The 104977-nt window shown below is 41.2% G+C and overlaps 1 protein-coding gene across 2 annotated transcripts; it reads left to right on the top strand.

The window, feature by feature from the left end:
* The first annotated feature begins 1837 nt into the window (after window positions 1-1837).
* On the top strand, window positions 1838-103862 carry ZDHHC8 (zinc finger DHHC-type palmitoyltransferase 8). 2 transcript variants are annotated; one of them, XM_071815823.1, is made up of 11 exons: window positions 1838-2088; window positions 79569-79690; window positions 83826-83983; window positions 86943-87115; window positions 87730-87832; window positions 91066-91157; window positions 92756-92888; window positions 93799-93916; window positions 94632-94741; window positions 97187-97893; window positions 99036-103862. In XM_071815823.1, exons 1-11 carry the CDS (start codon window positions 1985-1987, stop codon window positions 99205-99207), a joined length of 1992 nt encoding a protein of 663 aa, XP_071671924.1. In that variant the 5' UTR covers window positions 1838-1984; the 3' UTR covers window positions 99208-103862. The 2 variants fall into 2 exon arrangements, with proteins under 2 accessions (XP_071671924.1, XP_065707759.1); XM_065851687.2 differs by having other exon boundaries at window positions 1839-2088; window positions 97187-98223.
* The last annotated feature ends 1115 nt before the right edge of the window (window positions 103863-104977 follow it).

Here is a 104977-nt window from a genome sequence, read left to right as displayed (position 1 = left end):
AGGAAAAAATCTCAAAGCAATTCCATGTAACACTGTCGCCTTGCACTGTGGAAATGCTGGTTCTGCATGACTGCACTGGTGCACAGCAAAACTATCTTGATCCACAGGATGACTGCAGCACAGACCAGATTGCTAAGCTAACTCATGAACTGCATGTGTTACGTGTGCTCCTAAAATGGATCTGCCGGCTTAGTTTTGTTGAAAAGGAATCCATTACGTACTTCGAGACCACTCAGCAATATGCATCAAGCCATGGTAAGTGATGGTGGTTGAGAGATTTGCTCCCAAAGTGCACTTTTCATCCAACTCAATATGCTAATGTAGATGTGCTGAAGGCTTCCAGATCAGTACACGGAGATTGCTTCTGTGTAAAGTTGTTGACCTTTAGATTAGTTACAAGGACTTTAAGAATCATTTATTTCAATAAGCTGGCATGACAGGGAGTAGGAAGCATAGGAAACATTCAGTGTCCCCCAAGCCTTAAAAACTTAAGTAGTGGTTGTTACTCTTCCTCAAAAGTCTAAGCCTGGAGTTCAAGTTGCCTTTAGGCCCTTTTTGATAAAATCTAACACTTTCTAAGTTGTTCTCGGAGGGTTAGAGAATATTCCCTCTTTTTTTTTCCCTTTCCCCTCTGTTTGGAGGGTAGCAGTTGTTCGCAAAAGCTGGGATTTCACATAACCATATGCCTTCAGGCTGGAACTTGCTGGATTTGCTTATATTAAAGCTGATGCTCGCAATTTTATTGCAAACTGCAAAGCTAAGGAGCCTTACTTGCTTTTTTGCTGGCTTTTACTTGTTCTGTTTTTAATACCTCTAGGGCTGTGGAGCTCACCTAGTCTCTTAAATGAGAAATTATGTCTTCTCAGAACAGAACTAGAGTATATGCCTTCTAGGGCAAGCTTACTTTTCAGAACACCCAACAGAAGCTGCAGAGATGTGGCTTTGCTGTCTTATGCAGTGGTTACTTTATTTGCATGTTGGCGGCTGCAAATCAAATAGGGATTAGCTGAGAAAGAAAGCAGGAGTGAGGGAGCGAACTGCAGCTCCTGGTTGATTCCTGAACTTCCACATGGCCTTGAACCCTCTCTCCCTCTGAGGGTTTAATTCAGACTGGGAAGAGCTGCTGGGTGCTACCCCCTGAACTGGAACAGAGCAGCAATTCACCCAGTGCTCCTCTGAAAGCTCATCTGGTGAACTAGCTGATGTTACCTGAAATTACCTCTTATTTCTGCCTGCTGATGCTAAAGGATGGATTTAAAAAGAACAGGGCGCAGTGTAATTCCAGTGATGTGTGCACTCAGTTATTAATCTCAGAACTAGTTAAATTCGGCAGACTGCAGCAGTTCCCTTAATACTGTGAATCTGGGTTTAGTTGAATGAAATGCCGTGTTTTATTCACGGAGCTAGCAGTGCACAATTTGTGTCCAACCGGCCCGGTTCTGTGTGCGCTGCAGGCTCTGCTCCTGCATCCCCCGCTCCGAAGGACCCTCCCGGGCGGCCCGGCCGCGTTCCGCGGGGGCTGCAGCACTTGCAGAGCCCAGATTTTGCAAGCAAGCTCTGGAGCGCTGTTGTAGAGCGAACTGTGAAAAAAGCTTTAATGACCCATTATTGTAGAGCTCAAGAAGTAGTGTGTTTTGGGGTCTTTTTTCCCGGTAAGAAGGAGAGGATCGGATGCGCCCTGTCCGCCGGGGCCGCTGCCGCGGTCGGGTCGGTCCCGCCGCCCCCGGGAGCTCCGCCCGGCCCCGCCCGCCGCTCCGCGCCCCGCTCTCCCCGCAGCGCTACCTTAAGGGGCTGGTTGACATCAGCCGAGCGGGGCGGGCGGTGTGGGTGGGATTTCCTGTGCTGGAGGTCAGCTGCTGCTGCCCGGCCCTCTCCCGTCCCTCCCTGCCGCCCGGGTCCCGCTCTCCCCGCGCCGGAGGGTCCCTGCATCCTCCCGGCTCCCTCCTCTCGGGTTGGATTTACATAGTGATGTGTAAACTACAGGATGCCCAGCAGCACTGGCAAGAGGTTTAAACCTACTAAATACATCCCTGTCTCCACAGCAGCTGCCTTATTAGTGGGTTCGACTACTTTATTTTTTGTTTTCACGTAAGTACCGCTCTGGCGGAGGGGGCCCGGGCGGGGGGAGGCGGCGGGGCTGTCAGCTCCCCCAGGCCCTGCCGCTGCCGGTCCTGCTCCCCGCTCGCCTCCTGCCAGCCCTTCCCGGCTTTGCTTTGCAGAGGCTTCTTATCTCTCCGTATCGTAAAATGTGTCTGACAGTCAGATCCACCATTTCATGGCACCCAAACCCTATCAGGCTCCTGCAGCTGCCGGCTGGGGACATCAAAGATGCCAATTAACCGCAGCCCCGCGCTCTGTGCAAGCAGGGCTGGTGTATGGGAGAGAAATGCATCTCCAGCCACAGCCGCCCTGCTGCCGACAGCCGTGAATCCAGCCTGTTTTCTCTGCCCGAAGTCTCCTCCGGTTCAGGAGGGAGAGCTGGCCTTTTCCATGAGTCTCTCATGTGTTTTGGGGCTTATCTGGCAGAGCCTTATGGAGTGGAAGGAATCATATTCTAAGCATTATGGATTCTACATATTTTTATGTAACTGTCCCTAAAAGGCTGAGGATCTAATGATCAAATTGAGATTGGCTTGAAGGAGGGAGGGGGAAACTTTTTTCCTCCCCTCCCTGTTTCCTCTTCTCTCATTCCTTTCTCCCTTAAAAGCAAAATTGAGCTCTGGCGGTCAGCTTGCAGATCTCCTGTAGTTATATTAATATGTGAGTGGTGTAGTGCTTTAGCTTTCTGTTTCCTCTCCTTTTATATCAACTTCAGTTATGCAGCTTGCTAACCCTTCCTATGCTGGGGTAACGGCAGCTTCCCTGCAGAGCTGCTGGTGGTATTTTGACAGAGATGCCACAAAACGGCTCCAAAATGAGCTTTGAATAAGCTGCTTTTAGGAAGGTGAAAAGATTGCTATTGGATGTCAAGATTTATTGATTCACTTGCTTTGCAACTCTTTTCCTTATTCTCCCATTGCTATTTTTTGACGGAGCTCAATGAAGCTGTTAGAAGCAGAAGGGTATATAACAGTGGGAGTATGTGTCTGTGTCTTTATCCTTCTTGGCTTGGCTGTGGTATTCTCGACGTTTCAAAATGCTCATTACTGCTATGGTGCTCTTAATGGAGGATTTCAGAATAAAATGCAAATGTTTTGTCTAACAGTTTCTTGAATCAGAACACGTTTTGACACTGAGTTCTGCTCTTGACTTAATGTGACTCGATTTCTTTGTTGCTTTTTTTAATGCATTTGATGTGAACAACTGGTAAATCCTTTCAGGATCTTATGCTGTTTCAGCCCTTGAACTGGTACAAGTATAAGCCCATCATTCATCATTTGGGCATCTGATTATAGCTTGGCGCTCGCGGGCAAACACAAGACAGAAGTTGGCTTCTGTGATGAACTTGGTTGTCACTGGTGGTGTGAATATTTTTTAAATGCTTTCATGATCAAAAAAAGGCCTTTTAATGCCGGCATTTACTTTTCCTGCATCTTGAGAAATGGATGTATGCAAAGGTTGTTTTGGAAGCTGTATGTTTGTTTTCACATGATACTTCCAATTTAGAGCTACAAATTGCTTGGTGATCTAAGACTTTCCTGGTAACGCAGTTGTTGTTGAAACATCCTTTTGGCAGCAGGACATCAACTGAGATGTTCATTTTAGAACTTCTTACTGAATGGAAGAAGCAATTTGCTTTAGTCTATTACTGTATTTCAAACTTAACTCTGCTCCCTCTTTTATCCGTGAGTAATTACATGCAAAATGAAGTATTTTTAGGATCTCTCCATATTGTAACTTGGCCTGTGCGTGTTGAAGTGTTAGTAAACTTTTGAGGACTGTCCCAGACATACGTTCCTGGCTGCTGCCAAGTCTTGCATGTACTAAAAGTAACACATAATTGAGCAACTGTTGTCAGGCAATATCTGAAGCCCTGTCCATTCAAAAATACTCAGATACATTTGTATGGAATTGCTGTTATTTTTTTCTTTTTTATCCTGGGCAGTTTTAGTAAATCTTTGTCTTGGAATCAAATCAAATAGTGTGCATGAGATTGGTGTCTTTTGTGTGGTGGTGGGTTTCTTTCCCTTTTCCTGCGCATCTCCATTTTTTCTCTTTTACTGCAGGCAGGGTTTTGTGTCCTGAAGATCTTTTTGTTGTGATATGTTACTCAAGGCTGAGATAGACCTGAATTTCCAGGGGTATTGATTTGCACAACTCTTTTTGATGTTAGATAGACCTCTGAAATGCAGCTGTTGAAACACTGGCTGAAAATTCTTTAAGCATCAGTGTTGGTACAAATCCATGCTTGCTTGTCATAGCACAAGAACTTAATAAGATGAAGATGTACATGTGTTTATTAATTCTTCATTTGTGTCATTAAGCTCTAAGGCTGCTGTGTCTGTTAATGAACCAACCAGTGCATATACATATGAAACTGATGATGTATTGGACTCAGATACCAAATTCTGGGTGCAGATCAGCTCAGTGGGGAATCAGGGACTCAAGCAACCTCAGCGTGGTGGGACTGAATAATGGATGTTAGTTATTATGTATGTGGAAAAATTTATTAATAATTTTTTTTTAACCACTTAATAGAAAAAAACCCATCCCATTAAGGTATGCAAACATTTCTGAGTAACACGCATGAAGAACAGAGGCTCTGACTCTTTCTCCCTAGACACGTTTGTGGGCTCAAGCCACATGTTATGAGCATCTTCTACCAGATAGAAAGCTCTTTGAACTCGAAGGCCAGGGTTAGCTTTTTGGCAATGTAGTCTTTATCTTTTAGCTTTCGTGCAAACACCTTTGCTAAACACCAGGAGATAAAGAATGTTTGAAATACACAGTATCCACTATTGGTTCATGGTGGTGATGATCAGTGGTACTCTTTAATTTGGAAAAACTGCATTAGAGAGTCTCCTTTATTCTTTTTTTCCTCAACTGATTATTTAGGATTCACTATATTGCTGTTATATTCCTTCTGGTTTTATTAGGGGGAACTAAACTATTTAGCTATCAAGATTATTGCCTGGAAAGGCAACAAAATATTGCAGTTGTATTATCAGAGGCTTTTAGCTCTCCATGTGTGTTCCTTGAATAATAAATACAAGCATGTGAGTGGGTGGTCTAATTTGTCACAGTAGTAAACAAGCATTAAGTCTAAGCATTATGAAGGAACATATTAATAATGTTATATATAATGATTAGGTTAATTTACTTATATGAACAAATCAAATGGCATAATGAAGGAAGAAACAATTCTTCTTAACGTTGCAAGAACCCAGAGTGATTCAGTTGTAGCACACCTGAATTTATTTCTACCAAAACCTTTTTTCATCTTTATATTTCTCATAGGGCTTTGTGTTAGAGCAATGACAAATCCAGTGAGGTCTGGGCTCTAATGCCTCAGACAACTGACTGCTGTGATTTAAACCGTGGTGTGGTCACACAAAGACCCAGAGTTCTGAGAACGTCCCACCTTCTTTTAGATTGCATAACTTCAGTGTTAGAGAATGCAGCTCAGTTGTCAGTAAGCGTAATTCTGTAAAACATAACATTACCTAATGAACTGTTACCGTTGGACTCTAAGATTTTTAAAGGTTCTTCTCCAACCTAAACGATTATATGATTATTCTAGAGAGAACAGTTCACCTGCCTAAACTGCGCCACTGTGGCTTTCAGTGCTAAGAACCTCTGAGTTAGTTCAGCAGCTGCAATGCCTGCATCTGTACACAGCAAGCTAAAACAAGCGACTTTAAGGAAAAACTGTGGCTCATTTTAATGAGGAGAAAAAATACTCTTCATTTTTTAATGGATATTGTAGACTAGAAATTTCTGTTAAAATACCCGTTTTCAGACTGTGTTCTCTGTAGCAGTTGGTCACTTGAGCATCTTTGAAGTATGGCAGAAAGATGTCATTCAAAGCAAAGATCCAGGTGGCACTGCTTCTTTGATGTAATGGTAGTAACGCCGCTGCATATTGTTCCCTTAAATGGAGTAATAAAATAGATTCTTCTCTGAGTGAAGTGAAAGCAAAAGGAAGGCGAAAACTCATTCAGCCAATACTGAAAATGAGACTTCAACTTTGTTCTTAGAATTCGTAATGGGAGGTAAGCATAGATTTACACCCCAGACATGCAGTTGGCACTCAAATGCAGTCTGTAACACGGGCATTTCATATCAATAACCCTCAGAAAACAACTGAGGAGTGGTAAATTGGTTTAAAAGAGCAACTGAAGTCGAAGTCACAGTAGGGATGGAAAGAAAATAGAGAAGTAGCCTATACCTTTGCTATGGAGCTGGTAGAAGGAGTATTGGGGAGGAATGGCTGGTAGACTGAACTCAGTAGCAGGGCTTGTGGATTTACCTGAGCGAGGAGGTGAGCTGGGCTTCACTCATGAATGTTTAAAAAGTATTTGCTATCTCCCCCCAATTTGTACATCTTACTGTATTTCATGAACTAGAAAGACTCAGCATTTCTGAAATGGCTTGAACATACGCATTAGCTGTATATTAATTCAGATGCACTTATGATATATACACTTCTTAAATCTTAAGAACACCTCCCTGCCCCAGTTATGATCCTACACTGGAATAGCTCTAAGATAAATATATAATAGCATTTTAACGTTCACAAATTCGGTAGGCACTCTGGGTGGTAGTTAATGGAAGCATAATTATACGTGTACCTAAAATTCTTGAACTGTGTATTAAATCTTATCCTCCAATGGCTTGTACATGTTCATAGATCAAAAGAGAGGAAAGCATCATCTGCTTTTTCAACTTGGGTTTGTTCAGTTGCTAGCAAAGGTCAAGCTAATAGAAGATCATCTTTGCTTTAGTGAATATGATTTGTATCGAAAGATGTTTTTCTTACCTAAACTATTTTAAGGACTTCAGTGAACTCCAGTTCCAGATGTTCAGGTGTTCACTTCTGCCAGTTCGCTGTTCTGATTTCAGTCAGAACAAATGATAAAATGTGATTTTAATTGTTGAACTGATAAGGGACCAGCTTCACAAAGTATGCATTCGCTGACAGCCGTGCAGATGACACTATATGGAGGAAAAAAGTGTGCAAAAAGTGTGTAGCAGTTCAGTCATCTGAATTTCAAAACAGACTTGACAAACAAACACTGATTTCAAGTAGTGCAGTTTAGCCTCCTGAGTTATCTTAACATTTTCCATCTTAAACGCCTCGTTAATGGCAGGTTCTCCCTGTCCACTCTATTTGCCATCCTGATAAGGTGAGACTTGCCAGGTTGACCTGGGTCATCTCAGTTGTCATGTCTGTCAGCTTCTGAAAAATATTTATTTTTGTTATGACAAAGAAATGTCCTTTCAAGCTGTGGAAAATTCATCATGGTATATAATTTTTGTAAAGAGAAAGAGAATCTAGACAAACATGTCACGCAAGATAAAAAGACAGGCAATCTCAACAGGGAAGTCCATTTAACTCAAGTGTGAAAAGTCTTTTTTTTCCCCACTGGAAGACAGCTCAGTTTTACTGTTTTTAACCAGTTGGTTCTATCATTTTTGCTTCCAAGGGGACCGGTAAAGCTGTCAATATAGGACACTTCTGAAAGCTATTGAAATTCATTCATTTAGGAAAAAAACCCCAATGTTTATTATCAACAGGAATATTTGTTCTTCCTGTATCTTGGGAGAGGGCAAAGGAGGATCAGCATTGTTGATGGTAGTAAATATAGACATCTCCAGCTGCGGGCTGCACAGATATCTGCGTGCAGCCATCGGTGGCATTTCACCGCTCACTGTGGATGTAATTTTAAAGGTAAACGAGCTAATGCAGTGCAAGTTATTCCTGTACGTGGGCCATCCACAGCTGGACTCGGTGCGTGATTTCTGCCAGTAACAATCTCCTGGTTTTCCTAATGCGGAAATTAAGGATGTATGGAAATAGGAATGAGTCTCAATTAGATCAGGGTGGACCTCTCAGCCTTGGCACATGAATATACAAGCAACTTTTCTATTTTTGCTTAAGATGCTAATTTAAATACTGTCCATGTTTGCTCAAGTATGCCACACATGTATCCTTTTATAAATAGAAGCAATCTCTCCAAAACCGTTCAAACAACATGGGAACTCAATTGGTTTGTTAGTAACGTGAACTAAGGGATGCTACTGTTCAAAACAAATAAACTGAGAGACAGATACACTTGGTGGCCTTGGAGGTCTGGGTTTTGAGGTTCATTATCTGGGAGAACTGCTAGTTTTGCACTTACAATTTTGGGTAAACAACTTGTTCTGTTACTAGGTGTTTTTTAGCTGAAATCAGCTGCAGGACCCCGTGGCATGGGGATCTGTGTGGAACCTGTCAAAGACGACCTAGAACAGGCTTTCTGTTCTTACCTTATTAGTGTATAAGCTACAAGGAAACTTTTCAAGGCCTACAAAGGGAAACTATGAGTTTTGTTTATCTTGTATTAGGAGATGTTTGGAATACAGTAATAAAGTGGTATAAGCCAATTTAGAGCACGAAACAGATGCATACTGGAGAGTGTAACCGGTGCAAAAGTGGAACATTGATTTACCGTCCTTTGATTTGAGCCAGTAGATACGAGACTTTTCTCACTAATCCAAAAGTAACGTTCAATTTGGCTGCCCTGTTACAGAGCTACTATTAGTTGATCATTTGTCAGTGAGAGCTGCTAATGAAATTGAAAGGAAGAAACATGGGGGCTGGAACAATAATGCTGCCATTTTTAACGGAAATTCTGTATTTTTCTTTTGCAAAGAACACTGTGGACTGGAAAACCCTAGTTAGCCTAGATCCTGTTTTAGTGTAGGAGAAACAGTTTTTGGGATCCTTGCTTGGTGATTGCAGTAATTAATTCAAATGAGTACACCACAGCATAGTGTATACTATATAAATCTTCAGCCAGTAATCTGTATCCAGAAAGACGATTTAATTAGTCACTGCTTGTTCTTCTGCAATTACTAATGCAATTTAGCTAGACTTGCTCCAAAGCTGCCCGAAGTGCCCAGAATTCTGAGCTGTAAACCTGTTACGCAGATGTTAGCGGGTACCTGGCTCTTTGTTTTTCTCAGGATGGATATTATGGAATAAACGGTACAGTAAGCCATATGTCAGTATATTGCAGTGGTTACCATGGTTTTCTGTTTGTGAAAGTGTAAATGCAGAATTTTTGGACTTTACATGTGAAATCCTTATGAAATATCTGTACTTTGCTGCTGTGTGTTGCGATCATCCAGTAACAAAGGACAGCGGAGCCAGGTGCAGAAAAAAGACCTCTTGAATTTTAGATCTAAATACCAAAGCAGCTGTTTCCAGTGTACGTGTGCACCATTTTGTTATGTACTTTAATACTGTATGAAGTCACAAAATTAGGAAATGCTGTGCTGTGTTGCAAGAGGACAAGCTCAATGGAGCAAGGCAGGCAATAGGAAGGTGGGAATACATGAAGTACAGGTTTTTGTCCAGTCACATATAAAATTATGTCATTTTTTGATGAAAGGAGGCATTCATAGAAGCTGACTACTCAGTAATTCCCACAGAAATAAAGTATGTATGTGCCGCTTTGAAATTTCTACTCTACAGAAAACCCCTGTACGCACTCAGACTAAACTAATTGCAGAATATTCTGAAATGAACAAATTACTTTTTAAGTTGGAGCCTAACAAAGCAAACTTGAAACTACTTAAATATATAAGGGCTTTCCTAAATAAAGTCAGACAAAGCCTTACTCTCCCAGGATTCTTAAAACTAAATTTCCATTTAGGTTAGCTCTCTTTCATGTCTTCAGGGAAATAATCCAGTGTAATAGCTATATCAACACAATTTAAATACAGTGCTGGGAATAAGGAAAGCTTGGGCATTTCTATAAACAAGCATCATTTTAATTTAAACTTGGGTCAATCACAGACATGCTTCAACATGGAAAGGTTCAGCTTAAAACTCTTCTGCCTCCTCTGATCCCAGTCAGCTGGGAGAGGCAGGTATTTTCTTATGGAAAAATACTTCCTCTCACTCTTTTCAGACAGTTCAGTTTCAGAAGTTATTTGGGATTATTTTCATGGTGTATAACTTCCCTTTCATTTCTTTTTTTCCTCCTGAGATCTCATTTTGCATGTTTAGCTTTCTCTGAAGATGAATGTGTGCCCTAGCAATAAGACTCTCCAGATGTGCTATGATCTAATAACGCTGAGCGCCAGTGGTTAACCCTTGTCTGCTGTCAGCAGCCTGCTGAACCACCGCCTGTGTTTTACCAAACCCAGAATTTGATGATGTAGTGTCTCGGCTCCAAGTGACAGGAGCCATCAGTTGTGTAGGTGGGTGCGCTCGCCCTCCGTGGGGTTTGTGCTGCCCAGAGACCTCCCTCTGGAACCCCTGATAACTTGGCTTCTCCTCCAACATCCCAAAGCGCAGTGGTGGAACAGGGACTCGGGGGTGTCTGTGTAATCATCTTCATGTGGTCAGAGCTGTGACTTTGACCAGTTACTCTAGGAACTTGGGAATTTTTTTTATTATTTAAAAAATTATCTTCTCATTTCTTCCTTGTATGGTACATAAGTATTCTTTTTTCTTTGAAGATCTTGCTGCAGGCCTTGCCTCATTACCTGGCCACAGGGAAGCAAATTACTTTTCTAACCGATCACTCATTGAATGTAGACGGAGGTTTGTGGTTCAAGTTGGCAATCTGGGTTCATTTTTAGGAGTTGTACAGATATTAGCTCTGTCTTTGTGCTTTACATCTGTGGCTCACACAGATCTCTAGGATGGGGTTGGGATTTGGCTGGCAGGACTGATTTTCTTTGGGTATTATGTGACGTGCAGTCCTGATGTTGCCTTGGTTAAAACTGATTCACAAGATCCCAAAGGCATGAACTCTTTTCTGAATACATGCATTTCTGTTAAAGAATCTTGTCTCCTTTCTGAACTGTGATCTAGGTGACAACTGGAATTGACCACTGTCACAAATTTTAGTGGATGAGGAATGTTATTCTGGTCTCTACCTCCAAATCAATTCTATTTCTTGCCCCTCTTCAGCTGTAGGTTGGTATAATATATATCAGTTATAGAAGGTAGTTATAATTTAGTACCCTAATTCACAGGATCATTACTTTTCATCATATTCATTAACTCTATTTACATTGTAGGCTAATTACTCTGCAAAAAGCCAAGTACAAGCGTGTGTAGTAACACAGCTCTCCAGAAAGATTTCATACTGTGCATTTTAAAAGAACATTGTGTGAAGTGACAGCCTCTGTCTATAGCTTTTAAGTTGATCAGTGCACAAGGAGGCTGGCTGTGCATGTATCACATTTTGTGTAAATGACTAACAAGTCTTTGTGGTAAAAACAATAAAAGCATCAACAAGCACTGGAATTTTTTTCAAATGGCCAAGTTTTGATCATTCTGTAAGAAGAGGAATATGAAATGACTGCTTCCTGATACATAGTCAGAGTTGAACAGAAGGAGATATGAAACCACTGAATCTGCTGACGTAACTCCTAATTCATGTACAGAAGTTGTAGCATCTGCAGCAGCCAAGGGGATTAATATTTGCCACAGAAACGTCAAAGTGCAAAGACAATGCAAGACTGAAATAATAGGAGTTGCTGGGTGTGGCCATTGAGTCAATGTGATTTTTATTTTCTTAAATTGTGAAACAAAACTTCTAGTCCATTTCCAGACACAAAACTCTATCAGAAAATAAACTGCAAGGACCACCTCAACTCCTCTTTGCAGAGCTCAGCTGAGAAGGGACCCTCATCTTCCATAATATATCCATTTCAAAAGTTAAATTTTGAAATAAAAGCCTGTCTACATGAGCAATGCTCTCAAGAAGCTGGGGCAGGGTAGAGGAGGACAGACAGACAGAGTTTCTTTGTAATAACGAGAGGGTTGGTTGCTTGATGTGGGATGGTTCTGGTCTTGTCATCTTTGTGTGTTTTCAGAAAACAGCATTTGACAGATTGCAGTGGTTATGATATACAAGGTCTTACATGTCATAGTGAATTTGGCCCTGATTATGATGATAAATGATGTTTTCAACAGGTTGGGAAACATCTGCTTTCCTTCTCTAATGCTTGAGCTGAAGAAGACTAGATAGAACATAGCATAGTGATGTTTTGTTTCCCATTTGGGCCCTTTCTGGTTGGAAGCTTTGAGTGTGTTCAGACGCCTTCTTGGGACTCATCCAGCCCCACACAGGGCCATGTGTGATTCTCATTTGGGAGCTGCCCAGGAGACACCATGACTCACTCAGAGGGCATGGCCATAAAAGACACAGAACCTGGAATAATGCTGGTGTGTATATGCATGTGTATGCTTTTAAAAATAATTTTGTGTGAGTACTTTTATTAGGGCCACCTAACGCCTGGGCTCCGGTGTGAGAGGCACTGTACAACTGCTGTATTGGTGTTTAGGAAGTTTCACACGTATGTGCCAACTCCAGACTCATGCAGTGTCAGCCCAGGACTCAATGGTGACCGTTCTTTCAGAGAAGGCTTCTGAAGATATGGTTTATTGTAGAGTTTCTTCTCCATCTAATATCAGTTTGGGCCATCCCCAAATGCAAGGGACCATCATGCAACAAGATTGTTTTGTTTCTTTATCACTTCAATCTGCATGAATATATGAATATGGAGATACATGTGCTAAAGTTTCATTGTCTGTCTTTAAAAGTTTAATGGTAACACTGTAGTCTTTAAACTTTAATTTGTATGTCATTCATCAATGGCTAATTACTTTTGCCAAATTTTTCTTGCATTGTATTACAAAAGCTATTGGGATAGAGCTAATCATGGTATCTGTGGTTCAAGAACTGAAAAATTAATGATTCCTTCTCTAGCCTGCTGTGTTCGTTTTATAATTCATATCTGCTAAAAGAGAAATGCACTTCTGAGTGAGCTATTGTCTCTCCACTTACTATCTAGGGTTTTTTGGTTTTTGTTTTTAGTTCTTCCCTTGGTGGATGCAGGAGGTTTGTGAATTTTGGGCCCTAGACAGCTCCTGAAGAAGGTGGTTGCCAGACCCACATTTTCGTCACGTATCATTTCCTTCTGACTCTTTACCCTTTGTAGTATCTGGCCCCAGGACTTGCGTTGATCCCAAACTGCGTACCTGCTCTTGCAGACCGCTGCTGTGACCCGTGACGTCCACCAGAACCGGAGTGCAGGGTTTACTCCTTCAGAAGCCATGGAGAAGTGCAGGGGTTTTAAGCATCATAAGCAACTACTTACAACCACTCTCCATCTCAAGGAGAGGCACAGATCTGGACTAAGCACTAACCCCTTTAGACAATGGATCCCTTATTTCCTATGTAACTTCAGAGTGGTCTTTACAGTCACTCTGGGTCTTCCTGGGCTATCTGGCTCCCTCTTGTCTGGCTCCTGGTGCTGGGGTTTTTTTGTTGTTCTCTGTCCATCTTGACAGGTGATCTCCAGATCAGTCAGTTCAGGTGGACAAGGCTTTTTGTCCAATACACACACACAGGGTGATCCACTGCTTGTTTACTTTCTTCTGAAATGCCAGAGTACAGAAAAGAGATTCAGGGTTATGAGGTGCAATTGAAAATCAAGTCCCATCTGTTGAGCTGGAGTGGCTTTTATGGGTTGATGCGATGATTTTTCTGTATGGAAACTGTAGGTGCTCTCAGTGGGTCACTGTCTTTATTGTGACTCTCACACACTTGGTATCCACTCCAAAGAGGCTGACCAGCATTTCTGTCTTGTTCCCCAGTCAAAAGCTCTGTATTCTCAGTCTGAATTTACTTCATCCAGAAAACCAGGCAGGGTTGGGTCTGGTCAGAGCTGTGTAGCGATTTGCCAGTTACGTTGTCCCCTTCTGAACACAAGAGTCCTGTTCAGCGTAGTGATGCATTCAATCCTGCTTTTTTTTTGGTGATGAATACGTTTCATGCTTTTGTTTGCATCTTTCAGAGTAGCATTGTTTATTCGTCTTGCTTCAGCTGCTTCAGAAATGAGGAAAAGCTATTTTGAGTGTAATATTTACTTGGCATTTTAAAAGTGTCTTTTCTTGCCAGTTTTCTTCTTGGTTCCCCTAGAAATACTTTTTAGTTGGGCTGCTTCTGCCATTGTGTATCTTGTGAGATATCTCCAAGCCCGCGCACTGTGCATGTGTGATGGGTGGATGGCTGATGGGGGATTTGTTCCCCTGGGCAGGCAAGTCCTGCCAACTCTTCAGTTAGAAAACTTAAGGTTTTAATCTACATTCTATCTTCTAGTCCTACTTTGGCCTCTTCTTTTGGAAGATGTTTCTTTGGAGTAAGGAATGATGTACTGTGGTTTAGGTTTGGGGGTTTTTTGGTTAAAAAAAAAAAGAGTTTACACATATTGGGATAGTTAATTAAACAGACTGCTTCTAATTCAGATTTCTCCCCTTAGTTCCCATCTCAGTTTTCTTACTACGCCTGCCTAAATAACTGGATGAAACTGTAAGAATTACACAGGTGGGATGAAGCCCATCTAAAGCTAGAACCTGATTCACATCTCCTGACATGCCAATTAAAATCTCAATGCAGAGTGATTATTCCTGGGTGTTCAAGTGACCGCATGCTTGCTTTAAATCCCTTGGAGGGCAGTTGGTCCTACTGGCTGATTATGTTACTTCAGTTTCAACATGCACATTAGCTTTCTTTTTGTGCTTATTTAACTATACCTTGGAAATAGCCTCCTAAAAATAAAATCAATACATGAACACAAGATGGCTGCTGCACAGGGCACACTTAAAATGCTGTTATGTATTTGAAATCTAAAATTATTTATTTCAAACCAAAGAAAATCTGAATCCCTAGGGGGGAAACTAGTGCTTGTTGAAGTCTCTTGTCATGGCCTATTTTATTTATAAATATAAAAAAATGTTAAAACTATTTATGTTCTAGAGCTATGGCTGATCCAGTGTTCTTTGTCATTCTCCCACAATGTGACAATAATCCCAAAAGTATGTTTCCATGTGGATACTACAAGGTTTTAGGTGTGTTATATTATCAACGTGTATCTGGAAATAAACTGCCAATCTCCGTTTTTGGGTGAGCCAAACTCTCCTCAGATTCCCTGGGAGTTGGCGGAGCCCCAGCTCCACAAATTAACGCTCAGAAGAGGCTGTTTGTAGGGCACAAGTCTATGCAATTTGTAGTGTCAATTTGATTTTTTTTTTTTAATTAACACTTCTTAAAATGTGTCAGCAGAGTGCCAAAAAGACAAGAAATGATTAGCTAAAACGTTTTATTGCAGCATATGACGCTGTTCCATATATCATGGGAACACGGCACTTAGATACAGCAATGTTGTGGGGTTTTTTCTGTTACTTTTGTTCATTTTGTGGCCAACAGCAATTTAAAATACTCTAAATAGCAGTTCCTGTCAGGAAACCTGCTCTGTGTGGGGTCCCCTCCTCCGGCCACGTTTCCTTCAGGAATTACCCGCTATGGGATCTCCCCGCTCTGACCTGGGTGCTCGCAGGGTTGTTCCTCACACTTTTCCTCATTCCGTGCGCTGTTTTGCCCTTTCTTTAAATGTATTATCCCAGGGGTGTCTCTCAGCCGTTGGAACTGGCGGGAACCGGCTGTGTCCGGTGTGAGGCAGCCCTGGCCTCTCCTCACGGATCAGCCCCCCGCCAGCTCCTCACCTCATAAACCCAAACCCCACAAAGATAAACATTTCTACATAGATGTCCCAGCACTTCTACATGGATGTGAATCTATATCACAGGAAAAGGAGACCTTGACAAAGTAATGATAGTGACAAGAACAAAGTAAGTCCTTTTGACCTTCATCATCCCCAGTTGTACCACCAAGGTCAGTCAAACACGTTGTGAGGAAAATGGATTTTGTAAATTTTTTTTCTGCATATGAACTATTTGTTTTTTAGTAGCTTTGGGTTTTGGTTACGGGGCTGTGATTTTTAGAAGGAATTTTCCAGAGAGTATCTGCTTCTCCTTGAGGGGCAGGAAGAGGTTTAAAGATGTAGAGGCCGCACACATTAGCGTCCATGTAGTAAAGGGACAAAATATGAAACTTTCACCAGAGTTTTCCAGGAGTATGTTTGAATAACTTTGCAGTTGTACCCTATTACTGGAGAGGAGAGTACACAGTAAGGGAAAAGGAGGAATAATTATCTGTCAATGTCAATAAGAGTGACTGGGTCAAAAGCTGTGAAGAATGGAGTTTCCAGAGCAGAAATACTAAAGTTTCAGCCTAGTTCACAGTTTTTTCTTTTCTCAGCCTGCAGAATTCCATCATAATTGCCTTTGCTCGTAACTACACCTGTCAAGAGATGGCCCTGTTATGCATTAAACTCAGTAGGTGTGACGGCAATGTGTTTCATCTGGCCAGAACGGAGGTGGCATGTGTCCATCTTCTAGTACTTGCCCTGGTCTGCCAGCTTTTTCCTTTTCCAAACAGTAAGATTTTAACTTGTGTGGATAAATACTGGCTAAAAATACCTACTTCTTCACAAACGCTGTATCATTCAGGAAACTAGCAGAAGTCTGCTGTGGCATTCTGGATTTTTTTGAACACTTCTACTGTTTGTAGCCTGGATTCCTAAAGAAATGAGGCTTCATTATGTTTGTTTGTCTGTCCATTCCTTCCATTCTGAACTTTTAAAAATACATACCCATTTCTATCAAGTTCAATAAGGGCACCAAAACCTTTAAGATCATAAGATAAATCTGGTGCCTGAGCACAGAAAAGAAACCATGGATTATTGAGCTGTTGAGGGAATAGCTTTCATGTGAACTCAAAACTTACATCTGCACAGATCTCCATCCACGTTGGAAAACTGCTCAGCCAGGTCTCAGATATGATTTCCCTTGTTTGCCTGATAGGGGAACATGAAGGGAAAATGGAAGAAGAGTTTCTTCAGGGTTATGAGGTAATAGTCTGATGGAGGATGTAGAGAAGGCTTTGATATATATATTTATGTATACAGAGGCAATATACAAAGGAAAATGCAAAGAGTATGAGCAGCGATTGCTCGAGTGTGGTTGATGTTACAGAACGATTCAGGATGCGTATCCATGGGAGGCATTTGTTCATCTGCTCATGAAATCTGTTGTTTCGTCTTAATATAGAGGAGTTCTCAGATCACCTCCCTCTATAATTACAAAAACCACATTGAGTGTAAACCCAATTGACTGCCCTTCCTGGGCCCCTTTAAAAATACTGGAGAACTGCTTTTAATGCCTCTGTTTATTTTGGTACAGTATCCAGACTGCTGGAAATATGTTTATAGCACAGTCTAATGAGCTGAGGCTCCTCTCTAAGATTCCAGTGCCTCATGGCTGGATAGAAAAAGCCAATGCTCTCTAAATATGTATTTATGTCAGACTGGCTTGCACTACAGTTAATGCCATGAGAAACTGCCTATTTAGTGCAACCTAAGCTAAGCTTGAGCGGGACTTGTTCCTCAGCATACCCTAGTTACTGTGGCATTCATTTACTTGTGCGGTAGTCAGATTTATCAACACTGGGTCTGTGCTGTGAACATCACCAGTTATATTAGGTCATCTGTATTTAAGCTTGATGACTTCATGGGAAACCATTTTAATTTGCTGCCTACCTGTGAAGCACACGTTCCAGGTCAACTTTGAAATCTGGTTAATGTTTTAGATGCAAGAAACCCAGGTATATGAAAATAGTGTTATTTACATTGGACTGGAGTTATAACTCTGCTGTGAGCACCTGGAGCAGATTTAAGTGAGGTGTAAGCTGCTCTTCAGCATGCTGACAGGCTTTCTACCCACTCAAATGCAGTGGTTTTAATCTCTTATTCTTCACGCTTTGTCTTTTCCAAAAGGAAGTGCATTTCACCTGATGCACAATGGCTTCATTAACTGGAAGAGAGTGTTGGAAACTGCACTTTTTGATGGAAATGTCTTCCATAGCAGGGAGAAAGATATTGAAGCCAAAAATAAAAGTTTATTGTGAAATGCAAGAATTATGCTTAACATTGGACAAATAAGCTTGATAGTGAAGGATTGGAGTCATTTGGGTCAAACTTGCTGCTCAAAGTCACAGCAGGTTCCCAAATGGTTTAAAAAGCCAGTTTGCCATATCTACTCCCACTGCATGTGTGAATATCGCCCTGCCTCAGTTACTCACGGCTTGCAAGGAGTTCGTGCTCACTCTCCCTTTTCTATCCAGGCTCAGACCATTGGACTTGTCAGCTCTTTATCCCTGAAATCAGGTGATATTGAAAAGCTGGTATTCTCTTCCCCTGCTCCAAATCTGAAAACCCACTGCAGAAGCTTTATTGCAGTGGATAGATGCTGCTGGTGCATTTAGTGTAGATAGAGCATGGAAATGTTTGCTTCAGTGCACGTTGGAAGGAACTGAATGCCAATGTTTTCCACTGTACCCCTGAAAAGTGCCTATTGTATGTTCACTTTTAAATCGCATGCAGTCAAAAAGCTAATGTTAGTAATGAACTCTTAAGGCTGGCTTGAGAAGATAATTGATTTGGGGTATAGAATAACCTTTCTGTCAGTGTGTTGGCCAGCCCTGCTTAATATGATTAGTAGTTAAATGCTTCTGAATGTCAACAGAATTTAGGCATTTTAAATTATTTACAGGTCTTTGAAAACACTATTCTCATACAATGACAGCATTTTAAGGAACTACTTTTTTGAATTGTAGCTGGAACCAATATCTGCTGAAGTAGTAGCTCTTTCAGTACATGAGGGAGTTGTTGCCAGGAATATATTGAATATTTGAAGTCCAAATTGGATGTAGTGAGTCTAGTTGGCTCATTCAATAACTTGTTAGCAAAGCATAAAAATCCTGCTGGAGCAAACTCATCCTTTGCTTTCAAAGAACATTCCTGTTCTCTATTGAAGCAGTTTTGATTTTTTGCAGAGGCGATGTCCTTGTGTGTGTGCATACTAGCAGCCTTTAATAGACACTGTCTGGTTGGGGCTTTACAGTGATCAGCTGTACAGTGCAAAGGGCTTGTCTTCCATATTGTACTCCTTACTTACCTTTTTACATGCTGAAATTACTTAGAGAGCAGCAGCTTCTCCAAGGCACAGCCAGATGGCCGGGCACACCTGCTGGAAGGGAGGGCAGCACTGCGGACAGATGACTCATCCACACCTTAAAATTATTCTATTATAAGCAGAAATTGCAGCTTCCTGAAGCAGCCAAACGTGACCCTTGCGTACCCAGCTCCACTTCAGGCATCTGGCCTTTTTTGAGCACCTGGCAGTTGTCAAGGCTGCTGTCTCATCCTGGGATGCCTTGAACTATCCCTGCTGTTCACTGAAGTGGTTTTTACTTACACAGGTGAGGCCCAAATGACCATTCGATATTTAATCTGTGTTCTTTTGATGAGCTGACAAGCAGTGCTGTTCCTCATACCAGTTCTTTTTGCTGGTTTACAGGGCAAACTTGCATAGGAGAGAGGAGGAGTGAGAGGTAAGGTGAATCTGAGTGCTTTACTCACTGTTCTGGGTGTTCATTTGGCATTGGCAGTTTCAGAAAGGTGCTCAGGGGGCGGGCAGGGAGACTTCGCTCCCCAGGAATGATGCCTTAGAGACCTTTATTTAAAGTCCTTGGGCAGCAAGAGAGAGCCTATCCTGTTTTGTTTCTGGGGAGAAATATAATCCAGGGTGAGCAGAGACAGGTGGACTGTGTCAGAGGTCCAAACGAAGAGGCTAATCAAAATTCAGATCCAAAGGCTTACACAAGTTTTACACATGTGCCAAGCTATATAAAAAGCCTGTGCTGTATAAGCTATTTTAAAACACATTAGAAAAATTAAATGACTCTCATGCATCTCTTGCTGACTTCAGTTCTTTCTCTGGACAAGCGATTTTGTTGATTTAGGGTAGTGCAAAGAAGTGTTTGTAGTTTTAGTGGAACTGGTGTGTTTCTTTGTGTCATCCTGAAAGAATTATGAAGTCTTGAATAAATAAAGCAAAGGACTGAAGTTGTCATGATATTGATATTTAATACAAAGAAGAGATCTAGTTACGGTATAGGGTCTTTTTGCATACCTGGTCTGTCACTGAACAGCCAATATGTACAGAACAATTAAGTCTTTTTTTTAATATCTGGCCTGTTTTCTTTCATCTGTAGTACAACAAAGAAAACATAAGTGATAAACTGCAGTATGATGATAACCGGTCTCATTCCTCTGGCTGTGTGAACAACTAAGTTTCTGAAGTGGGTGCTAGTGTGGATGCAGACCAGAACTAGGGATTCCTGTGCTGTAATTTGTAGCTTCTTCAATCACTAATGTGTACTGCATGACACTTATATTCTAGTTACAAAATTTCAAAATGCACATCCTCAAAAAGTTATGTTCTTGATGAAAAATGCCATTTACTTGGCTGGAAGTTTGTTCTTCTATCTGCTTTGTGGTCAAATGCAGCAAGTACTTGGCTTGATAAGCTCTTGTGCCAAGTGTTCTTTTGAAAACAACAACAAAAAATATTATGGCCCATAGTTATTTTCAGCAGGGCCTTGTTTGGAAAGCAAATAGGACTTCAAATTAAATAATTGCTCTCCATGGATGGAAAACGTGGTTTTTCTTCTCCCATGTGTACTGCTCAGTGCTTCGATGTTATACTAAACTCTTTTAAGAGCCAGGATGCTGTTGGGTTAATCAATTAAAATGGTTTGCATTGATTGCTGTGGAAAGAACCAACTGGTTTAATTAAGGCAATGTCATGTGTATCTAGAAAAGCGACTGTTGCTCTGCATATTTTTAATTAAAACAAAGACCTTGCCATTTTTGTAAAACATAAAACGTTTACTTTTTTTAGCTTCTCTATTTTTTGCTCTGTCGAAGTAGAGCAGATCACCTGTCCAAATTGGAGCTTTCTATGTTGACACAAAGGCTTGTAGAGGGCTGCCCAGCTTTGGGATGCTGGAATTAAAAAATAGTTGTAATGTAGTTAAAAGCAAGTACTTTCAGATGCTTTTGCAGCTCTCAGTCAGTCTTTCCTGTCTCTTAAACTCGCTTTCCTTGTTTCTGTGAGAAAAGCTTCCAAATGCAGGGAAATTGAACAAATAAATTACAGTCTATTCTTCTAATATTTCCCGGCCACTGTGTGAATAGGAGGAAAAACATAGCAAAGCGAGACTTCAAGCAGTAGAACGGTTACAAACCTGAGCGTGTTGAAGACAGAAGTAAGGACTGAAATTAGTAAAAGCTGTAACAGTTGTTGGATGTTGTTTAATGATCGGCAGAAGCTGGCTTACGCTCTGCTGCTTCTGAAAACGCCACCAAACCTTCTCCCTTGCCGTGGCCCTCTGCTCCTGGCTTGTGTGAGCACTGGTCTCCCGTGGCAAAGCGGAGCTGGTTTTCATCCAGAGGAGTTTCCCTGGTTCAGTTTGCTGTGTAACCAGTAGCACAGAGGGCTGGACTGCGCTCTCTGCGGTTGCCACTGGCATTGGCACAGAGTTTTTGTGAAACTATGCCCTGAGCCTCCCTTGTGCATTAAATTACTGTTTTGTCATTTAAATTACAGGTTGCAGTGGCAAGCCACCTTAATCGTAATTATCCCCAGCACTTCCATTATAAGACCTTAGTTTTTAATTCTGTGAAACTAGGCATTTGGGTCAAGAAATATTCTTCATGCTGAGGGATTTTGTGTATGCTTACACTAAACCGGAATGATGTTAAGAAAAAATGTTTTGCCTCTCGGAAACTTGAAGTTCAGAGAGAGCAAACCTTAGGGACTTGAAATGGGACAACAAATCGGCTTGTGCGCTGGGCTTTTTATGTCTTTGTGAAGATCTTCCTAAGCTTGGCCAAGGTTTTAAATCTCTACAAAGAGCAGGGGGGTTTGTATTGAGTGCCTGGCTCTTAATGCTTCACGCTGGTGGAGTGTGTGTTGCTAGCCCTGGCCTGGGCTTGCAGGTCAGTCCACTGTGGAGGAGACATGAGGTAGGGAGGGCTCTTCTCAAATGTTGCTCCTTACCCAGCTTTGGATCTTGCGGCCATCAGAAACGAGAGCAAAAACATTTCCTCATGTCTTTTCCCAGTGCTTCTGCAGTGGGCAATTAGGGAGCAAGGCTTTGGGCGTGAGGAGGTTGAGGCGAAGAGCCTGAAAGTAGCTAGGGGAGCTGTTTTCAGATCAATGTGTGATTGCTGTCTTGTTTCTTGGGAGAGCAGTGTAATATATGTGAGACTTTTAGCTCTGAGCACTATGAGCTTTGGGTTACGTTTGCATTGCAGCTTTCGCTGACTGTAAAATGCCAGGGTCACTGGAAAGTCTGGTTCTGAGGGCCACACAACATTTTGGGTTCCCATCTGCAAAATCAGACTAAGATGGTGAGGTTATAACAACTCCTAGGGTGTTATAATGATAAACACTAATGTTAGCAAAACATTCATATGAACTTAATTATAACAGAACATCCCAGAAGGAGAACAATTCTCTGTTGAGTACAGAGTGTGCGTAGCATGCAGCAAATATGGCCTGAGGCCACACGTTGACGGGGTACAAGGAAAAGAAATACTTAAGAGCTACCTGCTCAGTGAGCATGCTTCAAGCCCTTTAGGGAATATAGGCAATAAAGAGATTAAATTTGGCCTTCTTGTTACATGCAAGTGACTTTAAAGATTCATGGACAGTTTTATTCCAGCAGTCCAATTTTCTGAGCGCTTGCCTTTACGCCAGGATTGTCACTTCAATGTTTTTCAAAAACACAATGATGAATATGAACTTTCAGTGTCAAGTTGCAAAAGCAAGAGCTGGGCTTGGGGCTGTTTTTTCTCAGTCAATTATTAATTTCAGGAAGGTGAGAAATCCAGTAATATATCTATAAAGTGGAAAAACGTAAAGGTTATTAAGAAATTTGGTTTGCCTTGGCTTGCTCTGGGTTGTTTCAGTGTATTTTTTCTCTTTATTGTTAAAATCATCACAGCTTATCTTAGAGTAAGAGATGTTACTGCATGCAGAAATATTAGGAAAAATGCTTCTTCCCCCAGGAATTATGGTAAAGTCAATTAATCTTAGACACAGCCTATTTTTACAAATAGAATTATGGGTTTCAGTTTGTTGTGGTCACATTTCTGCCAGACTAACTTGGATAGTTCCATCTCTCTCTTCTAAAAGGGATCATATGATGTATTAAGCAGTAAGTACTATCATAAATTTAAGTCTTATATTTTAAGAACAAAAACTTAGGCCTCCTTGCATTCTACAGGAATGTTTAATATTTCACAAGTTTTACTCTTTTACAATCCTTTATGATTTTATACATTGTGGGTTTATGGATTTGAGTTCATTTTTTTTTCCTTTATAACTTCGTATAGATTGGGTGAAAGTAATTATTACTCTTTGACATAATTACAAGCATAGCAACTATTTGAGACAGAAATAACTGGGGTTTCAAATTCTTGCATGCAAAGCTATTCATCTAGTAAATAAATCAGTCCCTGATGGAAGGGAGGGAAGGAGTAATCCTCATGATTTTGTGGCACAAGAAACAAGGGGGATATTGTGTCCTAAAAGTCCGACTGCACAGATTTAAGGTATCTTTTTTTTCCCCCCTGTAGCGTTTTTAACTAAGACTTAGCAAAAAAAAAAAAAAAAGCCAAACTGTATGTCTCTTAGGCTGTGCGATAAGGATAAATAACTTCTTGTTTTAATTCAGAAGGGTTTTTAGAATTAAAAATATAGTGTGTGAGAGAAGGCTAAATGGGTTAAAAATTTGGTAACATTTTGGTTTTGGTGACATTCTGGTTTCTAAAAGTGATTAAGAAAGTTACTTTCTTCCTGCAAGAATCACATGAGGGCTGATGGCAGCAGTGGGACAGGTGGACAGGAGTGGCACGGGAGGACACATGGCTGGGAAGGCGGTTACTGTTCCAGTCTGGAATAGTATAATCAACATTTCTTTATTCTATTGCAAGAGTGAGCTTGGGAAGACAAGTAATTAAATTGTTTGGTATTTAGAGTTCTTTACATTCTCACATTTGTTGGTTTGCATTCTGAGAACTGTGGGTTTCTGTCTGTACTGATGGCTGTCGCCTCTGTGTCTCCCCTTTGCATGAGCAACAAACCATGTGCTTAAAGCTTGTGTGTCCCCAAAGGACAGAAGGAAATGTTTGAACCATTTATTTTGACAGATAATTGTTGCTCTAAGCAATCCCTCAAAGTTGACGCTTAAAATTGACACTATTACATTGATTTGAGTGTAAACATATGAAAAATGTTATGATATTGAAAAAAGAACATCTACACGAAGAATGCCAGTTGTGAAACAGTCATGATCTTTAAATCGTGCTTGTTCTTGTAAGAGTCTTGTTTAGTTTTTCTGTATAAATATGGTTAAAGAGTTCAAATTGTGACTGTTGGAACTGTAGCTAGATGAACAGTGAGGGGAGGATAGTTCTACCATAGGACAATTCTGAACGTTTCCAAATTTGCTTTTGTTTTATGGGAAAGAAGAGTTTCAGAATGAAGCCCAGTGTTGTGTGAAGTGCCAAGCCACACTGGAGTCAAGAGTTGTGGGATTTGCAGTAGAACCTCCTGCATGTCTGGAGCTCAGTTTTTGCTTCACCAGAAAAAAAGCAGAACTGGATTTGGTCAATGTCATGATGATCTCCAATACAAAACTGAACTAAACTAAGCCTTGCCTTGACTTCAGGAAGGTTTACAGTAGTTTCTCATAGTTATTTCTTGCTGTCCTCTCTCTAATGTAGTTTATTTGTCGAAATGTCAAAGCCCTGTAAGTGTTGAATCATCTCATCAGAGAAAAGTTATTGTAATCTCTTTTGACAGTGGAAGAAGAGGAAAAGGGAAGAAAAAGTCTGTGTATTCTATGCTTAGGAAAGGATTTTTTGAGAAACTTTTTACACTCTCAAGCGAATGCAAGCATACAGATGGATGCTTCTCTCTGCTTCCTTGTTCCATGTTGTGTACTGTACATGTAGAGTTGTTTTAAAGTTCAGCACTGCTTAACCCTCCCCACCCCCTTTAATGCCTTTTTTTATTAAGTGATAATTCACAACAGGATATGATGGTCTTGTCCGATCTGGCCACACCTAATCTGTGCTGGGACACACTGATTTCATTCATTTGTAGGTGTGGTGATTATTAGACAGTTTGTCACCACACCCTGGAGTGTTTTATTGCAATCATAAAGTGGTTCAGCTAAAGGAAACATCACTTTTCTAGAGGGAAAAATGCTAACTTTCTACTTCTAAAAGAACTAATTCGAGGAATGTGTAGTGTAACCGTTTCATGGCCTGGAATAATATTGAGCTTCTACCAAATATACAGAGAACTGCGTGGCTTTTTCCATTGAGTAACAGTGTACCTCAGTATTTTAAAAGAGTTTTCTTGCTTTGTATCGTTCTGAATTTTCATCAAGTCTTGTGTAGAATGGCTGAAGGAAGGGCTCACGTTTCTCTTCTTCCTCTGGCACACAGAAAGGCTCATTTTACTCTGAACTTCTCTGTGGGCAACCCAGAAGGGAAACTGTCGAGCTTTAGAAGTGGAAATATTTTACTTTTTTGGCTGGGAGGCTGTTTAAGCCACAGAGCAACATTGGAGGATAAGAATAAGAGTTCATGTGTATTTCTGTTGAATATCAATGTTAATTGGGTATCGAACATCAGTTCAATGTACAAAACTTTCTTGCCTGCTATTAAAAGAAGCCTCTAACTTAATCAGGAATGATAAAAAAGGCTGTTGTGCCTCGCAGAGGACCAGAAGTGCAGCTGATGAATGACCAGACTGAGGTATTTTTAAATTCAGCCTTGCTGGAGGGAGCAGGACTTAGAGTCACTTCCACGTAATTAAGTTAGGAGGGAGGACCATTTTAGAATAGTCTAAGGGATGAACCATATCAAGACATGCCAGTTTCTTTTTGTGAATGCAGTTATGCTACTGAAATGATTTCTCTTAGTTATAACTAGGGAAATTGGTTAATACTAATCAGCTGCAGGTGCATATTTCTTGTATAAGTAGGAGAGGACATAAAATTCACTTTAAAGCTGGCTTGTGAACTTGAGGAAAACAAAGTTAGCCCAATCATAGAATTTCGGAAGTGAAGAGATGCTCATGTCAATCATACAGCTACCAACAAAGGGTATTTTCCTGGATCTTTTTCTCTGGGCTTCATCCTGTCTTGCTGCTAAGCCCATGCTGACTTTCCAGAGTACAGGGGAGCTTGGCAGCAAGAGGCTGAGTCTCCCTAAAGAAAACTTCCTAGATCTGCCTTGACTGAGTTCAAAGCATGGCAGTCAGGAGGCAGGGGATCTGGTGGAATTCGATCAATTTGATAGTTCTGTGTTTGTAGAAGAGGAATGAGAGGGGAATGATACTGTCCCACAGAGCTGAGCTGTGGTGCTGGTCTTCCTGTGAAATATTCTGTATACTTGACATAGTTTGCTCTTTCAGAAGGGGCTGGCAGCTTTGGTGATGGGGAGATCTTTTATTTCATTTATTTCTGTTGTCAAAAGTCTGCTTCTCTTGACACTATGCTGAATATCCTTTCCCAAGTCCTTAAATCTATAGTGTCCTTTCCCAAAAGCATTAACACAGGAGGGAGAGCATGCTAACATGCACTGCCTTGCTGTTTGTTGTAGATCGGTCCCATTTCCTCCTTTTTTGCTTGTAAAATTAAATGTAGAAGCCAAATATGTTTGCCATGCACATCTGTTGTATTTAAAAGGCTATTTTTGTTATGAGTGGAGGAGTATAAAGAAATCATGGTTGAAAATGTAGGACATTTAGTAGTAGCGTTTATATGGTGTTAATTTCTCTGCATCTAAAGTATATCTACATCATGATCGAGGAGTGGTTTCCACCACTGTCAAGCCTCCCTTTTCCTTGCAGTCAGTTGTTCCCAGCTGCCAAGCTGCTTCATGTGTCCCTATCCATGGGAAATCCCTTTTTCTATGAAAAGAACGTAAAAGAAGCCAAGTTCTCCTCCCCTTTCTTCCAGTTGTTAGGCCATGTCCAGCTCCTCAGCTGAATTCTTCCATCAGAAGAAGGAAAGTTCTTTCCCTGCGTGCGAGTCTGCCAGGCCGAGCCTGCGCTGAGCACAGCACAGGATCCCAACCGCTGTTCTGACGGCCAGTTTTCTTTTCAGGAATCTTGAGTGGCTGGAGGAATTAAGCAAAAGATGCTTGCGTACATCTGGAAGATAAGATCTTTTGGGTGCTGCGTAGTAATTTGGATGACTGCCACTTTTTAATGCTGCAGGTCCTGTAATGCCTGAGCCTCAGGCAGTTTGATTATAAAATTAACTCTTGGCAAAGACGACTCTCTTCACATTAAGTGTTTGTGCTACCTAACTGTAAATCATAGACATTTCCTGAACTACTGGCATTTAGGATAATTTATAACTTTTTGTTTTATTTTTTTCTTAATCATTTTGTATATCTTATTTCTCCATCAGTGTAAAAATATTGTCTGACGAGCAATGAAAAAATCAGGAGTCTCACTGTGCTTGTATACAGTAAAGCAGGAAATGGACCTCCTAAATGTGTGTGCAGGTGTGACCATAAAAATGCTAGAATGCCATTCTTCACTTGAAATGAGTTATTCTAATGAAAACACTGGAGTACTGGAATATTTTGGAACCAAGAAAAAGCTAAACTTGGCAGAGTTATGCTTTACAGACCCTACGGTCCCCTGCCCCTTCTCGAGCTTCTTTCTGTTCTGTAAGTTAACTGATGCAACTTTTTTCCCCTCAAGTTATTGAAAGCGTTGTGGACCAAAGAGTGCTCATCTCCTCTCTCCACTTGTGAATTTGGCTCATTAGGAGGCAGTCAGATAATTTTATACAAGTGCATGGCTAACTTTGGACCCTTTTTTATATGCCTTTTGTCTAGAGAAACAGCAAAATAATACCTTGGTTACAAAAAAAAAGGGGGGGGCGGGGCATGTCATGCTGTTTTCTTCTTTCCAGTGTATCTCTGTAAAGGGCTTGATGAGAGGCTAGGGAACGGTCTGTGTTGCTTTGCGTTGTTATTCGACAGCCTAAGTGTGGAAAGTGATTGATTCTGGTTTTAGTGAAATGATGCCCCCAAAGCTGCCAAAGTAGGCTGATACAATCTCCCATTTGGGCTTGAGGAGCCTTTTGAAGATACTTTCTGCTGCTGGACATGCTTGGTATAGATGACAAATCAAGATGTCAGTCTGTGTCACCCTGCATCTGTGTATGGGAGAGGTTTGAACTGGTTTGAACGGCTGCATGAATTGTGCAGGTAAGAAGCTCTCCATCTTCTTGAGGCTAAATCTGAGTATTTTGTCCATGGTAACAAGGGTTCTATAGCAAGAGCTGTTTCTTTTGCAGGACTGTAGAAATAAGATAGCTTAACAAAAAAAACATTTCAAAAAAACATTTTCTGGAGGGAAACTTCATATCAGCATTTATTTATCTTCCTCTAGAGGAAGGACTGGAAGTGGTGCAATACTTTGCTGTTTATTAACCAGTGGAAAAAATAGCTTCACTTTCATATTAAAGACGTTGTGTTAGTATCACTGAGACCATGCACCTCTGTGCCAGCCAGTCCGCTATGTGAAGCTCACTGCACATTCTTATGGGAACTAAACACTGTTTTCTTTTATAGAAGGATATTTTGTCTAGTTTTGGCATTTCACTTTGTGTTGGAAATGTTTCTTCCTAGGGCATGCATGATTTACAGTGATACCCTATTATTTAGATATGGGAGCACAAAGAACGTGTTTGAGGAAAAAGGCCCTGCTTTAGTAGGACTGCAAATTGAGTGAATAGGTGCATTATGGGGAGCCTGGTTTTTCAAGATCTTCACCAGACCATAGTTGTAAAGCTTTCTAAACAAATAAAAAGAAAACCACTATATAAAAATGGAGCCTTTTTCCAGGTTACTACTTAGAGAAATGTTTCATTGGGATAATCCGCATATGTTACTAATTAGAAAGGATTTTTAAAATTTCAGGTTTTCAGAAATTTTACTTGTATTAATAAGTTCTTATTTATTGGTGCAATTTAATGACAACAGTACAATGAATACCTTCAAATAAAAGATACATAGAGACTTTGTGTGTGTTCTCAAGCTATAGTTCAGGTGTACCAGTAAACTGACCGACAATATGCTTTGAGTGTTGCTTTTTCGGTAGGAACTCCAAAGAGATTTAGTAACTGTTTGTTCTACCAATAGAAGGCTGTATTTGTAAAGCTCTTTTTGAGCTTTGGTTTTGATCAACAAATGCTGAGCTTGCTTTTGGCCCGACTGAAGATCTGATCTGAAGCCTACTGAATTTCATTGGAGTGATTCCGGTCATTTTAAGACGTCTGGATCTGGCCCATATTTTTAGCAAATAGATGATGGAGGGTAGTAGTTGAGCATCTGTCAGTTCTTTCTAGCAAAGCCACATCTGGATTATCTTGTTTCTTGCTTCTTCTTTATTTTAGACTGAAGTTCCATTCCGTGTGGGCCAGGTTCTATTGTTTCTCGTATGCCCATCCTTCCTCTCATCTCGAACAACCATCATTAAGCAAGCGTGACAAAGTACGGGTGTATAAAACGTAAGATCTGCCAGACTTTGCGTGTTTTGGATTTCTTTGTGTGTTTTCCTTCAGTTTGTTTTTGCCAACATCTGCCTCCCGGATCTCTCACATATTTGCTGTTTTTCTGAGATACTGGAGGAGCATTTCAAAGAAAGAACGTCACAGATGTAGCTACACAACTGGCCATTTACTCCCTTGCTGGAAGAAAGCTGTGAAACAGTCTGCCCAGTTAAGATGCTATGGGAATGATTTATCCTTTTCCTTAATATCAGATTGTTTTGCAAGTTTGTTGTAAATGGCAGTATGTTTTTAAGACAAATGTTTTAAGAAAGTGTTTTCTTATCTGCATAGGCCTGATTAACCAGGCCAATTTCATATTCCTAACAGTTTCACTACAATCAAGTAGGTTTGGGTTTGAATAAGTGCATATCTTCAAAGTGCATCTGAAAATGTGAATTTCGTAAGGTTTGAGTTGTATCAGAGGCAGTGCTGGAACACTAGTGTGTGTTGTCACATGTGTCAACTCTTGATTTAAACAGACTTGGGTGTAAAATTAGCTTATAGATGTGTTGGATTGGGGAGTCAAGAGCCGCTGATGCCTCACTCTGCTGACAGGCTCTGAATGCAGAGGGCTTGTGAACACTTTATATAATGCTCTTAGAGGGGAGAACTGTTGCATAAGCGCCACTACTTCACATTGCTGAAGGTTATTGCTTTTGAGTCACTCGTTCTTAGTAACTTGCACGAGAGTCTATTAGGTAGGTTTAAGATGAATGTGGCTTTGTGATTTGCACGCTGTTCAGCTGCTGGGATGTTTGGAGGAGGCGGCTGGGAAGGAAGGGGAAGGAATGCAGAAAATATCAGAAAATACTGCAGGGAAAAAATACTGCAAAATTCATAACTGTCAAAACCTTTAAATAGCTTGCTATGCCAATAAAATATGAGTTGAAACACATTGCTGCAGAGCTCAGTTCCAGGCAGCCTGTCTATTACTAAGAAATGAGGAGTGATCTTGTCTCTCATTGTAGTATCTGTCACTTAAATAGATCCATTGGCTGAGGTTTAAATGGGCTATGAGTAGGACTGAATTTCTTGCATTAACATTTCTGGAATCAGAACACTTAAAAAATGTCATTTTAGGTGCCTTTGGGTTTCCTGGGGCTTGTAAGACACTTCATTAAGGCTCTAAGGTGACTGGGTAGAATAGCAGGAAAATCAACTTCTCCCTGTGGTGTTTTCAATTGTTTATACAGCACTAACATACATATATACATGCACGCAAACATGTATGTATGTATATATGCAGACACTCAGGAAACCCATAACATGCTTCATTCAGAAGTGTCAACTATCTGATTTTTTAACTCGTGTGCAGTTATAAACCCATCATGTGTGGGCCTGCATTTCTCTCGTTCTCTCTGTTTCTCCATTGCTGTAGTTGACCCAGCACAGCTTATTGTCCTCTCCTCCTGTGACACCTAAGTGATCTTAAATTGTTTGCATATGAGAGATGTGTAGAGCCATGTCCAGACAGGAGATAGTGTTTGAACTTTTCAGGTGTTTGACTAGAGTATTGAAACTACTCCAGAATTTTGTTTGATTTGGAAAAGGAAACTGTATTTTTTTTTTCTCTCAATAACCAAATCACTAGGGTGAATTTGATGGCTGAGGTCTGTTTTTCTAAATTTAAGCATCAAGCATGTGTACCTGAGATGTGCTTGGCAACAGGCTTTTGAAGCATTTGGAAGAGAACAGGTCTTGATCTTCTTGTGTCCTTGAGGAGTGACACATACTGTTTATCATGGCTCTGTTGTGTGAAGACTGCGAAGTCACTTCTGAAAGAAGAGAAATAAATTCTGGCAGACACGAACATGTAGTGTACGTGCAGGAACTCTTTAGATATGTGAAAGAAAGAGTAGCGGGAAGTGCGCACCTGGGACACATCTTGGTGGTGTTCATTGTCAGGTAACTCCTAACACTGTCTCATCTATCAGCATGTGCAATTGCCTTTAATTGTGCAGTGCTTGGTGAAAAGACAGGGCTTTGGTCAAACACTGAGCAGAAGCAGAGGAGGCGGTAGCGCTCTGGGCTGCGCTGCCAGGGGAAATCTCTCTGCCACAACCAAGAACTTGCCCAGCTCTGCTCTCAGATGGAAGGGCTGCTTTTGGGCTGCTGGTAAGTGTGGAGGGAATATTTCATAGTGAGGAGAGGGTCTGGGAAGAAGATGGTTTAAACTCCTAAGCAATTCTTGCCCTATCCGCGGGAAGTGATATCCAAGCTTCTGCAAGAATTGAAATTACCTATAAATAATGGGATAGGGTCGCTTAAATCAGGACATGTATTTCTGTGCTGACAATGTGCAGCATCTGTTTCTGCTTTAAGCTGAGACTGAAGAGACTTGGCAAAAAAACAGCCTTTGGCATCACTTGCACAGGGAGCTAATAAAAGGCTATAAATTGAGCAAATAAGAGGGCCTCTTCACATTGACATTTCCCTTTGAGAAAGCAGTTAGGGATGGGGATAGGGATGAAATTTTAAAGAAAACACATGCATTGAGGGACTTTGAGTGGATCTCAAACAACAGAAGAGCAAAGAATGTATCAGTACTTTCTTGTGGAGTATAAAATATCCAGTCTTTAGTGATCAAGCTAGAAGGCAGAAGTTTTGCCCCAGACTCTGCTGCCTGCTTGACGAATGGCTTATAGCCTATGGTATGTCTTCCATTTCTGATGAGTCTTTGAAGTGCACAGTGTTGCTGGATGAAACACACGGTATTTTTTTTTTGACAGCAAAACAAATACTGTGTATTCATATGCTTGGACACTAATCTTTTGAAGAGAAAAACAAAACTCAGACTCAGCCATGATAAAATCTTGGCAGCAAAGCAGACACAGATGAACTGCATTTTGTATGCAGTACAAAAAAGCTTCAGTTTCTTCTTCCCCTTCTCTGGCTAACTAACCTTAGCACTTTTCCGTGGATAGTTTGCTTTTGCTTTCTAGCTGTTTCAAAGGCTGTAGTTAGTTTTGTGCTTACATTCAATACTGCATTGATGATTAAATTCCCCTGATGGTTGTAAGGACAGTCCATGCATGCGAGATGCTACAGGACAAGTAAGCAATTGAGACTTTTTAAAAGAAACACCCTTGACTATTTTCCAAATGGTTTGCAATGAGTCCTAAAACACTTCAAGACTGTATATGCTTGTACAGTGCCTTTCTCAAAAGGGTATTGCTTTGTAAGTGGTAATTTCATGCCATGAAAATGGTTATACTAGGCAAAGTTATAGCTAGAGAAAAATCTCTGCAAGATTGATGTATCCTTTCTGCTTTGCTAAGAGTGTTTTTGTTCAAGCAGTATCTGAAACAGCGTTGGGCAAATTTGAACTTCTCAGGACCTGGTGGGAGAAAAGGCAGATAGAGTGGGAAATGGCTCAAAAACTACATATATTCTTTCCTGTATATACCTGAGGTAGTCAAGGCTGTGAGCTAAAGTCTTGATTTCTGGAGGTGGCAGTTGTTCTAGAGGTCTTGTTCTGTAGTTGGCTTTTTAGATTGCCCTGGAAGGCTGATGACACCCTGAGAAAAATAAACTGCATTAAAGGAAGGTCTCTGCAATGCTTGTGCTTCTTGTAAACTCCAACTTCGGTTTGCTTAATTCTTTGGTGTGTGTTAGACCCATTAATGTGAGTGGGATTTAAGCAGGCTCTTGACTCCAACAGCCAGGCTTGCTGGCCTTTGGTTAGCAAAAAAGCTGGAGTTGGATTAATATCTTTTCTTAGAGTGGGCAAAGTACCCAGAGAGTTTGTACAGGCATTAGCAGTAAATGGCTGGTAATTACTCTCGCTTCCTAACTCAGCAGAGACCCTGCCTGCTATATTAATCTTCTGATTGTGGAATGAACCAGAGGAAGGTGTGAGGCTGTGGAGGCTGCAGTGTGTGTAGCTTGAAACAAATCTCAGTCAGCAGATCATCATAACCAGCTGCTGCCTTTTGATAAGAAAAAACCCAAGACTTAATGGACTCAATAGCAGGAAATATATGTTCTGATTAGGTACCAAGTAATGTTATTTCTTCAGTGGATTTCTGTAGATATTTGCAGTTTATACTACACGGTACTGCAGCGCTAACTCAAGGGAGAGATAGGACTCGTGTATTTTCAGACAGCTGTGTCCTGGGGGCCAACACTCCAGAAGGTATGTTTGAAAAGGAGCTGGTTTGAAACTGTGTCTTCATTCTGGTGCTGAAGTTCTGCAGAAGAGCACAGGATGGTGTATTAGTCTAGGGAGGGGTTTTGTTTAGCAGTGCTGACCAGCTTTCTGATGTTTCAGACCTTAGTGTTCAGGAAATCAAATGTACGCTTTGTGATTTAGCACAATAGAAGTTGTATATTAATTTTATAATAGACTGTGCAATAAAGGAATAGGAATTTTTATCTACAGGGAGTACTATTCTTAAAATAAGAGCTTTTAGTGAAGCTTAGTACTTTGAAACGTACCTGTGGATACTTTTTTAAATCTGCAAGCTTCCTGCTAACATCTAATTTTACTATGCAGATTACTTGCTGGCCAGGGGATTTTTTGCTAACACATGTGAGATGGTTATTTGGCAATGTTTAGTTTTAACTGCCTGGACGGCTGAAAAGCCGAGTGCTTTATTACAAATCTCATACTGGGACTGGTCTCAGTGCGACCAGGGGTGTGTCAGATTTTCTGCTGTTAAAGTTGCTGGTAAAAGTCCTGGAGCATGTTTTGGCCAACTAGAAAGCATTTGAAAATATCATCCAAGAAACAGAATAGCGCAATCTGTTATTTCTTGTGGGATGGGGGGTGGATTCGCAATGCAGTTGAACAAAACAAGATCTTGCATAGGTTTCTGAGTCTGTGTAGTAATTCTACTTCCTTGAGAGCTGAGCTATTATACTGCCTTTTTGTAACCATTTCAAACAGCTGAGATATAAAACTATTCCTTTTATGGACATTATCAATTTAGATCTGAGAAAAACTGATCAGGCAATAAATTGCTGTCAGCCACTGCCAATGTGTTCAGACCAAAGGCTCCGACTGCAGAGACATAGACCACAGGGTGAGAGATCCCAGGTGTTGCAGAGCTGAATGGGTGATGCATTTGGAGTCACAACTCCAAAATTATCACTCATTTAGCCAGCTATATATGTAAATAAAGGCATATTTAATTTTGAAAGCAGATAAGAGGGAATTTTTGGCCGTTTTCCAGTGATACTTACCAGGATGGCTGGGCAAGATTATACAGAATATTGCATGTGCTTTTGGATGATGATGACAAATGAAAAACTTGTGTTTTCTTACTTTTTGCCCCTCTACTTACTGGACTTGAAATCGGGAAAAGGGCTGAATAAATCCCTTTTCACATCTCAGATGCTCTGAAGCTTAGTCCCAAACGCTGTGTTTCAGCCTGCTGGAGAACTCAGAGCATTCATCCGTTCCTCCAAAGAGGATCTCTATCTCTGTACTTCATTCCTGAAAGACTGTAAATCTGCTTCTAAAACCCACAGAATACCTGATGGGCTTTCTTTGACACTAAATATCGATCGTACGCATAATTGAATGTTCTACTTTTGGAGTTTATACTTCAACCAGTATAGAGTACAGTGCCTTACTTTAGCATTCAAGTACTGAAAACTTGGCCTACATTTTGAAACTGCAGCCCTTGCATCCCATGCAACCAGGCACACGAGTGCTTTGTAGCATGTAACTTCCTAGACTCCATAGGGCAGCCAAGTAAAGAGTGCTTAAACCTACCAGTGATTTGTGTCCCTGTCTATACAGCTAAAAGGCTTGACACTGAGAATTTCAGTTGAGTGATAAGAAACACCTTTACTGTAGTGTCAAGTTACAGTTTCAGTCTCATAGAACTAAGCGCTTCCCCCCCCTCAAAATGCAGGTGCTATATATATCGACTTACATTTGAATTAATGACTTTTATTTGTCATATATTAGCTATCTAAGTCAATAAAACAGCTAAAAGGACTTGTCCGAAGTCTTTAGGGAGCTTGTTTAATGTCTCACATAAATATTGACTTACAGAAATCCTTGCCTTCTACATTAAATGATGACCATAAAATAACTAATAAACAGATTACTAGATTTGTGATGCGGTGGCCAGCTAAAAGAACATAAGCTTTTCATAGAGCTTGATTTGCTGCATCACAGGAGCTAGAGATCCCAGTGGATGGTTTATAAGAGAGTGTTTAATGTGTGTGTGCTTGGTGCAGTTGGATATTGACAGGGTAAAACAGTCAAAGATGCAAAAGAAATATCAGTAGGCCTTGAAAATTTAAAAATGGACTGAACTTTTAGTGACCTGAATTTGACAATGTCCCTTTTAAAATACAAACATTCTTTATCCCGTGATGTACAGGGCGTAACATATGCTAAGCAATACATAATTTTTACCATATGTTAAGCAATATATAATCTTTACCCTGAAGAATTATGCAGTGCTTAATGGATGTAAAGCACTAAAGAGAGCCATGAGAATGTCATTATTGATATAATATGGGAAATAGATGGGTTTTGAAGATGTTCAAAGCACTGTAGATGTCATGACAAATCCATCTGCATAAGCAGCAATGCAATTAAAGCAATTTGCACCATAAGATCCTGATGATCAGAATCTGCCTCCCTCTGGAAGCGCCAGTTTAGAGGCGTCAGGGAGTGGTGACACTGTAACACAGCGACTACCAATATCTCTAGGTTCAGGATACAAGAACAGAAGAGAGAAACTCCTTCTTTGTAGAAAGAGTAAAAGTAGCTTAGTAAACAGAACAGCTGCCAAAACAAGATTCGTGATTGTCTACTCCATGCTTGACTGCAGGTAGAAGGCAGCTCTGAGGTTGTTCCGAGAACAGTCAGATCTTTGTATATTTTTAGCTGACAAGTGTGGTAGAACTGAAGGGGAAGGAGCTGAAATGAAGAGATGTTGGAGACAATTTTGAGCAGTGCAAGATGGTTAAGACTGTGGGAAAGACACTTAGGCTGTAAGAATGAAGACTTTGTAGTGGCTCAGGCACTTGAAAACCTATCGGGAACACATCAGCTGTGTAGATCTGTTCTAACTGTTTAAGTAGAAAGTGGCTGTTTGTAATTATTAGTACCCCTTAATTGTACTTTGCTTCCCAAAGACCTAAACCCCATGTACGTTGGAGCACTTTGTGGGAGTTGGGAGCATCAGAGAGCAGTCGGAAGAGAGTTTTCCCTGGGAGCCTGGGCAGAAGGAGAAGGTCAGAATTCTGTTATTCCCTCTCAGCATGATCCAGATGCAATTGCTGTCTCTGCTGCCCTTCTCAAACGGATCCCAGCCCTGGACTGTGCACACCGTGCTTCTCCATTTGCGATTGTGGGAACAGCATTCTTTTTAAAGCTGAAGGCAAAGATGAGTGAACGCTGCTCCAGATGGGAACTGACAAGTTTGAAAACATGTCAGCGTGTGTGTATTTTTAATTTCAAAGGCGTCACGCTAGCGTTAGAGAGTTGCTTTAATTCTAGAAGCAGCTCTGTAGAACTAGACAATCCCTGAATGTCCCTACTGTAGCACAAGCGTATTGGCAAAAAATACAAATTCCTTTTGGCCACTTAATTTGTAATCAAGGTCAAATGCTCTTATTCCCGTCTTTTGGACTCATCAACTACTTAATGAGGATGTTGTTCTTTGGACTAATTCTGACATTATATGTACCAATTGCAGAACACTGAGGAGGAAAAATCTGTAATGGAAAGCTATATGATACTGGCTTTCGAAGTTCAGTCCATAGAGTTCGGTGAGGTTGAAACTGAAGATTATTCTAAATGGATTCTATTAATAGTGATGCTGCTAGGAGACTGAGTTCTCTGTACAACAGCTGATGTGTCTTCTGAAATATGTTTGTTGGTGCTTGAGATGTAGATTTGGAGGTGGGAAAGATACTTAAAGCCAAGTTTCGTCACATGGTGATTATTTTATTTCCCAGTTGATTCTACAAAATGACATTGTCTTCCAAGGCCATTGCTTGTCAGTAGGTATGTCAATGGGCATGGAGGGTGTGTGTCCACTTTTGGTGATGGGAGTCAAAATACGGAACTACTTGCACCTGCTTCTCACTTCCACTATGCAAAACTGATACGATAAACAGCTGCTCTGGAGGTCACATCTGGTGTGTTTGTCTGTTAGCAGGAAGGCAGTGAGAGGCAGGATTGAGTGCTCAGTGCCTGCGAGTGTTTGAGACCTCTGGGAATTCTTTAAGCATGTCAAAATGTAGGTTACAGTGAGGTATCTAAAGAAATAAACATCTGGGTTCAAACTTCCCTCCCTACCTATGTCCCACTTGCTGAGCTGTAAGCTAAAGTAGAATCTGAGTGCCTGATACCTTTCTAAACTACTTCTCTCCTGAGCTTGCATCTTTGTGAAATGAAGATGTTAAAATATTTGGTATTGTTAAACAATATCCTAATTCATGGCAAAAAAACAAGCTTTACTTTTTTCCAAATGGCATTCCTAGACAAGTGATTGGTGCTGCTTCATCACAGCCTTCACTAAGAATGATTTTTGTTTCTCTGATGTAGCTTGTCAGTGTATCTATTACTGCAAGACCGTGGGCGTACGTGCCATAAACCTTGGAATGATGACCTGTGATAGTAGCTGTGCAAAATGTTTCTAGGCTTAATCAGTGACTCCATCCATCGCTTTCATCTCAGTGAAAAGAATAGAAATAGCATCTGCTGAAGTGATGAACCCAGGTCCCGCAGCAGCCATCCACTTGTGAACTCCTTGCAGTTTGCCTCACGAGCAGCATCATTTCCAGAGAGCGCTGGGCATTGTTTCGGGTGTGTGGAGAACAACAGAGGTGCCTGATTAGTGGTCTCTAGCAATTAACAGTGGAGGGCTTTGCCTTGTCTGCTATCATTTTATTGCCTTCCTGCCTGAGAATACTGAGCTCTTAGTTCTGGCACTTACATAAATATTAGAAATTAGACCTTATATAAATAGCCCTTACATAAAATGCAATAGGATGATAAAGTTGCCTGATCAGCAACATACAAAGCAGACTATATAATTGCATAAGAAGTGAAAAAGTACAGATGAGAATACCTGGGCATGCTGTGTGGGGTTATTTTGGAAAGCCTGGTTTTGGATTGTATTTTTTCATGTGCCTTATGTCTAATGTAAATAAGCCGAAGAAACCTGAAAACTGTTTCTTGAGCAAGTTCTAATCATCTGGTTCTGCAAAAGAGATTGAACCAAAGTTTATCTTAAAAGAAGAACTAAACTGGTATTATATTAGCCTGGCTTTGAGACAGCTTCCCAGGTTAGGACAAGCTGTGTCCAGTTAGATACCGTTTGAGGATGAAGAGCAGCCTGCCAGAGGTCTAACAGTGAAAAACACTTAAGTGTTCTGGTTAGAGCTTGGATGCTGTTTGAATGATTCAGATGTATTTCCCAACTTCCCAGATATCTGCAAATGTTAAACTCCTGGTTGTTGCTTTTTAAAAAACATTTATATTGGGCAACTTCTTATCTGTCTTTACTATTTTCGGTATTCAAACCAAAGATGCCCAGATGGAATCTGAATACTATATAAGGGTATTTATTTGTTTTAGACTGCTTCCTAAGGAAATGCCAGGCTTCTGCGATTGCCCTGTCAGCTGCATGACTTGGTCAGCTTTAACCACATTTGAAAAGAGAGCTAGAAGCCTGGAAAATAATTGCTCTCTCTGAAATGTGTGGAAAGAGCTGTAAGAAATACCTGAGAATGACAAATGGGACTGACAGAGAAAAGAGACTACCTGAAACCTGAAATAAATTTCCTCTGAAATACAGCTATGATCCTTGGGTTGTTTTTGTTTGGGGATCATCTGACTGCTTGAAGTCAAAGAAAACAAAGTGCTGTGTGATTTGATATTATTGCAGAGAGGAACTTCATGGGTCATCAAATCCAGCCCAATGAAAATAGAGCATTCAACCAAAACCACAGTTGACAGATGTACCAGCCATTCACCTGGTGTCTTGAACTGCTTCAGATTTCTGATAGTTTACATGTCTTGCTTTGAATGTGAATGAAAGATTTTATTGTTGGTGCTAAATTACAATCTTGCTAGTTCTGTCTGCCCTGAGCTTTACCATCAGTGATGCAAGAGTGCTGGAATAGATAACATGTGAGGAATGAGTCGTTCTTATGGGTGTTTTTTTCCTAAACATCTGCTGTTGGCGACTGTCAGAGACAGGAGGCTGATCCTGCTGAATTTGTGCTCTGATATGACCCAAATGTTATTTTCTTAAGAATTTTGAAAACCCTCTCCCTTTGAAGCAGAGGAGAGGGAGAAGGGCAGTTCTGCGTGACAGGGCTGCTGTGATACATCCTACAGGGGCCAGAGAGGACGACTGCGATTTCTAAGCAACGTGTTCGTGTTGCCTCCCTTTACTGAAGGACTGATGGCTGCACATCAGTCTTGTCCGCCACACACCACTTGCCCTTGTACTTGCTCAGGCAAGCAGCTTTGGCAAATGTTTTTCCTCTGTCATGCTCACGTATCAGAAAATATCTGTGAAATGAGAGGCTAATCAATCACACTTGTGTTTTAAATGAGAACTGGAAACTGTGCAGAGAAATGGATTGGAGGTTCAGAACATGCCAACTTTGAAACAAATGTTTGTTCTTATCTTTAAATTTGCAAAACAATCTGCCGCTTAGCCAGAGATTCTGGTTTTTATTTAAAAGGCATGACTGGATCTAAAAAGGGCTGGATCGGGACTTATGTATCAAAGTGTAGAACTGTAAACAGTTAAATCTACCATCTACTTTCTAGGTGGTCTCTAGATTTCACTTGTGCAAATGTGACAATTCAGCATATCTGAAATTGCAAGTAAAGAGGTTAAGCTTGGTACTATGACTAATAATGTTTTCACCAGTAAATTGAGTTTGCTGTTGTATTGGTTCACTGCCCCTCCTCTTTCCTTGATTCATTTGAATTTCTAAAGTTTCCTGACTTTAACATCCATGAATTTAAAAAACTTGATCCTAAAAACACTTGGACAGACATACAGGGTCACTTCAGCTTTTGACATTAAAGCCTCATGAGCAGTGAAAAAATTGAAGTAATCTTAGTGCATCTGTTTTTAGCTGGATGATGAGTCCACTTCTGATTTAATAAGGAAATGGGGGGAAATAATGGTTTGTGCCTGAATATCGTGGGCAGATATGAGCAGTATAATCTCTCAAGTAAACTTTTTTTGCTTTGTAAATGTTCCAATTTAGTAGGCTTGGGCCTTAAACTTTTCCATTACTCCTTAAGGGATCATATTAGATGGGCCTTGCACAAGGAACATATGGTGACCTCTGATATTGACAGGTCTTGAGAGCTCCTGAATAGAATAAATGTATTTCTGCCCTTCTTAGAGATGGCCTTTTTGCCTTTTTTAGAGTTTGGATCTAATCCAAGAAAAGGCTACGATTTGGCTTATCTGCAAACAAAACCTGACTACTTGCCTTGGCTCCTGGACTCTGAATGGAAACTTCATAATGGAAATTTGGGGCCAAGTAGTCTAAACATAAAAGTTGCTTTGCTCTGGTTTTTGAATGAGTGCAGGTAGTTGCGCTGTTTTTCTTCTGTGTGACTTTTACATCCCTTCCTGTTTCATTCTTATTTATTTTAGTACCTGATTGTAGGTGTACAATGAATAGAGCAAAATCACAATTAAATGGCTATGGTACAGGAAGCTTTCCAAATGCATGTAAAAATTGTAAAACATGTAGGTATTTAACTTCATGTTTAAATGTTCAGTGTGATAAGTATTTAAGGAAATGACTGCAAGATTATGTATGTATACATAATACCAAACTAGCTTTTATCCCTTTTTTCCTGTAATGTTCAGGGGAAATTGTACTATTACATCAGTGATTCCCAAGTGCCAATTTTGGCTAGAAAACAGCAATATTAATTTCGATACTTAATGTTTCTTCTGTCCATCTTATCATCTTAGCTTTGACTTCCTTTTTTCTCTCCACTCTCAACTTTAATATTAAAGTAAGTCAATGTTTGTATCTTCTCCGTACCCTTAGCAGAATGATAGAGGCCTGCATGCCCATAGGTATACCAGAAGGTATTTGTAGGATCAGGCTCAGATGCAAAAGAGTTACAGCTGGAAGGAACCAGTAACTGTCCTGTCTCCCCATCTGTAACCCGCGGGCATTACCTTTGCCTTGCAAGGAACTCAATATTCTGTTGATTAAAGTACCTTTTTCTGAAAAACTTGTGGTTTTGGTCTAATGACACCAGGTGAAGGATTTGCTGCCTTACTTCTTCGGTTTTGTTCCAGTAGCTAGCTGGCCTCACCACTAAACTTGTACCATGTTTCTAATTTGACTTGCTTGAACTGTGCAACAGCTTGATTGGGATTGAGCCCCATTTTGCCTTCCCTGCCAGGCAAAGAATCATTCAGGATCTCCATAGGGATTGCCTTCTGGTGTTTATTATTGTCTCTTTTCAACAGAGTGTTGAAGAACTCTTATGGAAATATTTTAACCCTCAAATTCTTTTGATAGTGGCTTCTTTTCTGCTACTTTCAATTCTCCAGTACAAATTTAAAAACTTAGATGCACAGATTTGAATTTAATACAGCAGTGGTACCACTGAATCACTTGCTGACCTCCTGCTCCCTTGTTTCAGATAGCTGCGTTAGTCACTTACTCCTTTCGCTGTGGCAGTGACAAAGCAAGCTGCTCGAGTCACTTACTGCCAGGATGCTGAAGTTCTTGAGGACTCGTCCTCTCCTGTGTAGCTGTTACCTGTGCTGTGTTATTCCAGGCGTAGCTCTGTCTCGGGCTTCACCTACTTTAACTCATGTAAACGGAATGTATGGACACTTTTGGACTTCTTTGCGTATTTTTTTTTTCATCATTCTGCTCATCTATGTGTTAGCAGGACATTTGTTATATCTAGATTTCAATGTTTTTGTGGAATTGGATGAGCATCTGGCTAGCTCTGATTAATGCAAAACCAAACTAAAGCAGTTCTGTTCCCTGGTGACTTTATGCTGTCAGCTACTTTGAGATCTGTCAGCTGGCCAACCCTTAATTCATTTAACATGTGCTTTATTGACACACGAGCCAAATTTGTAGTCAGAATATCATGTGGGATAAGTCATATGCCTTGAAAACCTTAACTGCTCAACTAACTTTACCACCCAAAACAGTGATTTCAAAATCTGAAATAAGGTTTGTCTAAATACTAGCATCATAAACCCCTTGAGATTGCCATTAGTTGCATTCCTGTCCTTTAATAGAAACCTGTGCAAATGTTTCAGTCTGTTATTGGACTTGGACAAACAAGGCTACAGTTGTCTTGTTATTCTACTTTTAAGTGTTAGTGTGAGGTCAGCAGTTATGTCTTCTGGGTACCATTGCAGAAACACATGCAGCTCATCCTGCACTGTGAGATTTACATTGAAGAATGAAATCATTGCAGGCTGAGTATCTGTTGATGCTGTTAAAAACTGTAAACAGACTGGAAAATATGGAGATGATACAATATGTGTTGTATGAGGAAAGTGTTTAAAACGGATCGCAGGCTGCTGGCTTCCATAGAGACATGGGTGACTCTTATAATGCGCTTCTGCTTCCAAGTGCTGCTCAGAGGTCAGCATCTCTGGTAAAGACAGTGTTTGTGCTTGATGTCATTGTTTATACATTGATTCACAAGTCTGGTTTCTTCTTGTGTTTTCTTCAGTGGAAAGAGATGTTAATAAATGTTTCCAGACAGGAATGCTCATCACTAAAGTTAACAGGCATTTCTTAAATCTTTGAAATCCTTGACAAGTGGAGAAACTAGCCCGGCCTCCTAGTCAGATATTAAACTGGGCTCTTGCAGATTTCAGTGTGATCCCTTGCTTTAGGTTCTCAAGTTTAGCAGCTGTTTAGCAGCTTCCTAGGACCCAGTATCTTGGGAAGGGGACCTCACTGTTAACATCACACACCTCGGGGGTTTGGGAGGAGAAGCAGAATTGATTAGATGACATGGCTTGAGGCTCCAAAATATTCCAGGGCTTGCCTCTTTGCAAATTTGTATCACTGAATTGTAATTTCGGAAGAAGAATCTATTATAGTGAGGGAAGAAATATGTGGAGTTTAAAATCAAGTCTCTCATAGTTTTGCATAAAGCCATCCTTACTAATCTTAATCTGTCTTTACTAATCTTGCTAGCCTTCAGCAGAACTGGGAAAGGCTGTTCTGAACTCAAAATAGTATGAACTCATGTTGAATATCACTTTGTGAAGCCAGCTGGTGCGGTCAGCACCCTTTACATGCTTCCGATGGAGGTTCTGATCACTTGAATTATCCATTACTGATGTCTTTATCAAAGGAGCCACGTGACAGGGATGAGGAAGAGCCATCTGCTCACAACAGGATTAATTCAATTGATGGCCTGTGTGTCACTTCACCACCTATCTGCCTCTGTGAGTGACGGGAGATGCAGTTGCTGTTACATCGATGTCGAGATAGGTGTACGGGCCACCGCGCTTGAAAAATCCATAGTATGCTCAATATTATCTCAAAACTGAACCATGGATTAAATCTCATTTTTCTTAAGGAGTATATTAAATATTTATTTGGGGGGAAATGGGAATGTCAGCAGAACAGATAAATATGAAAAAAGTTCTAAATTCTTTTCTTCCTTTTGGTTCCTTTGAGGCTTTCCTTTAGGGTTTCATTATTAACAATGAAATAGCAAATTTGCTCAAGGGCAGAATTGTGCTCTGAGGATTGTAAGTGTGGTCATAAAAAACTATTTTTTCCTCCATGCTATGCCAGACGGCTTAAATTTTAACCCTGTAAAGCAAGATCCATGAATTGTGCTATATGAATTTTTGCTGATAGGGCTTTGAATTAATCCCATTTTGTACAGACCTGCACTTGCAGAAGCTTAAGGAAATTCATCACAGTTGCAGATTGTTTTCCAAGTAACAGCCTCATGCACTATGAAGCCTGTCCTTTTATGATAGATGCACAAAGGTTTTGCTTAACTTCATCTTTCCACCTCTAATCTCCGCTGCTCAGTTTTTAAGTAGGCTTTGGCAGAGCCTGGCTGAACTACGATAGTGCTGACATTGAAATCACACAGCACGAAGTGGGGGGATGTCAGAGCAGGTTCATGTAGATACAGCTTGGATTTTCCCTCCCCTTTGATAGAGCTGAAACTCTTACTTCCTGCACAGACGAGCAGCCAGTGTGAGCTTTGAATATTTGGGCGAAGGATAATATCCAGCAAAGTAATTCAACTGTAATCCATAAAGATGGGATAACAAATAACATCCCTGCTGTACAGGCAGCTGGATTTATTTAGAAGGTGTAAAGGGGCTTAATGTTCTGAGGAGCTGCCTTTATAGCTTGCTTTTGAGTAGGCACATCTGTAACTTTGCAGCTGAAAGGACAGGCAGGCGGAGCCGCGGCTGCTGCTCTGTTCTGTGCTGAGGTGACTCAGCATCTGCAGCCGCTGGCAGGTGTGCCCAGAGCTGCAGGTGCCGCTCCAGGGCCCGCTTTGGCAAACACTCATTTGCTTGCACTGATCAATGCGTTGTCCTCACTTGTCTTTCCAGAACAATCATTGTTGAGAAGATTACAGCATTAAGTAAATATTTTTATTTATATCGGTATTATTGCTTTTTAATCTGACTGCGTAAGGGAGAACACCAGTAGCTCTAGGAGGAGCTTTAGTAGAGAACTTTCTCTGGTGCGTTGGGCACGCAGCCATTCTGCTCTGGGTGGCTGTACCAGGATTAATAGTCCAGGGCTGAAACAGGGGCAGGAGGGGGACATCTGGGCCAGCATTTACACTGCCACTTCCAAAATCTGGACCAAAGCGTGAATGGTTTTGGAAATCAACATTTCTGTTTCAGACATAGTTCTCTCTTCCTTATTATAGCACTGGATATTAAAGTTTTAATTTCTCCAGATTCAGCAGCTATTTTGGGGTAACTGCGAAGGGGGAGGGTTGTGTGAAGAGATACTCACAGGCTGTTCTTGTTCGTGAGTACACCTGAATGGAGAGCTGTTCAATCATTTTTTGTGTTACGTATCGGTCTCTGAGGCTGTTGTCTCCAGTTGACAAGCTTTTACTTAAAAAAAAAAAAATCCTTAAAACTCACCTGTGTAGCTGCATCCAAGCTAGCGCTCGTTAAAAGTGGCTATTGCTTGTAACTGAGTGTGTTGACCTTGTTTCATAGTTTGGATTTTATAACCAGTAACATGATGGTAACCCATGGCAGAAGTGGACACGCAGACAATGCTGGAAGGTACCGGCTCAGGCCTGAGCGGGGTTTCCAATCCATTCAGAATCAGATGGCCCAAACCCACCCCAGGTTTAGTCATATTTCTTCAGGTTTCTCTTTAATCCTTTACTTCTTGCTGTCATCTAAGTTAATGTGTTCACAGAATGGAGGCTTACATACCAAATAGCAATGAAATTAAGTCATATGCAAGTGGGTGCTGTTGGTTTCAGTTACAGTCATTGAAAATGCTTTGGAGAAATTAAAAAGTTTGAGGTTTTGGTTTGGTTTTTTTTGTTGTTGTTGTTTTTTTTTTTTTTTTCCCCTAAAATGAAAAGTGCACCTTTTAAACAGATGGATGTGTGAATGGTGAGGAGGTAAACTGATCTATAAATATCAATGGAACTTTGTCTACTTATGACTTCAAGCCAAAAAGCATTAGGTTTTAAAATAATTTTCAATTTAAAAACTCTGCTTTAATTTGAAAATAGTTTTACTTCTGAATAGAATATTTTATACTGAATGACCAGAGATAAACCTGTAGCCTTGTGAGGCTCTTGATGAGAGTTGCTTTTCAACTGAGCAGCTCTGTCAGACATGAGGATCTGAAAGTCACAGTTGCCAGAGTTCTGCAGGCTAAATATTCCCAGTGTGACACCTAAAAAAATTAATCTGTGTTGATTTGTACTTCCTTCTTACAGGGCTTTTCTTTCAGCTATTACTTCAGCTGTACTGGGTCCATCTAGCCCTAAATCCTGTCTCCAACTGTAGTCAGTAGCAGTTGCCTGAAGCGAAGTGTTGGAACAAGCCAGATGAGATGTTTGGCCAAAATATTCTCCTTGCTTCCCATGGCTCCAGTCCAGAGTGCTCTTAAATAAGCAGTGGTGTCTTTTTTTGCACAGTGTCAAACAAGGACCATGGAACGTGTTGCAGACAGTGTGGGCACTTGGGTCTGCTGGTGTTTGGCTTCTTGCATGGAGAAACCAGAAGATCCAGCCCCAGATATCTCCATGGGGAAGTTGTGCTGGCTACCAGGTTGGGACAGTCTGCTCAGACAAGCGTGTGGCTCCTTCACCAGCAGGTCCTGGGCAGCAGTCCCGTACCAGAGCCAGCTACTTGGAGTGGGTCTGGAAAGAGAATTTCCCTTTCTGAGCTTAAGCAATAATATGTTCTGGACATAATTGAAGGAGAATGGACTCTGATGTAAACATTTATTGTAATAAGGCTAAATAAGTTAACAACACCTTCTGTAGCCAGAAACTATTTATCCAAAGTGGAGACTTGAAATATGCAGAGGAGAAGCCACCTCCTGAAAAGCAAAGGGGCACCAGATGCTATCATGAGCTGTTCTGCTATCATGGGAGAACTGATCCCCACTCTCCATCGCATTTTTAGGCTGTTGCTTTTCTTCCTGAAGTTCGTTGCTCCTGAGGAGGGGGGCGGAGGTTCATACGAACTGTGCTTCCTGCTAACAACCCCAGTGCTGGAAACTTGGAGAGCTTTTCAGTTTGCCAGACTTCTGGTGAAAGCCCCTGATCTGCGTTACACAATCGAGCCTCAGTTCACTCTTGCCATGGAGGCTGTAGCTGGTAACATGTGGGCAGGCTGCCTCTGAAAGGGGTTTGTTCAGTGTGTGCCTCTGCTTGGCTCGTTGGGCCCTTGCATTTTTCAAAATGTTAAGTATTCAGCTCTGCTCCACTACATTATCTCACAATTCTTCTATTGTTTGGCCCTTTTCTGAAGAGCACATTATGTGCACTGGTGTGAATGGTGGCCAAGACGTATATGCAACACACACAAAGGTGCTCTGGTCTTGAGCTGGTGCCACCCACTGTTGGGTGGTGTGGGACTGCCAGAGTCCAGGGGGCTTTGGATTTGTTCTTCTTGGCTTAAACTTGTGAATGAAAGCATAAAAGTACTGTGGCTTTTATTCAATGGAGACAGGCAGCGATAGGTACATAATGCTCCTATTCTTGGAGTTGTCAGACAGAAAGGAGCTAATATGATAACCCATAATACTTTGTCTTCTGTGATCTTGAGAGATAGCTGTGCTTAAACATCTCATTTCCAATAGAGACGGCTGGAGGAAAAATCCAGTCTAGCCAAGCTGTGGAATTTTCATCAAAAGCAGGAAACAGATGGACGGGCACAGCTGCAGAAGGTGCTGCAACCTCTCTGGAAACGCTGCCCAGGCGTGTGCTGCAAGAGGGACGTCAGCATGGGGCTGCTGCTCCGCACGGGGAACCGCTCGGTGCCGGTGGCTGGACAGTCTCACAGCCCATGCTGCTTGTGGAGATGCCATTTCAAGGATGAACCCACCTGGTGTTGCCCCAGCGATGTACGCTCGCCTGTTCCCAGGGTCTGCTTGCTGTAGTAGAACAAGAAAAATGCATCAAAGACTCATTATGTTCTTAAATTTTACATTTGCAAAGTATGCTGTGGGCCCCATCCTGGTGAGCTTCCCTTTACATCCTTTCCCAAGGGACCTCATTGCTCTGTCTCCCTGCTGAGTTCTCCATTTCAAGCAGTGTCCCAGGTCTCTGCACAACCATGTTCCATCGTTGCTCAAGTGCAACGCTTTAAAAAGTAGTCAGTGCATATTGTTTACCTACAGTCCTTGACTACACCTGTTTACTTGAAGGGTGCAAATATTTAGATCTCTTCCAGAACAAATCCGTGTTATCGTTGTTTAGGAGATTTCTTTTCTTAAAGCAGTTTGGTAGTTTTTCTTCTTTTGCATAGTTTTTGCAGAAATTAAAGGTTTTCCAAGCAGGAAGCCTGTGTAAGCACAACTGTGGAGCAGGGAGAACGTGTTTCTCCGCTTGCTTTCCCTTTTCTAAAGACAATAGAGCCTTATTGAAATGTGCTCCATTTCTGACTGCTAATGTGTTTTCCTTCCTTCCTCCTTGCAATGAGCTTAACATTCTCCCATCCTGTTCGGTATAAATTTCAGCGTGGACTGTTTTCCCTGTTGAGGTGTTGACTCACTGGCCTTGAATGGGAACCTGTAATGAGACAGGGAGAAGTTTGGGCTTGGAAAGCAAGAGGTTTTCCAGCAGTTTGGGGGTAAATGGGGTGAATTTTTGAAAAAAAGGATAGGGTGCTAATCATTGCTGCCTGGGCTGCTCATATGCTCTTTTCCTAGCTTTATTTCTGGATGCTTTCTTATGTTGGGTCTCGAAAAAAAAATCGAGGACATTTTACACGAAATACCTAGAGGAAGAGCTGGTTCCGGCTCAATAACAATGTTCCATTTTACGCTGTCTCAGGTTAAAGGGAAAAAAATACAACGCTGTGTCACTGGAGTTGGTTTGTCTCCTGGAGGAAAGATACGGAAAGTCTTGCTTCAAAGGCTCTGTGTGGGAATTATGTCCTGGAGCATGGATATTCTCCAGGGTTTAATTGGACTTATTCATACAAACTCTGAACTTTATGACCTGGACAGCAGACTGTGGAGAGGGTATTGTGTTTTGCATACTGATTAGCAACACTGGGCACAGACGTACACTTTGGAATAATTAGTAAAATGGGCAGGAATTAAAGCAAACTTTGATCTGAGCACAAACCAGATGAGCCAAACCAGCTGTCTATCTGAATTTCCCCCTTAAGTAAGGTTTCATTTTGGGTGGTCTTGGGTTATGTCTTGTGAGGTATACCTTGTATCTCTCACCCCCACAGAACTTCTTTCTGGTCTAAAGTCTACAGTGGCAGATTATGGGATAAAAACATGCATCCCCTCCCATGTCGAGAAAACAAGACTGAGCAGTGTAGTTAAACCAGTGAGCTTAGGTTACTGCCTCACATATGCTTTTGCCAATCTCAGAGAAATATTCATTCCACTATCTTTGTTACTAATATTATCTATGTTTTGGAGGTTTCTTTTGCAGTCCCCCCACTGCATCCAGCAACAGGGGTGAGAAATTAACTTTTAAAATTAAACCCCAAATTAACATTCTTGTAAGCTGAGCTTGTATGAAAACAAACTATTGTTTAGTTGGCTTAAGCAAAAAAAAAGGGTTCTTTTTTGTTTGGTAGAAAAGCGGTTAAGACTTCAAAACCAGCCAAAACCAACAAGTACTGTGGTTTTCACGGACTTGCGGGTTTGCAGTCCTACCTGTGGAGAAGCAGCAGTGTAAGAGGCTCACTGAAGTGTTTCAGAGGGCTTTTTTGTTGTTCTGTTTGTTTTTTAAATTGTTCTGCTTTAATTGCAAATAAATTTATAAGGGATAAGATTCTTTTGTAATATTGATTTTTTAGTAAGTTTCTGTGTGAATGGAACAGAAAAGGTTTGTTTGTTGTTGGTTTTATTTTGTTTTTTAAGAGCTTTTGTTTCTGGTGCTGCTTAGGATCTATGTATTAGGAGATTTCTTTTTTCTATACAGATTTTATCACATTGCCTTATACCAGTGTGCAAATACTGGAAAGACGGGTGATTTGGACATGCTTTGCTGCTCTTACAGCTTTGTCGGTGTTGGGGCAAACTGGGAAATGTCTTCTGGTCAGAATTTTATCTACCCAGAATTGCACTGCAAATTAATTTTGAAACTTGCTGCTGAAGGGAAATTCAGAAAAAATATACAATGTGAAAATTAAAAAAAATATATAGCGTTAACAGAAAAAATGTTGAGTGACTTATTTTTTTAATGGAAGTCATAACATTTAGACATGTAAGAATATAACTGCATTTTAAAATGTAGAATAGCTCCATGAGACTACTTAGCTGTCTGTACATGACATCCTTTAGACTTCTTACCTAACATTTGCTTAGTTAGTGAGATGAAACACAGATTTGAAAATGAAAGACAGTCATGGTTTGGAAGAGCAGTTGTTAAGAGTGAACTTTTTTCCTGGAAAATGAAGACCACACAGCTGGTAGCTTTTTATTTGAATTATTGGGGCCTCTGTTTCAGGCAGCCGTGGAAGGATTTTGATGATCAAGAATCACTATGTATTTCAGTGAGCTGTTTCAATCTCCATCCTTGTTGGCAGGTGTGCACCTTCCTCCTGTCTGTGCTTGAAAAATCATGAAAGAACCACTGGCTGGAAAGCAGCTAAGGTAACCCGGACTAAAGAGGCGGCAGCTTGGGAGAGCTGAGGGTCTCCTTACCATGGCAGTTGTCTACCCAAGTGTAGAGGCTGAGTAAAGTGTTGTTATAGTATTCGCAAATCTCGTGGTTGCTGACCCAATATTGGAAGATTTTAATCTAACATAGAATAAATACCATCATGATCTTTCATATCTTTGAAAGCAGTGATGTGCTTAGTATCTTTTGTGGGTTTTCTTTTCCTGCAGGCACATTCATTGCCTGTCTTATACCCTGTATCCTGCTTTTGAATTTACAGTGCAATATCATAACACTTCGTCTTTCAGTGGAAGAGCCAACTTTAACCCTGAGGTTTTTACTACATTTCATCCTACACTCTGTATCTAAAACTGCTTTAGAGATCAACCCATCTGAATTTTAATGTATGGAAGAAAGCTTCCCATGCTACATTTGCACTGGACACATTTAGGGAGATTTGGAAGAGTTGATTGTGAAGTGATTTAGGCTGATTGTTTTGTTTTCATGAAAATTTTGCCTGTGAGAGTCCTTAAAGACATACTAACGAGGAAAGAGGTGAACAGAAACAGACTGCAGGATTCTCAATCCACGTTGTACCGTATAGCAAGAGACTTTGTAATTCAATGTACTGAACAACTCTATGCAAGCCTCTTCACAGTTGAAATGCAAAGTTCCATGTTGTGGTGCTAGCTCATCTTGAATCATGTGTCCATCAAAAAATCCAAGGTCAAGAGAGACCCACACTACTAATCGCTTCCTTTTCTGTTTGGAATGCTTATAAGATGGCTCTTACTTTTAGTATTTGACACAGGAGATGGGAACCAGAGTGGGTAAAGGGATGGATGTCCTTGCAAAAAATACCAGACCAAGTGACAGTGCAGTCCCACCGTTGCAGCAGGACACAGTGGTATAGAGCTGCCACAGAGTCCTGTGCAGCGGCTTGAGGAGCAGTGTCTGAGTAAAGATCAGTGCTGTGGTATTCCCTTTCTATACTTCTTTATCAAGCACAGTTCTTGGGACAGAAGTAATTTAGGAAATGTAGGAGGATCTGGAAACTTTCCCCTTCCCTCCCCCTTGGCTGAAGGCTGTGGTTCATCTGAAAACGCCATTTAAACAAAAAAAAAAAAGAAAATCACAAGTCTCTGTGACAGGTCCCTGATCTGTCCTTAAGGAAATGGCAGTGAGCGAGAGGGCAGGTCTGGCATCTGGGCGGGCAGTGGGGACAGGGCTGTGGAGTCTCATCGACTCCCTGGTTAATGGCAACATACTGAACTGTCAGGCAGGCTCATTAGGGACATGCTGTTAATTTGGTCAGGCAAGCACTGCCAGGCTGCATTGTGTGGAGTTAAGCATTGTGAATAGAGCCCGTAAGCAAAGCTGCTGGAATCTGGTTTTGTGTTCCCTTTGGGTGGCTGGCCTCTGTTTTTGGCTTCTTTTCCAGTTCAGAGTGGCCACGTGGAGTTTTGGCACTGTTGGTGTTGCCCAAAGATTGTAACCTAACTTGTGCTGAGATGAGTTCCTCTGCTTCTCAGCTGGTTTTATGCACATACATTTGGTCATAATGTCAGAGCCAGAGTGTCAGTGCTCTACTTCTGGTGACTTAATTTGAAATTACTTAAGTCCTTTCTCTTTAATACCCAATTTGAAATGCTGTAGGTATTTTCCTTATCTCCCTTGCTCACATCTGCTAGGCACGAGCTATGTGGCAATTAAAGTTTGCATTTCTTTCCTACTGTCGAAAGATAAGCGTTTTCCCCTCCACTTCCCACAAGTCACATAGTGCTGCAGGTATTTTTGGAGATGTGATGGTGTGTGCCTTCCAAATCCACTGTGGTCCCTGGCAGAGCCCAGCACTGAGCTGGAATGTCATGGAGTGACCCCTTTTGGGCAGAGAAGAGGGAAACCAGTGGTGGGGAAAACCTGCCTTGTGCAACCAAGCTGGGTGGGTGTCCTGACTCCTTGTGTAATGGATTGGAGTGATTCCTCATGTGATTGTTATGGTAAAAGGTTGAGCAAGGGTAAGAGATTGTTTCCATCTCATAAAGGGAACAACCAGATTGTCTCAGTGCTGTCTCTCCCCAGCGTGCGTCGGAATATTCTGTTAATTTAGGAGCTGGAACCCAGTGGAGGATTTTCTGATTCTCTACCATGTGTTTGCCTTTATGACTCCAGTTCCTCTCACATCCTTTGGGGATGTTTTTCCCTGACATCTTCAACCTTATTAAAACTTATTTTTGTTTCTGCCTGGTCTTCTACCAAAGGCTGAAATTAGTTGTTTCTGGTAACCATTCTCTACATTTTCACGTGATTTATCTGATTACGTTAAGGCTGGGTCGACTGCTCCATTAAGAGTTTCAGATGCTATCAGAACCGAAGCAGAAGGTTTCCCAGGAGACGGGCTGTGTGTGCCTGCGTGGAGCAGGGAATTGGGCTGCACACTTACCCTGCAGAGTACACAGCTCCAGCACTTCTGTCACTCCGTACCTGGGCTGGTCATTAGTTGTGAATAGAGGACATTCTCCACCTGCTGTGTCAGACTCTTTTTATCACATTAGGGTGCTGCCCTCCCGCCCAGAAACAAGGAATTCATGCCTCTGTCCTTTCAGGTAGAGGGATATCTATGTAATGCACTACCTCATTTAGTTCGGGGAAGTAAAACAGTGCAAGAGGGAAAACTTACAAACAAGCTCTGAGTTTCCTCATTTTACTTTACGAGGGGTTTCTATTGGAATAAGGCTGGAGGAGGGAAATTTTCAATGATTCTGGGAAGCTTTGACTCAGGAACAGGAGAATGATTCATAAATTTTTATTATTGTTATTTGTAAAGGAGGACAGACCATTGGACCTACTTATCTTTCTCTTAGAAAACTTAAAGCACTTTTGCAATGACCTCTAAAGAGTTTGTGGGTTTGAACCAAGGTGTTCTGGCAAAAAAGCGCAAATCCCAGCTGTGGGAGCTGGCGTACAACCATTTTAAAGTAGATTTATTCCAATTACCTTCATACTTGATAAGTATTTTTATAATGAATCCTCAGTACATCCCTTCCCTGTGTGTGAAGTGGGGTGGTAAATAAGTTATTAATGGGAAATGGGAGCAGCAGAGATACTTTACAAACCTGAGATCTGACACTTTCTGTGCTGTGACAATGGTCAGTTTATCTCTGCTTCTTGCTGGAGTCTCAATGTAAGAGTTTGTTCATTCCAGAGTCATTATTTGGTTTTGATGGGGAAAACTTGATTATTGAGAAGAGCAGCTTGTTTAGTAGAAACCTTTTTATTCTCCTTAATTTGGAAGTGAACATTTACATCACCAAAAATAACTTTTCAGTTAATAATAAAAATATAAGATCTGTCAAAAGGTGTACATTAGAAAACCTTTTACACTCCAGCCTAATATAATTTTAAGGACTATGGGGTGATTTACATTTATTTTTGTGTTCCGCTGCTATGAAAAGAAAGCTTAGTGCAACCTAAACTATGTTTTAATTAAAATTTGGCCAGAGAATTTTGATGAAGCAAAAATCAAAACTTGACACAGTCTGTGTCACAACTGTAATTTCATTCTTGTACTTCAGAGGATAATTAACTAGATGGGATAAAGCAAATATAACTTAATCTTTTAGCTAATTCCTTAGGTCAATTATTTAAAGAGTCAATCAAATTAGATTCTGTCTGGTTTATAAAAGTGGCCCTTGACTGTGGCCACACGGTCTTTTCCACTTATGGTATCATATTATAAAGGCCCATACACCCCTAATACTTTTGAGTGTGCTGTGTCAGTAGCTTCAAACCTCCGTCTCATCAGATCTAAGCTACTGTCTTGAATATTGCTCCTATTGTCTGCTAAGCAAGGTGGCAGCTTAATCTCTGCAGAGATAGAGAATGCATGCAAAGACTCTTCTAGCAAGAAAAATGGTGTGGAAAGGACAGTCCACAGTTGTCCCAGAAAGTACAGAAATTTGAACTTGGATCTGAATTTTGCTGCACTGGGAAAACCAGAAGTCCTCAGCTTCCAGAACTGCAAAGCAAACACTTCCGACCAACTCAACACCTGCCCCAGAAGGATTTCCTTGTATGGAATAGGCTCAAGAAAGCTGATTTATGTCAATAGCTGTAATAAACACACTGTGCAAAGTTAAGGAGTCTCCAAGGCTTGGGATTATCAACAGAAATCTTAATTAAGTTCAACCTCTGCTAAGAACTGATCAACAGTTACAGACATTTAGTTGACCTATAAGCAATCCTCTAGGGTACCCAAACCAATTTGTTGGTTCATACTTCTAATGCAGCTGAAACTTTTTTTGCTTTAAGGTCCGAAGTAACGTCAACCACATGGCAGTGGATGAGATATGATAAAGCATCAGAAATCTATCGACAGTTTCATAGCAGAGCTGCAAAATAAACTCTTCAAATTTTCCTGTAGCCAGTGTTTATGCCTGGAATGAACTTGTCCTGTGTCCTGTCAGATAATCCGGGTAACTGTTTCGATAGAAATGAGATATCCTCTGTCAGGATTGTTAGTGTCTTCCAAAAGTGAACTCAAGAAGTGAGCCGTACAGTTAAACATAAGTCTGTATGGGTAAAATTACCAGGAGAGTCTGTGTAAGAGCAAACATATGTCAGACATAAGGTGCAGGCTTCCTTCTAATGGATTTGGGCTTTGTAGCTCACTTAAGTTGCCAGAGTCAAACATGATATACAGTTTGTGTCTTTTGTGTCTTATTTCTTGATGCAATGTATGATGTATGAGTCATATACTACAGGAAAATATAGGGATCCATAGCAAGTGGCCTGTCTCCTGTCCTTGATTTGACCCCCTGGTGTTCTCCTCAGCTATTCTGATCTCCCTCTCCAAATTAGCAATCTCTGCATAGAGAAAATGAGCATCAATGTCAATCGCAGCAAGAAGGATCCTCATAATGAGACCAAAGGCTCCATTTCATGGAAAGATTTTGTCAGTCAGCAACACGCTAAAATCCACGGTCCAGGCAGCACATCCCAGAGACCATTATTAAGGAATGTGGTTAAAAGCTATTTCCCTGGGAGTGATTTTGCTGCTTGGGCAAATCTCTCACAGGTGCAGTTTATTAGGAAGACCAGACTGCTGCTCAAAAGAAGCAAGCAAGAATGATCCAAAGAATGGGTAATGATCTTTTGTCTTGCCAGCAGGGAAAGTCCAAGAGATGACTGCAAATTTTACTGGAAGTAGAATTTTGGGGGAAAAATCCGTATTCTATAGTGGGGTTTTTGAAACGAAGTATTATTCCTTACAAAATTTTCCAGTCTACAGAACTGATAGTTTAAGAAACAAGCAGAAAAGCCTAAAGAAAGCTCAAGCAACTTAACCTGGTTATTGAATGCATGTTGCCCTCTTTTTGTATAGTGTAGATGGGACTGACAATAGATTTAAGTCATCTGCTGTGCACCGTGATTCGCTCTGCCATAGCCCGTTTCAACTGCAGCAGCCAACATGGATTGTTCAGATTGGGTGACACCAGCATTTGCCATCTGAGATGCAGCCCCCAGTTCTCTTTCTTCTTTTTTTTTTTTTTGAAGATGATCAAAAGAATCAAAATTATAGAGACCTTCCTCACCTAAGAAGCACAGAGTTAGGTAAGTACGTACTTTTGCAAATTCTCTTACCAGCACCCCCCAGCCTCAGCCTGATGATCCAACACTGATGTGTCCCTCTTCTCTCCTAGGAATGAGAATTCCAGATCCAGCAAGAAGGTGAGCTATGTAGTTAGTTATAACAAATTCCACATCCATTCCAAAAAGATTTTTCCTAGAAATCCTTTCAATCTGAAATTCAAATATTCTTTGAAGTCAATTCTCTTGCAAAATTTTATGGTCCTTTTTTTTTTTTTCTGTAATACCTTAAAGTACATGTAGAAATTGATAATTTATTCTTTTGTTTTCTTGGCTAATGAGAATTCAGAGTTTAATTTTGCTTTGCCCCTCTATTTTGAGTGATTCATCTTGCCTTCCAAAATGATTACATGTCCATCAATCCAACCACAAACCCTTTTGGAAAGTTCCTTGCCGCCATTATATATACTGAATTAAATCAAAGCCAGACTATCTCCACTGTATGCTTCTGTGACACAATACAATGACTGCGAGGATTATAGCTGTTTGTAGCTGGAACTGAGAGCTATTTCAGCGTCAAGCAAATAAACCAACCAACCTTCCCCTTCCCTAACCCCCTTGCTCAATTCACTGAAAAGTGTTTATAACCTGTATTCCTGTATTTGATCTTTTTCTGCAGCATCCAGAGGAGCCTGCAGAAGCAACCACCTGAAACAGTCCTCTCAGCACTTTCCACCTGCAGCCTCATGTACCTTATCTCCAAATCACTGCATTTGGGCTTCCTCCTGGCACTAAGTTGTGCTTGTTGTTAAACATTTTCCCATCGGTTTTTGACTCCGCAGTGGATTTCTCCTGGACCCTGAAAGCGATGAATAGTTCTGCAGGAAAGTGACCCAAGTGAAGCAGAATACAATTTGAAGAGCCCTCTCCATGGAGCTGCCAGATCTGGAATCCTCCTTTCAGGATTAGCTGCTTTGCTGGGCCGGGCTAGCAGCGCTTGGGTTGGCAGAGGAGGTCTCAAGTGGCCACCTTGGCTCTGGTTTTGCCACAGGTTGTTTTCACTCCTCGTCCCTCAGAGCTGTCACTTCTCCTCAACTACTCATCCTCCTCTCTTACTCAGGTGGTGTTGCTCTTTTGTGCAAACATACATCTAAGTCATGGGCACTCTGGTTCCACCTTCTGCTCTTTGTATTTGAGTATTAAATTTCACTTTATTTTTAATCAAACCACATCAGGTTTCTTTTTGGGGTCACAGGTGCATGTTTGGCATGTTTAAGTTGCCACTGTGAGGTTCTTCTCCAAACAGAATTCAAACCATTATGTTACAATCTCTACCAAACCCTTCCTAGCAGCTGTGTTTATACAGCTTCTAGTAAAATGGGCCCCTGATTAGGATTTTTGAATAGCTCATTCACTGAAAAAATGGTGTTTTGAACCAGCTAAAGCTATTTTAAAAATTGGGATAATATATGATTAAAAGTTTTGGTTTGTAGAATTATCAGTGGCAACACCCTGCCAAATTTTATGCCCAAAACATCATCACCATTAGTTTTACAACAGTTAAGTTACCGGAATTTTAATTGGGCAAGAAGTGCTTGTTTAAAAAAACAGCTGAAAAATTCATTTAATGGAGACTGACAAGTCTCAGATTAGTCACCCAAAATGGTTGGAGTCTGGTAAATCATATTAAACTGAAGACAGGTTCTTTATCCTGGAATTGTCAAGCAACAGTAATTTTGGGACAATGTGATCCAGAGTAAGAAACTGAACATTAGAGCAGTTGTGGGGTTGTTTCACAAGACAAACTGTTTGAAAACCAAAACCCATCCTCTATTCTGAGTGACACTGGCATACACGGACCCTGTGTGCTGGACAGATGGCAAATACCCATTCTGCTCCTGCCACCCTGGGCAATCTCCTACTGAGGCTGGAGAAGCGATAGCTGGGGTGCCAGCAGCAGCGTTCTCTGGTGTGCAGGGAACCCTGCAGGCTTCAGAAGTGTTAAGGCTGGAAGGAAAGGTGCCTCAGCTGGACTAATGCCCACTGTGGCATCAGCAGCTGCATTCCCGGTATTCCACAAGTGCAGTTACCTGCTCTCTCACTGCGGATACTGGCGTTGAACAAAACCAGTAAGCGTACATTAAGGCAGGGAAACACAAGTGCTGCTTCTGCTCCATTAAACTGGAACACATGATTAAAGGACCAAAAGCTACTTTGGCTGACAAACTCCACACTTAAATGTTTTTTAAATCATAAACTAAGAGCAAAGATTTATAAGTTTGTGTCATGATCCATAAATCTAGATCTCCTCTCGTCCCTTTACTCTAGACAAATGGCTTGTAGAGGAAATTGTAGTGGTTTGGATAAGTCTCGGTTTCAGCCGTCAGCCTTCTTAGGTCAGACATGTAAGAAACATCTGTAATTGTGTGAGGAATTTGGCAGGCAATCATGTACTTAAATCACATTTTCCCCTTTGAAAGCTGGAAATGTCTGTGTATAAATTAGAGACACAGACCACATACCTCTGCACTTGTGGAGTTAGTCAAGGTGTCAGCTTGCTGCTACCTTGCAAATCCTACTGCAAGATAAGAGCAAGTTGATACCCTGGTATAGTAAAAGAGACCAACTCAAGGTTCTGTAAAACTCTGTACCTTTTTTGTGCCTCAGAATAAAATCTCCTTGTTTTAAGGGGGTTTGCTATTAAGTGACAGGATATTTCAATGTTCAGAATTTGCCACTTGGTCTGGCTTTTGACTGAGACTAAAATCAAAAGGTTCTTTCAGTAAAATTATACAAACCCACCTTTCCAGGCAGAATTGCTAAATAAAGTGCATAGTTGTCACATACGGGGCCTCTGAGTACCTTTAGTGTACAGTTGTGCTTAGTATGTCTAGAATCATCTCATCCTGTAATGAGATCATGTGAATTCAAAGCATATTAAATTTAATACTGGTTTTCAGGATTATACCCTGCAAATTTAAAATTGCAGAGTATAAGAAAGGCATAATGTTCCTGACTGCTTGTTACAGAAAATGAGGCTCAGCTCATTGTGAAGTCTTTGGTTCTGCCACTGAAAGCAGGGTGCAGTAAACAGACTTCAGTGGGAGATTCAAGCCAATGTCTGATGACCTTTGTCAAGTGGAACAAATGATTGCTATGTTTGCTAGAATTGTATTAGTGCTGGATGCTTCTGGTCCAGCCCGAGCAAATGAAATTTAAAAGTCTGGCTGTCTGTCAGCAAACTTTGCCTTTTGATTGAGTCTACAAATGCTGTAGCATAGACCCTCTGGGCAGAAATTCGAGACCCTGCTGCATTTGATGCCAGGTCCTTTAATAGTTTCAGGAAGTGATTTTGCTTGTAATAGAAAAGCATGATGAAAACAGGCAAAATCCTGAAGAATATGTTAAAATCAATTCCCATGTGTCGCATTCCTGCGTAGCATGTCCTTTGGTGGACACGGTAGTTGTCTGAACAACTGGAGGAAGAGGGTGTCACCCAGATGCTGCACACAGGCTGCATCTCTGTGTGTTCCAGCTCAGGAATGACAAAATGTAGCTATCAACTATTTAAGCTTAGCCCAGCTCTCAGTGGACAAAGAGCCAGGCAAGAAAACCCCCAAAAAAAGAAAAACCAAAATTTGCAACTTCTCTTCATCTTTTTTGGTATGAAGACAATACTGATGATTCAGAGACTCATTTGTGATTCTGACCCTGACCACGGAAATGCTGCTAAGTTTACTGTGGCAGTGCCCTTGGTAACTTTGAGCTCGAGGGTGTACGAGAGTTCTTCCTGGCAGTGTTCAGTGGCCAGTCTCAGGTGATGCCCCCACCTTTTCACATTCAGCACTCTGCTTTATACTAAGAACAAGCTTTGCTGGTTGTCAGTAGCCTTTCTGAGGCAGGGACTTGTACTGTGCACTGACTGAGAATCACAGTAGAGGGAATGAAGGTGGAAGAATTGTCTCCCTTGAGGCCATTCCTGAAACAGAAAATACCCCTTCTGTCTTCAGTAGGTCTGTTATACTGTAGCACCATGGAAAACAGACTTACTGTTTTCTTGTAACACTTTTTGCCACCTGCTTGACTCATTTTCCTTTCTGTCCTTTAGTTTTTCGTTGATGCTCCCTCTTCTACAGTCAGTATCTCCCTCTGGTTTTGCTTATTACTCCTTTACACACTTAATCCAAGGCAGTCAGTTCAGTGTTGGTATAGAAAGTGCAAAGCAATCTGGCATCTTCCACAGCTGTATTTTTTTTTTTCCCCATGAAGAATATAGGTTTCCTTTTCAGGAAGATTAACCTGTTTGGAAGATATTTTCACATCTTCAGGGGAATGCCCTGTACTGTTTCTGCTGCAAGCTTATCTCAACCACTTCAAGAAGTTGCAGTGAGTACGTTAGAGCTGATTGGCAGTTGTCAGTCTCTGGTTATACATGTATAATGTTTATTTTAGGCAGGCTGAACTGCCTGATACAGCTTTCTGGGATGTAGCAGGAGGCAGTGCGGCATTTTCATTTAATTGCCTGTGGAGATAGCTGCGGGATTGTGGTGTCAGAAAATATTGCTACATCTCAGGGGATTTCTTGGCATTGTGTTGCCACAATAGTTGTCACAGTGGCTTAGTACAGCCACAGAATATATGTACAATTGTTTATGCAGCCTGAAAATGTAGTGCAATAATAAAATACTGTATTTACGTATCTGCGACTTGCATTCAATTCTTCTAATGCTATTCTTTTTCTTTGCTGTATTGTTTAAATGCATATTCTCATATTTGAGATTAATAAGGATGTTAAGAAGAGTTGTATGCTGTCGGTCTGGTCACATTTTGCAGCCAGTCTTATATATGATCCTACCCGTGGGTTTGTGTCTCTCAGCTGTCTTTATTACCTAGGCATGTCAGTTTTGTAAATCCATATTTATAAGGAATTTGTTCCACGGTAGAACTGCCATTGCATTGTTAATACCAAGATGACAAGTGGCCTGAAAATGAGGTGTCGAGCAAGCATTGAGGTTTTTTGACTGTCCTGAAGCTCAGCCAGTCCATGGTGTGGAGCGATTGCAAAGTGAGGTTAACGCAGTGCAGAGCTGCCACTGAATGACAGGAAAGGAGTTACTTGAGACAAAAATGAGATTGCTGTGTCTCTGTCCCTCCCCCAGCAGGTCAAAAGCCAGCTTTGTTTGAGAACAGAAAGGTACCTGCTTTTCTCTGCATCGTAGTTGACATCTGCTTGTTCAGGGTTATGGTCACTATATGCAAAGCTTGAGCTTATAGCAGGAGTGGCTTTTTCCAGTAGAAATCATCTTAATTGCACAACTGTGAAAAACGCTTTCTCTGTATTGTGTTTCTGAAGATCCTTTTCTCACACTATAATCTTTGTGTCTATTCCTCTTGTCTCCTGTGAGATGTTTCAGTTCAAGCATTATGATTAAGTCAGAAGGGCATTCACCCTGTGAACAACATGAAGAATGCTCTGATTGCCTTCTTACCTGCATCTGTGGGATTAGACCATGAACTCCTTAGCTGGAAGCATCCCTGGCAGGTTGCTCATATGCACTGTCATTCTGGCCCAAGCAGCATTGCTCACATAAGTAAAAAACCTCAATGTGATCTTGCAGTGCTACTTAGCAAAGGCATAGGCACATTAGTCGTGGTACAGGATTACTGGAGGAGCTTTCCTCATGCTTCTTTGTGCTTTTACTATTTCCATTTGTCATGGCCTTGGTGCCTCTCACTTTTGTTTCATTTTGTTTTGTTTTTGTACTAAGAGCTTTAAGAGCTTTGTTTCTCTGTTATGATACCTTTGAGAATTCATTGCTTTTTCTCCCAGAACTTAAAATGCAGAGAGATTTTTAGTATGTCCTACAGAACGTATCTGAAATACAAGCTAATCAAACTAATCTGATAAAATGGGGTTTAGAATTAATCTAACACCAATCTGCTGCTCTGTAAAAAGCATACATAAGCAGTATTTATTGTCTGTAGCCACAGAGGGGAAAAAAAAAGGCCCACATGTAGGATGGCTGCATTCAGCTGCTGCAGCAGTAAAGAATTTCCTAACAACACTGAATGTGATAATCACAGTCCAGTACATTAGACTAAACTTGCTAATAAGTGTATGTGTACAAACCCAGCCTCTCTGAGAAAGTAGAGATTGAGCTGAAAATCATCCCTGAAAGCCTGGAGGACTTTTAAGGTGAATGGGGAGAAGAGGAAGGAAGAAAAATGTGATTTTCAGGCTGTAATGAAAGATGGCTTTGGAGAACACGTGCATGTGCAAGGAGCCTGAGGGAGGAAATGGAAGACAGAAAATTCACCGTCTTTGAACACTGACAAATCACCTGGCTATGCTTAATGATCTGACAGCATCTTCTCACTGGCTGCATCAACATTAGGGCTATTCATCACTTTTATAGATTCAAAGCTTTAGGTAACACAACTTTTCTATCAACACATGGTTTTTCATGCCTGGTGAGCTGAGGAGCAGCTTTGTATGGTTACTTCAGCAGGGGAAGCACACAAACAAGCAGGTTGTACTCTATTTCAGATTATGTGATTTATGTCTCAGAACCATTTCTATCTGCCACAACCATTTGAAACTTGAGACGTTGATTCCAGAAACTTATTTTGCTATTAATCATCAGAGGTTTGGTCAAAGGTTTCTTCTGATAAAAGTATTTGTGTCTTCACAACCCTCTTTAGTGAGACTGGCTCAAAGTAATCAAACATACAAAGGGAGAGGTTTTCATAGAGGTAGCATTTGTTGTGGGAAGCGGTGGTATCTTTAGCATTTATTACTGAGAAGTAGCTATGTCATCACACTTGTTGGGAGACAGCTGTATACAGCTGCTGGATGGAGCTGGTTTTTAGAAGGCTATTTTATAATAAGCATTACTCATCACACTGATCCACTGGGAGGGCTTAATGCTGCTAAAATTAATGGGTGTACTGTAACATCAGCAACCATGTTGAAATAAGAAAAGATAATATTTGGGGTTTGGATTTCTTTGTATTTAAAATGTTTTTGTGTGAAGGTGGTTTTGATGGGTTTTGTGATGATGATAGTTATATTGGTCATTCACAGGATTTACCATTGGTGATAGCTTTTTGGACACGGAAGGACCATCCAGTGCTTAGGCTGTTTAAGAAAATACTTAATGTATAGAGTGTTGAGATTTTGTGGTCAACTAAAGAATGAGTCCAAAGAGGGAGAACAGGACTGGAAGAGGGGTAATTCCATTTGCAAATAACAGAGGCCAAACCCTGCTGTTCATAGTATGGACTTTCTGTCACATTCCTCTAACACGATGACGGTGAGAAGACATTCAGAAGTGCATTCTGATTTGACCGTGCTTACAAGCTTTCTTATTTTCACTAAGACTATTTGCATATTTGAATTTCCCTAAAGGAGACCTTCTAAGCAGAGTTTAAATTTAACATTTGCCGGAATAAAAATGAACATTGTGTAACTGCTCACAAAAACTACAGTTTATGCTCGAATGCAAGTATCAAAAGAGGACTTTGGCATAACTAACACAGTATCCTATGCAAATATTCATAGTTGAAAAGGAATTAATCCCTCTCCAAAGGACCAGCACAGATCTTTCAATGGCACATAAGCCTGGCTTTGAGGGAGCAGGTGCCTAGCGAGCCCAGAGGATTCAGATTTCAAAACAATCTGAACTCTGCATTGACACATGCAAATATCTTAAAAGGGAATTTTCAAAATCCTATTCTTTTTAAAATTTGCTATAAATTCTATATATTGTGAATTTAGCTGTAACTTGCATGGCATGCAGAAATTCTGTAAGAGCAGGATGTTGATAATTTCAGTCTGGAACTGGACAATATCAGCTCTAAGTTGGGCTAGAACAAAGCTGTAATTGATGGTTGGCCAGGTCTTTTTGCCAAGCTGCTCATTTTGATCATTCATAGCAAGAGACCCTTGTTTTGTAAAAAACCTTTTGTTGGTGAAGACAGCAGACAGGTTCTGTTCTGTCCTCGGAGAGGGTGGCACGACGCCAGTGTCAGCAGCCAGCAATCCAAAGTCGTGTGTTTAATCACAAGATTAATTTTTCCTTTTATTGGCTTTTCCTTTCAATATCACCAAGCATGACATGTTGTAAAACAGTAACACTAGTTGAACAAGGCTTGGCTAGCGTCTCTGAGCCCCCTGGCTATGTTGATAGCAAAATGAACATTTGGCTTGACGTGCAGCCAGTAGAGACTCCCAGGAAACCAAAACGGGAAAACACACTTGTCAATGAATGGGCCATGTGCCTGGTGAAGAATGAGGGAAGAGAAAGCAAGATGCACCTGGGTATAAGATCCATACTGGGGCTCACGTTCTTTTTTTTCTTACACATTTCAAGCACCTGTAGTTTCAATAGCATGTCAAATACCTGAATTTTCAAGCTGTAGACCCAATCCATTAATGGTCTGTGGTTATATTAGGATGTGTTGATTTTAGCCTTAGACTGGCCATGTGCAAGTTAGCTTCTAAAAGGAGATGGCAATAGATCCAGATCAAGTTAAAGATTTGTATTTATCCTGCTGAACACACTGAGTGGAAGAGGTTGTGCCTTGCATTGAATCATATAGGAAAAATACTTGTATATCTTCTGAGTTTCCAGCAGTGACTGGGTGAACATCCCCAGCGTGCCATGGGATCATGTGGAAATCTGGTCATAGGCAGGAGTGCTCGTGGTGGAGAAAAAGAGAGGCTAAGTCTGTCTGCTCCTGTGTCTGCAAACAACCATGTTATTCATCTTCATTCAAGGGACCTCTGTGGTCTTGGAATGGAAAGTTTAGGAGAGTTTGGTGTGAGTGTAAGAATGGCTGATTCCCTGCTTTGCAAAGAAGGATACGTGAGCTTTCAGATGTTTTAAAACTTAAATGAATATGCTCTCACCTTTCTGCAGTCTATATTGTAACCTATGGACATTCTGGTTTTAGTAGTCTGTGCTACCAAAGACAGAGGATAGAACTTTACTGTATATACAGGAAGACAAGTGTACTTTCAGGGTAATGTCCCTTTAAATTAAGATTTCTGTTTGTGGATTTGACTTGTTTTACTGATATCTTCAGCATAAAGGCACAGATTTGCTTGTACCATTTTCATCCAAAGCTGGGTTTTATTAGCTTCTCACAATCAACAGGTAGGACAAACAACTATCAGTTAATTTACTGTATGAATAATATAGCTGCTAAAAGATGAAGGACATGGTACAGTCAGATACTCACGCTGGTTTGTCACGGCTGAAAGCAAAGGTGTCAGATTGCTGCCTTGACTGCGCTTGTTCCTAATGCCCGTTTTGCAGGAGCTGTTTCTGTCAATTCTTTCTTCTGTTAGAGATCCTGCTGCAACAAAACAGTTCTATGACTGATAATCTTGTGGAAAGATTTCAATAACTCAAAAGTAAAAATCCAGAAACGGATCTCATGTGCTATGGTGTGCCTATTGAATGTCCCTTTTTTTCAGACAACGTGTGGCCGCTCTCAAAGGAGTGGCCTAATTTGTCGTTTCAAGCATTAAACTTTTAAACCCTCATCTCCAACCTCATGCCCATTCTCTCCAGGAGCTGAGACTTCAGGGTGGGGGGATTAGGTATGGTTATGCATTTATTTAAATACGAATTATTGACTGGAAATTGAAGACTGTAAGCAAACAGCTGTCTTTGCAAATTTAGTATTTATCGCAGAGTTAAACAAAATGCCTTATTGTTTAGAGCATCATTTGCCTTGGGCATTGGCTTAGACAGTCGTGTTGGCTGAAAATATTTTCCTAACTCCCTTTTCCACACAACAGAAGATTAAACAGGTAACAGCAACAATCTGATGTTTTAATATGGCCTTGACATACGTTACAAGCATCTACTTTGTTAACTAAACTATTTTTCTCTTTCACATCTGTGGCACTTCACTCCTACTTTATCATCACTGCCACTTACGCTCCATGGCGTTTCAATACACAGGCCACCTGGTGACCAAGAATTATGGCAGATGATGAAGAATCTTCCACAGTGTGGAAGGAGCTGAGCAGCTGATAGTAGAGTTGCTTCAGTTACTGACCTTAAAATACTTACATGAACTGGCTAAATAGGCTTCTGCATCTGCATTGCAGATTTGCACTGATCTAGTAGATCGATGTTAGTCTGGGCTATGCTAATGCAGTTTTTCTATGGAACTGCAGTTAATTAACCAGATATGAGCATCCACCTGTAAAGGTGGATCTGCTCTGCAGAAAGGAGATGTTTAAGGAGCAAAGCATTTCAAGGTGGCTCTTACAGTCCAGCCTCCACTTGTGAATGTATGATACAGGAAAGTTCACGGGGACAATTTGGCAACAACTGATTGACTAAAATGTGGAAGTGTGGAGGCTAAAAATTGAGGGGAAGGTAAACTAAGTCTGTGGAGTCACACTGCAGTTTGACTAGATGTCAAGCCAAACACAACTGTTTGTAATATTGCTTGCACACAAAGCAAGGTGTGGTGTTACAAGCAGCTTTCAACACGAAAGCACATGACAAACAATATATTTCACTACTCAAAAAAAGTGTTGGTTTGTTCAGCAAACAGCTTTACTAGTTGAAAAAAGATCATGCCTGAACAAACCATGTCCTTTTCAATAAAGCTTATCCAACAAGTCCCTCACATTTTTATCAGCCTGAAGAATCAACTTGACACAGTCATTGATTCCTAAAATTTTAGATCAGATGGTAACTGCTGGACTCAAACTCGTTTAGGACCCACTAGCACAGCCACATGGGATTGGCACTGTCACCGTTAACATGGCACTGTCACCATTAACAGGGCTCTGTGAGGCAGCTGCACATCATTTACTCTGTCTCCTGAGTCACAGTTTAGGAACCTTTAATCCAAACCAAATGCTGTATATCTTCCCCTGTGGACCCGGCGAAGTCATCCAAGCTGAAGACGATTGGGAAATTACAATAATTTACAAGAAAGATGTTTCAGAGAGGTTCTGCTTTTCGTAACTTTGATACTCCTCACTCAGTGAGGAGAAGCTGGAGATTTAACTCTCTTGCAGACAAGTGCTCAGAGCCTGCATGCAGAGCTTCCCTGGAGTTTCCCAAACGGAGCTGGTATGTGTGCATTGTGGAGTGGTGGAAAACCAAGTCACGCATTGCCTAGTCTGTCACCACAGGCTTTCTTCCTGTGTGCGGGAAGCTGAGCACTTCAAGTTCTTTTCTTCGTCGCTGGTTGTGCTGTCATAAATGAGCAACACAAGATTATACGTAATTTGGACAATTCAGCACCTGTGTGTTTGTGAAGGCGAGAGTTTGGAGTTGAGTCGAACATATAGGAAACAAAAATCCTGGTAGAAAGTGAATGTGTTTCTCCTCGCCGGCTCCTCGCGCTGCTGCCCAACCGGCCTTTCTGCCAGCAGTGCACACCCAGCCTGACTCTCCAGAAGGGCGCAGCTTTGTTGGGCTGGTTTAACTGTCCCTCGCCCCACTGCGCCCGGCTCCTGCAGCGGGGAAGGAGCAGGTTCAGGACGGTGTTACGCACAGGGGCTCTGATGGAGCACGCTCTCCAAACACACTCTGCTTTGTTTAGGTCTCTTGAAAATTCTGGATTCTAACTCCTTCCATGTCCTACTGGCATGAATTGTGAAGAATTTAAAACATTTCCAGTTCAAGGCTGGGTTCTGCTGTCTTGGCATCTGTTATTCTTCAGAATGAGGATACTTGTGTTTCCCTGCTGGCTGTATTCACTGTATATTTAGCATAACCATATCATTGTCTCTAGCCTTCTTTTTTTTCCCAACATTCACAAAAAGTCCTTGAGGAACTAAAGCCACGGTTATGTGAATTCAAGAGAAGCAAGGGATACTAATGGAGCTGCTGTCAATCAATTACTAAAGACACGAGGCAGATGCATTTTCTCATCTTACACCATTAGGACAACTGATGTGGAGCATCTGCTTTTCTTTTTATTAACCTTTTGAAGGCTATTTTCTGTATGGCCCTTACAAGCACGGAGATTTGCCGTTCAGAAATACTATAAAGTCTTAAGTATTTATTAATTCAGCAAAGACAACTGCTTTTATTTGTGGCTGGAAGGGATTCATTCAAACCACAACCTCCAGATGTCCCATAGACTGTGGTTTGCCTTGAGCTGTCATGAGGAGGGAGAAGGGAGAATATGATGCTTTAGAAAGTAAATACAGAGTGAAGGTGGCTGGATGGGCAGTGTGCCATTTTGAGGGGAAAGGCAGAATCCAAACCACTCTTTTGTTTCATCACAAAAAATCTAAGCAGAGCACCATGCAAAGCAAACAGATTTGTTAACTTGTCAATTGATTGATCTGATGTTGTAATGAAAAAAACCAACCCTGCTGATACCAGTGTTTAATGTTGAACAGCAAGTGTTGAAGAGTTGATAAAATGTGTCACTCACAACTGAGGAACAAACACTGTAAAAGGCTCTTTTCCTAACTAAAATGTATGGAAACAGGCCTGCAAGCATGCCAGGAAATGAGGGATAACGAGCACAAGCGAGAAGCCTCCTTTGGGGGGCTGCTGTGATGGAAGATGAGGAGGAGGACGGGCCCCGCTCTGGATCTGCACCTCCGTGCCCGACCTGCAGCACAGTAAATCTTTACCAGTCTCTTACTAATAATCTCTGATTTCAGCCATTCTTTCAGTAAATCTGTGTGTATCCCTAACTGGTGAACTCTGGAGACTGGCTATAACATTTTCCAGTTAATTGTTATTGACATATCTTTGTATTCTTCCCAATACAGCTGAGGGAGGGCAGTTAATGTTAAAGGCGAGGTGTTCCCAGGGACACTGGATTGTGAAATATATAGGCAAACTGGTGAAAAAAATAACCCTTGACAAGGTCACTTACTCTCACTACTTGACTATACTTCTTCAGGTCAATAAAAAAGTCTGGTTTATGTCCAGTGGGTGAGTGGAAAAACATTTTTTGCAGGATTCAAGTGTGCATCCTGGAATTAAGATACGAAAAAGGGACTTTTTTGGCTCTGAAAAAGTAATTGCTTTTCATATTCACCAAAGGGTACTTCAGGGATTTAACTTCCCAGAATATGGTTCATTTTTAGCATGTTATTGCCCTTTGGAGTCAGGTACAGTGTACTACATTTTGAGAAGTTATGAGTTTCCCTTTCAAGTTTTCCTCAGAATATGAATAGTAAAAATAAAACAAACAAATCCTACCAAAACATTTGACATTGACATATGAGACCAGGAAGACTGGAGCTGTTTGTGTTATGGAACAAATTTATGAAACACCTTCTGAAAAGGACTGGAGTGACTGGGATACTCTGATTCCTTCCTTCCTTCCTTCCTTCCTTCCTTCCTTCCTTCCTTCCTTCCTTCCTTCCTTCCTTCCTTCCTTCCCTCCTTCCTTCCCTCCTTCCTTCCCTCCTTCCTTCCCTCCTTCCTTCCCTCCTTCCTTCCCTCCTTCCCTCCTTCCCTCCTTCCCTCCTTCCCTCCTTCCCTCCCTCCTTCCCTCCTTCCCTCCTTCCCTCCTTCCCTCCTTCCTTCCATGAATTACGAACTTCAGCAAAGCTCAGGAGCAACTGGGTATTTAAAAAGTACGCATACTCATGCTAACTATTGCTATTGGAAGCAATGGTGGAACTCCACAGACAAAACATCCCTCAGTTCAGATCTCTGTCCAAACCTCTTGCTTGAAAATTTGGCCTGGAAATTTCTCAACAGTTAAATCATAAGATGCTTGACGCTTCTCATTCTGGTCCCAGCTGGGAACCTGGAAAGTGTAATGCCTAAGACAAATACTTGCTTTGATTCTTGGAAATGGGAACCAGTTTCATCAAGAAACAGGGAGGGGGGTTCTCTTTTTCTTTTTCCTTTTTTCCTTTTTTTTCCTTTTTTTCCCTTTTTTCCTTTTTTTTCCTTTTTCTTTTTCTTTTCTTTTTCCTGAATTAGTTTGCCTGTTGCATATTGTTAGCAGATGGTGACACATATGCCATTTCCATAGTCTTCTATTTTGGTACAGGAGCTGCTAATCGTTCCAGTTTTACTCGGGAGTATACTAAGGTAATTGTAATCCTGACTTATGTTCCTGAATTATGGCAACAGATCTGGAAGTTTTTTAGTTCATCAGGCCCAGAGCATAATTGTACCTGTTCTGATAACTTTGTGGTTCTTCCAAACATACACCCCTTAAAATCACAAACCCATAGGCTTTTAGTGAATACTGAGGTGTTAATAAGGACAAAACAGCTACCCTGGGTCCACTGCAGTATGTGAGCAAGCTTTAAAATGATGGGGTTTGGGATAGATCAAATAATTCACAAGTAAAATAATGACACTTCTCCCCGCCAGCATGGGTGCTGGCGAGACCCCCGCCTCACTGCACTTGAGAGTGGAACTGGCAAGAAACACATCTGCGTACCCGCTTGAATCCCATTTCCCTGCCTCTGTAATTAAGATGTTATCATCTCTTAGGATGTTTCCTCAGCAAAGTAATTTTGTTTTCTATCAGCCTGAATTAAATATCCCTGCACCAAAGCAGCCCCTGCAGCTCTTTTCAATGCAGAGGTTTAACAAGGGAGCTTCCTCTCTGATCCAGACCCATGCTGGCACCCTGACACCCAGCCTGGCCAGGACTAAACCCAGACACCTGGGCTGGCTCTGCTTTTCATCTTTGTCCCTGCAGCTTGGAAAGGACATTATGTTACCCAGTTCTCCGCTAATCCAGTGAGGACATGATCACAGGGTTCAGAGCTCATATTGAATGTTTCTTATGCATATTGGCTCATTGTTAATTTAAGTGGCACATACTTTAATGTAATAGATGCTGTCTTTTAGTTAAGTAATTTCTCCAGTAGCTCTAAAGGGATGGTATCTTGTGAAATTTAATTTCTTTCTACTGAAGCTCATGTGGAAAAGGAATATGTAAAACGTCATATTAACTTTTCAACAACGGTAATATAGGCTGTATCTTTTCACTGGTGTCACCATTCCCCCCTTATCTCATAATATTTCTTTACCTGTTTCTCTCTCTCATCATGGCACACTTATAATGAGCTGCCTTGCTTCCACTTCACCGCTGTCTTATGCAATTGAACACTGGATGTGCACTAGATGTGTTCTGTATGTGGCTGGGTAATACAGTGAACAAAGTCTGTACAAATCCTTCTGTGCCAGTAGCTGGGATCACCCCAACTCTGTCAGAATTAGGCTGCTTCTAACTTGAACTTATTTTAAAAAGTAACTCTGTAGGAGCAGCCCACCTCACCTTTCTGCATTGCTGGTGGCTCCATGTGTGTGTTGACAAGGACGAGAACAGGGGCCACACTGGAGAACAGCCTTCAGTCAGGGAGGAGCTATTCTCTGCATTTTTTCCATCAGAGAGGAATGAGATCTGGCAAGTGCAATTCCATCTGTCCAACAAAAACTTGGGTTACAGATTGTTGAGGGGTCTGGAAGATCATGAGGGTCACTAGTAGTATAAAGCCCAAATAAACTGTGTCCTTAGTTACTCAAGGAAATGGGACTCTGGTGGACTCATGATGAGGGGCTGTCTCTTTTTAGCACTGCTATAGTAGTTGTGGTATTGATTTAATAGTTCTGATGTTTACAAATTAGAAGCACAAGTTGGCATTCCACAAAGCATCTTCAAAAATACTCCAAAAAGCTCAGCTTGTGTAGCATGTGTATCCCTTTCAGACACTGTGAAGTACCTTTCGACCTCCCTGGACCCTACGCTGGGCAGCTGGTCTGTGATTATTGCTGGAAATGGTGCGCATGGGAGCACAAACTGAGGGCAGTGCAGCCACATGCATCAAGAACTCAGCTGTGTTATGAGTTATTGGTTCATACACCATCTTTTGGAAGTAATTCTCCGATTTCCCATTTAGTGAGGTTTCTGCGGCTTGATAATTCCCTTATGTGAATTTTGGAACTGGCTGGAAGTCATTCAGCTGTTGCACTGCAGAGATGCTGGTGATCAGCCATATGCAGACAGAACTGCAAAGGAATGTTACTTGGCAGCAGTTCCTTCTTGTTCTAACCAAATGGATTTAAAACTTTCAGTGTGACAGGGCAACTGGTGTCTCTCCTGCTGTGCTTATTTTGCAGTGACTCCTTACTGTCCTCTTCTGTTGTGACCCAAAGACCATCCATAGACACAGCTCTCTATTAGCTGCTGGAAAAAGCAGAGTTCAGTTCCATCTGCTTAGCATGGTCTGATAAAAGGTTGGTGCATATTTGAGAAGCCCCGGATTACTGTCGTCCTTGCCCCTTCCAGGTTGCATGGCATTTTAGGCTTTAGGTAAAGTTCAGCCCTGAGAAAGCAAACCCCGGGTTTCACATAAGGGGGTTTGTGTCTGGATCTGTGCGCTCACTCTGTAGCCTCCGAGTGCGCTCTGATCTGTCCATGCACTGGCAATCAGCTCCTTCCCGTGAGGCGCCACAGGGTTTACTGCTGCTCAGGGTGAATCTGCTTGCAGCCCATTAGGTGCTTGAAGTGCCATAAAGACCTACTGTCTCACTTTGATGTGAGCGTTGTGCTTCTAATATAAAAATGTTATTGTGTACTCTGAAATCCAGCCTATATACGCTCTAGAATCAATACACAATGGATGCCTTCAATTTGAGGCACAAACCAAAAGCTGGGTTATTTTCAAGTGATGGTACGCTATTAGAGCGTGTTTCTTTACGGATACATCAAAACAAAACCGCTGCCTTGGGCTTTTGTATGTGTCAGTCAGTGCTAACTGGCTCTGTGTAGGTCCTTAATTCACTGCAGGACAATGCACATTTCAAAGCACTGTGTAGAGAAGGATTTTGCTGTTTTGATCTCTATTTGCAAATGAGCCCAGCCCCTGCCTCCCTACGTCCTGCTGCTGTGAGCAACTGAACACAGCTCCAGGCAATAATCGATGGCTTTGCTGCTTTTATGGGTGCTCTGCCAGATTTCTGGGCTCCCAGCAGGTACTGGGCATGCAGAGCATCCCTGCAAAGCATGTGCTTTGAGTCCAGCCCTGTCTGCTCACCATGCACACGATGTGAGGTCACACTGTGTGTGTAACTCATAAGAGTCTGTCCTGCCCACTGGCTGCAGGGTCTGTCTATGCCTGTGCAGTACCTCTGCAATGGCAGGATGGCTTCTGAACTTGAGGATGATGATGGATATGTTTACCTCTGGGGTTGTCTCAGAATTAATTGCTGGTATTCTTGTTCCTTCTCTATATTTCTCCCGCATCAATTCACATGACAATAGTGTCTTTACTCAGTTACCTGGAGATTGTTTACAAAGAGAGGAAGGGAACACGCTCCAGAGCTTTCGAGTAGCTTTGTGAAAAGGATAGAGTGTATTTTACTTTGGGGTCGATGTGTAGCCCAGATAAGACTTTTCACCAAGGACTATTATATCTCAAGTTGACTTTTTAATTGGTTTAGCTCCTCTGATCTGTACATTGCCAGACATGAACCCCTGGCCTTTGGACGGAGTCCAGGGGTAGTGGAAAGTTCACTGGAACCCCATCAGCTCCTGTTAAACCTGAGTGAATTTCAGCTCTTGTGAATAACTAAACACAATTAAGCAGATGATGGATTGAACCTCTGTCTCTAGTGTTGAGCTATATTTCAATTAGGAAGGGGCTCATGAAATTCATGGGCGTTTTGCTGGTAGGTTTTGGGGGATTTTTTGCCTGTTGTGATGGATAACTGCACCTGGAAGCCCAGGTCAGATGTTCTGGTATCTCCAACATGTCACTGGCATGAGCTGCTCCATGTAGCACTCAGCTCTCAGCAGTTTCTCTTTCTCAGTAGTAAATTCTCCAGTATTTATTTCTGCTTTTATCATATTTATGTAACATTCGGAGTTGTTGTCTTTGATATCCCTTTTTATCAGTACAACTGCTGTACTCACCGTGAGGGTATAGTGCTATGGCAACTATATTATCTGCAGTCTTGCCAATGAGTAAGCAGTGGTGCAGAAATTAGTTCATTTATCAAAATCTGATGTGGCAGAGCTGAGCAAAGGACCTGGCCATCCTGACCATCCTGCTATTTTCACAAGACCTGCTGTTCTGTTTTATGTTAGTTATGACACTCAGATACATTGTCTCCTGTTTCCAGTGAGTCCTTGTTAAACCTACAGATGCCTTAGCACCTTGGAAAATATTTTTAGACGTACAATCATCTCCAAGCTATCTTGGGTAGTGACAAAAAATGGAAAATGAGGATTTTTTTTTTCTTCTGTTACTATTCCAGAAAGGTACTTTTCTGTGATTTCAGGGTTGGAAAGAGCATATAAATGGAAAAATCTCACTCAGACTGGGATATGTGAAAAATGTGTTAGGTTTTCACTGCTTAAGACTAAGAGAGTTCTGCCCTTCTCTGCTCTGTGGTGCAGAGTGGGCAGCGTGCAGCCTGTGGCTGCTGGCTCACACCTCTTCTGTCCTACATGCACACTGGTGAAATAGTCTTTAAGGTACAATGTTTACATCAAGTTCCAAATTCTTCTAAAATGTGGGTGTTCAAAATCAGTTTACAGTACTTTTATAGTCTAGCTAGTACAGTTGATACCTAAAATCAGCAAAAAAAAATCTGGGTCCAGGTCTTAGGGCTGCTGGATATCAGGATAACATCAGAAATGTTAAATCTTTGTTCAGATCTGGTGATGATTAGAAATTGTTTATATGGATTGTACAGTACAGGAATTGGTATGTGTTCTTAACAGTCAGGGTTTGGCTTGAAACTCTTCGGGAGGAATCAAACCATGACAGGTTGCTACAGAATTATGGACACAGTTTGAAAGTTTTCAGTGAAATTAGTACCAGTGCTTAGTCAAATTATATTTGCTTGTTGACCCCTCTTATCTAATTAGTCCCTATGTCACTGAGCTGCTTCTACTTGCGTGCACTGAATCAGCTATTTCATATTACTGTTTTACTACAGTAACGGTGGAAGAAGTTGATCCAAGTTAAGAGATGCTTTCTTTTCTGTGTTATAAAACCATGCCTTGTGATTTGTGCAGAAATAAATGGTTTTGTTGCCTATCAGCCATCTGTTTGAGACTGAGGGGAAGGATGTGTGGTAATCTCAGATCAAATATTTGGTGCAGCTAAGCAGCCAAACAGAAAATCCCTGGGGTCTTCTTCTTAGGTGTGGGTAAGTATCCAAAGTTTGGCTGCCTGTCTGTACTCTTGAGGTTCCCACATCTTCTCTTTGCGCTACACAAGCAGATTTCACTGTCTTTGTGTTAGAAAGAGAAGGATTGTAGCCTCCTGCTCCACGTTCTGCTCCCCGTCCTATTCAATTAGTTAATTGTAGGTGAACTATAATTATAAGACACAAACTTGTCTTGCTACAAAGCACCATGCAAAAAAGCAGAAAGGATTATTTTTTGTTTAACTTACCAGAGGAAGGCAGCTGATGATGCGTAAGTCTATCTGACACCTAGCAAGTTGTGTGATCCTATTTGTTAATCTTTTTAACTTTCCATTTGATTAGGATAGGGTTTCAAGAGCAAATAAAATTAGATTAAATCTGTCACCCTGAATTACTCTCCTCTGAGTTATGAGCAGAATCACACTATGTCAGAGAAGTATCATTATGAGGAAAATGCTGCCTGTGTAATTGTGTGCTTCGTTTGGAAGAATTTGAGATCCATAATTACCCCCAGTGTGCCACGGTGGTGCGTGCTGGCTCTTAATTTCTACAGTAAACAAAACCATTGAAGCTTTCTCTTCTGAGCAGTTCTTGGTGTAGCGGGGCTGGTACCCACAACAGGAGCAATATTATCCTTCCCATTGCCTGGTTCAAGTGAGGGATCCCAGCTAACTTGGAATAGAGCACACCGTTTTACATATAATTTCACAGCTAACTTAAATGTTGATTGTGCAGTGAGGGATGATGGCCATGGGGAACAGAGAGTCTTCTGAGGTGTAGATTTGTGGTAACCTTCATGCCGCATAATTCTGCTGTGAAATTAATTCAAGACACAAAGACTGTAGCTTCTTGAAATTTTGGGTTCACCAACCAAATAAAGCTTGGAATCTGTGTGTCATTTATCTAGATTTGTAACAGCTTCTATTAGAAAAAGCAACTGAAAAGTTTGGGCAGATTTGTCCCATAGATTGGCATTATTGCTGCTGAAGAGAGGATATGCACAAAGTAAAAAGAAACGCACTACAGGTCCTGCTCAAACATTTCTACAGCTTCCTTCTCCAGGCAGAGAGCACAGAGGGCCAGAAGCCAGACTTTTGTGTGATGGATTAGTGATAAAACAACCTGCCAGACTTGGATTAGAATTTCTGTTGCTTTGCCTAAAATTCTGTGTGCATTAGGGGCAAGGGACAGGGAGGATGCATCATTTTTTGGGAATCCTAGGAGCAAGTTTATTTTCTTTTTCAGACCTTTTCACAGTTACAAGCCAGGATTTGATCTCCACATCTGTTTTTATCAGTCAGTCTAGTTTACAAATTGTCCCATCTAATTTTATGTAATATGTGATGCTACATAAAGATTCTGGGAAATAAAAATAGAAGGACTGTGAACAGACCTTCTGGCTAATATGCACAGTGACTCACTCTATCCTTTATTTCAACTTCCATGAAGTATTTTCAGATACACTATTTACCCATTAAATGAGCTGTTTAGTTTAGCTTATGGCTAAAGCTTTTCCTAGTGTTTTGATTTATTTGTTGGGAACATGACAAAGTAAATCACAAACGAGAATGTTAACAAATGCTTACATTAATCATCTGAGATGGTCTGTCTCCTAATCTTGTTCTGAGTCACTAGTTATCTGTAAGAAAGAGTTTCCTGTCCCTTGATTTGCCCTCTTACTTGACTTTACTCCAAGGAAATCTCTCCTCTGTGCTTGACAAGCAATGGGCAACTTCATAACTTTGTGCAGGCAATTACTTCATGAGAAGAACTTAAGTCAGTCATGCCCATTGCCTAATGTAATTTTACTATAATCTAGAGGGAAGAACCCTTTCCTGGGCAGAATTCCTTCAAAGGATCTGGCAGAAGCTGTCAGGGACAGGCCTGCCGCTTGCTTGGCGAGGCCACTGCAGCACATTTCATGGCAAGTGAGAAACTTCTGCCTTGCCTTGGTTTTCAGTCATCAGCAGCTGCTTTGAGGAAAACTGAGTGTGGCAGTGAGTCAGGGTGACCTTGCTGCACGTTGAAATTCACCTTTTGGGGAAAGTAAGTGTCTTAGGGTACCTCATGGAGGCAAGCAGTCTTCAGCTGGGGCTGTCTGAGGTAGTTCATCTCCATGAGCTCACTCATCTGCAAGACAAGCTCCTTTATCCAGGCTCTACAAGCACCTGGATCAGATCCCAAATGCAAGAGGAACAGAGGATTTCAGTTCTCCTCCACTGAGGTCTCAGCCCTTTCCTGTTCTCTTAACAGGTCTTCATCTCCTGGGCCTGATCTTGAGCAGGGAAAGGCCCAGGAGAAACTCCATGCTTCTGCTCCCCCTCAGTGGGCTGTGGCAAAGCATCGCAAAGCATCCTTCCTCTAACAGGAAGATCTTTTTCCTTTTTCCCTGCTCAGCCGGGAGGTTTGGCCCCAGCCACAGACATCTCTTGCTCTCAGGTTTGCAGTTCATTCATTTGCTCATCTTTTCCTCGCTGCAGGCTGGGCTGATTGAAGCACACACAAGGAAAGGTCCTTTTAAAAGCAGTTTGCAGCAGAGCTGTTTTAGAAGCCTGGCTGTGAAAAGGAGGGGAGCACAAACCAGTATTTTCTGCCTACTCACAGAGAAATGGGAGGAGAAAATGTGGTGCCCTTCTAATACTGGCCACAAGAACAGGTTTAACAGTATCTCTTCAAGGTCAATAACACCATTCTCAGTTGTTTGAAACAGCATGTTGGTAGCAAAACCAGTGCAAATTAGATTTGGGAGAAGGCGGGTTGTTTGATGTTGTTTTTTCTTTCTCTCTGCAGGCTCTAGCCTGGCAGATAATCAAATTCAACTGTATATGTAATTCAGGCAAAATACAATCCAGAATGTGTGGGCCAATGCATGATTTATGCTAATGGTGGCAAGGTATTGCTGCTGAATACCTCGCAGCTTTGGAGGAGTCCCTGGCTGTCAAGGCAGGTGGAAATATAAGGAGCTCAGTCAGGGGTCTTACTTTTTTCAAAGAGATTCTTTGTGCCACATTTTTCCTTAGTTATATTTGCAAGATTCATGAGACTGATCAGATTTTTACCCTCAGCAACCCTCTAACACCAACCAAACATCTTTATGCAGAAGTAGGTTTGGTCTAGTGTTTAGAGATAAGCTTTAGAGAGGTGGTAAATGGCTGAGTGAATAAACACTGCTTTTATATTGGGTAACGCTGACTGTAAGATGGTATTTTCTGCCCTGGTCCTGCCCTCCTCTGCTGGTGGGAAGTGTTCTTTTCTGGAGCTGGAACCGTTTTCCTGTAACTAAGAGGCATTTTCCATCGTCTTTCCAAAGTCTCGTACATTTTTTCCTTTATCCTTTATCTTCAGTTTCTCTCATTGACATTTACTGGGTAGGCAGCAAGCCTTGCCAGTGTTTCTGAGAATGCTCATGTGGCAAATGCCATTCACTTTCTTTTTACTCTTGCATTCTTACACTCTGCTGACACCTGCAGAGCCCATGCTCGGTCTGACTAAACTTTCCCCCAAGGGGAGGTTTTGCAGCACTGGTTCAGAGTGTTCCTTGGGGTTGAAAACCACTCAGGGAAGCACAGTGAGAAGTGAGTGTGCTTCTCTTTGTATCTGCTGTGGAGATGAGTGGTTTAAGAATCCTGTTCTGCTTTACACCACTGAAAATTAACAATTGCCACAAGGGTATATAGAAGGTAAACAGAAATGCAACAATGGAATCAAGGTTTTACATAGACAAGCAAAATGCGAGGTTGCAAATAGGGCAATAGAGTTTCAAAGCCCTACGAGCCATGTGAACAATCGGTGCTTTCTGTGCTATGGAACAAAGCAGCTTTACAAAGGGCGTCTGCACTGTACTTTAGATGGCTCTATGGAAATTTTTGTGGCTAAAATTGCAAATTCAGCCTTGCTGTATAGCTGGTATAGCTACTTCTCTATGTGCTGAAGGTAGATGGGAAAAAACTACATGTTACAGCCAAAAGAACTCTTACCTATAACTTTTCTTTTCCACAGGTGCCCCTGGTTGACAAAAGCCATCTCCCCAGCCATCCCAGTGTACAATGGGCTCGTGTTCTTGTTTGTACTGGCAAACTTCAGCATGGCAACTTTCATGGACCCCGGAGTTTTCCCACGAGGTAACAGAGAATGGGACTGTTGGTGGGGGGGGTTGAAAACCCAAGACAAAGAAGGCATCAGGTGTCCAAATACAGTTTGCTGACCAATCCACTTTCTTCTGGTGCTCTTTCCTGTAGACCTTATTTAGTTAGTTATTATACTCAGCTGGCAGTAGAGGTGGGATGGTAGCGAAATGCCGGATGCCCTCTGTCTCTCTTCTGAGCTGGTGTCAGTTCTCCTTGCACTGCTCATCCTGGCAGTCGAGGGCATGAGGTTGTGTAGAACGGTTCTTCTTGAGCAGGTCTCCTGACGGATGTGATTGTGCCATTCCCTGTGTCATGCTGGCACACTGGATTTAAGCCACTATCTTCACAATAGGTAGCAGAGCATGGTGGAGGGGGGAGACTAAACTTTCTGAAACAGCTTCATCAAAGCAGACCTTCAAAAAAGCCTTAAAACAAATACAAAAGTATTGAACGCTAAAAAAGATAATGAGTAAGGCTTGCCTTAGAGTGTCTAAAAATGTATACGTTTAGTAAGATATGCCTGCTTAAATTAGTACTGATTCACAGCTGATTAAATAGGATAAAGATCCCTCAGCGTTTGTAATGAGAACCACAGTGCAGCTATCTCTTTTAACACATCCTAATGAGAGAATTATCACCTCATTTGATCTGTCTTCCAATAATTGTTCACATGCAGTTTGCAGCAGAGGCTGCTCTAGGCAATCTTGCTAAAGCAGTGGGTCTGTGCTCTCTGCAAGCTGCGTTTTCTCCCCTCTATTCTCTGACTTCAATATCTATTTTGAATTGCCACCTGACAAGAACAAGGTACCTGTCTTGCTGCTTTCCCTGAATAGCAAGTGCCAGCTTTCTCCAGGTAGCAGGGTCTAATGATGGGCATCTGTCTGCCATTCCTTGCAGCTGAAGCTTTTGAATTCCCGATTCAGCGTGGCAGCACTCCAGTTAGGGAAATAATTCTGTGTAAAGGCAAACTAAGGCAAAGGCCAGATTCAGTCTTTTGTGCAAGATTAAGTCATGCAGTGTTTAGGTGCTTAAAGGTACGGGTAGTTGCTAGTGAGATTTTCAGAAGAGCTTTAGCACTTCAAGCTTTTACCAAGCTTGCTGGACTTTTTAATTCCTCCATCTCAGCAGAGATAGCAGTGACTAAACATGCTTTGGGTGTGAGGTTATCAAAGATATCCATGCTCTTTGCCTGTGGATGGAGGTGAGCTGGAATAACGTTGTTCACTTTAAAAAGTCTCAGTCTGGGCATCTGGTATCTTTGTGCAATGTGGCTCCTTCAGAGCGGAGGCTGCAGCCAGGTGCTCACCAGGCCCTAGGAAGGATCAGTACTGAGTGGGCTATAAATTCACACCTTCACTTGTCTAACTTCCTCTTGCAAACAAGTTCTTTGTTTTGGACTTTTCAAGGAGAAAAGCACAAGGAGATTAAATGAAAGCTTCTAAACTTCCTTTGGTTTCCATCTCCCTTAACAGGAGGGAGTCAGGAGCAAAGCAGGAGGAGAAGTTTCCCACAGCTCACCTTTCTTCTTTTTCTCTTCATTTGTGGCCTTGGCCTTACATCTCTATGCTGTTTATGTGCTTAGTCTGGAAGAGGCTGGGAGTGATGTGACTATGGAAAGAACGAGAAAAGGGATGAAAGTCATCCTGGAAGAAGGTGATGGAGTAGGAGTTTAGATGTGTGAAGAAAGAAAACTGATAAGGAGAAGAAAAGATTGTAAATACCAGTGCTGGGAGGAAAGAGGAGCAGATGTTATTATATTTCAGATCACAAGTGTGCAAGTGAAAAAAGCTGTCGCCACCCCACGCCGCCCTCAGAGCTGCCGGTGCAAGGAGTTCAAGAGTTGTAGGAGTGATTTAAAATGAATATACAATAGAGCTATTTGCTTTCTGTTACTGGAATTAAGTTTAATCTTCTTGATTTTCAAATTTTTTAGCATATTTCTGATAGTTGCAAATTTACTTCAATAAACCAAAACAACAAATAAGCAATACAAAAGCTGAGACTAATGAAATCATATGACTCCTTTAAGGAAGCCACCAAAAATCGTGATATGTTATATAAACATGAAACTTGGCTGCCCTGTGTCACTGAATCAGAGTATGAGAATGTCTTTAGTATGATACATTCTTCTACCAATGTGTTCTTCTTCTCAGATCACTGAAAGCTGGAAATAAACACATTTCTAGCTATACATAAGCTCACAGGTTCTGTGGCAGGTAGAACTTGGTCTATGCAGGGAAGTAAATCCAGCTCATTCTAATATTGTTGAAGAGGACCTGAATCAAACTCCCAGATCCATTACTCATTTTTTAATAATTTCTTAATTTCCTGGCTCTCTGAATGTTCGTGGTATGAATCAGGACTGGCCCTGTGCGAGTTGCCAGTAATACACCAAAATGAATGAGAAGGAGAGGAAGTATTAAGTCACTGAAACTGGGGCTATCCTGACAAATCTGATTTACAGTTTGGGTTGGGACTGTCAATGTTTGTTGCTGGCCAGTTATAGAGACCAACTACAAACTGCCTTCCAGTATTTTTGATGTGAATCTATACAAACTCTTCAAGTGTGTGTCAGTTCTTCAAGACTAATGTGTTTATATGCATGTAGGTATATACAATGTACAGACTTGTTATCTGCATAGTATTTTTTTTTACAAGAGCTTAAATAGTTTGACCATTCTAGTGTGCTGTTTTCACACGCTCACATGTATTATGTAGGATGGGGTGGTTTATAATAGTATCAAAGAACCTACAGATTCTATTTATGGAAGTGCATAATGGATTTAGAGTCCAGCTCTCACTAAGGGTCCCACTGATCACTTATGAAGAAAAATTATAGAGAATGGTGCCAGTACAGCACTCTGCTTCCACACACAAACGTTAATCCAGAAAATGCTCTGGCAAGTTAGATACTGTAGTTGAGCCAGATCCCAAGCTCATCTAAGTGAAGGGAGAAACTCCCTCTGAAGTCAATGGAAATGGGATCATTTTTGTAGTGATAACACATCTAGAGAAGATTTAATATAGAACTAAATGACAGTGATTGATGCCCCACTGGGACAATATTATCAAATTCCACCTAATTTGGAGCCAGTCAACCAATGCCAGCTGCACTATAATGTTTAACCAGGCGTTAAATAGATGTGAACTTCTCAGATTTTCTCTGTCAAAAGCAAACAAAGATCATAAGAATCTAGAATAAAAGATGAACTTTTGTGAATGTCATTCTCTTTTTTTCTTTTCCTTCCCAATATATGTTTGTCTGTTACAGACTGGCTTTTACTTTGTACATTTATTTTTAAATGACCTCTTAACCAGAGCAGTGCTTAGCTGAGATGATAAACCCTCTGCCCTCCACGTTGTCCCTAATAAGATGACTGCCATATTGTCGCCCTCATCTCACTAATGCCAAAAGGAGGCTAAATGACTAGCTCAAAGCCTGACTCCTGGTCCTGTGCTCAGACCAGTAGACCATGCTGCCTTTGAGAGAGGTGAGATCTTCCCGGTTTGTACTGTTACTAGAGCAAGAGCATGCTGGGTATGCTCTGAAGAGATGGGCACAGGTTATACTGGTGCAAGGGCTCGTCGTGGGCACACAAGTGGCTGCAGAATGGTGTATCTCACTGTGGCATGAGACTCCCTGGAGCAACAGGCCTTGGGGTGGTTGTGAGCTGATGCCAGAGTGCTGAACAGATCGCCACTACTACTCTCTGTCAGTATGATTTCTTTCACTTTTTTTGCTGGTAGGCTAGCACTGAATTAATCTGAAATGCATTTAGCAGAAATTCTCACAAGAGCTTGGGTGATTTCCATCCCCTCTTTGACTGTAATCTGTAGCTTATCTTGTTCATCCTGGTTGTAAATGCTGGCTAGGACTCGAACACCTTTGTCCAGGTGCTGGTGAGTGAGCACAGGCTCCTACGGGAAGTGCTACAATGGACCCTGATCACTGCAGTGTTCTGCAGCACAGACAACCTGTTCTGACAGTCCGTTGCTTCCACCACTCCTTTACTTCTCTGACAAGCCCAAGAGCCTGTGCAGTGCACCTGTATCCAAGGCACTGACCGGATTAGCTCTTTTGTCTTTTCCTTGTGTTATTTCCACTAACTCCTAGTTTTGTATTGAGCAGCAGATGAAGATGAAGATAAAGACGACGACTTCCGAGCTCCACTCTACAAGAATGTGGAGATTAAAGGAATCCAAGTACGGATGAAATGGTGTGCCACCTGCCACTTCTACCGTCCTCCACGCTGCTCTCACTGCAGCGTCTGTGACAACTGTGTTGAGGTAACAGTTCTGTGGATTACGTGATCTATTGGCTTTGTCTCAGAGATGGAGCTGCATGTACTACTGGAAACATGCAGCTGGGTGCTTCCCCCACTATTGCAATTCTTGGAAGTTCCCAGCTGTAGCCTTGTTGATGGACTCCTACTAATTAGTACCATTTGAAACATAGCCTTTAGTTATGATGCATGTTACCTATGCAGTCGTGTTTGATGTCAGCTTTGTTGCCAGTGATAAAATGTATAATGCTGGCTATGTCTTCCTTGAAGTAGCTAAGGGATCGTGAATGTAAAAAAGGGATGAACGGAAGAGTTGATGCAGAGGCAGAGTTCAGGAGAGCAGGAAAATCAAAGTGAACCATTATAGCTTGTCATGTGTGAGCTTTAATTTGGAACAAACTGGTGCCTACATTAGTGCACAAGCAGAGAAGCTAGAATGGCGTGTGAGCATTTGGAAAACCAAACTCGGAATCCAGCGAGTGGTTCTCCAGTCAATGGAAGGATCCCATGAGAGCATGAATTTGTTCATGTTTCTGATATTGGTTGGTCTGCATTGTGGGACTTGCATGTTTCTTGATAGCTGTAGTGTCTTGGTGAGGCACACAGGATTTTTAAAAAATAACCCCCAAATAGTAAGATGTGCTTTTGGGCTAAAAACATTTCCCAAACTTGCAAGTCTGGAGTGCTGTATCCACAGCAGTGTATTGCCAGGGGGGATTTTTTATTGCTGAGATAAAACTTCTACTTCTTAAGGATCATCTCTGCTGCAAGATCTGTTTGTTGTGTTGGGGTTTTTTTCCAATAGACAGATGAAATCTTTAATATGTCTAAAATATATTCAGCCCTGCCATTAAAATCAAATGAATTACTAATCAGAAAGGGAAAAAATACCAGAGTCAGCTGGAATGCTGTATACACCATCTTTGTCCTAATCCTCTTTGCCATAAGCAAGGGAATGGTCCCGAAGAAAGCAGAACAGTTACATGTGGGAGGAAGGCTGCCTGGCTTTATCTGGTGTCAGTCATTTTCTCCTTCGGGGCAATATATATCTAAGTTATAATTATCTGGAAGCAGTGCTGTGCCTAGTAACTATCAGTAAATAGGACAAGGCTGTCCTGTTGTGGAAGGGCTTGGACGGATGCGGGATTTGAGAAGATGGAAAGTAAGGAGCTGCCAAGGTCCCTGGGTAAAGAGGCATAGCCACAGATAGTCCTAAGTTCTGTCACACAGTTTCTTTAGGTTGCTGTGAATTGTTGACTGGAACTGAATTTTTTTGTAGAAAACCTGAGTTGTGTATTCCTAATTTTAAAACAAAAATGTTTTCACTAATTCTAGATCCTGAGGATTGTTTAGATGATGATAAAGTCTCAGTTGTCCCATGGAATTTCTTTCTTCTGCCCTCTCCAGTGGCTCAGCAGGAAAATTCATTTTCAACAAATGAAGTTTCCTCAGGAAAAGATTGGTCAAAACTCACCACAATTTCATGCTGCCACGAGGCCTCCATGGGAGTCAGTTCTGCAGCAGAAATGAAAATGGGATAGAATCCAAAAGTAACCTAAATAAAATAGCAGAGCACAAGGTGACTCTGCCTGGCTCTCCTGAAGCTTTATTGATGGTCAGATCAGTTGAATGTTTGTTACTATTCTGGTGGGCAAGTAAGAAGCTCTGCTTGTATAATTAAATTATGACTGCTGTGGAGGAATACAGGCAAAAAGCATTAATGACTTCTGAATCAATAAATCATGGTCTTAAGCAGCATGCTTTATTGATTGTTGTGATGCTTATTTCCCACTCACCTGTCTGTTCCAGAAGAGCTTGGAGACAGCAAGAGGAGTGACTCTGCTGGCTTTTCCATGTGGAGCCCATTCAGGGTTGTAATTCACATCATTTCACTTTTACTCTAGAAAGTGCAATAAAAATTCTTTTCCCAAATGCAAAACTTTTGAGTTAATTTCCTAAAAATGAATGAACAACAAAAGCCGACAACACTTACAGAAATAAAATCGGTTAAAAAATAAAGCCCGCTGTGACCAGAGGGACCCAAAAATGAATCTGTGACAAAAGTAGTCAGATTTTTGTTTTCCTTACTGAAGTGTTAGCAGTGGGTATTTATATAGTTTCATATCACATAGATATTTCGGGCTGCGTACAACCAGATTTGCATAATAGACATATGCTATGTCAGCATTTCAGATATAGCCTGAAATGATCTTTATTAAATTGCCCCGTCATCTTCTGATGTGCTTTGAGAAACTCTAATCCTTTTCTTGTATTTTGTGAATTTTTGTAAATACATTGGGCAAGTAGACAAGTAGATTTACATGCTACCATGTAAAGGCACTTGAAAGGTGGCTGTGGCTTCCCCTCATTATTAAATCTCCTGTTAAAAGGGACTTGACTTTTTGACGTATTTTGAACTTTTGACTGAGACAAATAGTTAGGCTGGGGTTCAGAACTAGTAAGGACCTCGTGCAGAACTTTGCCTGTGTCTTATCCAGATGTTGCTTTTCCTTGGGAACCTGCTTGGCAAAAAAAATATTTTTCATGATGTCCATTGCTGAAAGTGGATTCGTTAAGCGATGTATGAACACAGAAATGGGGGCAGAGAATTTTGCAGCAGTGTTGCATCTTCAAAACATTCTAGGTGATGGTAACTTCATTGCAATTGACTCCTCATGCTAAGGGTGATAAAAAATCAGTGCTGCTGCTAGTAGGTAAATAGCCTGTCTTTCATTTTTTTATATATACTCTCTTTGAACCCTATAAACACTCAAGTACCTCTCCATCCACAGATACAGAAAACACTTGGTCCTAAGAAGAGCCTTATAGAGTCTAGCACGTTGTAAAGCTGCACAACTAGTCTGATGTAATTTTACATGACGATGGTTCAGATTCATCTCTAAGGCAATGTATTTCCTTTAACCAATTGGATGTTGTTCCCTATCTCTCCCTTTCTTTACAAGGATTTTGACCATCACTGCCCATGGGTCAACAATTGCATAGGACGGAGGAACTACCGCTATTTTTTTCTCTTCTTGCTGTCCTTAAGTACGCACATGGTTGGAGTGTTCACCTTTGGACTCATCTTCATATTAAACCATATGGAGAAGCTGGGAGCAGCTCATACCACCATTACGTATCCTTCTTTTTGGTCTTTCAAGACACAAGGTGGCCTTGAGGAAAACGTCCAAGAATGAATCTGCAGGTTTGTCTTCCTGGAACTGGTGGAGATCTGTTCCTTTCCAGATCCCACGTTGCTCTTCGCTGTAAATGTTTAGTGCAGGTTTTCCTCTGTGCCCATCTTACCTGTATAACAATTGATTACCCCCAAAACTATAGCTGACCTTTTGTCTGTCTCTTTGCCCTGACAACCCAGCAGAAGGATATGCTGCCTCACCAAATTTTACTTCCAATTCGGTGTGACTCTAAACTGTTGGATGCTATTTGCTGTATTTAAAACTCTGCTACTGCATTTTAAAGCAGAGTTTGCCCTGGAAGCAGCCCCCCTGCATGCTAGTGTAAAACATGAACCCCTGGCTCTGAGGGCTGCTACCCCTGTTAGCAGATTGGTGCAGAACAGTCTTTGCAACATGGTTAGAGCCAGCAGCAATGAGATCACATTTTTTCACCATCTCAAGGATAAGGACCAAGGCGATGGATTTAACTTTGAGATAAAATTTAGATAGCATGTCTCCTTCCTAGCCTCTTTTTCCCTTCACTCATGCGAGTTTCTTTAACTCCTGGATACAGAATGGCTGTCATGTGCGTGGCTGGGTTATTCTTTATTCCAGTCATTGGTCTCACTGGCTTCCATATTGTGCTAGTGGCCCGAGGGCGCACAACAAATGAACAGGTAAGAAACGATCCTTTCTCTGTGTTTGTGGCTAAGATGTTGAGTTGGGAAGGAAAGTCAGCAAATCAGCTCGGGCAAATAAAAACATGAGGCACATCTTAGCAGTAACAGTCTTACTGGAGCTTTTGTGAAGATCTAGGAAGATTGCCTAGTTTTTCATCTTCAGATTTTTTCTGGAGTGCACGACAAGCAAAGATTTTCCCCTTCTCCTAACCACAAAGGATCACCCCAGGCTTATTTACCATTTAAAATCTACTCATGGCCTTGAAATAGGTTTTATGTGGTGAGTACCGTCAACCCCAGAAGTTCAAACTTTATGAGTCAGACTGAACAAATCATGAGATTGAATGAAAGAAAGAAAGGAAAAGATTAAATCATGCTTTCACCCTGTCTCTTGATATTTTGAACTCCCCCAGCTAACCCACACTGTGCATAACAAGGTCTGAGCTGGCTCTTTGTCTGGCTTCCTTTGTCTCGCTCTTGTTTTCATGTGTATGTGCACAGCTCACACAGAGGCTATTGGACCTACTTGTTTTGCTTCTTCAAACAAGTGCCAACATGACATCTTGTGCCAAAAAGCCTGTAAAACTTTAGTTCCCCTGCAGTAATGCAAATGTATATAATCCACAGCCCCTATATGGGTGATCCAGACCTGTATGCATGTGGATATCAATAGCATGATATAAGCTCTTGACGTGGATTGATAGCGTGCCCCGCAATTCATAAGGGGGAGCTAATTAATTGTGTGTATTCTAATGCTTTACCCTTTCACAGCTCCATCTTCAAAGCACCCTTCACACAGCTGGCATTTTTTAACTTTTTTTTTCCACATCACACTTCTTTTTCACTTTTTCTCTTTGAGAAAGAATTTTTACTGCATTTTTACTGCTCTTGCATCTACGGGCCATCTATAGCCCAGGCTGATCAGTGTGCTGTTCTGACTGTTCTGCGGGCTGACGGCTTCATGCTTATGTCTCTTGTAAGGCTGCTGTGCAGACTGGACTGTCTGAGGCCAGGCCTTTGTAAACTGGGATGAGATTGTCTCCTATCTCACAAGAGACAATCGAACCTTTTATCCAGAATAGCGTGGGAGTTTTACATAAGCAAAGAATCTGAAGTCATCCTGAATTGTTGCCTGACATGGTCTCTGAACAAAGCAGGCTTACCATAGCTCTAGATCTTTAAATGCTTTTCTTTGCCCTGCTTTGAACCAGCTGCTCTTAATTTTAGAATTGATTTTGGCCAAGTATTAGGTTTGATAGTGCTTACAATAGTAGCATGAAACCCAAGGCATTTTGGTCTCAGCCCATGACTCGTCTCTGTGCAGTGATGAAAACTGCCCATGATAATTTTAGGCAGAGGAGGAAGGAAAAAATGAAATTAAAAAAAAAAAAAAGTAACATCTGACTTCTTGTGCTTGTGGCTGCAGTAACATTGAGATAGGTTGAGAATTTTGCATCTAACTTGATTGAAATAACTATTGGAAAATGCATCCTGGCTTGGTTTGGTTTCTTGAGCTACCAAACCACTTGAGATTTGTTCATCTTCCCATACCATTTTCTGAAAATTAAATATAATATAATCTGAACTTCTCTTTAGTCATACACACTGCCTAGCTGTAGCTGGAGGATGCACGTTCCAGGCCTTCAGGTCTCTTTCAAAGGAAGCACATCTAAGTAATGAGAGCACCAAGCCAGGAGTGGTGGATATGGGATCTGCTCCTGGCTTGGCCACTGTATTAAAACACTAACTTTTCTCCTGCAGTTTCAGTACTGATTCACTTTTGTCAAACTGTTAGTTATCTGCTGTCAGCTTCCCGGTTACAATATGCTCAGCTACACATCCTCTTTTCCCAGTACATTTTATAGGCCAGTGCTACATACATTTTTGGGTGGTTTACTGTAAATTTTTGGTATTTGTTCATTCTGGAGTTTGTAGGCTTTGAGCATTAATAGTCAGCAGACTGTGATTTAGGAGTGCATAGTGGCTGAGTTTAGATGTTTGTGAGCCTTCTGAATGCCTCTGAAAGTCTTTTATGGAATCAAAATAACCCATAAGCCAACATCTGCTCATATCCCGGTATTTTTAGTTTCTGAATAGAGTAAATAAATATCCTTCCTTTTGAGACTGCTTTCTATCAGAGGACTTCAAACTACTTTAGAAACCAAACTGGTATAATTAGTACTGTAATCTGTGAGTTAGAGAAATTTTATTTTCATGTTGTGTTTGAGAAAATGGGCACAGAGATATGAAGTGCTTTGCCAGCATCTGGCACAAGTCAGCTTAAGTCCAGGATTGAACGCAGATGTCGCAAGCCATGTTTTACTCATCAGATTGCTCTTCCAACACTCAGAACTTCCAACATTTCTCTCTTGGCCTTTTAAAGAGTTTTATGTCACATCAAAGAGGCCAGCATAATATATTGCAAAATCATTTAATCGTCGTTATTTTATGTGCAAGTAATTAAAGTATTTCTGGTACTCTGTAAACTTGTTGCTAGATCAGAAGTATGAGTTTATTAAAATGCATTACTTGCAAACAGCAACAATAATGGTTTTAATGGCAACCACTATTAATCTCCCTGGCTTTATTGGTATTTATCCCCATATGGTTACTTTCAAGTATCTGCCTGTAGAGTACAAACCCTTTATAATGCTTATGAAGCTTTGAATGGATCCCACCAGTCTAATGAGGCTTAGCTTTTATTAAACTAGCTTATTTCCAAGCAAACATCATAATCACCAGGGCGTTCCTGGCACTCTCCCGCAGAAGACAGTGGTTCGTACTGGGATGGGATGTTGATAGAGAGGAAACATTGCTCTCCTCCAGCGTTATGAATGTTGAACTGGCATTCCTGTTTGTTTGGAGGGGACTTGCCAAGGCAGAGGAGTGAAGTGACAGGGGAGTGAAGGGGACCAAACCAGGATGTCTGGCTGACAACGAGCACCAATCTGATGCGGGAGCAGCATGGAGAGGTGAACGTGGCCACTTGGACACACGGTCACATTGAGCTCACTGCCTTTTTGGGACGGGATCTTTAGTCAGCCTGCCTCCCAGCCAGAAGCAGCTGATGCCGGTGGTGCGTTAGAGCAGGAGGGAGGACGTGTAGCATTCAAAGAAAAGTGATCTGTTTGGGAAGGACAGTAGGGTGCTTTTTCTTGGCTTTTTTTGAGAGTTGGATGATGACTTTTATATAACCAGAGGTTTGAGCACTGTCCTGAACATGTTTCCAGGTGACAGGTAAATTCCGTGGGGGAGTGAATCCTTTTACCCGAGGATGCTGTGGAAATGTGGAACATGTGCTCTGCAGCCCCTTGGCTCCCAGGTAAGAGAAATGTTGTCAACTCGGAATGAGGGAAGTACAGCAGTTGCTGGGACAGAGGAAGTAAAGGTGCTTGGCCGGTATCACAAGTGAATGACCGTTGATGAAATGACAGGGAAGTAAAGCAAAACCTTAATCCCAGAAATGTTTATTTGGAGTGAGGATGTCAAATTAGATCTAGATCTATACCCTCATCTTCACTAACTTGTTCATCCAGTGGATTTCAGGAACAAGGTAAGTTTCAGTATGTTACCATATTCCCAACATGACTTTTTGCACTGTACAGTTAATGGCCAGGTGTTCTAATCTGCTGGAGAAACGGAAAGAATCTAAAATCAGCCTTTCTCCTTAAGACTTAAATCTAATTTAAGACCGCTGTGGTTTTCAGCCTCACTGGCACTTTCATTATCATAAAACAGATTTTCAATGAGGTCTACATCATGGAACTTGGAATTTTATTTATGGCTTTCTATTTTGGGGAAAATGGATTTATCGTTTCACATTTTGAAATCAGGGGTTTAATGCAATAGATCAGATGGAGTATAAATATCCTGGGTGCTGAGCTGTCCAGCCTGCAACCATGTTAATGATGGTACTACAAGAAGACTTATTTGAGCCTTTTCAGGGTGTTGAGCAATTCTAGCCCCTGATATTATTATCTACCTTTTTTTTTTTCCTTCACTATGCAGCAAATACATCCCAAAAGTCTGTTACATGTATTGCAGTGAAGACGCTGGCATAGCTGATTCTCAAACTTACCAAACCTTGAAAATCAGGTCAAGATACTTTAAGAGAACCAGATATTAGAAGTTGGGAGACACTCCTGTTAGGAGAGGGGTATGAGTAGAATCATCATGGCTCTTTTCTGACTCTTAGCAAGCAGAATGTTTGTCTTTCGTGAAGACTTGTTCAAATTGTCCTGTATATTGAAAGTCACTGAGCCATCACTCCTAGAGTGTCCTCTTCGCTAGGTAAAACAGAGAAAGCTTGTGCATGTGTTGATATTTATGCATTGTATAGCCGCTGACCAATTGCACTTAGAGAATTCTAGTCCACTGGAAAGAAGTTAGATATCTAAACTCAACTACTTTCCTTTAGATTTGTTGCTTCCCATAGACCTGTCTGTTTCTTTTACCTCCATTTATTTGAACACTCTAAACACACTACAGAAATGAGTGGCTGTGTTATGAGCTAGAACTGACAATGCATCTTCTCTGTGTTAACTCTCCATGTGCTGGCTCTTTATTCCCCTTGTCACCATCTTCTACCACAGGGGAGCTGTTTCATGTTCACTAGGTCAGATCTAGTAAATCACTCCCACTGGTGGTAGGCCTCTCTTCTCTCTTCATGTGGGCTGTGCTCTTGTCCATCAGTGCTACAAAAATTGCTTAGGTTTTTTAATGCATCATCTCCTTTTACTCACTACAAAAAACGTTGATATTTTTATTGCTTTTTAATTATTACATCCATTGAAATAAATGGAGTTTGCTCATCTAGATTCTGACACATTCTTAAATCATACCCTGGAAGCAGGAAGATTTTCTTGTCTCTATGCCTTGTTCTTAGGTTATTGCTTATTTTCATTATGACTGTTAAACCAGGTACATAGTTGAGCCCAAGAAAAAGCAAGCGGTGAGTGTGAAGCCTCCTTTCCTCAGACCTGATTTGTCTGAGCGACAGATCACAGTGAAGATCAGTGACAATGGAATCCAAGCCAACCTCAACCGGAGCAAGGTAAGGCCGCCTTCAAGCACTGCTTTTGAAAAACATGGATTAAGCTTTATCAAGCCTGGGAATTAGTTTGACATTGAAAATTTCTTTGAGGTGATGCACTTTTTGGAGAAAATTACAGGGGTTGAGTCCTTACCATATACTTCATCCTCTGAAAATAACCCAGGTTCAGTAACAGCAGCTCTTGATCCAGTAACAGCCCTTCTGCAGCGCTGTTATAGAATGCCTCTGGGCATCTTTCAGAAGAGGTGGGTGTTCTTTGCAATAGTTACTTTCTGTCCCAAGAATTGCCACCTCTTGGTGTTCGAATTAATTTTAACTCACCTAACAGATTGCAGGAACCCTTGTACCACCAGGTCAGCTGTTTTACTTCAAAGAAGGTTTTGAGCTCCCAGACTACAGGAAGGCTTGGGGTCCAGTGAGAGGAACATTGAACACTCAGCTCAGAAGCTGAATTCTCCTCTCTTCTCTCCTGTTTTTTTGGTTTTTACTGCTATGAAATATAGAGAAGGATTTTTTTTTTTAGTCCTATAAAAAGCAGTGGATTCAGAAGAAGCCACCTTGAAAGATTTTTGTGGATAGTTATTTGTTACACTCTTTGCAGAGTTACTCACTGAGAGCTGACTGGAAAGTTGACAAAAAATGCTAGAAAACACCATTGTCTTCTGCCACATATTAGCTAGTATGATGATAATGTTATTTAGCATAGCCAGCAGAATAGGATAGCACCTTTAAAATTACACTGGCTTGTTATGACAGTGCTAATTTTACACATGACAATCCTTGTCTGCAGTGGATGCTAAATCATGTTTATCATTATAGGTATACCTGTTCTGTGGTACAGGCAGCACTCTGACACATGCTGTGACTTAACCAAGTTGTGGGTAATGATTGATTCTTTGGTCATTTTCAGTCTAAAATTAGCCTGGAAGGTCTGGAGGATAAAGGAATGGATGTGCAACCACCTCTGCCACCCAAAGGAGATCCAAGCAAGTACTCTGAGCTAAAAGGGCAGCTGGGCACCAGTGAAGGTATAGTTGCATCATCAGTGTTCTATTTTTATTAATAAGAAAGTATTTCAGCCTCTTTAAAAGGCTTCTAGTATTCTTTCAAAAAAGTTAAGGGATATGAGTGAATTGGTTTGGAATTTACAAGAGCTCTGAACTAGAGGAATAAACAGCAGGAAAGGGAGAAAAAAGTTGGCTTTAAGGGGTTCATGCAAGCCTAGGTTGGATATTTAATTTCAGTTTCACAGAGTTTTTAAACCCTTTTAAGCCCCTTCTTAAATTTTTGATCAATTTTTAAATTAAAATATCATTTTGAACTGAGGAATCAAAATATTAGCATTGAATGCTTAGACATTACAAACTGGATGATTTCATTTAGAAAACTGTGAAATTATAGCTTTGATACAACTAAAAAACCTCTTCCTCACCCCAACAAAACTAGTGGCTGAATTCAACCCAACTATTTAATATTTCAAATTATGGCAAAATTACTTCACACCAAAATATGTTACCCCACTTAATATATTACACCTTGTTTCTATGTCTCTTTAGATTGCTTTTCTGGCAGCAGTGTACTTTTGTTGCCACAGGGGCTTCATTGATTTTGGTGGAATTCTGCACAAAAGGGCTGCAAGTTTTATTCTTTGCAGAACCGATCTGTTTGCAGAGGACTGTATATAGTGCAGAATTAGGGATGTCCACACATTTTAATAGAATGTCCTTTTTTAATCTTTTACAGAAGGTGGCCTTTCACCCAAGCTCATCAGCCCTCCTACACCTGCCATGTACAAGTATCGACCAGCTTTCGGCAACAATCCCAAAGTCCACTACCACGCTACAGCTGAGCAGGTGAGCAAGCCTGGGAGATCTGCTCCCAGATAACACCAGACAACATGGAGCTGGGGATAAATTCACCGCAGGGCTCTAGTGAATGTCAGAGTGTAGAAGTAAATAACAACACTTGACACTGTTGTGCCATAGTGTATATTTTCGCTCTGCTCCTTATGAAAACATGTCTGCTTTCGCAGCTTTCCTCTGTTGAGCTTGACAGGTCTGTCCTGCTGACAGGCATGCGCTGCTGCTTTTCTGTGTCTCGGCCTGATCCCGAGGTGCCGAGAAGCATCACCTCCCATCGGCTTCTCCTGACGCAGGTGCCAACTCCCATTCACCTCAGAGGGAGCTGGATGTGCTTAGCGCTTTTCTGGATCAGACCCTTTAACCAACAGATGACGTTCTCAGTGATTCCTTAACACATCAGCTTGCAAAACAGAAACAACTTTCAAAGCATCCCAAGAGATATTTTAGTTAAAAGTAATGGCAGATTCCTTGTGTGTGACCTTCCTTAGCACTTTCTCAGTGTATTTGGGTTATATAATGGACAAAAAAAAAAACTTCTTAACACTTGGCATCATTTCCTCCTATCAGGAAAACTGAGGTCCAAATAATTAGAGAGACTTGCTCTGGAATTTTGACTGTTTTCTCTTTTGCTTAGGAGTTTTTAAACAGTTTACACTGTTACCTTTGGAAGCAGGGTGCCTATCTAAGCCCACTGCTAATAGGCTTGTATTTCTCACTTATTTCTCATGGATTTGCTGCAAATATTCCTTGCCCCCCAACACCTGGGGACAGCAGTTTGGAAATTACTGGTTTAACTTGTATATTTACAATACGTATCCGAATCTTCACATACCAGTGGAGATACCCCTAAAACACACATACCACACACAATGCAGTTTTCACACAATGGATTTCATCAGCTCCTCCAATGTCACACCTGCAATAACAAGAAAGGGATGATATAAGTAAGGAAAGGAAAATATGGTAGAGATATATAATTGACTACAGCAACACTAGAATAAGACAGAATGTTCCTTAAATGGTAAAGGAAACTTTTCTAGTATCCTTTTCATTTTGAAAACACAGATGGTAATAGATGGTGACATTCCAGCTGCCACCAAGTTTGGGTTTGAGCCTTCCTGCAGTCATTGTAAATCTTGTTCTCTGGATCTGTCTAGAGAATGAAGAAAAGACTTATGAAAGGGAACATAAGAACAACAGTGTGTTCACTGCATCAAAAATATCTGATCGTGTTGTCTCTTCTGTATCTGTTCTTCAACCTTTCAATGTAATTCTGCTTTGAAGCAGTGAAAGCTGTTAGGAAAGAGGGGTTGAGTCACAAGGATATGTAGCACAAATATACTTATAGGCTACATCATTGCTCTCTCCTCCTCCTTTACAGGCTGTCACTTGGTCTCTTTTTTCCGGAGAAGGCCAAATTTAGAACCATGCTCTAGAAGATAGTGAGCTAGTTTGCATATTTTCCTATCTTCTAGCTCAAAGAAAAAGAGCCTGAAGAAAAAATTAGAATAAAACAGATTTTTGCGAGTTAGGTTTTTTTAGATAATGCTCCTTTAAAAGAAATTAGATAAAGAACAAACGGCATTGACTGTATTTCTGATTAAATATGTAACTGATGATAATGCTTTTTTGCAGAACCAATGTAGCAAATTTATTGTGCAGTATGGCAAAATCTGTAAAAACAACAGCAAAAATTATTTGCTTAGCACAGAATGGCATTTTATGTGAACAGAACTGTAAGCAATCTTGCATAGAGTGAAACAGAGTGAAGTCATATCTGTTTCCAATGCACATAAATAAAATGTGGCCTGTTTCCTTCTCTGATGTGGCCATTTTCTCCTACACAGGCAATAAAAAAAGGAGAAGATTGCTTTGTTTTATTGTCTAAATGATGGGAAGGAGCCTCTCTGCTTTAATTAAGCTAAGGTGCTTAAAAGACCTATGACCAGCAATTCAGAATTACTGAATATTCATAGCTCCAAGCAAAGTGGATAAGAGCGTGCTAGTCCCCAGTGTGTTGAAATGAAGCTTAAAGAATTTCTGACTCAGCACGCAAAACCAGACATCCCTCAACTCCAGAGCTATTTGCAGAAAACTTGGAGAGGTTTTTCCAAGGGCAGTATTATCAGATTGCAATCTGATTTACTTTGACTGAGAATTAAGTCTCAGTTTAGAAAATCTCTCTTCTGTGTTTTCAGTGTCCATGTGTTGACATATTTATTACTGTCAATATTATTTAGCACTTATTATGGCTTCTGAGGTGTTTATCCATATGCTGAACAGGAGTTAGGGGATTCCTTACAACAAACCTGTGTCATAGCTGAGCTGAGAGTCTGAGAGGCCTCCAGATCTTTTCTTCCCATGAACTCACCATGGAGAGCAAACCTGTACTTACATATCACTGGCTTCTGTTTCTCGTGTTCACCTCTGTTTTAGATCACCATGCAGGAGGGACATAGTCAAGGGGCTCTGATAGAAGAGGATGGCAGGAGCCTTGATTACCAGTCTGAACCCAGCTTGGACATCCCCAGCTACCGGAAGAGTTCCCTCCACAAGACCTATCAGTCTTCCCCACTCCAGATAGATTCCTTTGCCATCAATTCACGATCCCTGAGCCTGAAATCTGCTGGCAGGAGAGGGACAGACAAAATGCCCCTTCATCCAATAAAATCTGAAGGGGCGGCTTCTACCCCTTACAAGAGCATCTTTTCTCCCAACTCCCTGTCAAACAGAAATGGGAGTCTTTCATATGACAGTTTGCTAAACCCCATGTCGCCCTCGGGGAGGAAGTGCATCGCCCATTCTGCGGTCAGCTCCGTTGGGTACCACTCCCCATATTTATCAGCCAAAATGTGCCATCTACGGGGGAGCGAGCTGCAACGCCAACCACCACAGAGCTTCAGCCCAGTCCTGGGGAGTCCAGCTGCACATCAGCGAGACCCGTCCCCAGTCCGCTATGATAACCTTTCCAAAACCATTATGGCATCCATCCAGGAGAGGAAAGAGATGGAGGAGAGGGAGAAGCTCCTCCACTCGCACCCCGATTCAGTGTTTGCAGACTCAGGTGTCTACGACACCCCTAGCTCTTACAGCCTTCAGCAAGTCAGCACGCTCTCTGAAGATCCACGCAGCATGGCAATGAGGTATGGATCTAGAGACAATCTGATGGCTGCTACCAGTTTTAGCACAAGGAACCCTGTACTGCAGTCCTCAGTGTCTTCACTCTCAAGTGCAATGACAAGAGCACCAAGGACTTCCACAACCTCTCTGCAAGCTGATTTAGCCAATAATAATGTCCAGTCCCATCAAGCACTGCAGGGCAGGGTGAGCAATGGCTCCTACAAATCTCCAGGCCACCAGGTCCCGTCGTCCCCCACAGGGATGCCTAGGTCACCTTCTTATGGAGGCCCGAAGGCTGTCTCGTTTGTAAACACTGTGGAAATTACAGAGGTGCAATCGGTGGGAGCACAAAGGTATGTACTGCTTTAGGTGCTGCTCAGCAAACAGTCTGTTTGGAAGCGAGTGCAGAGTGCTGCGCTGGAGGCAGGACCCCGATTACATGTTTGCTGGAGGCCAGTGAAGGTGGGAGGTTTTGGCTCTTTGGGGGATACAGCAGCATTTTGCAAAACGACTTCGGGATGAGACACATTAAGCTTTAGTGTGTAGTGGCTTGGATCTAAAAGAACTTCTGAGGAAAGCTTGTCCTTGCTCCCTGGCAGCAGGTCATAAGAGACTAAATTATTTTAAATGGTCCATCTGGTATGTGGTCTTTAATTACAGTCATCCTGGAGTGCTTCCTGGCTTGATTCAGTTTGTGTCTTTGGTCATAAAGAAGTCTTAGGCTTCACTTCTCTTATGTCTTTCAGAAATAAGCAACATCATTTTGTTTAACTGGATATTTAACTGAGAAGTTTTTTTTTCTGAGTATTTTATTTCTGATTGTAAGACACAGTTTGGCTTAAGGTCAAGAGTGGTGCCAGTTAAACCCGTCTGCATCCTACACATGCTTGCACAATTAGTTTGGTTCAACAAAGCATTCAAGCAAGCAATTAAATTAACAAATATTACTGGGGTCTGATCCACTAACCTAATGGCCAAATCAATTCTCTCATTTCAGTGGCTTTTCATCAAGTATATTGGCTTCAACCAGGTTGCTCTCATGCTTGAATATTTTGCAACACTGAGACTCATGATAACAGGGATAATTGTTTATCCTGAATGAAGCCATTCTGCTGTCACACTTTAGTCACTCACATTGCATCTTTTGATATTTCTTTTGATGCAGGGATGACATACAGCTGAAGACACCGCACAGTAAAATAAATGGACAGCCCAAAGGAATATCCAGGTTGGGTTCGTCATCAAGTTCCCAGGGGACGCCTGTCAGTCCTGCTAGACACTCAAACGTTAAGAAGGTGTCTGGAGTTGGTGGAACAACCTATGAAATTTCAGTGTAAAATAAAATTAATTAAAAATAAAGAGCCATCCACTCAGCCAGCCATGAAGCTAGGAGCACTGTGAAGACTCAAATAACAACAAAGAAGGAGCAGCAGCAGCCGGCCACTCTCCTTTTCTTGCTTTGGGTTTGTTCTGTTTTCATCTTTCTCTTTTGGCCAAAAACCAGCTGCAGCCTTATTCTTGAGGGAATAAAATTGTATAGTCCACCAGACTCTTCCTGAACTGACAGGCGGGCACTGGCTGCAACCTAACACCACAACCACCGACCGGATTTCTTTCATGCAAGAGAGCGCTAAAGCCATTGTGCGTGTGTCTGTCCAACAAACCTGTTGTGTACCAGTTGTGATGTGAAAAAGTACAGTCAGCCCTGGATCATTCATTTTTTCCCAGTTCTTCTGGCCAGCGATGTGTCCGGCAGGAGTCAGAGGCCCAACTGCTGTTTTCCTACCAACGTGGAGAGCCGGCTGCCCGTGCGGCCAGTCTGCGTGTGCAAGAACTGCTCCCTGTCTCCCGGGCCTCGTGTTCCTCCTCCTGGGAAGGAGCAAGACAAGGGCACCTGGGCAACGAACGCCGTGTTGTCTTTAAAAACCTCCCTGCTCCTGGATAGGGGCAGGAGAAAGGATAGCAACAGCTTCTCACTGTCTGCCATTCGCCTCCCTGTGTGTGAAATTGTGTGTGAGTGTGTGCGTGTGCTCGTCTCTCGTGGAAAAGGACTGCAGCACCAGTAAGGGTCTTCCAGCGACCTCTTGCTCCCTCTGGTTTTTAAAGGCTTCTCTGACTCGGAAACAAAACCAAGCTGATAAGAAAGAAATGTTTGGATGGGAACATATTTTAAACAGCCGTCAGCTGCTTTCCCTGCACCCTCCTTGTTACCTGTTGGATTTAGGCAATAACGTGGTTTACTGCCTTGCCCTGGTGCCATCTGTGTAATCCTGCAGCAAGGTTATCATGATCTGTTGAATTTGCAGTGTGTGTAACTGAGCCAAGCATCCATCTAAAGGATATAAATTTTCTGTCTGCCTAATTACTAGCACATTCCCTCTGGTCTTCAATACTGTTAGACAACGGATTTTCCATTTGGATTTTTTTCCCTTGGGGAACAACTTTTTAAAATAATATCAGTCAAATCTATTTAACATTCTGAGGTTTCCTTTTCCTCTCTTCAGAAAACTACATTTGCTTTGTTGGATTTAAAGACAACTTTACTATAAAAACCAAGAAAGGGGTGCATTACTTTTGTCACAAATACGAGGACTCTGGCAAAAATAATTTTGGGACAAATGGAATTTTTTTTTCTCCATTCCTTATCTCCTTTGGCTTCCCATTCAGTTACCACCTCAGAAGTCAAAAGTATCTGGATCAGTGCTAACTAGCCAGATCATTTATGCAATTAAGAATATCCTGAGCGACTGCTGCCAAAATCACTAAACGTCATTATTTGTCACTGAGCCAGTCAGTGTACGAAACCTCTGCTTCACACCTGGTTCTCCGGGTGAATAGTTTTGACTGGAGAGCTAAATTCATCATTTTCAGGATATTTGTTTCAAGGGGTTGAATCCTTTTCAGTCCTTGACTATAGTGGAGAACTCTCCAGATATTTGGTAGCAATTCAGAATGTGGTGATAACATCTTACTTGTTTTCATGTATGTTAAGAAGCCAAATATTGACTTCAGTTTTGCCTGGTTAAAATTTATATTTTGATTTGATAAATCTTGACACCTGCTGCAATACATGCTTATTATGTCCCTTGTATATCACGTCATTTTTAGAGAGGAAGGTTGAAGAGAACGTAAGAAAGTTAATAATCTCTCTGTGTAATGCTCCGTGTTGCCTGAAGGGAGAAACCTGGAAAGCAATGCAGCTGCACTAGGCCAAAGCGTGCATTTTATTGCCTTGCTGATACTTCAAATGCCTACTGTAGGGACATTGCAGAGCAGAGAAGCAATAGTCTTTCTATGCAGATTTGCTCACTGGCATGCAGAATATTGTCTTTAGTTGGAGGCACCGAGGTACCAGAAAGATGCTGGCAAACTGGAGCGGGTACAGACGGAGCAATATTTTATATATCAAAAGACTGGATGGGCTGGCTGATGAGAAGATTTAAAGGGCTAACAAGGTGTCACTGGCTAAGCAATGAAGTGGAAACTAAGTATCATAATTTTACAAATGCATTAGTTGAAAGATGTAAAACCAAAGGTAAATCAGAGGGTTGTGACTGGTAACCAGTGGCCTAACATTCAGGAGGGGCAGAAAAGATGGAGGGAAGGGGCAGTGGAATAGTCTTCCAAGGCAGAGTATTGGAGACTAATGATTTTGGACAGTCAAACTATATTTGGATAAGTGATTAAAAACATTTCTGTAAGAGATGAGCCTGCAGGGGCAAGGGGCTTAGACCAGATGGCCTTATAGATTTCTTCCATCTTTAACTGTTATTAATCTGCAACTCTACCCTGATGTTAACTCCTCAGGAAGATGCAGTATTTCCTCAAGGACTGGAATTCACTCTGGTGCGTAGAGTATCACAAGACTTACTTGTTTTTAAAGTATCATGTATGCCATATGTAAGCCCTGAAAAAGAGGGAATGTGACACATTGGGTTTGGGCCAGGGAGCTAGACAAGGGCACATTTTATCATGTATCTTTGAATATGTACATGAAATTCATGCAAGCAAGGCTGAAAATTTGCACCAGTGTAATATTTGAGATTTGCATCCCAGTGATGCTCCACTTTGATCATTCTCCTGCATTTATAAACAAAAAAGCTACTGAGGAACTTGAAGGGCCAAAGAGCCTTTGAAGTTAACTACATTAGTTCATGAGAGAATTTCTCAGTAAGACTAAACACAGTATTGTGTGTATAAAGCACTAATATCCAGGGTTATTTTGACATAGTTCACAAGGGGTAAGGGAGGAAAGAACGAATGCACTGTGTCATTATAGGTTCAGATATAAGGATTATATATTTTGTGAGTAGTTTTGCCCACAGTTGAGAGACATTCGACTTGTTAATAGGTTTACAATGGTACCAAAGTATTTTTTTTTCCTTTTGAGGTTTGCATATAATTCAGTGCACATAGCCTGGAGTAAATTATTCAAATCTTCTGAAATCTAAGCAGAACTGTTAACAGGAGATTGCATGCAGCAAATCCAGCCTCATTTCCATCCAAGGCGCTGAACCTGCAGCTATTTTCTCATCAATGTAAGTGTCTGCTTCCACAGCTCCCGTTGCGGGACTGGGGACCTACTTAGTAAGTCTGATTTTGGAGCAGAATGCAGCCCATGCTAAAGTATAGATCTTCAAGCAGTTTACAGATTAGCGGTAAGGTTCTTCTGCCCAGATAGTCTCAGTTTTTACAGACACTGCAGGCCAAATCATCAGCTGGTGTAAACTGGTGTGGCTCCATCAAAGCTCCTGTAAGTGATGCTAATTTACAGTAGGTGGGGATCAGCCATGAAAATCCAGCACAAGTCAACACATCTTGTGAAGTAGCTTCTTTATTTTTGTCATGTTTATTTCATGTTGCAGAAGTCTTAAATCTTTCCAACATGTTGTTATTTTTAGCTGTGGATTGTATTACTTATTTAAAAAACAGCAATAGTTTTTGTTTAGTTTATGCATCAATTTTCATCACATATTGCATTTTATTAGCCGTTCGTTCCCTGGTCATACACTCCCATTAAGCCTCCAGGTTTTCATTGTAGTACAATCTGCCTTGAAAAGTTGGATCTCTGTATCTTTAATTGTATAATATATTGAGTATTATGAAATTACATGTACCTTACTACATGGGTGGGAGAGAGAGGAAATATTTTTACTTGAAGCCTTAATATTTTCTTTTTTTACTACTTTGTTTGTTGACCTCATAGGAAAAGTCTGAATAGCAAAGACTTTGAAACTCTGGGCCAAATACTGCACTGATATACAACCAGGATTTGGCCCTCTATGTCAAAACTGGATGCAGACACAACCTGAAGTGAACAAGGGAAAAAGCCTCAGGGTGGCATATTTTCCTGAAGATCATTAATACAGTCTCAAAATGTGTCTGTAAGCAAGTACATTACGGAAGTCTTCAAGTCTTGAATTTTTAAGAAAGGTGATAGCGGGAACTGCCCTAATATCTTACATTTGCATTTTCTTATTAAATTAAACGAAACAAACCAAATGTAATTGCTTAGTTTGGTTGAAGTCAGCTCCAAGGGTTGCACAGAGCTATGCGTTAGTAGCCATGTGCAGCAAATGAACTGTGTTGTGTTGCTGTTCTAAAATTGCTAACCAAGCATAACGTTACATCAACTTGGCCGAAGATAATCACCTCACAGGCGTTATAATGGACGTTCCTCAGATAATGCCTATTCTCCTATAAGCCTAATGTGGAAATTGCAATGTGGTTTTCTTTGGACTATATCTGTGGTCCAGACTAGAGATATAGATATAGATACATATATATATTCAATATTTTTTTTTTTGTGGGGGAAAGATGGGGTCAAGGTCGCTGTCTCTGACAGTCTGGAAAGTTAATGTCAAACCGTTTTTATGGTCTGTATTTCACCTGTTCTGCCACCTTGAATTGTTGGAATGTATCCGTGCAGGCTTTGTGGAGCTCTGTCTGTAACCTTTTTTGTGGCTCTCGTAATACATATATATTTTTTAAACCTTTGAGTCACTTCAGTATTTTCAAGTGTCTGGTTTTCCCTCATGAGTTACACCTCAGATACATTCACTTACCGAGATGGTTCATGGTGCGCTGCCCTTTTTCACTTCCACTTGTGCAAAACGCGAACGGAAAGAGTAGAACTGGAAAGGCTGGTTCCAATGTGAAATCCGCAGGTGACAAACTATTAAAAGAAGTGATTGCAAGTTAAATCTCATTTTCAAGGTGCTTATGGCACAGTAGAAAATACGCTGAGTCTTTTTGAAGTGTCTCCTAGTTGTGACCAATGGATCGTGCTTGTGAGGCCACAGCAAGTGGTCCAGAAAACACTAAATGAAGCTTTCTGTACTGCTTTTTATTGGAGTTGTGGGGTTAAGAGGGATCCTGTGGTCTGGCACAATTGTGAATCATTGCTACAGAGTAACCGTGGAAAAAATGTTATACTGGTATTTGTTGAAATGTTCTGTCCAGGATATCTGGATTTATACATCCCAAAGATGTACAATTTCTAGCCTATCTTCATCTATCTATCTATCTATCTATCTATCTATCTATCTATCTATCTATCTATCTATCTATCTATCTATCTCTAGTCTTTGGAAATAGTAAGACTGGCTTACAACACGCACAGTTGCCAAACCCTCCTAACAGCAGCTGCTGCAGGATTTCTGGTGCCATGATTTGTATATATAGGCTATTTACATTAAGCAAGGATGCACTGAATCATGTTCATTAAAAATGCCCATCATATTTGTGTGCTATCATGTCTTCACATGGCAGAGATTACTTTATACCTTATATGTAAAATGGCCAAAACCAGGCTCCATTTATGTTAACTGTGTCAAACAGAATTATGTAAGTTCATGGTCTGTTTTAGTACATTTTATTTAAAGACATTTTGGCTTACAGTGATTTTGGCTTTCGTCTTTAAGTAATGGATAAATTATCCAAGTTTGTATTCACTTTTCCATTATTGTTATTTTTCATTCTGCAGGACAAGTTTCAGCTCACATTTTGGAACATAATAAGGAGAGACAAAGGAAACGATTTATACAGGTGACGATATCTTTTAAGAGAGGAGCAGTTATGTAAGAAATAGATTAGAATTATTGTCAA

The sequence above is a fragment of the Patagioenas fasciata genome, chromosome 17 (assembly GCF_037038585.1).
Source record: "Patagioenas fasciata isolate bPatFas1 chromosome 17, bPatFas1.hap1, whole genome shotgun sequence".
Taxonomy (NCBI): domain Eukaryota; kingdom Metazoa; phylum Chordata; class Aves; order Columbiformes; family Columbidae; genus Patagioenas; species Patagioenas fasciata.
Note: the sequence above shows the minus strand (reverse complement) of the source record. Positions and strands in the feature narration are given on the sequence as shown.

Excerpts from the sequence above, each read along its gene's own strand:
- ZDHHC8 (XM_065851687.2), top strand. The coding sequence starts at position 1,985 with ATGCCCAGCAGCACTGGCAAGAGGTTTAAACCTACTAAATACATCCCT. Across the intron at positions 91,158-92,755 it reads TGCAGCCCCTTGGCTCCCAG|GTACATAGTTGAGCCCAAGA; the intron begins GTAAGAGAAATG and ends CTGTTAAACCAG. Across the intron at positions 92,889-93,798 it reads CCAACCTCAACCGGAGCAAG|TCTAAAATTAGCCTGGAAGG; the intron begins GTAAGGCCGCCT and ends GGTCATTTTCAG.